This window comes from Tasmannia lanceolata, unplaced genomic scaffold, assembly GCF_043159265.1.
Source record: "Tasmannia lanceolata isolate RefF3 unplaced genomic scaffold, GAP_Taslan_0.1 ptg000012l, whole genome shotgun sequence".
NCBI classification, from domain to species: Eukaryota; Viridiplantae; Streptophyta; class Magnoliopsida; order Canellales; family Winteraceae; genus Tasmannia; species Tasmannia lanceolata.
The window spans coordinates 25,263,178-25,407,356 of NW_027518689.1; the positions used below are offsets into that span (position 1 = coordinate 25,263,178).

A 144,179-nucleotide genomic window follows, 5' to 3' on the forward strand; every position below is an offset into this window, starting at 1 on the left:
TATTCTAGGTTAATTAATGGAAATTTCCTTGTTAATTACATTGTCTTAGTATTTACTTATGCTAATGGTGTTTTCTATGCCATTAAAAATCTTGCCAAATGTTTTTAGCAATTCACATGCCAAATGGTCTTTATGATAAAATTTTTGCATTTGTTCTTTTGCCTATCTAAAGGCATAGAGTTGACTTCTGTAGGTTTTACAGCTATTTTTAGGCCATTACTTAATTTGTGGTTATTCTTACGAGAAATTGATTGCACGTGCAACGCACGTGCATTTTTACTATATAATAAAGGGGAAAATACTGGAAGACACATTTGTGTTGGGGTGGTCCCAACCGTCCCTCCTAAAACTTCCTTGTTTTCTGAAGTAGTGGCGCGTTTGTCATTATTAATGGGATTTACGAATAATAAACATGAGGGAGTTTTGTCCAAAAAAGGGATAATTAATTTTAGTATTTGGTGGTTAATTACCCATGGATCTTTTATGAATGTTTTTTTGGTTATTATATACATTGTTGTAGACACCCAATTTTGTCAAGGTGGAACTAATGATAGGTTGTCGTGAGCAAGAGTCTCACGACGAGTCCTAGAGCCCCTATTCTCTTTCTCTTGGTCTCTCTCCCAGACGGGGCAGATTTCTCAAAAAATGAATCTCTCCCAGAGTTAAAACAAAAGCTCGTCTTTACACGGTATCTGCCTTTTACGGAACAGTCAAAGAGCCCGTTTTCACACGGCATTTCAACTAGAAGTTAACTTTGAGTAAAAAACGTATGTTTTTACTCAAAAAAAACTTCGCATTCAAACCAACTCGCGATACTAGACTTACTGGGTTCCCCTTGCGACAAGGAATCTAACGAATCTGACCGTGTGATTTGGAGTCCAAACGAACAAAATATGGTCTTTCGAAGTTCTAAAAACCCCCCGAAAAACCAAGTTTTGGACCAAAATACCCCCCCACAAAAAACATGTAAATTCATTTGGAATTTTTCAATTTGCAAAAATGCTTGCCGACCTGACATCTGACAATCGGCCTGATATGGCTATCAGATCAAATTTTGTAAATTACGAAATTGCCCTCAAACTCTATAAATAAGGGGGTAAGAGTAAAATCAGGTTTCAACCAGATTAGAAGTTAAAAAACTGGTTTTAGATTTGATTCAGAAGTTAAGTTTTAGATAAAAACCCTGTGACTTCTTGTTTTTCAACCCTTGTTCAAAGGAAATTCTGTCCAAAACGCCCTAGTTACTTAACCCGAGAGAGAGAGAGAGAGAGAGAGAGAGAGAGAGAGAGAGAGTAGAGAATTCTTAGGGAGCTCATACTGGGCATCGGCATTCTGCCGAATTTTTGAAGACTCGAAGTGACACCTTCCAACTAGCACAGTTGTTCTGCCTAATTTAGGTGAATTCGGGGTTATCTTATCCAAATAGCGACGTTCTGCCGAATGTTCGAAGAACCCGAAGCTTCATCGTCCGAATAGCGCTGTTGTTCTACCAAAATTTTGGAGAATCTCCACTGTCCGAATAGTGCCGTTGTTTTGCCGAATTTACGGAGATCGTGAAGCTCCTTCGCCTGAATAGCACCGTTGTTCTGTCGAATTTTTCAGAGAACCCGAAGCTTCATCATCCAACTAGAGTCGTTACGCCGCTGACTTTTCGGAAGGCGTCCTTGCTCCTTTAGTAAAATTACATTTATTTTCCTACTTTCTGCATTTCTGTTATAAAACCTGGTATAGGATAGTTATGGGATCTAGGGCTCCTCATGCCCTGGTGTTTGCACAAAATTATACCGCATTCGCACGGGTCAGTCGTAGCTACGGGTCGAACTCAGGGAAGAGAATAATTAAATTTTTAACTTAGGCAAAGCATACTAATTATCCAGAATATTTCTAACTATTTAACCTAAAAGAGAATTTCAGTTTAATCCAATTTTAAGGCAAATTCAAACTACTAATTTGATTTACTAATTTAATCACAGAACTAACACAACTAAAATTTAATTTGATAAAATACTTTAGAACTTACTTCGGGATAGAATCCACCGTAAAGTTGGATCAAATGGTTTATTGATTTATTAATTTGATCACACCCTTGAATCGAATTGAATTGTATAAATAATTAATCCGATCAATAGAAAATAAGATCGATGGATGTTATTTTCCATGAGTAATCAATCAAATACACACTTCACTTCTTATTATGATGTAAGATTTTATAAACCATCATCAACAATCATGCATGCGACAAAATATCAATGGCATGCATGATTTAGAATTTGAATCTATAACCCCTTGTATATTATTATTATTTTTTTAAACAAGGTTGAATCTAAACATTGGATCATACAAACTCCAATTTATAACCATACCTACGGCTTCATCTAAACCCTAAGATTGATAATTTTGCTATTCATGGTTGATTCGAAATGCAAATAATAAAAAAAAAACTACCATTATCAATTAACTAAAACAAAAGTAAATAATAATTCAAAAGAATAAGATTGCTTCCCCTTTATTTCCAAAAGCGTTCAAATACATCCAAGTGCTCAAGAGAGATGAAAACGAGAGATGAAAGAGAGAATGAAAAAGATGAACAAAAGAATGAAAAAGGTCCAAGTAATAGAGAAGAGAGATGCGATATAAAGAGGGAATTATAAAAAAGCATGAATATCCGAGGGAATGTGTGTGCGTGAGGTATTAATAGGGTAGGAGAGAGAGAGAGAGAGTGGCCGAAAGGTGAGAGGGAGAGAGAAAATGAAGGGAAAGGGAGAGGAAAAAAGGATCGTGGGCTATAATATAGGGAGAGATGAGAGTGAGTGAAAGTTGTGTAAAGTTTTCAAGGGATGAGATGAATTGTGAGAATAGGAAAGATATAGGGAGCCTTGGGATGAAAGGGTATAAAGGGGAGAGAGTTTTGAGTTAATATGTAAAAACTAACTTTGGAGGGAGAGAAAGTGAGAGAGAGAAATAGATACGTGGGATTGAATTTCCTATTTTCCCTCTTCTTTGGTTTGTGAAACTACCTTTTCGTCCCCACTTTTCCAATTAATTGCAAGTTTGCTGTATAGTTTCGCAATGCCTAATCTACCCTTCCAATGTAATGCACATAAAACAACTTTATTTGCTTCTTCAATGCGTTGATCTCCAAGGAATGATCTATACCATCCATTCGACTTGCTTCGTAATAAATAGCTGCCCATCGACTTTCCAAAATGTAATCTTGACCGTCCAATGGTGTGACCATCCAAATCAGCCCTGTATCTCCTTCGTAGTCCGTAGATTTGGTGAAATTTCACACGAGATGAGAGTGTGTTGATACTGATTTCGATCCAAAGTTTGCACTCTAAAAATCCGGTAAATTGGATCACCCGTTTGATCTTCGAATGAGATCATATCTTCACTTGATCTCAGCCATTGATTGCATTTCACACTTGATCAATTCACCAAAGAACTTTCCAAGCTTCGATTTTTCTTGAAATTGCTTCCTTTTAGCTCTATTTCCATTGATTTTTCGAAAATAACCTGAAACATCAAAAACAAGGAAAAATGCCTTAGGTAGCACTTTTCTATGTATAAAAAAATATGCATTCTTAATAACTAAGATTCACACATAAATGTGCTCATCAGATTCCCCCATACTTAAGCTTTGCTTGCCCTCAAGCAAAGAAACAAAAATGAACAAAAATAAAAACTAAACAGAAGAAATCCTAACTCATTTTCGTAAGAATCACGATTGCACTTAGCATGTGCAACGATCCTTTAAACTCCTAGGTTACCCTAGTGGACGAGTTTTGTCTCGTGAGTGTTTGAAGTGAATATACACACAAAATTCTTTCTTTTCTAACTTAAATGCAAAGTCTAACTACAGAATAAAAAAGAATATAACAATTCCAATGCTTTGACATTTTACTCAAGAATGAAATTCCTAGGATACCCCCATACTTAGCTTTTATCATCCCATTCTAAGTAGTGAAACTATCATATATTTTAATATAGAAACCATTTCAATATTTTTTACACTATTGTCCCTCTAAGATAGATCCAAGTATTTTGTCTAGTCCACAAAAGACCTTAGTGCGAAAATTTGATAAAAACATGGACAGTCACATGATTCCATCATTTCTTTCCACATTTTCAATTTTTTCAAGACTTGAACTCATTTATTCCGCTACTGCTGTTGGTGTGAATGACATGCAGGGCATGCACCAGACACCCAAGTTAGTAAGCAGAGTTGGAGTTATCATTGCATATTTCTCCAAATCATATTTTTCATGAAACTTTAGAAAGTGATGTAGTAGAGTTCAAATAACTTTGATCCATGCAATGTCTAGACCCCTTAAGCTTTCTAGATGACCCTTGAAATGAGATTTAGGCCAATTACTCTAAGCCAGTTGGCTTTAAGGAATTAGGTGTAAACACTCCTTTGGCTTACTTACTCAAGCAAAAAAGGCTATAAGTCAAGACTGGATCAACAAAAATTTTCTTTCTTTTATTTTTCACCATTTCATTCCACGTTTTTCCTAACCATGTAAAAGTCCAAAGTCTAATCTTGTCTCCTAACCAAGACTTCAGTAAACAAGATTACACATTGGATCGACCTATAGGTAAAAAGTGTTCTTTTTTATTTGAAATTCCCAAATTAAAATATAATCTAGTTTCCTTCCTTAAAACAGAATAATTTAAAACAAATAATTTCTTTTAAAATACAAGAGGGTATCTAAGTCTTTTTTTCTTTGCAAAAAATTGAAAACAAGAGAAAAAATAATACCATAGAAAGAATTTTTCAAATAAGTTAACAACTTAAATCATGCAGTGTCCTCAATGCATGCAAAAATAAATGAATACAAGTAAGGAAATAAAAAGGGCGTACCTTATACAATTATGACGGCATAGAGTAAAGAGGCACATGGAGATCCATGGCCTATTCCAAATTTGTAGAAGGTAGCTCAATGAACGGTTTTAACCGTTGTCCATTCACATTGAAAATCGCACCATTCTTTGGATTTAAAATTTCAATAGCACCATGTGAGAAAATTTTATGCACTAAGTATGGTCCATCCCAACGAGATCTCAACTTACCTGGAAAGATGTGCAATCTTGAATTGTACAAAAGAACTTTATCACCTACGGTGAAAAATTTTCTTAGAATATTCTTATCGTGAAAAGCCGTTGTCTTCTCCTTGTAAATCCTTACATTCTCACAGGCATCATTACGTAATTTCTCAAACTCCGCAAGTTGAAGTTTTCTAAGATTTTCTGCCTTAGACAAATCAAAATTGAGTTTCTTAATAGCCCAAAAAGCTCTATGCTCTAATTCAACAGGGAGATGACAGGTTTTTCCATGCACAAGGCGGTAAGGAGACCGACCAAGATCAGTCTTAAATGCAGTTCTATGAGCACATAAGGCAACCACAATCTAAGGGACCAATTCTTGCGATTTGGGTTGACAGTCTTCTCTAAAATTTGTTTAATTTGCCTATTGGAAACTTCCACTTGGCCACTAGTTTGGGGGTGATAAGGGGTAGCTAACTTATGGGTGATCCCATATTTCTTCATAAGGGCCTCGAAAGGTCTATTGCAAAAATGTTTACCCCTATCACTAATGATAGCACGTGGTGTACCAACGCGGGAAAAAATATTTTCTTTAAGAAACTTGACCACCACTTTGTGGTCATTGGATTTACAGGCTATAGCCTCAATCCATTTTGAAACATAATCCACGGCCAACAAGATGAACAAATTCCCAAAAGAGTTGGGAAATGGACCCATAAAATCTATACCCCACACATCAAAAATCTCAACTACTAAGATGGGGTTGAGGTGCATCATATTCCTCTTGGTGACACAACCTAAAGACTGACAGGCTTTGAAAGCCTTGCAATACTCAAATGAATCCCTAAACAAGGTCGGCCAATAGAAACCGCACTGAAGGACTTTGGCTGCGATTTTCTTAAGACCGAAGCGTCTTCCACAAGCTTGATCATGGCAAAAAGATAACATAGATTGGTGCTCATGATCTGGAACACAACGTCGGACAATCTGATCTGAACATGTCTTGAATAGGTAAGGGTCTTCCTAGGAAAAATATTTGACCTGTGAGTAAAACTTATACTTGTCTTGGGTGGACTAATGATCTGGGGTCGCACCCTTGACCGAGTAATTTACTATATCTGCATAGCAAGGCTCACTAGAGATGGCCAATAATTGCTCATCTGGAAAACTCTCATTAACGGGACATTCGTCATCCCTTGCATTGGGGAGACGGGACAAGTGGTCTGCAACCAAATTCTCTGTACCTTTCTTGTCCCTAATCTGAAGGTCAAATTCGTGGAGAAGTAAAACCCACCTAATGAGGCAAGCTTTTGCATCTTTCTTACCCACAAGATACTTAATGGCCGAATGATCGGTATAAACAATAACATGTGAGCCAATCAAGTAGGACCTAAACTTCTCAAGAGCAAACACAACTGCTAGGAATTTTTTTCCAGTTGTAGTATAGTTGAGTTGTGCATCATTGAGAGTCCTACTTGCATAATAAATAACATGGGGTAACTTATTGATTCTTTGACCCAAAATAGCCCCAATGGCAAAGTCAGAAGCATTACACATGATTTCAAATGGCTTAGTCCATATGGGTGCTTGAATGATAGGAATCGTGGTTAGCTCCTTCTTTAAACGCTCAAAAGACTCTAAACACTCATTGGCAAAATCAAACTTTTCATCCTTTGCAAGCAAGTTAGTTAGAGGCCTAGCTATTTTACTAAAGTCTTTTATGAATTTCCTATAAAAGCCAGCATGGCCCAAAAATGATCGGATGTACTCACATTTTTGGGTGGTGGTAGATGGGAAATAAGGTCCACCTTGGCTTTATCAACCTTTAACCCCTCTTTTGAAACTACATGACCTAAGACTATGCCCTCCTTCACCATAAAGTAGCATTTCTCCCAATTAAGAACTAAATTCTTTTCTCTTCTTCTTTTTAAAACCAACTTTTAAGTGGTGAAGGCACTCGGCATAGGTGAAGCCATGAATGAAAAAATCATCCATGAAGTCTCAAGAAATGTCTCCACCATGTCCGAGAATATGCTCATCATACACCTTTGGAACGTGGCAGGCGCATTGCATAGCCCAAAAGGTATGTGTTTGTAAGCAAAAGTTCCAAAAGGGAATGTGAAAGTAGTCTTTTCTTGGTCCTCAGAAGCTATAGGGATTTGATTATAACCAGAATATCCATCTAAGAAACAATAGTAATCATGTCCTGCTAGTCTCTCTAATAAAAGGCAAAGGAAAATGGTCCTTCCAAGTGGCGGCATTAAGCTTTCGGTAGTCAATACAAACCCGCCATCCCGTTTGAATACGAGTAGGTAAAAGCTCATTGGTGGCGGATTGTATCACAGTGACTCCCGACTTCTTAGGCACCACTTGGACTGGACTGACCCATTGGCTATCTGAGATGGGATAGATAATCACATTATCAAGGCACTTTAAAATTTCTTTTTGAATGGCTTCCTTTATCATAGGATTAGCCCTTCTTTGGGGTTCCCTTGAAGGTTTGGAACCCTAAATCAAATGTATATGATGTTGGCAAATTGAAGGGCTAATTCCTTTGATGTCAGCCATTGTCCACGCTATGGCTTCCTTATTTTCCTTTAACAAATTAATTAACTCATCCTCTTGACTAGAAGTTAAATCAGAAGAAATAATAACAGGAAGAGTTTCATTATTACCTAAGAAAGCATACCTGAGGTTTGAAGGCAAATGCTTCAAATCTGGCTGTGGGGGCTCCTCTATGGATGGCTTGGGAAGGGATGTAGCAAGGGGTCCCACAGACTCCAATTTGTGTTGTAGGCTGAAAGCCTCAGAGAAAAAGTCTCCTCCCGTGTCTCCCAACTGCTCCAAGCACTCCTCAAAAGCTGCAGAAAAATCAATATCAAAATCAGTAATAATATCTTCAGGAAATGAATGCAACATATTTATTTCTTCATGCAAGTTTGGTTGCTTTCCTAGCCTAAAGACATTGAAATCCACAGAGGTATTACCAAAAGAGAGCTTCATGAGACTATTCCTACAATTTATTAATGCATTACTGGTTGCAAGGAATGGTCTACCTAAGATGATTGGGATTTGATCTTTAACATGCACAACAGGTTGGGTATCCAACACTATGAAGTCCACAGGAAACAGAAAGTCACCCACCTTAACTAAGACATCCTCAACCATCCCTTTAGGAGTTTTGACTGATCTATCTCCCAACTGAAGAGAGACAGTGGTTGGTTTGAGTTCTCCTAGTCCTAATTGCTGGTAGACAGTGTATGGCAAGAGATTGACACTTGCCCCCAAATCAAGAAGGGCGTGATCAATTCTTGTGTTGCCAATAGTGCAAGCTATTGTGGGACATCTTGGGTCCTTACACTTGGCCACCATCTGCTGAGATAAGATGGAACTAACATTGACGACCAAGAAAGCCTTATTAGGCACGTTCGTTGTACGCTTTTGGGTGCACAAATCCTTAAGCACCTTGGCATAAGCAAGAACTTGGGAAATAGCATCTAATAATGGGATATTCACTTGCACTTGTTTAAAAACATTTAAAATTTTGTCCATGGCAGCTCCCTTTTTATTATTTTGAAACCTCTTAGGAAAAGGCGCTTTAGGTACAAATTCTATCTCATGTTGTGGAGCAGACTGTTCCACTGCGACACTGTAAGGCTCCTCAGGTGATCCTATGACAGGGGGCTGGTCTCTAACCTCCACAGATGAATCTACGCGATACTTAGATGGTTCGGATCTGACCTCCTCCTTATACTCTCGGCCACTCCGTAAAGCATAGACGGCATTACACTAGTTGGAGGGCTCTTGCTGTGGGTTTTGTTGATTTGCATTCAACTGACTCTGTTGACCCTGTTGGTTTGGATTGACATTTTTCCTCTCTCCCTCTCATGTAAGGCATTAGCAAGTTGGGAGATTTGCTCTCCATGTTGTGCTGACTAGTCATGAAAGTACTCATGAGAAGTTCTACGCTCTTTTCTAAGGAACTGATCCTAGCCGAATCAGCTTGTTTTGGGAATCCTGGAGGGGTTGGATCAGATTTGAAAATTGATTTTGGATCTTATTTGTGTGCTGATTTGGGAATGAGGATGGGTTGGGCGGTGGCCTAATGAAATTTGAGGGCAGATTTGGCCTTTGTGGGCCAAACTGGCCTTGGTTTTGAAAACTAGGCGGTCCTGTTTGGTAGTTGCCTTGACTCCATGAGAAGTTGGAATGATTCCTCCATCCTAGGTTGTAAGAGTTACTAAATGGATTATTTTGAAACATGGCACTTACATTCTCAGTCCCATTACTGCTCTGAGAAAGATTGGGGCATTCCTCCACAACATGGGTTGGATCTACACATAGGGACACTGTGAATTATCTGATTGCCTGTGATGGTCCCTTAACAACTATTGCATCTAGCCTTTTGATAAGACTATCTAGATGAGTCTCTTTGGCCACATGACCCTCAATGAAAAATCCTTTACCAGTGGCTCTTTCACTCTCTTGAGTTGATTTCCACTCACGAGTCTTTTCAGCCAATTCAAGCAAAAAGTTCCAAGCATCGTTTTCATCCGTATATGATGTAAATCCCGTTGGGCACTTAGAGTCTAACAATTGCTTGGTTTGATAGTCAATACCCTCATAAATAATTTGGCAAAGATGCCAAGTATCAAGTCCGTGATGAGGGCACTCTTGGAGAAGATCCTTAAACCTCTCCATGAACTTGGAAAAAGACTCATGTGGTTTTTGCCTAAACTGAAGAATATCATTCCTCAATTTGTTGGTTTTATGCATAGGAAGAAACCTTTTAAGAAAGGCAACAGTAAATTCCTCCCATGTGGTGATGGAATTGGTAGGGAGACCACAGAGCCATTTCTTAGCTCCATCCTTGAGTGAAAAAGTAATGAATCTAAGTTTTACAGCATCATCTGAGAGTTGCTCCATTTTAATGAGGACACACACTTCCTTAAACTCCCTAAGAAAAAGATAGGTATCTTCAGAAGGTAGCCCATGAAAGTGAGGTAACATGGTGATGAATTGGGATTTCAGTTCAAAATTGTTTCCCTGAGCAGCAGGCAAACATATACATGAAGGCTATCCCTAAGGGTTTTGGGTGCTTCCTCATCTGCCAGGTTAATAGGTATAGGTTGATTTTTTGTTTTTCTTTCTGTTTCTGATCTAATTGCTCTTTATAAATGATTCACAGAATTTCGTACCCACCCAGTACTCATGCAAAATAAAAAACCACTAAAGCAGAACAAGCAATCACCCAAAAATATGCAGTAAATGAATTTAAATCTAAATTACAGAGAACATAAAATAAAGAAATCACTTCGAATAGTCAAGAATTTAATTAAAATCTCTTCCCTGGCAACGGCGCCAAAAACTTGTTTACACAAAATTATACCGCAAGCGCACGGGTCAATCGTAGCTACGGGTCAAACTCAGGGAAGAAAATAATTAAAATTTTACCTTAGGCAAAGCATACTAATTATCCAGAATATTTCTAACTATCTAACCTAAAAGAGAATTTCAGTTTAATCTAATTTTAAAGCAAATTCAACCTACTAATTTGATTTATTAATTTAATCACAAAACTAATACAACTAAAATTTAATTTGATAAAATACTTAAGAACTTACTTAGGTATAGAATCCACCATAAAGTTGTATCAAATCAATGGTTTATTGATTTATTAATTTGATCACACCCTTGAATCGAATTGAATTGTATAAATGACTAATCCGATCAATAGAAAATAAGATCGACGGATGTTATTTTCCATGAGTAATCAATCAAATACACACTTCACTTCTTATGATGATACAAGATTTTATAAACCATCATCAACAATCATGCATGCGACAAAATATCAGTGGCATGTATGATTTAGAATTTGAATCTATAACCCCTTGTATATTATATTTTTTTTAAACAAGGTTGAATCTAAACATTGGATGATACAAACTACCAATTTATAAATAATAATTTAGCTATTCATGGTTGATTCGCAATGCAAATAATAATAAAAAACTACCACTATCAATTAACTAAAACAAAAGTAAATAATAATTCAAAAGAATAAGATTGCTTCCCCTTTATTTCCAAAAGCGTTCAAATACATCCAAGTGCTCCAAAAGTAAGTAAAAGAGATCTTTTTCTCCTCTTGATCAACGCTCCTTTCCTCTTCTTTTTCTTTGATTTTTATTGTTTGTGCCCAAGAGAGATGAAAGCGAGAGATGAAAGAGAGAATGAAAAAGATAAACAAAAGAATGAAAAAGGTCCAAGTAATGGAGAAGAGAGATGGGATATAAAGAGGGAATTATCAAAAAGCATGAATATCCGAGGGAGTGTGTGCGCATGAAGTATTAATAGGGTAGGAGAGAGAGTGGCCGAAAGGTGAGAGGGAGAGAAAAAATAAAGGGAAAGGGAGAGGAAAAAAGGATCGTGGGCTATAATATAGGGAGAGATGAGAGTGAGTGAAAGTAGTGTAATGTTTTCAAGGGATGAGATGATTTGTGAGAATAGGAAAGAAATAGGGAGCCTTGGGATGAAAGGGTATAAAGGGGAGAGAGTTTTGAGTTAATATGTAAAAACCAACTTCGGAGGGAAGAGAAAGTGAGAGAGAGAGAGAAATAGATACGTGGGATTGAATTTCCTATTTTTCCTCTTCTTTGGTTTCTGAAACTACCTTTTCGTCCCCACTTTTTCAATTAATTGCAAGTTTTCCATGTAGTTTCGCAAATGCCTAATCTACCCTTCCAATGTAATGCACACAAAACAACTTTATTTGCTTCTTCAATGCGTTGATCTCCAAGGAATGATCTATACCATCCATTTGACTTGCTTCGTAATAAATAGCTGCCCATCAACTTTCCAAAATATAATCTTGACCGTCCAATGGTGTGACCATCCAAATCAGCCCTGTATCTCCTTCGTAGTCCGTAGATCCGGTGAAATTTCACACGAGATGAGAGTGTGTTGATACCGATTTCGATCCAAAGCTTGCACTCTACAAATCCGGTAAATTGGATCACCCATTTGATCTTCGAATGAGATCTTATCTTCACTTATCTCAGCCATTGATTGCATTTCACACTTGATCAATTCACCAAAGAACTTTCCAAGCTTGGATTTCCCTTGAAATTGCTTCCTTTTAGCTCTCTTTCCATGGATTTCCCGAAAATAACCTGAAACATAAAAAACAAGGAAAAATACCTTAGGTAACTCTGTTCTAAGTAGGGGTGGACATGGTTCGGTTCGGTTCGGTTTTGGGGTATACCCAGAACCGAACCATATATAATCGGTTCCCTGAAATTGGAACCGAACCAGAACCATATATGTTTGGAACCGAACCGAACCAGAACCATATATAATCGGTTCGGTTCGGTTCGGTTCTGGGTTTACCCGACCTTCACCAAATCAACGGAATTTATTCACAACAGTTTCCCTCCTTGTGTTTGAATGTTTGGTTTTTTTTTCTTGAGATAGAATAACTTTATGTTTCCAGCCTATCATTGTTGGGAAAAGCAGAGCACAAAAGTCTCTAATGAGCTGATGAATATGACTTTGTGGGGGCGTTATACAAAGTTAATATTAAAAAGAAAAGCATGCAGTCACTTTCCCTTCCCACATCTTCTTTCCTGCCATTAAAATATTATGGCTTGTTTGCCAAACATTTTATAAAATCGAGTGAGTGGAATCAGTCCATTCACTTTATTTTTTGGGAAGTGCTGAGATTAAAAAACTTGTTTATCAGTCTGATTAATCTAAGGGTTTTAAGGTGGGTCGGTTCTCGGTTCGGTTCTCGGTTCCGGGATCCCAAACCCAGAACCGAACCGAATTTCCATCGGTTCCAGGTTTTTAGAACTGGAACCGAACCATATAACTATGGAACCGAACCGAACCGAACCATATGTGCCGGTTCGGTTCGGTTCCTCGGTTCGAACCGGAACCATGTCCACCCCTAGTTCTAAGTATGGAAATATGCGTTCTTAACAACTAAGATTCACACATAAATGTGCTCATCACCTGGGTCCTATAATGTAAACCCCTTTACCTCTCTTTGTAAATAGGGCTACGTTCCCTCTCCTTATCCTGCCACGCTGTCTCTGGTCCTACAATAGACAAAAGAGACAGAGACGAGAGCTAAGGTGCTCCAACAACGTTGGACAAACAGAGGGAATCAAAAACCCACTGTTTTCTTTCCTTTGTCTTGTCATTTCTGTTTATTTTAGTTATCCTGATTGAGAATTCACAGTAAGATCCTCCTAGGACTCGAAATACGCAGTATTTTATGATTTCAATCAGGATAACACCCAAACCGATTTTCATCTTTTCTTTGCAAATCCACTTCATTTACGTACAGGAATTAAGCCTAATCATAATAAAGGATAAAAAGTGAAGATTGCTGAAAAAGTTCTTCAAAAATGCTAAATCAAGTCAAGAGACCGGGTTTACCCGGGCATAAGGGGTGCCTAACACCTTCCCCGAATGTAACCATAACCGTTACTCGGATTTCTGTAAGGACGAAGCCTTAACAAACAGAAAAGCAGACACGGGTCCTAGGCCCTAACTTAGGTAGTGACTCTAAAACTCTCTTTGTCATGAAATCCGGACCTCGATCTCTAGTTCACGAGAAATGCAAAAAAACAAACGCCCCCACTCTCAGAAACTCGACGTGGTGATCCCGCGCTAACCAGAAGCGAGCGGCGGAAAAAAAACAGGCTCCCAAAGTCTAGCGACTCTATTGGGGAGTGACTTGACTTAGTAGATTTTCAGAAAAATATCAAAGAAACTTGGCTTTTTCCGCCTTCATTACAATTAATCTTAACCTTGCGATGTGCTCGGGAGTAATCGTAAGTTACGAATCTCTCGCAAGTTGTGCTACTCCTCACAAGCGAAATAAGACAAGTATTAGGTTTACTTTCAGTACCATATAGTTGCTTCATTCTTCCAAGATTGCTTGTGCCAATGCTCAAAATTGCCGCCAATCGCGCGAAAATGCCTCTGGAGGCATCTAGGTTTTACCTATTTAATTTCTGTCAAACACTGCACACACCATGTTTTGCATACCAATTACCTCGGGAGTTATTGGCACTTGGTCTGGATGGGTGGGGTTTGGGATTTCATCACCCGGATTGTTGTTTATCACGGTACTGTTTGATGTGAAAGCACCACCTCTTTGCACGTCGTCCATGTGGTGGTATTAAAACAAAATTGTACTGAACTTCCATCCGCATCAGGGCCTCCTGGTAAAGGTTGTTCATACATTTCGGCAAGAGGGACCTTCAAGCCTTCATCACAATGCATAAGCCCAGTATACAGACATAGTTGTATAACATGCCCACATAGGGCATGCTAAGATTAGAGTTAGGCAAAGCCAAAACCTGTTACTATCGAGAGATGTGAGCATGTTCCCAAAGAAGGATATACTAAACCTCTGGCTTACATAGGACATGTCTAGTGAGTCTGGAAAGGTGTCCCCGGGTTGCCTCAATTCTTGCTAGGAATTTCACCACCCTAGCCTGATGCTCATCGGTCGTAGCTTGTTTTACCCAAAACTAGGGGTTATTTCAAAAACCTAGTGTTTTGTCCGGAGTCATGGTTGCAAACCTATATAATCACTTTCCTTGGATAAACCACCATGTACCCCGGAGGAATGTCCGTCTTATGGTTAAGACGCTTAACCTAAAGGCCTACTGTCATGCCCAAAGCCCCACTTTAGGTGTAGGACATGGCAACACCGTACACCTGCAATATAAATTCCACAAGCATACAAGGCTACAAAGCAATAACATAAATAAACCTGGCATTCCATAACTAAAATATTAAATTCTCAAATAATGTGGACCCAACATAGCCAAATCAAATCTCAACTCTCCCATGAACAAAAATGAGCAAGTATAGACGTAGTCTTACACATTTGTTTATCGATACTTACTGTCTGAAACAAAGCAAATAAGCTAAATAAAATCTCCAATCTCCTACGGTTCTGAAACTAAGCTTCTTCTTCCCCGTTCACCTCACGAGGATCAAACTTTGAAAATGTTAATATAACCACAGTCAGTTGAAAAGCTGAAAAGCTGAGTACATAATAGCGCACTACAAAAGTGGAGTCAAAACATGCTATATAGAGAGAATCAAGAGGTAAACAAAGATGGCAAAAATTACACTTGAGGTGACTGATACAAATCCAATAACTGGGATACAAAGCTCACAAGTCATATTTCAAAATGTTACATCAGAGATGGTCTCAATAAGAGAAGTCACAAAGTCTTAAGGGATCACTGAACGCGATTAGAAAAGTACAAAACCACCCAAAGGTCATCGGCTTAGCCCAAAAAAAAGTTATTTTACCTGACTGCCGCAGTTTGAAACTAGTTTCTGAGTTCATATACCTGTCAACAGGGTTGTAAGCCCAATGGTTTCCACCTTGGCATTCCCATCTTATTTTGATGATTCCAATACACAAGTGATTTATGATCACTAATGTGTTTGATTGTCTAAGTTGTAGATCACATTGGTGCTAAGACAACATTGCTTGGATTAAGGCCAAGAAGATCTCATTGGACCACATCATGAAGGCCAAAGACATTGAAGTCCAAGACAAATGAAGACTTGAAGAATCTATTGAAGATCAAAGTTATATTAGATTGTATTAAGATCCAGTCCTAGTTTAGGATTTTGAAAGGCATAATTAAGTAATTAAACACACACCCTAAATATATAAGAGATTGTCTTTGTGGAGTTCCAACACCTTGGAACCCTCATAGCAATCCCAACTTGGTGTTAAGTTGGAAGCCTAAAAACAGAAGTGAAAATCTGCTCTTCATAGGCTTCTCGGAACTCCGAGAATTCTCGGAACTCCGAGAAATGGTCCAGTAGACTTTTTCCAACTTCTGTTAGTATTCCCGGAACTCCGAGATTTTTTCTCGGAACTCCGAGAACACTACAACGGTCGGATTTTGAGGCGTTGCGATTTTTCCTGGAATTACAACAATGCCATTGAATGGTCATATTTGGTTTTTCCTATATATATGGGCATTCCAAACATTCAAATAATCAATCCTAACTCTCTAAAACTCCATTTGAATATCCAAAGAGTGAATCAAACTTGATTATGCCTCTCATCCTCTAAAGCTTAGGATTTGGATCATAGGCTAAATTTGTACATCTTCTGCAACTCTTGTAAACCCTTGTGAGGGATTTTTTGTTCTTTCTTTCTTATCAAAGAACTTGTATCGGGCGAGTGTTCAGAGAAGCGTAGCCCACTCTCCGTGGTGAAGATTGCCACCAAGGTTAAAGGTAATCGAAATTTGTAATCGGCACCGATCTTCGCCGAAGTTAAGAAGATCACATAGTGAAGCCATCAACGGGTTTGGTTGGTGGAGTGGAGTAGGCCTCACGTTTAGAGGACCGAACCACTTTAAATCTCGGGTGCAATCTCTTTTACTCTTGCTCTTTATTTTGCATTTGCACTTTAGATTTAACTTTCGTGCCTGAATTTCTTTTTGATCTCTTAATTTCCAAAATTGGGTTTGAGTTTTCAAAAGAGTTCAAACTTGTTAGCAACTTAATTTCTCACTCCTCATAAGTTGCCGTACTCGGGACCACCCTTGGAATTTCACTTGGTATCAGAGCAAAGGCTCTTAAAAGATTTTCTTTTTAAAATCTTTGGTAAATTTTTTTTAAAATTTTCAAACAAGGGAAAGATCATAAGATCTTTGGCAACTTTTTAATTGTGAAATGGCGGATAGAAATGGAACCGGACTTCCGGAGGGCCATTCCACAACTAGACCTCATTTCTTTAATGGGTCCAATTATGGACATTGGAAGACAAGGATGCGCATCTATCTTCTTTCGATAGATGTGGAACTTTGGCACATTGTTGAAAATGGATACATGTTGCCTTCCAAACCATTTGAAGAATGGAATGTCGTAGAAAAAAGGCATGCAAATTTAAATTACAAAGCCATAAATTCTTTGTTTTGCGCCCTATCTACGGAGGAGTTTAATCGAGTTGCTCTTTTTGATTCCGCCAAGGTTATTTGGGATACACTTGCCGTTACCCATGAGGGAACATCTCAAGTTAAGGATTCCAAAATAAACTTGTTAAAGAGCAAATATGAAATGTTTAGAATGGATCAAAACGAAAGCATTTCCGAAATGTATACCCATTTTCTAAAATTTCAAATGAACTAGCAAATCTTGGTAAATCTTATCCTACTGATGAGCTTGTGAGTAAGTTGCTTAGGTCTCTTCTTCCATATTGGGATCCAAAGGTAACCACCATACAAGAATCAAAGAATATCAAGACGCTAACCATGGAGGAGCTTGTAGGATCTCTCATCACCCATGAGATGCTCCTCACTAGCCGACAAGAGGAGAAGAAGCCGAAAGAGAAAGAAAAAGAGAGTCGATCTCTAGCTCTAAAAGCCTCCAAAGCGAACTCATCATCCTTTAGCGAGGCGGATAGCGATGAAGAAGAAGCTTTAAGAAAATTTAAAAGCTTATGGAGAAAGAAACATAAAAAGGATAAAACGAAGAAGAAAGAAGAAAGTGAAGTAGAAGGAGGAATAATGTGCTATAATTGCAAGAAGACCGGACACAAAAGACCGGATTGTCCACTTCTCAAGTCATCCTCTTCAAAATACAAGGGAAAGAAGGAATGGAAAAAACATAAAGCTCTTGCCGCCGGATGGGATGCTACTAGCACCTCGGGAAAGAGTTCAAGTGAAGGGGAAGAAAAGAAAGATGATCTTTGCTTCATGTCACTCACCCATGAAGATGAGGTAGACTCTAACCCCTCATGTTATTCATCTAGTAGTGATAGTGAAAAAATATCATATGATGAATTGTGCTCAACCTTGCACTCTCAAATTTCTAAAAATAAAGTTCAAAAGAAATCCATTTCAAAATTAGAAAATGAACTTAATTTTTTGAAAAATGAATTTTCTTCCAAATCTCAAGCACAACTTGAAAATTTTAAACTTGAGATTGAAACTCTTAAGGGTTGTTTGGATGAGAAAACTTGCCAAATTGCAAAACTCCAAGATGTGGCAAGCTCTTCCAAGTCTTATGAAGATGAATTTAATGATTTTCTAAATCAAATAACCCATCTTCATAATGAAAATGAAAGGTTAAGATTATGTCTCCATGGATTCTTAAATGGTGATAAAATTATTGACATAATCTTAAAGAAGACTAGTCAAAGACCTAAACATGCATATGATAGGACTAGCGTATCTAACCCTCATGTTAGATGCCATTATTGTGGAATAAATGGTCATTACCAATTCCAATGTGCATCTAAGATTAGGGATAGTGTTGGAACCAAGAAATCTTGGGTTCCCAAAGCCTCCATATGATTTTCATCATATGTGCTTAGTTTAGGGGCTAATCTTTAAAATTGAATATTTTAGGGGTAGTTAAATATCCCCTCTTATATTGAATGAAAATTCTAAATAGGGGCAGTTCTAGGTTTGTCTTTTTCCTTGAAAAAGGAGGAGCTTTAAATTGAATATTTCATCCCTTTGTTTCTCTTTTACCCCAATCTTTTTGATTGATGCCAAAGGGGGAGAGAATTCTAGTGTAAGGAAAATATGTATGCTTCTATTGGAAAATCTCTTGTCCTTGTCATCATAAAAAAGGGGGAGATTGTAAGCCCAATGGTTTCCACCTTGGCATTCCCATCTTATTTTGATGATTCCAATACACAAGTGATTTATGATCACTAATGTGTTTGATTGTCTAAGTTGTAGATCACATTGGTGCTAAGACAACATTACTTGGATTAAGGCCAAGAAGATCTCATTGGACCACATCATGAAGGCCAAAGACATTAAAGTCCAAGACAAATGAAGACTTGAAGAATCCATTGAAGATCAAAGTTATATTAGATTGTATTAAGATCCAATCCTAGTTTAGGATTTTGAAAGGCATAATTAAGTAATTAAACACACACCCTAAATATATAAGAGATTGTCTTTGTGGAGTTCCAACACCTTAGAACCCTCATAGCAATCCCAACTTGGTATTAAGTTGGAAGCCTAAAAACAGAAGTGAAAATCTGCTCTTCATAGGCTTCTCAGAACTCCGAGAATTCTCGGAACTCCGAGAAATGGTCCAGTAGACTTTTTCCAACTTCTGTTAGTATTCCCGGAACTCCGAGATTTTTTCTCAGAACTCCGAGAACACTACAACGGTCGGATTTTGAGCCGTTGCGATTTTTCCTGGAATTACAACAATGCCATTGAATGGTCATATTTGGTTTTTCCTATATATATGGGCATTCTAAACATTCAAATAATCAATCCTAACACTCTAAAACTCCATTTGAATATCCAAAGAGTGAATCAAACTTGATTATGCCTCTCATCCTCTAAAGCTTAGGATTTGGATCATAGGCTAAATTTGTACATCTTCTGCAACTCTTGTAAACCCTTGTGAGGAATTTTTTGTTCTTTCTTTCTTATCAAAGAACTTGTATCAGGCGAGTGTTCGGAGAAGTGTAGCCCACTCTCTGTGGTGAAGATTGCCACCAAGGTTAAAGGTAATCGGAATTTGTAATCGGCACCGATCTTCGCCGAAGTTAAGAAGATCACATAGTGAAGCCATCAACGGGTTTGGTTAGTGGAGTGGAGTAGGCCTCACGTTTGGAGGACCGAACCACTTTAAATCTCGGGTGCAATCTCTCTTACTCTTGCTCTTTATTTTGCATTTGCACTTTAGATTTAACTTGCGTGCTTGAATTTCTTTTTGATCTCTTAATTTCCAAAATTGGGTTTGAGTTTTCAAAAGAGTTAAAACTTGTTAGCAACCTAATTTCTCACTCCTCATAAGTTGCCGTACTCGGGACCACCCTTGGAATTTCAAGGGTCAATGAATAGCACCCACTGACGGGACCCAAAAGCTAACGTTTACCCCCATTGGTGCTGGGCCTTATTGTTCACATATAAACCTAAGCCTCCACAAAAGGTGTCCACATATACAAAAGGTCTAAAGATACGTACAAAGTTTCAAAGATTGTGGTTCACAATGGTTCCACAAAATTTTCCAAAATAATTGGGTATACAATGATCAAAAGATTTTTATGTCAGAAAGTGTCACATATTCAACACGAAAGCATAGGTTGCCTATGAGTACAAAATTCAATAGATTGTATTCAATGAAGGATAAGCATACAAGACCCAAATCAAAGGCTAAGGTTATCATAGGTTTCACATATTCAAAGAGATTAGAGTGTTACAAACAAAAGGTATATCATTGAACAACAAAACGTATCACTAAGGTAGTACGAAATCACGTACCTTAATATCGGACCACTTTTCTTTTCATAATCACCTACAATCAAGAGTATAAATATTCTCCATGAGTTTCATCATTAATTTCAATCTTATCAGGCATATATATCCCCCTACGCAAGACACCCTTTTGTGCCCCTTCAGAAAAGAATAGGTAAGCCGTCCTAGGGTTCTTTTTAGTATTTTAGAATTATCATCATTATATAGTCTTCAAAAAAATTTGAAACTATTTTTAACAGAAAGTATACGTCTCCGGAATATTCGTAGAGTACAAGAGCGTCGAAAATGCACAAGAAACGAAAAAGTTAAGAATTTTTGAAGTTTCACAAATTCCTGCGATAATTTTAGATTCGTCCCCGATTTTACCAACTTCTATGGACCATAACTTTCTCGTTTTAGCTCTGATTTGTGCGTGGTCGGATCTGTTGGATTCGTATCGATAAGAGGATTCCATCTAATCTAATTTCACGCTTGAATTCGACACATATTATTGTAAAAATAATCTAAACTTCTAGGCTCGACCCTTCAAGACAAAAATTTTTAAAAACCAAAACAATCCAATCTTAGGCTCGTTAAGAATTCCATAGCAAAGAGAATCCTAAGGAACCCAAGGTCATTTCTAAGGCACTTCTTAAACGAAATCAAACCTTCGATTTCATCTTTTTAAGATCACAGAATTTTCATTTTAGGGTTTATAATAACACAAATCAATAAAGAACATTGTTCTTACCTTGATCTTCACTCTCTAATTCCAAAAATTGGTTTTCTTCTTTTCCAACACGAAAATCTTCTCTTAGAACTGTAGAAAACGTGTTTAGGGTTTTAATTAACTCCCAAGAGATGTAATTATAGGCTTTCTTTGAGAAGCCCTAATTAAATAAAACAAAAGAGGGACAAAAACGCCCCTCCCCCAAAGGGAAAAATGAATTTTTGTTTGGGTGTTTTTGAGTATTTACACCTACGTTCTGGTCCAATCTTTTCAAAAAAAATATGTCACTGTTTCTCTTTGAAATCTTGACCCCTGATTCATTTCTCACTCGTCCTGACCATCGTCATGGTCAAAGTGGCGGAGCTTTGCTCAAATAAACCTATCTTCTCATGCGAGGATAGACTTGTCCTGATCATCGTTATCGTCACAGCGTCCAAGCTCTGCTAAAAATAAATCGGTCTCTTCAAAAGAGATTAGACCTATCCTGACCATAGTTATGGTCAATGCGGCGGAGCTCTGCTCAAACAAACCTATCTTCTCATGTGAGGATAGACATGTCCTGATGATCGTTATAGTCACAGCCAGGGGCGGACCCAAGAATTTGCTGTAGGGGGGGGGCAGAGAATGGCAATTATATATTAATAAATTATTATAAAGTAATAAATATAATCAAAAGTTGACATAAATTTCATTTCAAATTGCTTTTTTTAAAAAGATAATTTGCATTTATTTGTGCACCCCATTTAATGATGAAAACACTCTACTTTTCTCTTGTTTAGTTGTGTAGGAGTTTTATGTTGTGACACAATTTTTTTAAAAAGAAAAATGGAACATAGAAATAAGATTCATGGTTAGGGGTGTTCATTATTCGGTCAAAGCCGAAAAACCGAATCGAACCGAATTAGATCAGTTATTTCGGTTCGGTTTTTTGGATAATTGGTTCGGTTTCAGTTTTTATTCATCTCGTAATTCGGTTTTCGGTTTCGGTATCGGTTACAAAAAAGAAAAACGTTTATCCGAAAAACCGATTTGTGTTTAAACCAACAATATATTTTGGTTTTATGTCGGTTGTTGCTTTCAAAGAAATGATATATTATTGTAAAGGAAATGATAGATGTTGCTTTGAAAGAAAAAAATATATTATTGTAAAGGAAATGACAGATGTTGCTTCCCGAGGAAGGAAATGACAGGTGTTGCTTTTAATGATATATTCACCGGTTCACCCCCCCTTCTTTTACTTACGACTGCCACCACTAGAATAAAAAGACAGTCAAGGGCTGTCCCGAGAAAAAAAGGGGCCGAATAATCACTTATGACTTATCTAAAATTCTAACGAAAGAGTGAAAGACAAGCTTCATCTTCATGGAGACTTTGAGTTTGAGACTTTGAGTGATGGCACCGCCGCCTCCAAGACACCAACGGCCTCCGCCTCTCCGCCACTCTGGTCTCTCTCCTTGGCAATTCTGCGGCCTCCGCCTCTCCGCTTCCGTCTCTTTGTCTTATATTTGGCGATTATTCTCTACTCTATATTGGGGTTTATTCTTTGCTCACCGAAGCCACCGAAGCTCGCCTTCTTCCAAGTATTTTATTTCTGATTTTCTTTTTTTATGTTCCCAGATTTTCAAATTATGGACCTGCTGTAGAATCAAAATATCAAGTATGTTACTTCCTAGTTCCAATGGCCCTTCATGGCTTCATCTTCATCATATAAAAGCTCTTGAAATTATGTGCGCCTAATTCGGTTATAACAGAACTAACCGAATAACCGAAGAACTATTTCAGTTCGGTTAGTTTCGGTCCGAAAAAATTTCGGTTTCGGTTCCGGTTACTGTTTTTTACTAACCAAAATTATTTCGGTTATTAAAAATATGGCAAATCGGTTCGGTTATAACCGATTGAGCAGCCCTATTCATGGTAGGACAAGGGAAGATTTTATATGGTGTGTGGGGTTAAAGTCCAGTATTTTTCAAAGAGTATAGTGGGGCCCATTTCATAAAATTATTCAAACCGTTCATTTGTTGGGCCACAACATAAATAGGTTGTACCAATAAATCATCCCCATGAACCTATTGAGATTGATTTTACTAGTATAGCCTATTTATGTTGTGGCCCTACAAATGAACGATTTGGATCATCTTATGAAGTGGGTCCACTGTACATTTTGGATCATCTTAAGATGTGCCACCGAAAAACAATATTAAATGCCTTAAAAAGGGAAATGATTTTTGCGCTCGAGTGTTTTGATAAACATGCGCTCCACTTGTTTGGCGTGTAGTATTTAAAGGGATGTCAGAGGATATTACGGTTCTCAAAACGATCTTAAATCCCTTTAAATACTACACGACAAACAAGTGAGCGCATGTTTATCAAAACATTGAAGCGCTGAAATTATTTCCCTTAAAAATAGGCATTAAATTCCTCAAAAATAGACGAGGTTACAGAGAATGCGGTAAAATGCCCCAAAAATAGGCATGTCGAAAAGAAAGTTGTTAAAAAGGATGTACTAAAGAAGATCTTAAAGGCTTTAAAAATGCCTTAAAAGTAGCTGTTTGGAACCAAACATGGTTAGGGAGAGATAAACTTGAAAGTAAAACACTTCCAAAATGGGATTTCAAAATTAAAGAGAGCCAAACTTTTAGGAATAATTCAAAGAAAAAAAATTTAGGCAAAGATCTAGGGGGAGGCCTCGCCCCCCTTAGCTCCGCCACTGGTCACAGCATCCGAGCTTTGGTCAAGTAACACCTATCTTCCCATGTGAGATTAGACCCGTCCTGACCATCGTTATGGTCAAAGCGGCGGAGCTCTGCTCAAATAAATCTATCTTTTCTTGTGAGGATAGACACATCACAACCATCGTCATGGTCAAAGCATCCGAGCTTTGGTCAAACAAACATGTCTTCTCATGTGAGGATATGCCCATTTCGACCATCGTCATGGTCAAAATGTTGGACTTCTGTCCGACTGTCATCTCAAGCAGGGTTAGATCTTCCTTTAAGCCCTAACCAAATTCAATCTTCTCAGGGGCATTTCCCCAGTCTTTAAAATCTAAGGGGTAGACCTCGCTCGCAACCCCTCACATGTCCAGGATCTGTCAAAATCCCGTCCAAAATTGTTTTTATAAAAATTACTAAAACATAAAAATACAAAAAACAAATGTTTTTACCGTGTGTTTTACCATGTTTTCTGTTCCCCTGTCTCCTGTGTAGGTAGATCACGGACTCAAACATTCTGACTGAGTGGATCCAGCACTATCACTCTCCTCAGAGTCGTGACTTTCTCGAGTGGCTCATTGACCCCTATGAGGATTTCTTCCCTTTGCTATCCATCGTCCAGGTAGATGAGGACCTTCTCAGAGCAGCTGCCAAATTCTGGGATCCTAAGTATCATGTCTTCCACTTCGGTACAGGGGAGATATGCCCAACGTTTGAGAAATTTTGTGCTTTGTTGAGGATGTCTCCTGACGGTCCCGTATTTACGCCCACACTCAGAGTTCGCTATCAAACACCTATCAAGCATCTATTCTGCAGAGACCATCACGACCCTCTCACCTTTGTAGTCCCAGTCTGCATTTTAGTTAACCAACTCATCAGCGCCTTTGCTCCTGATGAGGACTTCAATGACATTACCTATCAGATACATCGATACAAGGCTTTGTTATTTTGCGTATACGCCAAGTATCTCACTTGTCAAAACTCCAGTATATCCTCCCCCGCCATCCTAAGCATTGTGGATCAGATTCCCGACGGGGCAAACCCTGTTCCAATTATTTTGGTAGAAACCCTTAATAGTTTGGATGATGTTGCTGAGGATTCAAGTCTTCTGTTCCCAGGGAGCCCCAAACTATTGTATATCTGGCTTTGTTTGAAGCTCGGTGTCTTCATTCCCAGGTCTAGGATAAACGTCTCCATCTACACCTTCAATGCATGCGCCTACGGCCACTACTGCTATACTGAGTCAGTGTGGACTTCTTAGTTAGGTACCCATACCTTTGAAGACATATTGTGGAAGGTTAGTGGGTATATCACTGCTACCCTTGCGACCCGTGAGCCCAATTACTTCTGAGTCCTCGCCCTGGAAAACACCTCTTTCTATATCCTGAACCACATCATGCGCCAGTTCAGAGAAAGGCAAGAGGTCTGTCGACCCCTCACCCAGTATTTTCCTACCCTAGAGTTCAACCGTTTGATGGCTGGGAAGATTGCTACTAAATGGAATAAGAGGGATGGCATTCCCATACTCAGCATCGCCGTAGCTCGAGGAGAAGAAGTGTCGTCAGATTATTACCTCGCACTTCAGAAGGAGGTCGCGGGCAGAATGTTGACTCTGCAACTTTGAATCAGTTCGCACAGGAGACGAGGGAGACTGTTTCTTCTTTCTTTTACCGCTTTTATCGTCTTTTATTTTCAGCCTACTACAGACCATGTAAAAGAAGAAAGGAAATGTGAATAAATAAAAGATGTGCATAAGTTTTGTACTTATCTTTTGTTTTAAAATCTCATTTTTTATCTTCTGTATGAAGCAGACCATGACTGTGGAAATGATGTCCGAATGGATCCAAAGTTACAACGAGCCTGAGAGCTTCCGACTCTTCGATCGTATGTCCTACAATGAGCAGTTGTTCATCATGTTTGAGTCCATCCAAGTAGACTGGAACCTCCTCAAAACAATAACAAAATATTGGGATCTCCGGTACCATGTCTATCGCTTTGGAATAGAGGAATAGTGCCCTACCTTCGAAGAGGGTTGCACTCTGTTGCAGTACCTAGATGACGGACCTATCATTTGCCCTGAGCTTAGGTACGGATCAAGCAAGTTCCTTTGTCTTCGACTGCTTTGTATGCCATCGCAAGACCATAGCGACTTCTTGTCACCAGAAGGTTTTTACGTAGATAGGCTCATCGAGGCCTACAGTCCTGTTGGAGACCTAGAAGTCTTACTATTTCAACAGCGCCGTCACGAAGCCTATGTATTCTGTGTGTATGCAAGGCATCTTCTGTGTCAGAGGTCCAATGCAGCCTCTCTTTCCCTCCTCAATGTGGTTGACCAATTGCCATTAGATGCCAACCCTATAGTCCTATACCAACCATACTTGCCGAGACTTTCAATGGGCTTGATGATATCTTCTAGTATCCTCATCTCCCATTTAAAGGGTGTCCAACCCTCCTCTACATTTGGTTGTCCCTGAAGCTTCGCATTGCGACCTCTCAACCTCGAACAATCCCCTCTATTCTAAATTTTGGATCATGAAGTCGTGTTGTTCATTTCGATAGCGAAATCGAGTGGTCTAACTGACTAGAAACCCGTACGGATGAGGACATACTCTGGAGACTCCGAGGTCCAGATACTGCCACCATGACTACTTCCAAAGTCAATTATGTTCACATATTGGGCCTTCAGGATACTTCTTTCTATAGCCGTCATCGAATCATGTGTCAATTTGGAGGTAAACAAAGGCCGTGGGAACCCCTCCTGCGCTTCCATCCACTAGAAGAGTTCGATGCAAGCCTAGCCAAAACTGTATACTCAGCATGGCAAAAGCGCAGAGTAGTCTCCATCTATAACATTTTCATTCCTCGTGAAGACAGGATACATCCAGAATACTACTCAGCACTCCGTATGCTACTTCCCTTTGGTGCCAAACCTTCAGATCTCTCCACCGATTCAGAGACGTAGGAGCTGCTCAGTTTTCAACCGTCGTCCACTTGGCTCAGATCTGCCAGGCCAGGGACTACTTCAATACAGAAGATATCAAGTTCTTTTCCTTTTTGCAAATCTTGTAAAAATGCTTTTGAAATCAGGCTAACGCAGGCCTCCTGTACAAATTGTAAAAGTTGATCAAATATGAAATAAAAAAAGATAATTCCATCTTGTTTGAAATCTTAAATATCTGTATGTCTCTTTTTCCATGCATGGAAAATCTCTAAAACAAGTGTATGAATATTTCCATTTGCAGGCAGAAAATTCACACACTAGAAAACATTGCACCTAAAAGAGAAAGAACCTGGTCAAGAACTGATTCTCGTTTGGTGAGAACCTCATAACTACGTAGTTCCCTAGTTCCTACTCACTCAGTAGGGATTTCAGAACCATCTAGTCCTTCAACTCTACTCGCCATCAGGGCATAACCTACAGATCACTCCCAGGTCATCCAAGAGTTGTAACAGGCAGTAGAGGATCTCACCCAAAGGCTCCATCAAGTGTCCGAAGAGAACGCCATGGTTAGATCACTTACTCAGGCTACTCTGAGGCCTAGTACATCTCAACAACCCCTTCCTCCTATCTGCTCATCCTACTAATCATCACAACCTCTGGATCCGTTTCTAGGAGAGCAATACGCAGATGAGAGTCATCCCTTTGTCTAGATTTTGAAATAGTGGGAAGATAAGTTTGCCAAGGTTAGTCAAGACATCAAAGTCATCAAGGTTCAAGGGTCATCAGGACTCTCTTTGCATGATGTCTCCTTATTCCCAGAGGTACAACTTCAGCTAGCCTCAAATGGCTAGACATTGGTAAGTACGATGGAACCGGTTGCCCTCGCATGCACCTAGCAGTGTTCGAAAGTATGCTACGATCACAAAGTCTATCCCCGAATCACCTGCCATTGGTTTTCAGATGTCTTTGAAGGTGTGGTTCAGAAGTGGCTTTTGAATTTTCCTGAGTTACCGACTATGGGTTGGGACTCCATAATGAACGATTTCATCACCCAATTATCCTATGAAGATGGTACAAAGACCTCTTGTCGAGCTCTTAAGACCACCAGATAGGAACCCCTAGAGGCTTTATTAGACTTTGTAAAGTGGTGGCATCAAAAGACAGCTCAGATACTTAAATGGCTGACTGAAGAAGAGTAGATTGACATGATGCAGCAGAACCTGACCCTGTCATTCTAGCATCCTATGGCCATCAAGAGCTTCACCAGTCTTAAACACTTTATCGATACCAGGAACAAAATTGATGATTCCTTAGCTCGTGGTTGGCTCAGCAAAACCACCTCAGATTCAAAGAATTCCCTACTCAAAAAGCCTCCCGTATCCAAAGAAGTTAATGTGAGAAAGTCAGTCGTAGAAACTTCTGAATCACCTGTTGTCTAGCAATAAAGTGATGCACCCAGGGCTTGCCATCGCAAACAAACCTCCAAGGGAATTCACTCCCTTACCTTCTAGTCTTTCCACCATCATGAAAATACTTCTCTAGAAAAAGAAGTTATTTTTGCTTGCACCCCGTCAACCTCCTAACCCTCTGCCAAAAAATTGGAACAACAAAGAGTACTGTGAATACCACCAAGGTAGGGGACACTTAACCGATAGATGTCTGGCTTTGAAACATGCTATCCAAGACCTTTTAGAAAAGAAGTAGTTTATCCTCCCGTTTGGGCCAAATATCAACACCAATCCTCTTTCAAATCACAACCGATCCTCACATAAGAAGCTCAAATTCATGAAAGGGAATAAGGTCATCACTGTCGGAGGTGACGAGGGATTAGAAGTAGGCGTTATCCTATCACTAGGGGACGATGTCTGTCTAAATGGTTTCCATTTGGATGTCACCATAATCAGCCGGGAGCAGGCTAAGAAGGAAGTAGTTCCTCTCCCTCACGACATTAACCATGTCGTATCTACGATTCTCAAGATCAACAACTACATCACGGGAATGGGGTTAGATCGATATCAATAAGGGGTAGCTCATTTCGATGATTTGAAGTTTCCTTCCAATGTTGGTACCACTAGTTTGGGTTATCGCAACAGGAGCCAGGAGATTCAAGAAATGTATCGCAGCATAACTCGAAGGAGGTTGTACAAAGAAAGCGGAGATGTCATGCTCATGCCGGAAATCAGGCTGACTCTCATCGGCTACTTTTGCAGAGAAGGGGAAGACTTCCATACATCCTATCACTAGAGAAAGGGTTCCTAGTTTCTAGATCTTTTTCTATGGGTTGGCCAAGTGAAGAGGATGACATTTGGTGGAGAAAGTAGTACAGGCGTGCAGAATAGCTGAAGTTTGATTGGGCAGACAACTTAGATCATGGGCTGTTAGAATCGATGTTCATAGAGAATCCTTCAACCATCTGTATTATCGAGGAATCTGTTCCAATGTATTCCACACAGGGTATGATTACAGATGCTGGTGAGGCAGAACTCTCCAACTAGTCTGATACCTTCATCCATTATCACTTCGAGTATCCCTTCAGATACGGACTTCTCGTCCTTTGAATAAGAATACTTCTCCGATTCTTATTCTTCTTTTGAAACAATATCAAATGTATGTGAGCTCGACGAGGGCCAGTCAGTCAGTTCTTCCTCTGATGTATCTTATGAATCAATGAAAGAACCTTCCATGTACTCGCCTTTGTCTCTCGATTCTTCTGAAATAAATGCTTTAAATAATAATGAACAACCCTCCTCAGATGAGGATAAAGATGAAACTCCCCTCGAGATTAAAGAATTAATCAAACGAGAGGAGGAGCGTCGAGCAGAACCTTTAGAAGATGAAATTGAAACTATTAACATTGGCACCGAATCCCTACTTCATGAGATAAAGATTCACAAAACCTTATCCCCTGAAGAGCATGTGGAATTAATCAAATTGTTAACAGAATTCAAAAAGGTCTTCGCCTGGTCATACGAAGATATGCTAGGATTAAGTGAGGAAATTATCCAGCATCATATCCCTCTCTTCCCAAAGTTTAAGCCGAAAAAGTAGAAGCTCAGAAGAATGAAACCAGAATGGGTTCTGAAGATCAAAGATGAAGTAACCAATCAGCTAAAAGCAGAATTTCTAGAGGTTGTCAGATATCCCGAATGGTTAGCAAACATCGTTCCAGTACATAAGAAGGTTGGAAAAGTTCGATGTTATGTTGATTTAAGAGATCTGAACAAAGCCAGTTTAAACGATGACTTTCCTTTGCCTCACATCGATATCCTGGTTGATAATACGGCATGTCATGCCTTACTCTCCTTCATGGATGCATTTTTTTGGGTACAATCAGATAAAGATAGCTCCAAAATATAAGACCAAGACAGTATTTACTACACAGTGGGGAACCTACTGCTACAAGGTGATGCCATTCGGTCTCAAGAACTCCGGTGCTACCTATCAAAGGGCCGTGACTACCCTCTTACACGAATTGATTCGCAAGGAGGTAGAGGTGTACGTAGATGACATGATTGTCAAGGCCAAGACTCGAGCAGATCATGTTCGATCTATGAGAATTTTTTTTGAAAGAATTGCAAAGTACAAACTTTGTCTGAACCCTAACAAGTGTGTTTTCAGGGTAACTTCCGAAAAGCTATTGGGTTTCCTTGTCATCCACAAAGGAATCGAGGTAGACCCTGCCAAAATCAAGGCAATCCAAGAGATGTCGTCTCCAAAAAACAGAAAAAGAAATCAGAGGCTTGTTGGGAAGAGTTCGGTACTTGAGCCGTTTCATAACCCAGCTTAACAGTTGTACCTGCGAACCAATTTTCAAACTTCTAAAGAAAAACGTATCCAAACAGTGGAACCCTGAATGTCAAGAAGCCTTCGAAAATATCAAGGATTGCTTGTCATCTCGATATTCTTTACATCCTTAAAGTTCTTGAAAACTGAGGCTGGTAGGCTTTTTCACTTGGATAAAAACAAAAAAGAGAACCAACCACCCTCTCTTTTGGCAGTTCTTAGATCGTGGCTTCCCATCCCCCATCATTCATTCCTTTTTTTTCATATCCCTTATCTTTCTCGCAAACCTAGGGAACCAAAACCACCCTTTCGACTAAATTCTGAGGTGACTGAGTTATTTTTAGTAGTTGAGTCCCAATTACTTCTCTCTTAGTTGAGTCCCAATTACTTCTCTCAACACTCACGCTTCTCACTTCCAAAAATATTGCAGTCGAGCCATTCTTTGGTTTCTCCCCTTGTAACCAAATCCAAAAAAGATTGAAGCTTTATTTAAGTTTCCCTTTTTATATCCAAACTTTATTTTGTTAACGAGGGGGGAGTTTAGAAAAGGAGCTTTTTTTTAGCAAATCCAAAAAAGAGTTTAAAACAAAGGATTTGGGTTTTTGGATCTCACGTTTTAAGAGAAACGTGCAGCCCTCTCTGTAGACACCCCATTTTGACCGAACCCTAATAACGTCATTAGATTAGAAATCCTACAAAATTGGCATTTTACAGTCCCAAATTTTACTCTTAGGTAGGTTAGGATCCCAGGTAGGTCCCTTTAAATTTTCGTTTGAATCCGTTGAGGTTTGCCTAGCAAACGAGCGTCGTAGTATAGTGCAGGAATAAGGGTAGCAATTTAGCCGGATAGGGGGGTGCCCTTGAATCTGGAAAGCCAGTTCAAATTTACTGGAGTGGGCTGTCTAGGAGAATATACAGACATGCAGATTAATGTGTTACATAATTAGGAGGTGCATTATCCGGGAGCAGGGCAGCTTTGTAAATAAGAAAGATTCCTTTCTTGTTTTGCAAGTAACAATTAGAGCCTAATATAGATTAATGGAGGTTTAGGGTTGGGATTAGTTAGGGGCCCTCAATCCTCACCATTGAACATAAAGAGTATTTGGAGGGTTGAGATCAAATTTCAAAGGAGATACTTTTCATAAAATTCTCCCCCTTTGTTCTTACCCTGGACCGCCTTCCCATGTGTAAAAGAGTAGTTGCAAATGTATTAAAAAGGGTTGTCCGGAAAAGAAAGAGAGCCAATATACCATTTCCCTTTTCGTTTATCCCTTTCTTTTAATTAGGCCGCACCCCTGCTAGTATAAAAAATAGTTATATATACACTAGGGAGGGCTGTTCAGGTAATGAATGGGGGGTGTGAATTTATCGTTTCCCCTCTTAAGTGACCAACGAATTAGGGTTTGAGGGAGACTTCTCATTTTGCAAAAAGGGAGAAAAATCTAAGAGGGAGAAATTGAGAGAGGTGGAGAAGAAGCTCACCCTATCTTTGTCTTCCCCAACCTCATCTCCGGCCGACCCCTCCATTAGCACCACCACCTTCATCTCCACCTTTTTCTACCTTCGACGTCCATTTCCTTCCACCATCATCATCTTCCCCATCTCACAAACCCATTCCACCTTCATCCTCTTGCACCAATTATCAAACCCCTTTTGTTTGCAGAGAGAGCCGAAAGAGAAGCATAGAGAGCAGATCCATTCTTCTCCGGCAAGGTTGCCAGAAATCCGAAAAGATCTCCACCATCTTCTCCGATCCAACCTCATCTCCATTACCACTCTTTTCAAGCTATTCCCAGATTTTTAAAACCCAAACCCACTTGGATTTTCTCCCTAACAGCCCCAAAGCCCATTCTTTGCAGAGAGAGAAGAGAGGGAGCCACCTCGGCATCATCTTCTCCGACCTCATTCCCTCCGGTCGACCATCTTCCTACACCATCACTACTATTCCCCTCAACAGATTTTTCATCTCATCTCTAAAACCCATTTCAAAACCCACCAAACCCACTTGGATTCTTTCCCTTTTCAGCCATTAAAACCCTTGAAATCCCATGGCCACCTTCACCTCCGATCATCTCCTCCATCCCATCCACCACTAGACCACTATACCTCTGCCATCATCACTTTCTTCTTAAACCACCTTCCTGCTAACCCTCTTCTCATTACCCCAAAACCCATATCTACCAAAGCCCAAACTCACAATCTCTGGTTAACCTCTGGTGTAGCTCCGAGCAGACTTCAATAGCAGCTTAATCAACAGCTATTGGAACGGATCAGATTAGTTCAAGATCAAAATCGAGCTATAATTGGAAGAATTCAGGTAAGTCTTTATGTGGGTTTTCATCTAATAAGATTTTTGTGTGAATACAAGTTTTAATCATTTTTTTTATGAGGATTGGATGATCGCTTGTTTAATTAGTGCATTTGATTAAGAAATTACAGAATCATTTTCTCTTGGATGAAATAATTAATTATTTTTAGTTCTCTTTCATTCTATTTAATAAAGATCAGGATCTGATAATGGTTTAGGGGCTCAAGTGATGGCACCACTGGTTATGTGGCTGTCGTGGTTATGAAGGGCCAAGGATTATTTGTTTTCATTGAAGCATGTAAAAGGGGTTTTATGTTGAACTGCATGTTTGGATAATGAGGTATTAGGTCAAGTTCCATTAGTTTTTCTACCCACTATGATTTGGTTCCTTGTATAGGTTTTGAAGGAAAACTAAAAAGTGAAACAAGGACAATCTACAGATTTATGTTATCTTTGTCTTTGTTTTCCTAAAAAAATGGGTACAGGTTGGTTATATTAGTCTTCCTCTTGGAATATAGCGCAAGGTAGGGATCATTTGTTGAAAATAGGAATTTGGATATGCATGGGAACTAGATAATGGGTTATTATTATCAGGACGAAACAATGATGGAATGAGTGATTTTCTACAGATGTCTTGTATTCTAGACCTTTTACCCTTGTAGTAGTTTTTTTTAAGATAACCTGTTCAACTTGTGGTTTTGGTAAGTCGAGTAAAGAATTATAGTTGGTATGCTTGTTTTTAATTAGGAGCTTATTTAATAATATGATTCTTCTAGTGTTGCGTTGCTAGCTAGCGCGAAGTTACTTAGGGTGTTTGAATTTTAAATGGCAGTGTAAAAGAGTAGATTGGTGGACAAGCTCTGTCCAGGTAAGAGAATTGAAGTTATTTCATTCCCTTGACCATGTTAATCGGAGAATGACAATTTATGGTGGGAAGTCTACCCATTATTTCATGCTATTATTTTCCATGGTTAATCGAATATCTTATGAGTTGTTCTTTGTTTCACATTGATATATTGGAATGACTCTGTTAGTCTTTTTGTCTAGTAATTCCTTTACAGTCAAAACATTTTTTTTAGACTTGGATTTTATTTTGGTGTCTACGTTCTTAAGTTACGAATTAAGGTTACTGTTGTACCGAATTAAGGAACAGTTAATTGAATATATGATGTCTGAGTTATATATATATATATATATATATATATATATATATATATATATATATATATATAATTGTTGATTATGTGCCTTAAATTTAATAGCAGGAAATATTGCCTAGTGAATAATTGTATTCTGTTGGTTGTTTTTTTTGGGGCATTACATATACATAATAGGAAATAAAGGTTTCTTATTATATATCTTTCTTCATTTTTAGTATAGTAGCTAAGTTGCTTTAAAGTGTTGGGTTGAAAAGTTCGTGATCAATGGCTTTAATCTCTTCGTGCATTCCCTTCTTCTTTTTTGTTTAGGGAACTTGCTTAGTCCCCAAATATATTTTGAGTTATCTATCCTTTCTTTCATAGCAAGTGCGATGAAGGCGCTAGCCCAAGCCCATCCTTAGGGGACTTGCTCGGTCCAAGTAGCACTCCCCTCTTTATTTAGTAGGCTTTTCTAGTCTTTTAGATACCCCCTAGACATTAGTAGCCTTTTCATTGCAAGGGCAATGAAAGAGTCATTTAGAGCCCCCATTAGGAGACGTGTTTCGTCTCGAAAGGCAGTTCTCTTTCAGAGACAAGCCTTGTTGTTTAGAGTCTATCCCTTAGGGAGGTTACCTTAGTTTGGTAGGGAGTTTTCTCATAGGAGGCATGCCTTGCCTCATTTATAGAGTTCCTGTCTCATATAGAGAGTTTTCCCTTTAGGAGGCTTACCTAGCCTCATGTTAGAGCAACCCCTTCTTCTGTAGCGAGTCTTTAACTTATTTGCCCCATCTTTCGGTAGGGTTATTAGAGAGTCCCTGACTCATTTGCGCCCCTTCTTTACTATTGTTGTCACCCCTCTTTATTAGAGACTAACTCAGCCTTATTAGAACTTTGCTTGCTTGCGATCTTAGATCATTTTCTCTGTTCTTGGGACACTTGTTTACTTGTTCGTGGATTATTATATCTTGTTTTGGGATACTAGTTTGTTGGTTTGGGGCTTTCCCTTTACCTTAAGGGTTTTACCCTAGGGTGTTGCATTGTGTGTTCCCTTTGGCCTTTGACCAAAAGGGTGAAAACATTTAAAATTTTAAAATCCATAAGCATTGAAATCATTTACAATCACAAGAACATTAAAATCATTAAAAAAAACATTAGAAATATGAAACAAAAAAAAAACAATTGAATATTTTAAAATTCAAAAGCATCGAAAATTCAAAGGTCAAAAGCATTTGAAAATATCAAAAACCTTGGCTAGATCCTCCTTCACGAGGTCAAAGTGTTGAGAGTTTTAGGAGTGTAGTTAGGAAGTTTCTTTCCGAACTACGTTGGCTAGATCCTCCTTCACGAGGTACATAGTGTAGCTTAGGATCTTTATCCCAAGTCCAGCCAAACTTTGTAAATTTACTTTGTAAATCTTTCAAAAAGCATTCAAACAACTTTAAAATCTTGTTTTCGAAAAGATCTTCCTCTAGAGTTAGAACTTTGTCCTAGATAGAGGGTTTTAGAGTTAGGAGTTTGTCCTTGAAATGCTGTGTGTTTTGTTTGTGTTTGTGTTATAGTTAGGAATTTGTCCTAGCTATGAGTTTGTTGCGCCTCCGTCCGGTCAGTTGGCGATCCACATCGCCGACTGATGACTAGAATAGGATGCGATTAGTCAGCCCATTATTTTCCATAGGACATACAGCCTAGTTACACATAGGATATAGGAACCACCTCCATTAGCTTAGGGTTAAAAACAATTTGCATTTAGTTAGTGCATATAGGGTGTCCTAAAATTCACAATTCACTTGAATTTAAATAAGCATTAAAGAAGCTTTAAATAACTATTTCGGTCGTTTAGGTCGAGTCTAGGATAGAGGTCTAGATGTCTTAGGTATCATACTCTAGAATAGGCGCAAAGAACTACGTTGCTTTGGTTCTCGTGGAGGCGGGGATACGTAGGCGGCTTTGGATGAATACCAGACCATCCAAAGAATCGGGCAAAAACATTTAGAGTCATAGGGTTTGTTGTGTTGTGTCGTGTGTTGTATGGAGTCGTGTTGTATGATTTGTTGTATTTTTTTTACTTTCCTGTACAAACCTTATACCTTTAGTTGTAGCATGCATGTGTTTGCACATAAGAACTTAGACACCCATCAGGCATGACACTCATAACTTAGCTACGCTTAGGCGACACTTCTTTCATTTATCTTATATGTGCTTATTATTTCTATCCCCGGATCATGCATGTTTAGGTAGATGTTTTCTAAGGGATATTCGTTCCCATTTCACATGATTTTTGCCCAAAACTCTTCAAAGTTATTAATAAATGGCATAAGAGACCAAGTGCTTGCACTCAGACGGATTGAGATGCTCTTCGGACCTTCCATATCCGTAATCAGGCACAGACCCATATATATTTCTGGTTATCCATTGCACAGAGGATTTTTTTTTGGGTTCCATGGCCTATCCATGGATGGCGACTCTGAGTTTATTTAGGTACGTCTCGAATCTGGACTTGTTCCCGAATTGAGAGGTATCTTATTTATATCGTCACTCGTGCTATGCTACTAGGAGTGGCATTTGTTTCAAGAGTTTCTTAGTAGGGCTCTCCTTCACTTGTGGAGATCTTCGAGGATTGCAGGGGATCTCGTGTCCTCGGCACTCGTCCTCAGGATCGGGGTCCACAGGCTGACGACTCTGCTGGGGATCTCTTGAAACATTGCCTAACTCTGTAAAAATGCCATTTTTACTAATTTTGAAGAAATTTGGGGCAAAATCAAGTTAAATGGGAATCTTTTCGCTTAGAAATCCAGGGGCACCAGATAGGTGCGTAAATAAAACGAAGAATTCACACACTGCACAGCATGCATTATCATATTCTTTATTTCATTCATTGTTTTTCATTATTATTGGTTCCACTGGATAGATTCAATGCGTACCAGATGGGATGTCATTACCCTGACGGTGTTGTTGTATCTATTTCCAAGCCATGCGCCAGTGCTGCACCCGTAAACACTCGGTGCACTTGTGTTTACAGCAGTCGATGAGCAATGAAGCATACCATGTATAACACTCGGTGCACTTGTGTTATACATCTAAAGTATGGATCATATGCATAGTGCTCGATAGATTGAGTCTGGAGCCCTACTTTGTTTTATATATTATGTATATACTTATTGACTTAGTGAAGCCAACTAGGAGGTGCCTATGTTTATATACATCTATATTGCATTCACATAGGGACGAACATGTGTTGCTTATACATGTGAAGCCTAGAGTTAGGAGCCTTGTCCCATTTGTAGACTAAGGGTAGCTCACCTTGCGTCGCTACAACACGGTCCTAGTATACTCACTAGTCTGTCACGAGTCAAGACTTTCTTGACTCCGCTAGATTAGATTAGGGCTGGTGCCCCTAGTTAGGATGTGTATATATATATATGTATGTATATATATATGTGTGTGTGTATATATAGTGTATTATTCTTAGATTTGGACATATCTTCTCGACTAGGTTTCTGTATCTATGTCAGTCATACCATTCTTTCAGACCTAGTCGATAACCCTTGGTCTTGCTTGGTCATCATCCAGATCACGGTCTACCCTGTCATCTTTATCATATGATTCCAGTATCTTGGATTTATATCCGTTTTGTCGGCTGTCAGATCGGGGCCTACTTTCTACTGAGGTTTTCTGGTCTATTATCATCGATTAGAGTTTGTTCACTGTTTCAGTCTTGGATCTGGCCGATGGTTCTTGTTTACCACCTTTTATGACCATGATCCATTTCTTAATTCCTCGTTATTCGTTTCAATTAAAATCTGTGAACCTAATCACTCATAGTGCTAGGCGTTAGACCAGGACTTGTCCATTAGTAAAGTTTTCGGGTCTAACTATTAGTTATATTCTTTCACCCTCTAGTCCTCTAACCTGGTCATGCGGGACCCGATTCCGCGAGAGGGGCAACGCGACGCGACCCGCCTCCCTCTCTCTTGGTCTCTCGTACCCACGCGATTGGCGTGTGCCGTTTATTATTTGATTTGATTCATCTTTTTCGTGAACTTGAGATCATTAAAGCAATCCGAATTTCATACAAAAAAGAATGACAGAGTCGCCACCTAGATGAGAGATCTAGGACCCATAAGTGACTAGAAATCTAGATTCGTTACCTGATTACGAAAATAGAAGGTATGGGGAGTTACCACCACATGCACCATTTTTGCCCGATAATCCGGTCTTCAATTTCAAAAGTTAACTCTCTTGAATTTCTTTTAAATGGCTCATTTAACTCTTTATTAATGTGCGAACTATGTGACATGCATCCTAAAATCTAATTTCAATGTATTCTCTAATGTGTATCTTGATTTTCTTAATTTGTTTCGATTCAATCTAAATGAATGTTCTACTAAAATTCTAATTTGAGAAAAATCCTATATATTTAGTTAATTTAGTTAAGAATTTAGAGAAAACTAATATACAAAACCCCACCATTTATGGTGGACCGACTCGTGCTCGGTATGCCATCCAAACCTGCCTATGTATCCAAGCCTCACTGGAATCAGAGTCGATCGTAGTTCGATGCCTAAACTAAGCTGTATACCTAAGACATCTAGGACACCAATCTAGACTGGACTAACTGTTTCAACAGTTTAAGGGAGTTCATTTAATTCAAGTTGAGTAGCTTTTATTATCCTATGACTTCATCTAAGATGATATATGGTCCTATCTAAGTGCAAGACACCCCTTAGACTAATGCAGGTGAACCTACATCCTAGGTAATTAGGCTTATCCTATGGGAAAAAGGGGTAACTAGTGTAACTAGATCTATGACTCATTTGCTAATAATAGCAATCGGCCGTGATAAGGCTGAACTCCCTAACTCTAGGACACCCTAAAACCTAGAATACAACATGATGTAAATGTTCCTAAAGGGGGCTCTAAAGGTTCCTAAAGGAATTTTGAATCCGGAAGCTCTTGGGAATTTCGAGTTCTTTTTGGCTTGGTTGAGTTTTTTAGAGTTTTCTTGAAGCTTTAGTTATTTGGGAGTTTCTATATGTGTTTAGTTTCTTTTAGGTTGTTTATTTAAAAGGCTTTAGTTTCACTTGCAACTTTTAATGGTCTTTTGGTTAAGGACTTTTAACGGATTTAGATTAGTGGTTTTTAAATAGGTAAATCTTAGATTTGTGACTTTTAGGTTGGGTGTATTTTAAATTAGTGTATTTTAATTTTAGTTTAGAGAATGATATTAACACAACCATATTTTGACAATTACACAAATTCGACAAAACCTTGACTGTTTAAAGATTTAATGAACGCAGCCTACTAAAACTGTCATAACTCTTTAACCGCTTAGCCAACTTTAAAGTGCGAATATGCATTGGAAAGATCCTTTAAAGGGCTACAACTTTGTAGTTTATCATTGTTTGTGGTTCTAATGTTTAGAGGTCCAAAATCTGTTCACAAGAAAGGCAGCCAGCACTATAGCGGGAATGATATTGGCATCACGACGTTTTGTCCTATTGTTTCTTGTTCTCAATTTTGTCATTTTATGTTGTGCCTATGGGTTTTCGTCTCATTATGTTGTGTTTGATTTTTCTTTCTTAATTGTTAATTTTGTTTTATTTTGGTTTGTATGCTATTTTTTATATTTTTGTATGTGCTTCCATTTTATCTTGATTAGTTTTTATGTTTTAGTTGAGATAGGTTTGTGGGATTCGGATGAGGGTATTAAATGGGATGCATGGCTTAATGGATCGTGGAGTGGCTGAGAATATCAATCGAAAAGGCGAGATGTTGTTATCAAATGGAATGAGGGGCAGTTGATATCAAAAGGAATTGAGCTTTATTTATCAATTTGCAATGGGGCTGTGGTTATCAAAGTGGAAGGGGCTGTGATTATCATTTGTATAAGATGGGTTGTAGATTTTAATTTGAAAAGAGGTTGTGGTTATCAATTAAAGAGGTGGGCTGTGTGACAAATTGAAGTGGGCTGTGATTATCAAGCAAAAACATGAGCTGTTGATGTCAATTGGAAGTTGGGCTTTATTATTTTTTATCAATTGGGAGTGGGGCATTGATTATCAATTCGGAAGGGCCCCCAAAATTGGGTTTAGGATGGCTGTGGAATTGGATGCTTAGGCTGCAAAGGTTCAATGGTTTCGAAGAATTTTTTTTTTTTTTTGTGTTCTTTATTTAATTATTACTAGCCCCAAAAAAATTAGAATTGGCAAGAGCTCAAGGAATTCAAAATCCAGTAGATGTTTTGATTATAAAGAGTAAGAACAGAGGACATGCTTTGTAATTAAGAAAGAAAGAAACACAAAACTCAATGAATAAATAATTGCAATGAAAGAATCAGGAAACATGCAAATCAGAAATCAAAGCTTAAGTACAGTGAATACTTACTTGGAGAAGAGAGAATGCCCGGGACCAGCCAAGAGCCAAGGAGGGACCAATGGTTTTTCTTCCATTGAAGAAGAGAGAACAACACTTGAAGAATCTCACGGAGAGGAAAGAGTTGGGTAGAAGAAATCCAGTCAGATGAGATGTTGCTAGTCTTCTCCAACCAAGAGAATGTTGCCCCCCTCCTCTCTCCCAAAATATGATCTCCTCTGTATATAGCTTTTTTTCTTTTTCTCCAAGAGTCCTCTTGCCTACCTCCTTTGTGAATTAAAATAAGCCGTTCTTAATAATAAAGAGGAGTTGCCATATTTTATGATATTTGCAATTGAAAGCCAAGAGATTTTTTTTATTGCCTTCTTGGAATATCTTCCCAAAGTAATCGGTTATGCTATTTCTAGAATACGAGAGAGAGAAAGCAACCCCTAAAATCTGCCGAATCTATTGTGGGGAGAGAAGTTGCCGTAATCCCCCCAAAATATCAGCCCAAATAATTTCTTTTCCAAGTGAACCGATGTCGCTTCTTATCGAATTTCCATATATATTGAGTCCCAAAAAAACAGAGTCTGCCCAACGGTTGAGATGAGAGATGACTTGCTTTAATCTTTAGTGATGGGTTTGATTCTAACTGTTCATTTAATTGGCCAAAACGTAAATGAGTTGTGCCCTCAAGATGATCTGAATTGTCCATTTAGTGGGTCACAACATGGGTGGCAACACCCCTTAAATCATTTCCGTAGGATGATACCAACTATACAATTAAAAAGCCACAACGTGAATTGGCCGTGCCCTCAAAATAATTTCCGTGGGATGATCTAAATTGTTCCTTGGATGGGTGCTAATATAAATAAATCACACCCTTCAAATCGCCTCCATACGATGATTCAGAATCACTTGATTGGTGGGTCGCACCCATTTTTACCGAAACCTTCTATAGAACAAAATTCAATGTTAAAATTTTGGCAGGCCCTGCTTGTTTCAACTTAGAGAACCCTATTCCATATGGACCGAAAACATATATGGGCTACCCATGGAAATAGATTTTATTATTATTATTATTATTTAGATTCAAAACTCATGTTTTTCATGAAAAACAAAGTGGGACACACTTGCTTGATCCAAATCAATTCAAAATCCTCAATGCGGGCCCACCAAATGAGTCCAAATTCTCTCTTGTTTAAATTCTTGTGAATAACCCTTCTCAACACCCGGCGGAAAAATGCAAAACATGGCAGAAATGATTGAAATGATTTAAGAAAAATGTAAGAGACGGACACAAAAATGGAAAACACCGAAAAACCGATAGAAAAACACTAACTTCTTTATTGATTAACGCGGAGCAAAATGGGGGTGTCTACAGGTCAGTAATTTTCCTTGGTCGTTATCCTGACCATGGTCTATGTTCTGCTTCTTGAGTGTACAGTTGTGTCGTTCCTTTGTACATATCTTATTTGCCGAGTCGATTTACAGTTTTGCCATCTTCTTGTACATACCCTACTTGATGAACTGACTGTTTAGATTAGGATCCATTCTCAGTGGGTATTCCTTGTCTAATTCATCATATTTACATTCTTTCGATACGGTTGGTGGCATTTCTTTTGCCATTGTCATGACCATAATCTGTCTTTTCATTCTCGGATTGTACAAATCTTTTGTGTATATCCTGTTTTGTCGATTGATTAAATTAGAAACCATTTCTAGTAGAGAATTTCTGGTTTAATCAATTATATTTACATTCATTCAGATTCACTATACCTGTCTTCCCATGGCCACAATATATATTACACTTCAATTGTGTACTCATTCTTTTGTTATGTCATAGATTCATATTGTGTATACATTACACATTCTTTTATTGTGTCATAGGTTCATGTTATGTATATGTTACTCTCCGATTGTGTACCCATCCTATTGTCGTGTCATATATCCATATTGTGTATATTTGTGTATATTACCCATTAGGTTAGATTCCTGCTTGTTTGTCTGCTTTGTCTTAGATGTGGTCGATGGCTCGCCCGCTGTCTTTGTGGCCATGGTCTGTAAATACCAATCTCCTTGAGTGTACAGTTGTTGGTATCCATCATCAGATTTAGACCTGGTCTATGACCTACTTCTGTCATTTTGTGGCCATGGTCTGTCTTTCTGATCTGCTGACCATCTTTGATCATTGATGAAAAATTCTGTGTCATCAATTGTATCCTTCCCGTATGATTGATCATTAAATTTATCCCTGTCATTTATTTATACTGAGTTATCTCCATTTTCTCATAATCTTATCCTATCTCTATGTCAGGTTTAATCATGTCAAACAATGTATTGAAGGCTTGGATAGGTGAGGCTACGAAAGCTCTCCCGTGTGAGCATGAGGGGAGCATGGTTGATTGATTTGTAAGCACATTCAATCATTTGAGCATATCCGGTGTGAATTAGAAATTTCTCCAAGCAGCTGCAAAACTTTGGGTTCCCACCCTTCATTGTTTTTGATTTGGTCCTTTGAACTTTGTCCAATCTTTGAAGATTGATGCGCCTTGTTAGAGATCCTACCTGAAGGACTCTAGGTTCGACCTTCAAGCATAGACTCCCCTAGTTTCCTCTTTTGTGAGCTATTAAAAAATGATACTGTGGATGCTCTACCTTGTTTCAGAGGCACATAAGTGGAAGTTTATAACCTCATTGAACTCTTTTCCAAAAATGTTGACCTTGCTAACTCCTGTTTTCAGAATTGTCGGCATAGCGCCTTAATCTTTGGAGTTCTTGCACATCATGTCATTCGTGGAGACTCCCGTGCTGCCCCGTTGACTATGCTTGGTTGTGTAGACCAAATTAACGAAGTAAGGAATCCTGTTCCTACTATGCTGGCAGAAACCTTTTCTGGACTGGACCGTATTGACCATCAAAAGGTTCAAAATAGTTTCTATGGGTGTGTCAAATTGTTATACGTGTGGCTTTATGAAAAACTCACTATCCTCCGGCCACAAAGCCACGACAAGTACACCCTGAAGGATTTCCTGTCTTGGCAACCAATGGCTAACCAACCACAATCCATTGATGAGTGGCGTAATTGGTTACAGCACGTGGAGAAAAATCGGTTTCGATGTGTGAGTCATCCGTGCTTACAAGTTATCACTAGCACTTACCCATATCCATTTGTGTATCTCATGGGTTTAGAAAAGTCAACTTTCTATGCACCAACCCGTTTGCTTCATCATATCACGGAATATCCATGTCCTCCCGGAACTGTAACACCTCCTCCTTGTGAAAAACTGTCTCCTGATCTCATCAAGACCATTGTAGCTGCTTGGAGAAATAAGGTTGTGGAGAAGAGATTTGTCTTAATATCTAAGGTCCGATGTGGGGAATTACCAGGAAAGCTCGCGGGCAAGAGAGCTCGGATTGGAGAGCCTTGAAGATTCTTTTTCATGAAATTATCATTTTAATTTCTTCAAATTTCACTGTAAATTGTTACTTTCATCCAATTGTAATCAGAAGTTAAAATTTTGGCAGTCGTAACCATAGTTTAATTTGAATCAATGAAATGTGTCTGAGTTTCATCTTATCTCTATTTGATAAGAATATTTTATTCCAATTATCAATGTTTTAATCTGGTGTTTATACTTCCATCTCAGGATTCTAAAGGCGACCAGTCATAGCTCCCAAGAAAACCACCATCTCAAAACCAACTTGGTCCCGTCAGTCTTCTGATTCCAGGCTGATTAGACAATCTTTGTCGCCCGTTTCATTTACTTCTCCAATATTACCTTTGTCAAATTTTCAGGAAAACACTTTCTCCTATTCAACCTACCCCTAGCACAATGGCTGATCCAGTGGACCCCATGATAGCTATACAAGAGATGTTGAGAAATAAGTGTCGAGATATAGCAGGACTGAAAGACGAAATGGCTCATCTGAAAAATCAGAATATTGAAGAAGTCTCTACTTCTAGAGATCCTGCCATTCAACCTCCTCCGGCCGTATTTCCTAACCTCGCTAGACTTGTCATCCCTCCCGTAGAGATCGATCTGGACGAGGAACAATATGCCGAAGAGTATTGTACCCCGCAGATGAACAAGGAAAAAGAGCTATTTGGTATGTATGAGAAAATGGCTAGTGACATTGAGAGCATGAAGGTTCAGGGGTCCAAAGGATTTGATATTTCTGAATTTCTGATGTCCCCCAGTGTTATATTCCCACCTAAGTTTAAGGCACCAGACTATGACATATATGATTGAACTGGATGTCCGAGAAACCACGTCAGGTGGTTTATCACTCTTTCTCAGCAGCATGGCCTAAATCGAGAGCAGATGGCCCAGTTGTTTCCCATGTCTCTTTCAGGGGTGGCCAAAAGATGATTTTTGAGGTTGAAATCCGAAGAGGTTAGGACTTTGGAAGAAATCTCTAACAGGTTTGTTGAACAATTTTTTATGGAGGAAGGTATCGAAGTCACTAAGAGAGATCTTAAACAGCTGAAACATGGTCCTCAAGAGACTTTCACTTTATTCATCAGGCGTTGGAGGCGCAAGTCTGCCCAATTGAGCCAGAGAATGTCAGAAGAATACAAGATAAAGTTAGTCTTCAAGAGCTTGTCTCCACAGTACTTTCACTTCATGGCACCACATCACTACAAGAATTTCGATCATTTGATAAGGATTGGCACCCAGACCAAGGATGCTATTGCCAAGGGCCTTAGAGCCAAGACTCTGTCTGATGTCCGAGAAGGGAAGAGGCTTATGATCCAACCAAAGGAAGTTCATGCAGTCAGTTATACCAGACATGTGGCCAAGCCTGTTATGGAAGTTGTTAGATTAGTGGTAAAGAAGCAGTTCAGACTGTTTGACCCATTACCGTATCCACTGCCTATGATACTTAAGAAATTGATTAGAGATAAGAAGATCAAACTTTCAGATATCAAACCTGCACCTAATCCACTACTTGTAAACTAGAGAAAGGATCAATACTGCGAATATCACAGAGGCCCGGGACATTTGACTGAGAACTGTTTGGCTTTGAAGCACGCGATTCAAAACATGATTGATAAGGATGAACTTGCAGTTGAAGGGCTGAATATTACTCAAAATCCTCTCCCCAACTATCGTGTTGTTGCTCCTACTACTAATGCCATCTTTGTAGATGAGCTCATCCTTGATCCCTCTGCTCTCATTTGCGCTATTACGTCAGATAAAACATATGTTTTGGAGTTTGACGATGAGGAACTTAAAGAATTGAAAGAGAAAGAACCTTATGTTCTGTCATTTGGCGATGTTGAACTCGTTGAGTCATCTTCATCCCAGTCTTATGCGCTTCAGAGTGTTGGTATGGAAAAAACAAAGAAAGCTACCTACGTTCTAAGGATGGAGGACTTTGAAGGCGAAAATGTCAGTAATACACCATATGTTTTCAGAACGAAGGAAGATGAACTGTTGTTTCTAGACGATCAATGTGACGAGATGCATCACATGACCAGAGGTGGGCGTGTATTCAAACCTCCGGAATTGAGTGTAGAAAATCCGGCAGAGGTTGCAAGAAACACATAAAATCAAAGGCAGAATAAGATGAACACAGACGAAGAAGATGAGAACTTGTTAAAACAGCTGAAAAAAACTCAGGCTAATATCTCAGTATGGGGTTTACTCATAGCCTCATCAAAGCACATAAAGCTAGTCATTGGAGAACTTAATGCAGCACAAATCTCTGTTAACACCACACCAAACGAGCCTCTCAGTCTCGTAGCCATGGCTAGAGCAGCAAAGACTTTGTCATTTACTAATGACGATTTACCTCCAGAGGGCTGAGACCATAACAGACCTCTTAAAATCACAGTCATTTGTAATAAAAGAAGGTGCTGGTTGACAATGGCTCTGCGTTATATGTTTGCCCGTTAAGCACCGCAACAACCCTTGGGTTCGGTCCTGAGAGCTTTATTCCATCTGAACAGGATATTCTGGCATATGATGGCACTCACATAGATGTAATCGGAACTCTGGTCACTGAGATACAGATCGGAGGAGAGGACTTTGAGATAGAATTCCAAGTTTTAGATATTAAGGCTTCATTCCTACTATTACTTGGCCATCCGTGGATGCACAAAGTATAAGTTTTATCTAAACCTTCAAGCTCATTAACAATATTAGTAAAACGAGAATGGATTTCGGAAATGGATTCATTTACATTCATTTTAAATGCTTCAAGGTCACTAACAAGAAGACTAACTTTAGACTTTTTGACTTGTGAAGTCCCCTCATGAGTGGTTTCAAGGATTGTCCATATATCCTTAGCCGTTTTACAAGTAGAAACCTGATTGAATTCGTCGGGAGATAGAGCACAAAAGATTGTGTTTGCTCCTTTAGCATTCAATGCGGCTCTCTTCTTTTGAGCGGCTGACCACTCACTTCTTTCTTCTGTGGGAACAATGTATCAATCTTCAATTAATTTCCACATTTCATAATCTAAAGATTCTAAAAAGAAGCTCATTCGGGTTTTCCAATACCCTTAATTTGAACCATTAAAGTATGGGGGTCTAGAAACGGATTGTCCTTCAACATATCCGGATGGGGTTGCCATTATCTTTTTCTCTTCTATTTTTAAAATTTTTAAAAACTTAAATAAGAGCCTTAAGCTTTGATACCAAATGAAATCCCAGGTGTGATGGCAACCCAAGAGGGGGGGGGGTGAATTGGGTTATAAAAGCTTTTGCCAAATAAAATGCGAAAACTAAAAACAATGACAAATTAAAATGTTTAAGCACATAAATGAAAACAAACAACAAATGCACAAAGAGATAGAAAGAGATAGAAAGTGTGCACCCGAGATTTATAGTGGTTCGGTCACTCATGGACCTACTCCACTCCACCAAGACCTCTTGGTGATTTCACTACGGATTCCCTTGATGGCGGAGAATCAACCCAATTATAAAGATGGTTCGGCTACGCCTCGCAAGACTCGCTACGAACCGGAGAAAGCTACTTGTCTCTAACACTTGCTCTTGAGATGGCTTCGCGTCTCTTCGTACTCGCTAAATTACAATGTTCTTTTGAAGAAAGAAAAACAAATCCGTTCAAAGAGGTTTTCAAAGGATGGAAGAAAGATCTACAAATATAAGCCCAATCCACTTCCTTGCTTAGAGATGAGAGAGGCACTTAAATCACTTTGATTTGATCTTGTAGATGTTCAAGATAATGCAAAAATATGTTTAAGAAAGGTTTGGATAGAGTATATCTAGTCCATTTGAAAATATGACAGTTTGGGGGTAAAACTATAATAATCTGGGTTCAAAGAGTCAAGCCTCGCAGTCCCCAACGACTCTTTTACCAGACCGACGTGGTCGACTGAGCCACGGCAGTCGTCCGCCCCTATCGGGCAAACCTTTTTAATTTCAAATTTCAAACCGTCGCGGTCGACCGGCCCCATGGTGGTCGCCCGGCGAGGGCTACCTGTTTGATAAAAAATTAAACTCAAAACCCTTTCACGGTCGACCGGACCTATGGAGGTTGACCGGCCAGACCATGCTGGAGTGTTTTTGGATTTCCAGAAACACCTCCGCGGTCGTCCGGGAATCCCTGATCGACCGGCCCGCTATTCTTCGACAAGTGCTGGATTTCCAGCTACCTTGCCGCGGTCGCCCCTGGGAACCCCGGTTGACCGGCCCTATGTTAATTCCATTTTAACATATAAAGATTAGTGGCTTTTGGGCTATGGTCTTTGGGCTTAAGTCCTATGATTTCAAATACATTTTCAAGTTAGTTTTAAAACATGTTTAAGTGCATTTGACATCTCTAAACACAAAGGAGAGGAGAATACATTATAAAAAGACTTGAAAATCACTTCAATCTTCTCTTGAACTTCAAGGCTTCAAGCCCACTATGCTTCTTGGATCATCCTAGCTTTGGCACTCCAAATGCTTTCCAATTAAGCATCTAGGCTTCAGTCCAAGCTTCCTTGAATACACACTAATGAGATCCACAACTTAGACAACCAAAACACATTAGTGATATATAATCACTTGTGTATGGAATCATCAAAACAAGAAGGTAATGCCAAGGTGGGAACCATTGGGCATACATATTGGGCATACATAGATGATCTTGAAATTCAAGGTCAATGGCTCCTCTTACCTTGGATGAAATCTCAATGGAAAATCCTCTTCGCAAGAGGTTTTCCTCCAAATTCCAAGCTCTAAGATCTAAGAGCCAAAATTCAAATTTCAAAGTTTACAACTCTAAAGTTCTAAATGAAATGAGAGGGAAATTGGATGTAAAATGACAAAAACATCCCTAGCTATTCTAAAATGATAAAAATGCCATTACCTCCAACAAAATAACAAAAATGCCCCTACTAATGCTAAAAGACAATAAAAAGTCACGAATAATGCTCAAAATCACTCATCTGGCACTAGGCTAATGCCTAAAATGGAAAAGCTACTACACTAATGAGCATGCAAGGTCCAATGTAGAGATTACAGGGGATGCTCCTGTATCAAATCCCCCCCGACACACACCTACATACACTAACAAAAATAGAATTTTTCGTTAACTTACTGGCATCGGTCGTACTAAATATAACAAGGAAATTGACACTTAACCTTCAGGATGTAAATGCTACAATTATCTACACTTTTCTTTTTACTAAGAAAGAAGCTCTAACATGGTGGCAAAACCAAGAGCCCTACTTGATGGTTTGCAAATTTGCATGGCATTTGAGTTCACTAATCTCATTGCAGAGATGGATAGCAAGGTTCTTGTGTATCTAACAGAGAAGATAAGTGATAACCCTTGGTCAACCAGCTATCATTGGTAGGAAACATTGGATCTTCTTTCCATCATGAACCTAGTTGTTCTGCATCAATTTAGGGAGGGTAATTTCATGGCCAATGGTCTAGCGAATGAGTTTGTTTCGTCCAAACCAAACCACGCCTACAGGTCTTAGACGGAGTTTCCTCAAAAGGCAAGAGGAGTAGCAAGACATGATGCATTGGTTCTCCATAATATTTGTTCTTCGGCTAGTTAGGGCTTTATGTTTCGTCCAAACCAAACCATGCCTACAGGTCTTAGATGGAGTTTCCTCAAAAGGCAAGAGGAGTACCGAGACATGATTCATTGGTTCTCCCCAATATTCATTCTTCGATTAGTTAGGGCTTTCTTTTGTTCTTCTATTTTTAGGTCTCAAGCTAGATTGTATAGTGTGACTTTCTTTCCCTTGTGTTGCTGTTGAGGTAAAGTGATTAATCCTCATATGTGCTTTTCATTATATATAATATTTGCAGTTCGTCCTGGGACCACTCTTTTTTTCTGGGTTTAAAAAACCGTGATTAAAATCCATGAGTAAATTGTGATAAATTATGAAGCAAGATGAATGCTACTTTACACTCATGAGTACAATTGTCGCATTCTTAACAGATGATATGCTAACATGGCTGCATAATTAACATGATCGTGATTGCCATAAATAACTCTGGCGAGGTATTTTGCAAAATCTCCAATGTTTAATTTCCTAATTTTTCCGTTAACTTCCCAACATCGAGGAACTCCTCGAATATCACTTTCTATATTTTCAAGTACCAAAAATGCCCCTTCCACCTTTGATATTATACCGCGCTATGACGTCCATTTTTGCGCTTTATTTCTCCGCGCACGAGAAATCACAATGATAATGTAGTTTCATCATTGGCCCCATTTACAATTTAGTTCATTTATGAATTGTTAGAATGAACACAAATAAAAATAATTAAATGTAATCGAAAAATAATATAAAAAAATATTCCTTTAAATATTTGAAAAGAGCCCTCACAAAGTTTTATGCACACATAGGGATTTGGTGGGGACCATCGCAGAAGGCATTTCACTGACCGGTTGTTGCATGAGAGAGCAGCCACATAGGATAAATTAAATGAATAAGATAAAAAGTTAATTCATCCTATGTGGCTGCTCTCTCATGTAAAAGCCGGGCCACAAAATGCCTTCTGTGATGGTCCCTAGCAAATCCGATGTTTTGGGGGGCATTTGCTAGGGACCATTGCCAAAGGTATTTCATGGCTGGGCTCATATGAATTAAAAGAATAAGACAATCTGAGCCTGTGCGGCTGCTCTCACATGCAACAGCCCAACCACGAAATGCCTTGGGCGATGGTCGACAAAATCTAAGCCTATGTGGCTGCTCTCAAATGCAACAGCCCAGCCGTGAAATGCCTTTAGCGATGGTCCCTAGCAAATCCGTATATATGTATATATGTGTAGGGAAATGTTATCAGGACAACCATGTTGTTGTTATAATTGCACAAATGCAGCATATCTTTTCTTTTTATAATTGCACAAATGTATATATGTCAGAGCTTTTTGGAAATGGTAGTGACCTTTGACAGCTCTTTGACTGGGGGACTTCCCTTGTTTTACACATTTTAACTAGCTGATGAGTACTTTTTTGGACTTTTGATAGCCTTTTAACAATGTAAAACAAGATGAGCTTGCCCCAGTAGCCTATATAGCCTATATAGGCTATTTTTGCCCCTCTTAGTAATCTATTAAACACAAAACCATTTCCTAGGGCTCGTTACAGTGCACACATTAATTGGATTGTAGGCCCGCAATCCTATTAGATTACAAATATATAACCAGAATCCTACACACAATCCTTTTAGATTTTTCGCAAGCCCAATATAGCATGTACTGTTTCAATATATCGTCGAGGTTGTATTATACGTAAAAAAACGCGCGTGGCAGAAGTTCTTAGAGGCTATTTTCGTCATTTCAATTACTCCACAATACAGCTAGATACACGCCCCTAAGTCTCTCTCTCGGCCTATATATTGGCTTCACTATTTGCTCTCTCTCTCATATATATTGGCTTCACCATTTGTTTTCCTCATTAGGGTTTCTGATCTCTCTTCTGGCTGTGAGAAATGCCGATCAAGCTGCTAGAAATCGCTGCCGGGTATGACATTATAGAGTGCGTGGTCCACTTCGCTCAACGCCATACTTCCTGGCTCATCGTCCTCTCCGGCAACGGAAGGATAAATCACGTCACTATCCGGCCACAACTTAGTGTTTTCCTACCAATAGTCACAGTCCCCGGTGTTGATCATTCCATCACTTATGAAGGCGATTTCGAAATATTGTCCATTAAGGCCACCTTCTTCCCTCCATTTGCATCCTTATCCTCCATCCGCGATTGTTTCAAGATCTCATTCAGCAGTGTTCGAGGCAGCAGGATTAGTGGAGGCAGCGTTGCCGGATCTTTAATCGCTTCCGGCACTGTCATCCTCGTCGCTGATGTTTTTCAAAGTCCGATTTATGACCGTGTCCCCAATGACCGTGTCGGAATGCAGGAAGAAGATGAGGAGGAAGATAATGATGATGATGATGATGATAATGATGATGATCTGGATGATGATGATGTTATGGATGATGATGATATGGATGATGAAGATGAAGACGATGGTGCTCCCTGATCATTTCTTTTTTTTCTATAACCCATTTTAGAAAATGCATGCATGGTATTAATTTTAAGTTTATAATTAAGTATAGGTGAACTGACAGGATTATGTGATAATCCAAGCACTTTTGTGTTAAATCCATAAGCGAGATGCGGCTTATTATGATATAATCAAAACTGGTTTTATTATAAAATGTTTCTAGTTTTGTAGATTACTATTGATCCAAGTAAATTTTGATAATCTGATCTTTAATTTGGATAATCTGATCTTTTTTATGTTGATCAACCCATGGCTCACATGATGGATCATTTCCTTGGAAAATGATATCAAAACCCTAATCAAATGGCAGTGTTGATTGGATGGATTTGTTCCTCAGATAAAAAATGAAGTTATTATCCATTGTTAATCCATGAACTCTACTACGTGATGGGCGATTAAGATCAACAGTCCAATCTTCACACATAGGCCAAAGGTCACGGGCATTGAAATTATCTTAGCCATTTGATCAGTGGGCTACACAACATCATGGTACATGAAGTTTGTCATGTTCGATGCCTCAATATTATAAAGGGCAAAAGGTAAGAAGGCACATTTGTGTTGGGGTTGTCCCAAATGGCCCTCATAAAATTGCCTTGTTTTCTAAAGTAGTGTCATGCTTGTCATTATTAATGGGATTTAAGAATAATAAAGAACATGGAGGAATTTTGTCCAAAAATGATATAAATAATTTTAGTATTTGCCCGTTAAATAGCCATGGATCTTTTATTAATGTTTCATTATCATTATTATTTACATTGTTTATTATTGGTATTAGTTAGATAATTAAGCATTATTATCAGTGGTAATAATAAAATCGTTATATGTTTGTCACGAAATGCCTTTCTAAAAATAATGGGTGTGATTGGTCTATCCATTTATGGTTTTAATTCTCTTGATCCCTTTCGATGAGATTTAAGAATTTCTCGATTATTAGATAGTATAGATAACATTCGTGAATGAAGACAAAATCTGCTGAAAAGTAAGCCTGGGTGGATGCTCTCACATGCAACAGACCATGCGCAAAATGCCTTCTGTCCGCGATGGACACTAGCAAATCCATTATTAAATAGAGATTCGATCTCTAGGAACACGACAGTGAATCAAATAGTATAGATAACATTCGGAGAACTGATTCTTAATATATATATATATATATATATATATATATACATATATATATATATATATATATGATGAGGAAATGAAGTGTGCGTAGCTGCATAGATAAGCTATCTGTGCGTGGCTGCTGTGGACCCCGATCCGAGAGAAGCGGGGGGGACGAGCCCCTGGACGAGGCTCTGGATCATCCACGTGAAGGAGAGCTCCACCAAGGAACTCTCGAAAGAGTGCCCCTCACAGCATGAGCGGCGATGTAAAGTGAGATACCTCTCGATTCGGGGACTAGCCCGGATTCGAGACGCACCTTAAACAAAGAAAGAGTCGCCATCCAAAGAAGTAGGCCCTAGATCCCATGCTGTGCTCTGTCGCAACAGATAACCAGAGATACAAAAGGTCCGTGCCTGATGACGAATGGGGAAGGGGTTAGGCGCCCCCAATTCGCCCAAGTGCAAGCACCTGGTCTCTTATGCCATTATTATTAACTTTGAAGAGTTTTGGGCGAAAATCATGTGAAATGGGAACAATCATCCCCGAGAAAACGTCTATCTAAGCATGCATGACCCGGGGATGGGCAAAGAAAGTGAACATCCAAATCCTAACTCATCGCATCTAATCCTAACTCATCACATCTAAGAAAGCAATAAACAATCGCATGCATAGCTACAGCTAAGCAGATAATGACAGATATAATGAGATAAGGAAAGCAAATATCTAAGTTTAGACAGATAATCAAGCTAAGACGAATGGATAAACGTGATAGCTAAGCAATCAAAGCAGTAAAGTAAACACACTAGCATGCGAGCCTATGCAAGAGATAAGACTAAGAAAATGGCAATCGATCGCACGCTTGAAGAACAAACAAACTAGAATGCATGAGAAATCTAAGATAAGCACACAACAAGCTAAAAGGTGTAAGAAAAGAAAGAAATCGAAAAATCAACGGCATGTGAGAACCAAAAATGCCAGGGGAAAGAAGATGGAACACACGATAGGCTCAGAGGGCTATTCAAAAGGAATCAAGCCCAGCGATCCTAATCTGCTGAAGATCAGACAAGTCTCGCGATCGTCATGACCTATCGTTGGGCTCAGCGAGGACAATCCTTGTAAAAAGGCCACGCTACGTCATCGCCCGTCCCAAAACCCGATAAAACGTCAGAAAACTGATGGAAACCGAAAAATCACGATGAAAACCGGAAATGGAATGAAAAGAGGGCTCCGAGTGACCTGGCAATCACCATCCTTGCCCATTTTTGCTTTTGTTTTGAAATGCTTGAAAATATTTATTAAAAAGGTTTGACTGAACTTGGGTGGACCCAAGCTACCTACGTACCCTGCGGAGAGAGATCAAGCCAACGTAGTTCGGACGAAAAGGTGAGAAATATATATATATATATATATATATATATATATATATATATATATAGTAATGAAATGTCAAAGCTTGGGAGAGTTAGAATAGTAAGACGTTTAATGGACTTGCATGGCACTTGTTTTGTATTTTGTAAAAAATCGGATTGTAGAGAATGTTTGATTCTAGTATAGAGCTATCCAAATTTGCTCATAGACGGCTAGTGATCAATAAAGTTTTGAGCCGTTAACACCTTCATTATGTGTGTTCATATTCCGAGGGGTATAGTGATGGGCTAATAATACATGTGGGCGTATTTGACGATTAAGAGTCTGTAATGGGTGGACGTGGACTTTACGGTTTTCTTTTGAGTTATTATAAATATGGGATTGGTTCCTACTCTCACATGGATTGTTATTTCTTCTCATTGGAATATATAGAAGGAAGTGGAGGGGGTAGAAGACACCTCAAACTGTTCTTCATGTTGCTGAGGATCGGAATCAACTTAGGATTATGAAATCATATTTGCCAAAGCATCAAAATCCATGGATGGAGGTATGTATGCCCAATCTCTTCTTACGTTTAATTTGTTCAATCACATAATTATGATTTGAGCACGCAAAATATGGAGAACAAGCTTACACCATGAGCTTATATCATGTTCTACAAGGAACTTTGTATTTGTAATTATACTTTGATAGATTTGAATTCTAAATCTTTAGATCTTGTGGACCTAGGATAGATAGATAGATATTCTGGTAGGTATTTTTGAAGAAAATTGAATGGGAATTCCTTCAAAACTAAAGATGAATCAAACGAATTTTGTTCATATGACAGATTTGCTTTTATAGTGGACTAGACTGTTAGTTCTTTAATTTTCAATTGGAATTCTGCAAAGATTAACTTTGTTCTTGCACGAATTTCAATTGGAAAGTTTAAAGAAGATGATGCAATCAAAGTGAGGGAAAATGAGACTAGATCCAAGGATCTGGGCTGGTAAATCTAAATCTAAACTAGGTTGAACAATAGATTGTGAGGAAACTCAAACAAGTATGTACAAAATTGAAATGAAGAAGAAAAGAACTAGAGATAGGACCTGATCTTATTCCTAAATGATATAGATCTTCTCTCAAGCTCTCTCTCTCTCTCTCTCTCTCTCTCTCTCTCTCTATATATATATATATATATATATATATATATATATATATATAGGAAAAGCTTCTAGGGAACTCCCAGTCTTCCCCCCGTTTGGCTTATGTCCTTTCTAAAGATGGGAGAATCTTACCAGGACTCTCCGAAAACTCACAGCAATGGAGATTTTCGACTCCCAACCTAAGAAACTAGTGAAGCCCCAAAGGATCTTCTTTGAAGCATATTTTTTCCCTATGATTGCATCCTTTATTTGAGTCGAATTTCGCACTGGCAAAAATACCCATAAACAGTAATGTGTATGACTCATTTTCCAAACCCAAAAGTAATGTAGAACGTATGGCGTTGGACAGTCTTTTACCTTTTATTTTCTATCTTCGTCATTTATTTGTAGTACTTTTGGGGGCATCAAAACTTGTCTGATTAGCTTGATTTTGGCATTTTTAGAAAGGTTTTTCGATTACCTATCTAAAGAGCACAAGATTACACGATTTGGACTTGATTTGACTATGTTATAGGTAGTTCTAGGATATGGTAAGTGTCTATTATGGGATTACTATTTTAGGATTATCTTAGTCATATTTCTTGCTTTTATTTTTGTTGCCTTAGATAGAAAATGGAGAATAATTGTTAGGCAAGTATTTGGCATTGCTATTCTTGAGTTTTGACTCTCTATATTATGTAATGGCATGAGGAAAGAAAGAGAGATTAAATAAAGTTTATTTTTGGGACGTCACTTGTGAAGCATTACATTGGCTCTTCCACGTGGATGAAGGAGCTTCGCTCCTTTAACTTGTTATATTGGAGTTTTTCTCCAAACAGTGGCATGGGTTTTCAAACTCCCACGAGATTATTTTAGTTGCTTCTAGTGTTGATCTTCATCTTGGTGTTGCCGCTCATGCTCCCTACATCAGTTGGTATTAGAGCACATGGGATCTCCGACGACTGGATGACGGGATGAAGAAGTCGATACACCTAACGTCAGCCAGCCTGATTTAGCCACAGAAAATGAAGAACTCGAACAACAAGTGAAGAATTTCACACATTTAGCACTGCTCGAAGCCCGCATCCATGAGAAGACACCCATGGATCCAAGAGTGCCTTCAAGAGCCCTTTTCATGGCTAAGGGTCATGTAAGGGATTACAAAAGATGAAAAAAAGGTTGGTGCAACACTGAAAATAAGATTTGGAGGACGATGGCCTAAACTCGAGGACGAGTTTTCTTCAAGTGGGGGTGAATGACGCAGAATGATTGGCGTTGAACAAGTCTTTTACTTTTTATTTTCTATTTCGTCATTTTATTTGTAGTATTGTTTTGGGGCATTAAAACTTGTCTGATTAGTTTTTGGCATTTTTAGAAAGGTTTTTTGGTTACCTACCTAAAGAGCCCAAGATTATGCAATTTGGATTTGATTTGGCTAAGTTATAGGTAGTTTTAGGATATGGTAAGTGTTTATTATGGGATTACTATTTTAGGGTTATCTCAGTCATATTTCTTGCTTTAATTTTTGTTGCTTTAGATAGAAGATGGAGAATAATTGTTAGGCAAGTATTTAGGATTAGTATTCTTGAGTTTTGACTCTCTATATTATGTAATGGCATGAGGAAAGAAAGAGAGATTGAATAAAGTTTATTTTCGGAACGTCACTTTTGAAGAGTGCATTGGCTCTTTCACGTGGGTGAAGGAGCTTCGCTCCTTTCACGTGCTATATAGGAGTTTTTCTCCAAACCGTGGAATGGGTTTTCAAACCCCCACAAGATTATTTTAGTTGTTGCTTGTGTTGATCTTCATATTGGTGTTGCCGCTCCCATTCCCTGCATCAAAAAGACCATCTACATGCATCCAATTCGGACCTGGATTGGGCAAGGACCATTCAACTTCAGTAGAACATTCTATGATTGGGCAGGATAAGTGCCGGTGCCTAACACCTTCAGACCCTATAACTAAAAAACTTACCTATTCCTTAGTGACATCGCCTCGTTCTCAAAAAGCTAGACAGGTCCTAGTCCCCAATCCTAGGAGGTGATTCTTCTCACTCTCTAAAGAATCCTACTCAGGCCTGATTATGGGGAGAATGCACTCTAACCACCACCCTATGCCTCAGTGAATGAGCTGAACTGAGGCCCCACTCGATTCGTAAAAGCGGCCAAGAGGCAGGAACTACTACAGGAGCAGGTGTCCACAACAACGCTTCCATTTATCCGTATTCCTTACGAATACCCGGTTAAGGGTTCTCTCAGTATTTTCATTACAAGACTTATGCCAAGTGTGTTAAGATAAGAGAGATAGTGATGCAAGGAGCGTGAAGCAGCAACACCAAGATAAAGATCAACACATGAAGCAAACTAAAATATTCTCGTGGGGGTTTGAAAACTTATGCCACGGTTTGGCAAAAATCTCCAATATAACACGTGAAAGGAGCGAAGCTCCTTCATCCACGTGAAAAAGCCAATGCTCACTTCACAAGTGATAACCCAAAAATAAGCTTTATTCAATCTCTTCTTCCATTCCTCATGCCATTCCATTATATAGAGAGCCAAAACCCAAGAATAACAACCCTAAATACTTGCCTAACCATTATTCTCAATTTCCTAACTAAAGCAACGTAAATAAAAAGTAGAAACATGACAAAAATATTCCTAAAATAGTAATCATGTAATATATTTATACCATATCCATAAAATGCCTATAACTTAGCCAAATCAAGTCTAAATCGCATAATCTTGGGCTCTTTAGATAGATAATCGAAAAACCTTTCTAAAAAGTAAAAGACATGTTCAACACCACACGTTCTGCATCATTCACCCCCGCTTGAAGAAAACTCAACCTCGAGTATAGGCCACTATCCTCCAAATCTAATTATTTGGCGTTGCATCAATCTTCTATTCTTCATTTCTTTTCTTCATCCTTTTGTAATCCCTACATGACGCTTAGCTATGAAAAGGGCTCTGAAGGCACTCTCAGATCCATGGGTGTCTTCTCATGGATGCGGGCTTCGAGTAGTGCTAACTGTGTATAAAAAAAAGTCTTCACATGTTGTTGGAGTTCTTCGTTCTCTACAGCTAGATTAGGTTGGCCGATGTTAGGCGCAGTTACTTCTTCATCCTGTTGTGCATGCGTCGAAGATCCCATGTGCTCTGATACCAACTGATGGAGGGAGCGTCAAGCAGCAACGCAAGATGGAGATCACACAAAGAGTAACTAAAATAATCTCGTGGGCATTTGAAAACTGAGAAAAACTCCAATATAACACGTGAAAGGAGCGAAGCTCCTTCACCCACGTGAAAGAGCCAATGCTCTCTTCATAAGTGATATTCCAAAAATAAACTTTATTCAATCTCTTTCTTTCTTTCCTCATTCCATTACATTATATAGAGAGCCAAAACCCAAGAATAGAACCCTAAATACTTGCCGAACCATTATTCTCAATCTCCTAACTAAAGCAACATAAATAAGAAGTAGAAACATGACTAAAATATTCCAAAAATAGTAATCCCGCAATATACCTATACCATAGCTGTAAAATGTCTATAACATAACCAAATCAAGTCTAAATCATGTAATCTTAGGCTCTTTAGATAGGTAATCGAAAAACCTTTATAAAAATACCAAAATCAAGCTAAATGGACTTGTTTTGATGCAAACAATAAATATTACAAATAAAATGACGAATATAGAAAATAAAACGTAAAAGACTTGTTCAACGCCACGCGTTTTGCATCAGATAGAGATTGCGAGAAATTAATTACGAGATCACCCTCAGTCATGATCCTCTTTGGAGGAGGTGGTATATGATAATAAAAAACAACAACGCTAAGAGGTACCTGATCATTTGCAAAGAATATCATATATAGTAAGTGCATGTGATAAATTCACAAAGACTATTATACATAACACAAAACATATAAACTGTTATCTGTGAGCTCTTACCAACACCAAAGGATGGGGATCTGTTGGGTCTGCATTATCTCCTCGTATATGTACTGAATAAATTAGGCATGAACATGTTGAAATTCTAAAATTTACATATTATTTATGAATAAACTTATAAAACTTACAAACTTTTCTCATGCAGTATCATTGTTTGGCAGCTTGTTACCCTTCTTAGGGTGGAGTGCAAGCCACATGTCAGTCTAAGTTTATTTGCCCTGTTTGATTCTTTGCCCTGTTTATACATCTCACTCTGTCTGTAAATTATTTACAAAATAGCATGCATATGTGTTATTTTCTATTATTAATGGTATGGACATAAATAAACAAAAATCATGCGTACCTGAGCATGAGGAGTAACCCAATAGAGGTATAAGGCCTGGCAATCCTCTGTCAATATAGTCAAGTCGAGCCATGCCATGCGCCACATGAGTAACACACATTGTCTAGGCTATCACCATCAATTCGCTCTTCTTTTTTTTTTTTGCCAACATTATCTTTCTTGAATCATCCATCATAAATATTTCTAGTAGCACAATTAGATTCAGTTAAATAAATACACACGTAGTAAATTATAATAAATATAATTACTCTATTCATGCCTGAAAGAATCTGAAGATGATGTCTTTAGCTTCATTAGAGATGCTTTTGTAATTTTTAGTGAAGATATGGACAATATCCCCTTTCATCATGACAACCCATAGATGATGTCGTTTTTTAGAACATAGATAACCTCTCGATTCTCAATTTCTTAGTTTCATAGTAGTCTTTAAACAAAAGAACCCTAGTAGGGAAAGATCACATCAACAATTTAAGTAAAAAATGAAATGAATATTTCCATTTACAGAGATACTTAAAACTTAAATAGCTCAGTAATGAACAAAAGATTAAAAAAATCGTTCGCGTTGTGAACTTCTCTCTGGTAATTTTGAAGAATACTATTGGATTTAACAAGAAATTGCTTTGTAAAACTTGAGAGACAACACAAATTGCAAAACGTAAAAGCACTATCTAAAAAACGTGAATACAAAGCAATATTTGGAACCGTGGAAGCTCACTGACAAAATGTGAATATGTGATCTAATTTTTCATTCACATCCAAATTCTCTCTCTCTCTCTCTCTCTATATATATAAATATATATATATATATATATATATATATATATATATATAAACAAATTGATAGCTACAATATAACTTGAGATAAAATAAAACTCTTAGCCACTAAATTATCTATAGTCCTAACATGTAGAAACTCTATCTAATACCTATCTCAATAGTGATAGATAATCTATTAAAACAAAACTTAAATAATTAATAAAAGATTGTCGGTGATGATAAGTTCACAAGTGCAACTTAGGTGTAATATTTGTTCGACACTCTTCAAGTACTTATAAAACTTCACAGATTCTGCGTATTTTTTATTAGACTCTTACGTTCAGATACCCGATCACCTAAGACAGGGACATGTAATTTCTCCACTTCCACTTGTACGATGAAATGCAAATTTGATGAACTCTTCAACTCCATTTAAATATGACACACAGAACTTCCTTTAGTAAACAAATCTTATATACGCAATTAGATACATAGGATATATTTTAACAAAAAAATTAACATTTTGAAAAAGAGCTTTTGACTAGGTTTGCATGTGGTTTTTAAACCACTCTTTTAAAACAAAGCCCAAAATACCCTTACTTTTCCATTTTATTACTGTCCCTGCCACTCCCTTTTTAAGTATTAAAATAACTAAGAAACTATTTGAATTTATAAAATTTGTCATTCAAACCTAAAAATGGGTTTTTTCTCTTTTCAAACTAATTCACATAATGCAAAAGAAAATTTCCAAAATCCCACCATCTTCTTCTTCTATCTTTTTCATCGTTTTAACACCGGTGTAGCTGCTCAAACGCCATCTCAAAGTCATCAAACATGGCCCACCTTTCATTCCTCTCCTCTTCTTTTCCCATCATCCATCATGCGGGTATCCCTTGGAGAGAAACGAAACAGGGAAGATCTGAACCTATTTACATTCTTCTCTTCTATTTATTCCATATAATCTCTGATTATTGCATGTTCATTCCATTAACATACAACAAATTTCCTACTTGAATGCTGTTAATCTCATAAGAAGACATGAATCAATAGCTTCCCTTATATAACGCTTGTTTCACTATTATTTTCATAATTTCATTTTCTTTGGATCACAATTATAAGGATCTGTTTGTTTACCATTACTCTCTTCATTCATAGATTGGCACTCTGGATTTCAACCAGCACTTTTACCTGTGTTGTTATGTATTTTGGGTCACATTTCTAAATCCCAGAAACACCCCATTCGCTACAAAACCATCCATCGCTAGATCTGCTCACAACAGTTAGTCTCTGGATCTTCTGCTTCTAACCACATTAAATCCCTTAAAATATCATATTGTATTTTGAGTCTGCATGAAGATGATCTCTCACCTCATTATTACTACCGGCTACTAATCTGTCGTAGACATCCTTTAAATTATTTAGGGAGCACTTTAGATTCTTTGTTTCATTAATAATAGATACGATTTGCCTAATCTAAGATGCAAACATAGAGTACTAAAGTCAATCTTTAAACCATTCGTTACAGATTTTTTGAGTAATATGTTGGGACCCTAGTAGAACTCCCCCTCAAAAGCCACCTGTTAAGGGGAGGGAACCCATTCCCATATAAGCCCATCCACATCGTTACACTTTTCTGATGTGCGACTATTTTGCTTTCACGTGGAACCCCCCAACAATCTCCCCCTCCACGTGGAAGCACCGTGGACAATCTCGCCCCTCCACGCAGAGGCAACGTGGGAACTACAATATCTTTCCCGAGGAATTTTTTCATCCTCGGAGGCATACCGGGGTTACCGAGATTCTTCCCCTAGGGATTTTTCCGTCCTCAGAGGCTAAACCGGGATTACCACGTGCCTAGCTCTAATACCACTTGTTGAGAAAAATCCGCCGGGCAAATTTAATCCGATCGTGCACAAATTAAACTGAAAATTAAATACCAAAAGAGAGTGGGTTTTCTCTTGTGAGAAGAAAAACAAGAAAGGACAAGCGAGAGGCTTGGGGTGTGACGGCTACCCTCAGGGAGAAAGAGAAAAAGAGAGAGAAGAAGAAAGAAGAAAAGGGTTTTTTCTTGGTTTTCTTCTTGGGTTTCTCTTGGGTTTTCTTTCGGATTTTCTCGTGGTTCTCTTGTGTACAATCTTGGGTTTGAGAAGTGAGGAAAGGGTTGAGGGTTTTGGGTTTTGAGAATAATCCATTGTAATCCTTGTATTTTGTTTCTCTCATAATGGAAGATCGTGTTTCTCGCCCGTGGAGTAGGCTTGGCCGAACCACGTAAAATCTTAGTGTTCATCTTGTGGCTTGATTTGTTTATTTTACTTTTCCGTTTAATTTGTGCGCGATCGGATTAGATTTGCCCGACGGATTTTTCTCAACAAGTGGTATCAAAGCTAGGCACGTGGTAATCCCGGTTTAGCCTCTGAGGACGGAAAAATCCCCTGGGGAAGAATCTCGATAACCTTGGTATGCCTCCGAGGATGGAAAAATCCCTCAGGGAAGATCTCGTAGTTCCCATGTTGCCTCCACGTGGAGGGGCGAGATTGTCCACGGTGCTTCCATGTGGAGGGGGAGATTGTTGGGGGGTTCCATGTGAAAGCAAAATAGTCCCACATCGGAAAAGTGTAACGATGTGGATGGGCTTAAAAGGGAATGGGTTCCCTCCCCTTAACAGCTAGCTTTTGAGGGTGAAGGACATCCTAGTTCAACAGGACTTGGCTAAGGCGTTGAAGGGAAAAGATGGGAAGGCGGAGAAGATGACAAGTGCCGAGTGGGAAGACATAGAGTCGAAGGCGGTCAGCATGATTCGACTATGTCTTGCAGATAGCGTTATGTTTAACGTTATGGAAGAAGAAGATGCACCTAAATTATGGGAGAAGTTGGAAAAGCTTTATATGTCAAAAAGCTTGGCCAACCGGTTGTATCTGAAGCGACAATTGTAAGGGCTAAAGATGTAGGAAGGAGGTGATCTTCTGGAACATATCACGGTGTTCAACGGGCTTGTGGATCAGCTCCACAAGGTTGATGAAAAGTTGAAGTGAAGAACATGGATTGGTTGTTCTTGGTGGGAATCAAAGAGGAAGGTTGTCTGACAGGGGATCAGGAAAAGGCAGGTCAAGATCCAGGGTTGGCGAAAAGGGTGTGCAATGTTACCGTTGCAAGAAATATGGCCACATCAAGCGGGATTGTCCAAAGCGAGCTGACCAGGTGGACATTGGTACTATGAATACTGTGGTGGCGATGGATGAGCAGAGCGAAGTGTTTGGAGACGTTCTCACAGTCTCCTCAGGTGATCACACTTCTCATGATGAGTGGATTCTAGATTCAGGTTGCTCTGTTCATGTATGCTCCAGGAAGGAGTATTTTGATACGTTCCAAGAGACAAGGGCTGGTGTAGTATCCTTGGGTGACGGGTTTACTTGTGATGTCATGGGAGTTGGAACGGTAAAGATCAAAATATTTGATGGAGTGGTTCGTAATTTGGGTGGTGTGGCATATGTCCCAAAGCTACGGAAGAATCTAATATCTCTTGTCTGGTTGAGCTCCAGGGGTTGCAGTTTTTCAGCTGCAGGTGGAGCCATGAAAATCACACGCGGTTATATGGTTCTGATGAAAGGCGAGAAGTGTGGTGGATTATATCATCTTGTTAGGGACACGGTGACTACTGTTCCTAAGATCTCGATGGCTAGATGGAAACAGGGGAATGGTGTGTACGCACGTGAGGTCTCTTTCGTAGTTGGTGCAGAGACGGGTTTCCAGGTTGCAGACGATTGTGAGAAGATGACAGTACCTGCATTGGGGAGGATGGATGGAGATCCCTCTCCAAGGTTGACTGGGTGAGTCAATGGGTTAGCAGCTACACGTGTGCATTGGTCGTGTTGATCGAATCGGGAGGAGTCAGAACCAAGGTGATTCAAGGGTGTGTAGCTGGTACTCTGGAAGGCCAATGGTGGTTTGCCGCAATAGCGAACCGGTAGCGACATCAACGAAAAATCTTCAGTTGGCTGGGAAACAAGCCAAGGTGGAGATTGTTGGAAAGTTGCCTTATTTCCCACCCACCATAGTTTGCTTGGGGTGGGAAGGCAAGAGGCAAAAAGGAAAGCTACTTTTTTAGGTTTTGGGGAAAACCTAAATACCAAAAGAGAGTGGGTTTTCTCTATTTAGGTTTTCCCCAAAACCTAAAAAAGTAGCTTTCCTTTTTGCCTCTTGCCTTCCCATCCAAGCAAGCTACTGTGGGTGGGAAATAAGGCAACTTTCCAACATAATACATAAGCATCACCCAAAATAAGTTTAACTTTGACCACTAGAATCACCCTGTTTTAGTGAGATTTAAACAACTAACCCAAATCCCATTCAACCTTCCAACTTTGCCTCTTATTTAATAATTTACAAGATCAATCGTTACTAATTTCAAAATTTTAACATTTTACTTATTTTCACTAGGTAATTAAAATAAGTTGCTAAAATGACTGCAAAACGGTGATTTCAATTGTATTCACCTAGAAGGGTGTCGTGTCGTTCTAAAGACCAAAAATACCCATATTCTCTTTGGAACTCTATGTTTCTCCTCTGCCCGTCACCCTCTTGTCGCAACGTTGTTCAAGGATTGACATCGCACATTTTGGTTCACCAAAACTCCCATCACTCACTGCCTCCCTTTGTCAATAGAGGAAGAGAGGACGAGGAAGAAAAGAGGAAAGAGAGAAGACGAAGAAATTGCGTTCAATCCAAAAAACCGCGTTCAATAAAAATATATTTTCAAATGACAAAAAGTTGAGTTAAAAAATTGGAATAAAAATAATTTAAATCAGCAAAAATGGTTTAAATCGATAAATTTCAATATAAATTTGAATGAGTTGGGGGGAAATTAGTAAAAAAACATAAATTTTGCTGATTGAAATCAATGTTTGCGAATTTAAATTGATTTTTTACCCATTTAAACTGAAATTTTACCATTATATTTTGCAGATAAAATTCGATTTTGGTCAATTTGACCATATGTTTTGGACAATCTAACCTAATTTTTTTATTGAATTCTACCCAATTTTGTCTATCTTTTTTACTTTTACATTTAATCCGATATTGTTGATTCACCTCAATTTTTTATACTAATTTTTTTGTACAATCTTCTTCTTTAATTTCTTCTATGTTGAATTGGAGGGCATCAACACACTACTATTGACGACAAGGCGAAGGGTTCTGACGCGACACGCGAGAACGTCAAAGAGCGGAGGTGGTGCAATGACTAGGACAGAAGTAGGATAACAAAATAGATGGAGATATGAATGAAAAGTAAAGCCCTATTCATTTTAGATTGTGACAACCGATTATGAGCCCTACTAAAAATTGAGGCCTTGTTCGTTCAGATTGTCACAACCAATTGTCAATCCCATCCGACTATTGGCTTGAAATTAAATTTAAGTTTGAGCCAATAATCAGATGGGGAGCTTACAATCGGTTGTCACAATCTGAAACAAACATGGCCTAAACGTAATTTTGAGTCCAACTAAGAATATGTTGTCAAAATCTAGAACGAAGAGGAATATGGTTTTTTGTCTTTAGAAACATATGATATTCCAGTCAAAGAGTGAGGTTCTGCAATGACTAGGACAGAAGTAGGATAAGAAAATAGATGGAGATATGAATGAAAAGTAAAGCCCTATTCGTTTTAGATTGTGACAACCGATTATGAGCCCGACTCAAAATTGAGGCCTTGTTCGTTTCAGATTGTCACAACCGATTGTCAATCCCCCATCCGACTATTGGCTCGAATTTAAATTTAAGTTTGAGCCAATAATCGGATGGGGAGCTCACAATCGGCTGTCACAATCTGAAACAAACATGGCCTAAACGTAATTTTGAGTCCAACTAACAATATGTTCTCAAAATCTAGAACGAAGAGGAATTTTGTTTTTCTGTCTTTAGAAACATATGATATTCCAGCTCATACCTCGTTGAGACTGGACATCTCTTTTTATACACAACCAGCATTAGACCTGCCTCCATACATGAATTGGGATGGCTTATGTCGGCCACTGAGGTAGTGGATCCTAAGCAGGCAGAATGAGTGCAGTGAATGGTTCACATACTAAACGGGATAATTACATAATAACCAGTAGACATGAATAATGATAAGGCTATTTTCCCCAGTTAGGACCCTTTATCTGTCCTTTACCCCTAAGGGTCATACTGGTCTGTGGGTCCACTCTATGGCTTTGGTCTATCTTATAGTTGCTCTAGGTTCAGCGTCACACTCGGATAGTATTGGGTCCTATGGTAACCCATGAGGTTAATAGGGATGCCTAACATGGAATCCTTCACTTGTTTTGAAAAGGAAAGTCATCTACAGTTTAAGTCATGGTAGGGGCCATTAAAACTGCCTAGCCTCACGATTTGCTAAATGGTTTATTAAAGGTTTTCCAAAATGCTTTTGTGTTTTTGAAGGTTTCTCGCAAAAGCCTTTGCGAGCTGAGGCTATATCGTCGGACGGTATACCATCGGGTGGGCCCACGGGTAGTGAATGTCCACCCCTCGTAGGCCGCAGCCCAGTATATGGAGATTGGAGGAGAGACATGCACATAAGATGTGATTAGGGGTTTTGGATGATCCGACAGTCATCTTCAGGGTCATGTCCTGGTGGGGGCCACTTGCCCAATGCGACCGTGGTGTAACTACAGAGCAAGGTCGTAGTGGGGCCCATCTTAGGTTCTGTAAGATCGACTGTCAGATCCCTATGACAATCACACTCATAACTCACTTGACCTGTTATGATCCTTGGAGGATCAGGGTCCCAGATTTATAGATTGCACGGACATATGAGATCTGATATATAAGATAGAGGGAGGATTTACACCGTATATATGGTGTATACACTTTTGTGCATATACGGTGTTTTTTATCTAATTAGTTAATGTGATTAATTAGTTAGTAATGTATATTGGAGTTGCTTTATTCTAATTGGATGATTTAAGGGAAGAGAGAAAGCTTCTAAAAACTCTATACAAATTTAATTATGGAATTACATTTCAAAAAGGAAATAAGCTGTGAATTGGAAAAATGTCTCTTGGACGTCCAAGCAATAAAAATAATGGACAAAATTCATTTTTCACTGGATTTGCACAATTAGCGGAAAAAAGTCCAAGAGTTCTTTTCCTCTTTTCCCTCTCAAAAACCCTAGAGCTTTCTCTTCTTCGTTCCTCTCCATATCTTTATTCTAGTTGTGAACTAGAAGTTGAAGAGTTCTTCAATCCTCCATATGTGGCAATCAAAGGAGGTCACTGATTTGACTTACGGGACAGAGTTCTTTGAGAAAGAGAGAAGTGAAATGAGGAGTAGATTAAGCAGAAGTTGTCAGTTCGGGCAACTCTCAGTCTAATCTTTGATCTTTTGAAAAATCCCTTTGATCCACCTAATAACTAACACGAATTCCAGGCACTTTCTGACTGTTTGTTAGTGAGCACGCAATCCATCACCTTAGGAGTGCTTCCAGCCGAGATCCCATCCAGCCTCAGGTCGGATTTCACCATCATTAGATCTTTTATTAATGTTTCATTGTTATTATTTACCATGTTTATTACAGTTCGGGCAACTCTTCGGTCTAATCTTTGATCTTTTGAAAAATCCCTTTGATCCACCCAATAACTAAGACGAATTCCAGGGACTTTCTGATTGTTTGTTAGTGAGCACGCATTCCATCACCTCAGGAGTGCTTCCAGCCGAGATCCCATCCAGCCTCAGGTCAGATTTCACTGTCATCTGATGATCTTTTATAAATGTTTCATTGTTATTATTTACCATGTTTATTATGGGTATTAGTTACATTATTAAGCATTATTACCACTGCTAATAATATAATCCTTATATGTTTGTCACAAAATGAATTGCCAAAAATAATGGGTGATTGGTCTATCCTTTTATGATTTTAGTTCTCTTGATCCCTTTAGCTGATATATAGGAATCTCTCTCTCTCTCTCTCTCTCTCTCTCTCTCTCTCATATTTGGTTGCAGAAAATGCTTTCATTAGATAGAGATTCCATCTCTTGGGAACACGACAAATCAGATATTATGATAACATTCATAGAACTGATTTTTTAGATAAATATGTGTAAAGTAATGAAATGTCAAAGCTTGTTTTTAGCCCAAGGGTTCCGATGGGTTCAACCATTCACCTGTACCTTGTTGTTTTGATGCTAGCAAACCCAAATTGATTAGTCTTTATGGACTATTGTGTTGCTTTGTAGTGTTGTGTCTTAGACAGGAACTCTACATGTCATATCGCCATTACACAACACAACACAACACATGGCTTGCGGATCAACATGCACAAGGAATCAAATGAGCTTGTACACACATAGGAGACATCATCCTCGGAAGATGTTGAAGTCAAGAGCTCAAGTCAAAGATCCCACAAGCATGCCTAGCAAACTGCCAGAAGAAGCTTGGAGATGAACCAGCATTGGTGACCACCTCTTGGACCATTGAAGATGTTCAAAGAATGGAGGAAGTCCCAAAGCCCAAAGAAAGTTGAAGAGTTCTCTCTCAGGTCGAAGATGTCCAAGAGAGTGCCAAGGAGAGAAGACATTCCAAGAAGACACAAGGTTACATACTTTTAGATTGTATTGGAGTCCTCTTGTGTTTAAATGTATTTGCACTTTCAAAGGTTTTCAAAATAGTTTTCTTAAAACAAATTTTATATCTTTAGAAACCATCCACACTGCCCAAAATATGTTTGAAAACCTTGGACAAAACCCAAAGACCATGGCCCAAGTCCCTGAGATTTTAACTTTAAAATGAAATTTTAAACAGGGCCGGTCGACCGGGGTTCCCCGGGCGACTGCAGTAAGGTGGTTGAAAATCCAGCACCTACTAAAATATAGCGGGCCGATCGACCGGGGCCTCCTGGGCGACCACAGATGTGTTTCTGAAAATTCAAAAATAATCCAGCATGGTCGGGCCGGTCGACTGCCATAGGGTCGGGCGATCGCGGATAAGTATCTAGACAAAAATAAAAGTCCAGGTTGCTCTTTGGGTGCGATCGCGATAGACCCGGTCGACCGCTGCAATAAGAAATTTCAAAATAAAAAAGAGAGCGCCCAATAGGGCGGGCGACCGCGACACCTCGGTCGATCGCGCCGATATTAAAAAGTAGTCGTTGGGGCTCAAACGACTAGTTCTTTCTTAGCCCGTTATTTATGGTTTTGCCCTCAAACGGTCATATATTTGTATGGGCTATTTATACCCTATCCATGACCAACTAAACAACCTTTTGAAAGATCATTTTCAAATCTCTTTGAGCTTACACCTTCAAATCTAAGGTTTTTAGTTTTCTCCTCTTCTATTCTTTAATTTGTGTATTTGCATTTACCAAGAGGATCTCCATAGGGCTTTTATCTTTATTATCTTTTGGAGAGAATTGTGTGCTATTATCTTTGTATCCGCCTATCAAGAGGCTTTGAGAGTTTTTCTTTTATAGTTCTTCATTTGTATTGAGGGTCTCTGATTCGCCCGGTAAGAAAGGTGAATCTTGATATTGTAAGAGGGTCTACGATTCGGGCCAGTAACAAAGGTGAATCTGGAGCAAAGAGGGTGTGTCCCCTCAGAGGCATTGTGCAAAGAGGGTTTGTTCCCTCGGAGGCAGAGAAGTGTTTGTAAGGCTCCGAGATTCGAGGTGTGGAATCTCACCATTAGTGGAGTACCCAATGATAGAGGTGTTCACTATTCGGTTAAAACCGAAATAACCGATCGAACCGAATTTGTTCGGTTATTTCGGTTCGGTTTTTTATGATTCAGTTCGGTTTCGGTTTATAATTTGTACCAACTTCGGTTTTCGGTTCCGGCTTCGGTTTTTGTTAAAAAAAATCGGCTCTACCCGATTAACCGAATAGTGGCTTTTGCTAAGATTCCATTTGCTCGTTTATTTGTCCTCTTTGGTCTTTGCACATTTGTTTTTTTGTGAATTTAAAATGCTTTTGCCTTTTGACAGCTTTTGACTTTTTGAGCACTAATACCATTTCTTGAAAACCATGGGCTGGTTTTCACATCCTCCAACAAACTTGTGACAACCCACGTGACTTGTATTCTTTACCTGCATTACACTCCTCCATGGCTCCATTACAAATTTTTAACAAAATTATTTTGGGTGAAATTTCACTATGGTGCAGAGAAGGGATCTGAGCCACCTTCGCCTCCATGGTTTTGAGTGAAATTCCACTATGGCTCGGAGCCACCTTCGTATTAGTGCAGAGAAGGGATCCGAGCCACCTTCGTCTCCACCCGAGTGCCACCACCACTACCCCTTGCAAATCCGGCGCAACTCTACCTCTGCACATTTTTCTACTTTTCGGTTTTAACAGAATATGCACTCCTACCCAAGGAGACAAACTTGGAAGAGTGGAATAGGTCATGTTGATAGACCGAACCACTATAAATCTTGGTGTTCTCAATGTGGTGTGCTTTTTTCTTCTCCCCTTGCACTTGGTGATTGGTAACTTCTTTCCCTTTGTATTTATTTATTTTTAATCTATATTAACAAGGGTTAGATATAAATTGCTTAAATTTGTAAATTGATTTTAACAATCACATTTAATTAAGACAAAAATTTTAATTAACCAATTCACCTCCCCTTGGGTTGCCCTACTTGTATTTCATTTGGTATCAAAGCTAAGGCTCTTAAAGAGGCCTTCTATTGAAAACCTACAAGAGAAAGATCTTTTGGCAATCCAATGGCATCTAGACTACCTTGCTTTGATGGAACTGATTATGGATCTTGATCGATCCGTATGAAGTCCTATCTTAAAGGCCTAGATGGGGATCTCTTGAAAGTAATCGAAAATGATTTTAATTTACCTAAGAGATTATGTGATTATGACAAGAAAATATTTTCACAAAATTGCAAAGCCATGATTATATTATCTTGTGCTTTACCTAGTTGTGTGTTTGAAAACATTAGCTCTTGTAAAAATGCTAAAGACATTTGGATTTCTATTGAAAAATCTTATAAATCACATTCTTGTCTTCTAGCATCAATTCAAGAGAAAAATTCCTCTAAAAATATAATGTCATATGATGAGCTTGAAAATGGGATATAATGACCTCTTTAATGAATTAAATGATAGAAACAAAAAAGAGTAAGTCATTGTAAAAATATTTAATTCATTGACAAAGAAAATGAAAACCCTCCAACATGAACTCAATAAAGCCTCAAGCAAAGAAAATATGTTGCTTTAAGAAAATAAAATCTTAGAAAATACAAATATTGAGCTCATGAAAAAATATAAACTATTATGTAAAGATGAAGAACAATTAAGAGCTAATTCATCTCAAAAAATAGATCATCTTGAGGATCAAGTAAAAGAGATGAAATTAGTAAATAAAGAACTCATTTTGAAAAATCAAAGACTACAAGTAGAAAAAGATAATCATGTTTGTTCTCATAAACACTCTTGTAGTTCACATTAGTCCATCTCCTTGCTCTTCAATTTCATGTAACTATTGTAGTAGGATTGGACATTACAAGTCTAAATGTAAATTTAGATTTGTAAAGAGTAATGTTTGTCTAGATAAGAAAGGATTCATTCTATGGAACAAACCCCTTTGAACCAAATTTTATTTGGGTTCCAAAGTCCCCTACTTGATGTGCTTCATAATTCAAATATATAGTGGATTTAGGGGTTGAACTTAAATGTTTGTATCATTTGAAAATTGTTTGCTAGATATCATGTGTTTCATGATTAAATATCATATATCTAGTCAATGTTAGATACAACATATTATATGAACTTCGCATTATTGTATCTAATCATCTTGTGCCTCAAAGATCTATCATATAATATTTGGATACTAGTCACTTTGTACTAAATATAAATGGTTGATGTAGTACAAAATCATATCTCTCTAGACACCTTGCACTCAATTTTGATACAAAATATTGTATCTAGTTAGTTTGTGCTAAAAAGATAAATCATTTAAATTACATTCTAGACATGGTGTAATGATTGAATATCATATGTCTAGATGTTTGTGCTTAAAGATTACACCTTTTTGAAAATATATTATAGATACACATATACCTATCTTGATTTATCTATATGTATCTATATTTGGGTATTCTTACCATCAATAACATGATATATTGTATTGATCTCTTTAAACTCATGTTATTATGCACAATGAATTATATACTCTTATTTTGGTATGATCATGCAGCATGGTCTAAGTGTTTGGTATCTCACTTGAAATTTGTTCATGCACTTAGAACCCTTATTGACCCATAGGATTTGCCTAGTTGGTGAAAAATAGGTTTATGAGTTTAGATATCTTAATATCTTGAACCCTATTAGGTCAAGTTTAGTGTTTGCTAGATCCTAAGGTATTCCACCTAGTCTATCATATGTTTTCTAGCAAAACCAAAACAACCATATGCTCCTAATAAGTAATATCCTTAAAGAATTTAATACCTTTGGAGCCAAAATTAATTAATCTAGATAAAGAAGATGAAAAATCAAAATCAAAATCTTTAATCATTCTTCTTAGAATATCTAGTCAACTAGGATGGGTCAAAACAAAAAGCTTAATGAATTTCTAAATCTATAGGATACATCATGACAAATTCATTAGTTGTTTCATGCGCCTAAAGTGACTCATCTATGAGGAATTATTAAAATCACTTGGATTTTGAAGTATTCCCTCGAACTTAAAATCTTAGAACATTTAAGGAAATTCGAAACTTGGTTCAATGAGAGAATGAACCAATCATTGAACTAATCATGTCTAAAAGCTTTAATTCGATCATTCATCTTTGACATGAAAATCACTTGTTGGAAAGAACTCTAAGTTGAATTTCAAACAAACAAACAAGTGAAATTTCGTTAAAGGATGTGAAGTGATAAGAAACTTTAATCATCTTAAAATCCTTCACAATAAACCTATGTGCACAAGAAAATTGAAAATCTAGTTAAAATCTCTAAGTGTGCACACTATGGTCAATATGGAGTACGTATGATGTTTGTGCAATATAGCATCCATATGACCTTGATTTGTTCACAAGAATTATTGAACTTGAAAGATTCATTGCTTGTGAACTTAAAACTAAAGAGGGATCATTAAATAGGATAATCACTAAAATTTCCTTAATTAGAGGCATATGATTCAAAGTGATATACACACACACATTTGCCTATATATGTGATCTATGCACATCATAGTAAAGACTCCCTAGATAGATCACTATAAGTTTGAGTTATTTGAAAATATTTTCATCATACACTCAAACTTGTATCTCATGAATTTCATTGATTGTTAACATCTTCAAAATCATGAGATTATGCCTAAAAAGGCCAAAAGTATGCTCAAAATTGAGAAATATGTATAATTGGCTTTATAAGAGTAAACTTGAAAACTAGTGTGCCCTTATAGGAAAATCAAATAGAACTAGTTGCATTCACATTCAAATAGAGTTATTTGCCCTAGGTTAGGTTGCTTTGTTGGTTGAATTTGCCTTCCTAGGTTTGTGGTGCAATTGATGAAAATATAGCCACTCTATATGTGATATCACCCCCTGTATGGTATTAGCTAAATGGTAAAGATGTTAAACCTTAAAGTTAAAAGCTACTCAATTAGTGCTTTTAGCCTTCTTACTTGTTAAGAAGGAGACAATACTCTCACCTTTAATCAATGCATCTAATTACTTTGGCTTCTTGCCAGCATCTTAACTATGATAAGTCATATGTGCCTTAATTTGTTATATATATATATATATATATATATATATATATATATATATATATATTATATGCACATAGTTAGGGGAGCATGTGTTGCTAGGATGTCTCACCATCTCATTTGACATCATTTGAGTATCCTTAGCAATCATGTAATTGTAGCCCAAGGGTTGTTTTGGGATAAATACATTTACACCCCATCTAGTTTCTGACACATCCACTTCGACCCCTATAGTTTAAAAATTGACAAATACACCCCTGTAGTTTCAATTTGTTTAAGGTTTGCCCCCTCAGCTGAAGGTTCATCCATAGATTGAAGGGTTAGGATGATCCGATGGAGCTGATTTTTTAGGCACACCCTATCTATGTCAGGACCCATCAAATGAACGCTTTGGATCATCCAAATAATGTGGGCCCTTACCCGAATCCAAAAACTACCAAATGCTTTGGATTCGGGTATGGGCCCACATTATTTGGATGATCCAAAGCGTTCATTTGATGGGTCCTGACATAGATAGGGTGTGCCGAAAAAATCAGCTCCATTGGATCATCCTAACCCTTCAATCTATGGACGAACCTTCAGCTAATGGGGCAAACCTTAAACAAATTGAAACTACAGGGGTGTATTTGTCAATTTTAAACCATAGGGGTCGAAGTGGATGTGTCAGAAACTAGAAGGGGTGTAAATGTATTTATCCCTTTTAATTATTGTCCTCTCAAACCCTTGGTGACTCTGTGTTGGACAGGCCTTTGGATTCATACTTTGTATGAGTCTCTAACAAAGGGGGAGCTATATATGTAATATCTGTCCTTCTTTCATCTTATCATATGTGGTTTGATATGGTTATTACATTACATATGATAAGTACACTCATTTGGAGCCCCATTGCTCCATTTGTGTCGTAGTTAGGTCGTGTCGTATGCCTTCCTTATGAGATCATCTCTCATTTATGACAAGTTACCTTAGCCTGAGCCTCAGTGTCAAATCATTTTAGGCTTCAAACATATCTTAGATGGACTCATATGGTATCATCACTGCCAATGATAAGTATCTTGTTCTAGAGCCTTATCTTGAATATCTCTCTAGAACTCTACTTCATAGGAGAGAACGACACTTGAAGAATCTCACGGAGAGGAAAGAGTTGGGTAGAAGAAATCCAGTCAAATGAGACGTTGCTAGTCTTCTCCAACCAAGAGAATGTTGTCCCCCTCCTCTCTCCCAAAATATGATCTCCTCTGTATATAGCTTTCTTATTCTTTTTCTCCAAGAGTCCTCTTGCCCACTTCCTTTGTGAATTAAAATAAGCCGTTCTTCATAATAAAGAGGAGTTGCCATATTTTATGATATTTGCAATTGAAAGCAAAGAGATTTTTTTATTGCCTTCTTGGTATATCTTCCCAAAGTAATCGGTTATGCTATTTCTAGAATACGAGAGAGAAAAAGCAACCCCTAAAATCTGCCGAATCTATTGTGGGGAGAAAAGTTGCCATAATCCCCCCAAAATATCAGCCCAAAAAATCTCTTTTCCATGTGAACCCATGTCGCTTCTTATCGAATTTCCATATATATTGAGTCCCAAAAACACAGAGTCTGCCCAACGGTTGAGATGAGAGATGACTTGCTTTAATCTTTAGTGATGGGTTTGATTCTAACTGTTCATTTAATAGGCCAAAACGTGAATGAGTTGTGCCCTCAAGATGATCTGAATTGTCCATTTAGTGGGTCACAACATGGGTGGCTACACCCCTTAAATCATTTCCGTAGGATGATACCAACTATACAATTAAAAATCCACAACGTGAATTGGCCGTGCCCTCAAAATAATTTCCGTGGGATGATCTAAATTGTTCCTTGGATGGGTGCTAGCATAAATAAATCACACCCTTCAAATCGCCTCCATACGATGATTTGGAATCACTTGATTGGTGGGTCACACCCATTTTGACCGAAACCTTCTATAGAACAAAATTCAATGTTAAAATTTTGGCAGGCCCTGCTTGTTTCAACTTAGTGAACCCTATTGCATATGTACCGAAAACATATATGGGCTACCCATGGAAATAGATTTTATTATTATTATTATTATTTAGATTCAAAACTCATGTTTTTCATGAAAAACAAAGTGGGATACACTTGCTTGATCCAAATCAATTCAAAATGCTCAATGCGGGCCCACCAAATGAGTCCAAATTCTCTCTTGTTTAAATTCTTGTGAATAACCCGTCTCAACACCCGGCGGAAAAATGCAAAACATGGCAGAAATGATTGAAATGGTTTAAGAAAAATGTAAGAGACGGACACAAACATGGAAAACACCGAAAAACCGATAGAAAAACACTAACTTCTTTATTGATTAACGCGGAGCAAAATGGGGGTGTCTACAGGTCAGTAATTTTCCTTGGTCGTTATCCTGACCATGGTCTATGTTCTGCTTCTTGAGTGTACAGTTGTGTCGTTCCTTTGTACATATCTTATTTGCTGAGTAGATTTACAGTTTTGCCATCTTCTTGTCCATACCCTACTTGATGAACTGACTGTTTAGATTAGGACCAATTCTCAGTGGGTATTCCTTGTCTAATTCATCATATTTACATTCTTCCGATACGGTTGGTGGCATTTCTTTTGCCATTGTCATGACCGTAATCTGTCTTTTCATTCTCGGATTGTACAAATCTTTTGTGTATATCCTGTTTTGTCGATTGATTAGATTAGAAACCATTTCTAGTAGAGGATTTCTGGTTTAATCAATTATATTTACATTCATTCAGATTCACCTGATTGATGGCCTGTACCTGTCTTCCCATGGCCACAATATATATTACCCTTCAATTGTGTACTCATTCTTTTGTTATGTCATAGATTCATATTGTGTATACATTACACATTCTTTTGTTGTGTCATAGGTTCATGTTATGTATATGTTACTCTCCGATTGTGTACCCATCCTATTGTCGTGTCATATATCCATATTGTGTATATTTGTGTATATTACCCATTAGGTTAGATTCCTGCTTGTTTGTCTGCTTTGTCTTAGATCTGGTCGATGGCTCGCCCACTATCTTTATGGCCATGGTCTGTAAATACCAATCTCCTTGAGTGTACAGTTGTTGGTATCCATCATCAGATTTAGACCTAGTCTATGACCTACTTCTGTCATTTTGTGGCCATGGTCTGTCTTTCTGATCTGCTGACCATCTTTGATCATTGATGAAAAATTCTGTGTCATCAATTGTATCCTTCCCATATGATTGATCATTAAATTTATCCCTGTCATTTATTTATACCGAGTTATCTCCATTTTCTCATAATCTTATCATATCTCTATGTCAGGTTTAATCATGTCAAACAATGTATTGAAGGCTTGGATAGGTGAGGCAACGAAAGCTCTCCCGTGTGAGCATGAGGGGAGCATGGTTGATTGATTTGTAAGCACATTCAATCATTTGAGCATATCCGGTGTGAATTAGAAATTTCTCCAAGCAGCTGCAAAACTTTGGGATCCCACCCTTCATGTTTTTTGATTTGGTCCTTTGAACTCTGTCCAATCTTTGAAGATTGATGCGCCTTGTTAGAGATCCCACCTGAAGGACTCTGGGTTCGGCCTTCAAGGATAGACTCCCCTAGTTTCCTCTTTTGTGACCTATTCAAAAATGATATTGTGGATGCTCTACCTTGTTTCAGAGGCACATACGTGGAAGTTTATGACCTCATTGAACTCTTTTCCAAAAACGTTGACCCTGCTAACTCCTGTTTTCAAAATTGTCGGCATAGCGCCTTAATCTTTGGAGTTCTTGCATGTCATGTCATTCGTGGAGACTCCCGTGCTGCCCCGTTGACTATGCTTGGTGTAGTAGACCGAATTAACGAAGTAAGGAATCATGTTCCTACTATGCTGGCAGAAACCTTTTCTGGACTGTACTGTATTGACCATCAAAAGGTTCAAAATAGTTTCTATGGGTGTGTCAAATTGTTATACGTGTGGCTTTATGAAAAACTCACTATCCTCCGGCCACAAAGCCACGACAAGTACACCTTGAAGGATTTCCTATCCTGGCAACTAATGGCTAACCAACCGCAATACATTGATGAGTGGCGTAATTGGTTACAGCACGTGGAGAAAAATCGGTTTCGATGTGTGAGTCATCCGTGCTTACAAGTTATCACTAGCACTTACCCATATCCATTTGTGTATCTCATGGGTTTAGAAAAGTCAACTTTCTATGCACCAACCCGTTTGCTTCATCAGATCACGGAATATCCATGTCCTCCCGGAACTGTAACACCTCCTCGTGAAAAATTGTCTCCTGATCTCATCAAGACCATTGCAGCTGCTTGGAGAAATAAGGTTGTGGAGAAGAGATTTGCCTTAATATCTAAGGTCCTATGTGGGGAATTACCAGGAAAGCTCGCGGGCAAGAGAGCTCGGATTGGAGAGCCTTGAAGATTCTTTTTCATGAAATTATCATTTTAATTTCTCCAAATTTCATTGTAAATTGTTACTTTCATCCAATTGTAATCAGAAGTTAAAATTTTGGCAGTCGTAACCACAGTTTAATTTGAATCAATGAAATGTGTCTGAGTTTCATCTTATCTCTATTTGATCAGAATATTTTATTCCAATTATCAATGTTTTAATCTGGTGTTTATACTTCCATCTCAGGATTCTAAAGGCAACCAGTCATAGCTCCCAAGAAAACCACCATCTCAAAACCAACCTGGTCCCATCAGTCTTCTGATTCCAGGCTGAGTAGACAATCTTTGTCGCCCGTTTCATTTACTTCTCCAATATTACCTTTGTCAAATTTTCAGGAAAACACTTTCTCCTATTCAACCTACCCCTAGCACAATGGCTGATCCAGTGGACCCCATGATAGCTATACAAGAGATGTTGAGAAATATGTGTCGAGATATAGAAGGACTGAAAGACGAAATGGCTCATCTGAAAAATCAGAATATTGAAGAAGTCTCTACTTCTAGAGATCCTGCCATTCAACCTCCTCCGACCGTATTTCCTAACCTCGCTAGACTTGTCATCCCTCCCGTAGAGATCGATCTGGACGAGGAACAATATGCCGAAGAGTATTGTACCCCGCAGATGAACAAGGAAAAAGAGCTATTTGGTATGTATGAGAAAATGGCTAGTGACATTGAGAGCATGAAGGTTCAGGGGTCCAAAGGATTTAATATTTCTGAATTTCTGATGTCCCCCAGTGTTATATTCTCACCTAAGTTTAAGGCACCAGACTATGACACATATGATTGAACTGGATGTCCGAGAAACCACGTCAGGTGGTTTATCACTCTTTCTCAGCAGCATGGCCTAAATCGAGAGCAGATGGCCCAGTTGTTTCCCATGTCTCTTTCAGGGGTGGCCAAAAGATGATTTTTGTGGTTGAAATCCGAAGAGGTTAGGACTTTGGAAGAAATCTCTAACAGGTTTGTTGAACAATTTTTCATGGAGGAAGGTATCGAAGTCACTAAGAGAGATCTTAAACAGCTGAAACATGGTCCTCAAGAGACTTCCACTTTATTCATCAGGCGTTGGAGGCACAAGTCTGCCCAACTGAGCCAGAGAATGTCAGAAGAATACAAGATAAAGTTAGTCTTCAAGAGCTTGTCTCCACAGTACTTTCACTTCATGGTACCACATCACTACAAGAATTTCGATCATTTGATCAGGATTGGCACCCAGACCAAGGATGCTATTGCCAAGGGCCTTAGAGCCAAGACTCTGTCTCATGTCCGAGAAGGGAAGAGGCTTATGATCCAACCAAAGGAAGTTCATGCAGTCAGTTATACCAGACCTGTGGCCAAGCCTGTTATGGAAGTTGTTAGATCAGTGGTAAAGAAGCAGTTCAGACTGTTTGACCCATCACCGTATCCACTGCCTATGATGCTTAAGAAATTGATTAGAGATAAGAAGATCAAACTTTCAGATATCAAACCTGCACCTAATCCACTACCTGTAACTAGAGAAAGGATCAATACTGCGAATATCACAGAGGCCCGGGACATTTGACTGAGAACTATTTGGCTTTGAAGCACGCGATTCAAAACATGATCGATAAGGATGAACTTGCAGTTGAAGGGCTGAATATTACTCAAAATCCTCTCCCCAACCATCCTGATGTTGCTCCTCCTACTACTAATGCCATCTTTGTAGATGAGCTCATCCTTGATCCCTCTGCTCTCATTTGCGCTATCACGTCAAATAAAACATATGTTTTGGAGTTTGACGATGAGGAACTTAAAGAATTGAAAGAGAAAGAACCTTATGTTCTGTCATTTGGCGACGTTGAACTCGCTGAGTCATCTTCATCCCAGTCTTATGCGCTTCAGAGTGTTGGTATGAAAAAAACAAAGAAAGCTACCTACTTTCTAAGGATGGAGGACTTTGAAGGTGAAAATGTCAGTAATACAGCATATGTTTTCAGAACGAAGGAAGATGAACTGTTGTTTCTAGACGATCAGTGTGACGAGATGCATCACATGACCAGAGGTGGGCGTGTATTCAAAACCTCCAGAATTGAGTGTAGAAAATCCGGTAGAGGTTGCAAGAAACACATAAAATCAAAGGCAGAATAAGATGAACACAGACGAAGAAGATGAGAACTTGTTAAAACAGCTGAAAAAAACTCAGGCTAATATCTTAGTATGGGGTTTACTCATAGCCTCATCAAAGCACAGAAAGCTAGTCATTCGAGAACTTAATGTAGCACAAATCTCTGTTAACACCACACCAAACGAGCTTCTCAGTCTCGTAGCCATGGCTAGAGCAGCAAAGACTTTGTCATTTACTAATGACGATTTACCTCCGGAGGGCCGAGACCATAACAGACCTCTTAAAATCACAGTCATTTGTAATAAAAGAAGGTGCCAGAGGTGCTGGTTGACAATGGCTCTGCGCTAAATGTTTGCCCGTTAAGCACCGCAACAACCCTTGGGTTCGGTCCTAAGAACTTTATTCCATCTGAACAGGATATTCTGGCATATGATGGCACTCAAAGAGATGTAATCAGAACTCTGGTCACTGAGATACAGATCGGAGGAGAGGACTTTGAGATAGAATTCCAAGTTTTAGATATTAAGGCTTCATTCCTACTGTTACTTGGCCGTCCGTGGATGCACAAAGTATAACTTTTACCTAAACCTTCAAGCTCATTAACAATATTAGTAAAACAAGAATTCATTTCGGAAATGGATTCATTTACATTCATTTTAAATGCTTCAAGGTCACTAACAAGAAGACTAACTTTAGACTTTTTGACTTGTGAAGTCCCCTCATGAGTGGTTTCAAGGATTGTCCATATATCCTTAGCCGTTTTACAAGTAGAAACCCGATTGAATTCGTCGGGAGATAGAGCACAAAAGATTGTGTTTGCTCCTTTAGCATTCAATGCGGCTCTCTTCTTTTGAGCGGCCGACCACTCACTTCTTTCCTCTATGGGAACAATGTATCAATCTTCAATTAATTTCCACATTTCATAATCTAAAGATTGTAAAGAGAAGCTCATTCGGGTTTTCCAATACCCGTAATTTGAACCATTAAAGTATGGGGGTCTAGAAATGGATTGTCCTTCAACATATCCGGATGGGGTTGCCATTATCTTTTTCTCTTCTATTTTTAAAATTTTTAAAAACTTAAATAAGAGCCTTAAGCTTTGATACCAAATGAAATCCTAGGTGTGATGGCAACCCAAGAGGGGGGGTGAATTGGGTTATAAAAACTTTTGCCAAATAAAATGCGAAAACTAAAAAACAATGGCAAATTAAAACGTTTAAGCACACAAATGAAAACAAACAACAAATGCACAAAGAGATAGAAAGAGATAGAAAGTGTGCACCCGAGATTTATAGTGGTTCGGTCACTCATGGACCTACTCCACTCCACCAAGACCTCTTGGTGATTTCACTACGGATTCCCTTGATGGCGGAGAATCAACCCAATTATAAAGATGGTCCGGCTACGCCTCGCAAGACTCACTACGAACCGGAGAAAGCTACGTGTCTCTAACACTTGCTCTTGAGACGGCTTCGTGTCTCTTCGTACTCGCTAAATTACAATGTTCTTTTGAAGAAAGAAAAACAAATCCGTTCAAAGAGGTTTTCAAAGGATGGAAGAAAGATGTACAAATATAAGCCCAATCCACTTCCTTGCTTAGAGATGAGAGAGGCACTTAAATCACTTTGATTTGATCTTGTAGATGTTCAAGATAATGCAAAAATATGTTTAAGAAAGGTTTGGATAGAGTATATATAGTCCATTTGAAAATATGACAGTTTGGGGGTAAAACTATAATAATCTGGGTTCAAAAAGTCAAGCCTCGCAGTCCCCAACGACTCTTTTACCAGACCGACGAGGTCGACCGACCCACGACGGTCGTCCGCCCCTATCGGGCAAACCTTTTTAATTTCAAATTTCAAACCGTCGCGGTCGACCGGCCCCATGGTGGTCGCCCGGCGAGGGCTACCTGCTTGATAAAAAATTAAACTCAAAACCCTTCCACGGTCGACCGGACCTATGGAGGTTGACCGGCCAGACCATGCTGGAGTGTTTTTCGATTTCCAGAAACACCTCTGAGGTCGTCCGGGAATCCCTGGTCGACCGGCCCGCTATTCTTCGACAAGTGTTGGATTTCCAGCTACCTTGCCGTGGTCGCCCTGGGAACCCGGTTGACCGGCCCTGTGTTAATTCCATTTTAACATATAAAGATTAGGGGCTTTTGGGCTATGGTCTTTGGGCTTAAGTCCTATGATTTCAAATACATTTTCAATAGTTTTAAAACATGTTTAAGTGCCTTTGACATCTCTAAACACAAAGGAGAGGAGAATACATTATAAAAAGACTTGAAAATCACTTCAATCTTCTCTTGAACTTCAAGGCTTCAAGCCCGCTATGCTTCTTGGATCATCCTAGCTTTGGCACTCCAAATGCTTTCCAATTAAGCATCTAGGCTTCAATACAAGCTTCCTTGAATACACACTAATGAGATCTACAACTTAGACAACCAAAACACATTAGTGATATATAATCACTTGTGTATGGAATCATCAAAACAAGAAGATAATGCCAATGTGGGAACCATTGGGCATACAGAGATGATCTTGAAATTCAAGGTCAATGGCTCCTCTTACCTTAGATGAAATTTCAATGGAAAATCCTCTTCGCAAGAGGTTTTCCTCCAAATTCCAAGCTCTAAGATCTAAGAACCAAAATTCAAATTTCAAAGTTTACAACTCTAAAGTTCTAAATGAAATGAGAGGGAAATTGGATGTAAAATGACAAAAACATCCCTAGCTATTCTAAAATGATAAAAATGCCATTACCTCCAACAAAATAACAAAAATGCCCCTACTAATGCTAAAAGACAATAAAAAGTCACGAATAATGCTCAAAATCACTCATCTGGCCTAAAATGGAAAAGCTACTACACTAATGAGCATGCAAGGTCCAATGTAGAGATTACAGGGGATGCTCCTGTATCAAATTCCCCCCCGACACACACCTACATACACTAACAAAAATAGAATTTTTCGTCAACTTACTGGCATCGGTCGTACTAAATATAACAAGGAAATTGACACTTAACCTTCAGGATGGAAATGCTACAATTATCTACGCTTTTCTTTTTACTAAGAAAGAAGCTCTAACATGGTGGCAAAACCAAGAGCCCTACTTGATGGTTTGCAAATTTGCATGGCATTTGAGTTCACTAATCTCATTGCAGAGATGGATAGCAAGGTTCTTGTGTATCTAACAGAAAAGATAAGTGATAACCCTTGGTCAACCAGCTATCATTGGTAGGAAACATTGGATCTTCTTTCCATCATGAACCTAGTTGTTCTGCATCAATTCAGGGAGGGTAATTTCATGGCCAATGCTCTAGCGAATGAGTTTGTTTCGTCCAAACCAAACCACACCTACAGGTCTTAGATGGAGTTTCCTCAAAAGGCAAGAGGAGTAGCAAGACATGATGCATTGGTTCTCCATAATATTTGTTCTTCGACTAGTTTGGGCTTTATGTTTCGTCCAAACCAAACCATGCCTACAGGTCTTAGATGGAGTTTCCTCAAAAGGCAAGAGGAGTACCGAGACATGATTCATTGGTTCTCCCCAATATTCATTCTTCGATTAGTTAGGGCTTTCTTTTGTTCTTCTATTTTTAGGTCTCAAGCTAGATTGTATAGTGTGACTTTCTTTCCCTTGTGTTGCTGTTGAGGTAAAGTGACTAATCCTCATATGTTCTTTTCATTATATATAATATTTGCAGTTCGTCCTGGGACCACTCTTTTTTTCTGGGTTTAAAAAACCGTGATTAAAATCCATGAGTAAATTGTGATAAATTATGAAGCAAGATGAATGCTACTTTACACTCATGAGTACAATTGTCGCATTCTTAACAGATGATATGCTAACATGGCTGCATAATTAACATGATCGTGAGTGCCATAAATAACTCTGGCGAGCTATTTTGCAAAATCTCCAATGTTTAATTTCCTAATTTTTCCGTTAACTTCCCAACATTGAGGAACTCCTCAAATATCACTTTCTACATTTTCAAGTACCAAAAATGCCCCTTCCACCTGTGATATTATATCGCGCTATGACGTCCATTTTTGCGCTTTATTTCTCCGCGCACGAGAAATCACAATGATAATGTAGTTTCATCATTGCCCCCATTTACAATTTAGTTCATTTATGAATTGTTAGAATGAACACAAATAAAAATAATTAAATGTAATCGAAAAATAATATAAAAAATATTCCTTTAAATATTTGAAAGAGCCCTCACAAAGTTTTATGCACACACATAGGGATTTGGTGGGGACCATCGCAGAAGGCATTTCACGGACCGGTTGTTGCATGAGAGAGCAGCCACATAGGATAAATTATATGAATAAGATAAAAAGTTAATTCATCCTATGTGGCTGCTCTCTCATGTAAAAGCCAGGCCACAAAATGCCTTCTGTGATGGTCCCTAGCAAATCCGATGTTTTGGGGGGCATTTGCTAGGGACCATCGCCAAAGGTATTTCATGGCTGGGCTCATATGAATTAAAAGAATAAGACAATCCTGTGCGGCTGCTCTCACATGCAACAGCCCAACCACGAAATGCCTTCGGCAAAATCTAAGCCTATGTGGCTGCTCTCAAATGCAACAGCCCAGCTGCGAAATGCCTTTAGCGATGGTCCCTAGCAAATCCGTATATATGTATATATGTGTAGGGAAATGTTATCAGGACAACCATGTTGTTGTTATAATTGCACAAATGCAGCATATCTTTTCTTTTTATAATTGAACAAATGTATATATGTCAGAGCTTTTTGGAAATGGTAGTGACCTTTGACAGCTCTTTGACTGGGGGACTTCCCTTGTTTTACACATTTTAACTAGCTGATGAGTACTTTTTTGGACTTTTGATAGCCTTTTAACAATGTAAAACAAGATGAGCTTGCCCCAGTAGCCTATATAGCCTATATAGGCTATTTTTGCCCCTCTTAGTAATCTATTAAACACAAAACCATTTCCTAGGGCTCGTTACAGTGCACACTTTAATTGGATTGTAGGCCCGCAATCCTATTAGATTACAAATATATAACCAGAATCCTACACACAATCCTTCTAGATTTTTCGCAAGCCCAATATAGCATGTACTGTTTCAATATATCGTCGAGGTTGTATTATACGTAAAAAAACGCGCGTGGCAGAAGTTCTTAGAGGCTATTTTCGTCATTTCAATTACTCCACAATACAGCTAGATACACGCCCCTAAGTCTCTCTCTCGGCCTATATATTGGCTTCACTATTTGCTCTCTCTCTCATATATATTGGCTTCACCATTTGTTTTCCTCATTAGGGTTTCTGATCTCTCTTCTGGCTGTGAGAAATGCCGATCAAGCTGCTAGAAATCGCTGCCGGGTATGACATTGTAGAGTGCGTGGTCCACTTCGCTCAACGCCATACTTCCTGGCTCATCGTCCTCTCCGGCAACGGAAGGATAAATCACGTCACTATCCGGCCACAACTTAGAGTTTTCCTACCAATAGTCACAGTCCCCGGTGTTGATCATTCCATCACTTATGAAGGCGATTTCGAAATATTGTCCATTAAGGCCACCTTCTTCCCTCCATTTGCATCCTTATCCTCCATCCGCGATTGTTTCAAGATCTCATTCAGCAGTGTTCGAGGCAGCAGGATTAGTGGAGGCAGCGTTGCCGGATCTTTAATCGCTTCCGGCACTGTCATCCTCGTCGCTGATATTTTTCAAAGTCCGATTTATGACCGTGTCCCCAATGACCGTGTCGGCATGCAGGAAGAAAATGAGGAGGAGGAAGATAATGATGATGATGATGATGATGATGATGATGATGATCTGGATGATGATGATGATATGGATGATGAAGATGAAGACGATGGTGCTCCCTGATCCTTTCTTTTTTTTCTATAACCCATTTTAGAAAATGCATGCATGGTATTAATTTTAAGTTTATAATTAAGTATAGGTGAACTGACAGGATTATGTGATAATCCAAGCACTTTTGTGTTAAATCCATAAGCGAGATGCGGCTTATTATGATATAATCAAAACTGGTTTTATTATAAAATGTTTCTAGTTTTGTAGATTACTATTGATCCAAGTAAATTTTGATAATCTGATCTTTAATTTGGATAATCTGATCTTTTTTATGTTGATCAACCCATGGCTCACATGATGGATCATTTCCTTGGAAAATGATATCAAAACCCTAATCAAATGGCAGTGTTGATTGGATGGATTTGTTCCTCAGATAAAAAATGAAGTTATTATCCATTGTTAATCCATGAACTCTACTACGTGATGGGCGATTAAGATCAACAGTCCAATCTTCACACATAGGCTAAAGTTCACGGGCATTGAAATTATCTTAGCCATTTGATCAGTGGCCTACACAACATCATGGTACATGAAGTTTGTCATGTTCGATGCCTCAATATTATAAAGGGCAAAAGGTAAGAAGGCACATTTGTGTTGGGGTTGTCCCAAATGGCCCTCATAAAATTGCCTTGTTTTCTAAAGTAGTGTCATGCTTGTCATTATTAATGGGATTTAAGAATAATAAAGAACATGGAGGAATTTTGTCCAAAAATGATATAAATAATTTTAGTATTTGCCCGTTAAATAGCCATGGATCTTTTATTAATGTTTCATTATCATTATTATTTACATTGTTTATTATTGGTATTAGTTAGATAATTAAGCATTATTATCAGTGGTAATAATATAATCGTTATATGTTTGTCACGAAATGCCTTTCTAAAAATAATGGGTGTGATTGGTCTATCCATTTATGGTTTTAATTCTCTTGATCCCTTTCGATGAGATTTAAGAATTTCTCGATTATTAGATAGTATAGATAACATTCGTGAATGAAGACAAAATCTGCTGAAAAGTAAGCCTGGGTGGATGCTCTCACATGCAACAGACCATGCGCAAAATGCCTTCTGTCAGCGATGGACACTAGCAAATCCATTATTAAATAGAGATTCGATCTCTAGGGAACACGACAGTGAATCAAATAATATAGATAACATTCGGAGAACTGATTCTTTATATATATATATATATATATATATATATGATGAGGAAATGAAGTGTGTTCAGCTGCATAGATAAGCTATCTGTGCATGGCTGTACAAACCATAGTGGGGGCCACTTTGTTAGGATGATCCAAAGCATTCATTTGAAAGGCCCTTAAATAGATGGGGGGTGTACCAAAAATCAGCTACATAGAATCATCCTAACCCATCCATTTGTGGAGGTCAAAATGGACAGACATTGTTTGTCCACAAATCTGCCCATTTTTGTCCTCCACTAATGGAGGGGTTAGGATGATCCTATGGAGCTGAATTTTGGTACACCCCATATCTATGATAGGGCCTTGCAAATGAATGGTTTGGATCACCACAGAAAATGGGGGACCCATGTGATTGGGCGCTTAAGCGCACCATAAGCTTGGTGAGCTTAAGCACACCAACAGTTTCCTCTCTCTCTCTCTCTCTCTCTCTCTCTCTATATATATATATATATATATATATATATATATATATATATATATAGAGAGAGAGAGAGAGAGAGAGAGAGAGAGAGAAAACATTTCCTACACGCTTGTGTAGGTAAGTTACCTACACACTAGCTTAAAATACAGTGGGGGTCCACATTGTTTGGGTGATCCAAACCATTCATTTGAATGGTCCTCACATAGATAGGGTGTCCACAAAAAATCAGATCCATAGGATCATCCCAACCATTCAAACTATGGAGGCAAAAAATGGACTAATTTGTGAAGGTTTAGACACGTCCATTTTACCTCCACAAATCGTAGGGTCGGGATGATCCTATGGATCTGATTTTTTGTGGATACCCTATCTCTGTGAGGACCATTCAAATGAATGGTTTGGATCACCCAAACAATGTGGGGCCCCACTGTATTTTAAGCTAGTGTGTAGGTAACTTACCTACACAAGTGTGTAGGAAATGTTCTCTCATATATATATATATATATATATATATATATATATATATATATGATGAGGAAATGAAGTGTGTGCAGCTGCTGTGGACCCCGATCCGAGAGAAGCGGGGGGGCGAGCCCCCGGACGAGTCTCTGGATCATCCACGTGAAGGAGAGCTCCACCAAGGAACTCTCGAAAGAGTGCCCCTCACAGCATGAGCGGCGACGTAAAGTGAGATACCTCTCGATTCGGGGACTAGCCCGGATTCGAGACGCACCTTAAACAAAGAAAGAGTCGCCATCCAAAGAAGTAGGCCCTGGATCCCATGCTGTGCTCTGTCGCAATAGATAACCAAAGATACAAAAGGTCCGTGCCTGATGACGAATGGGGAAGGAGTTAGGCGCCCCCAATTCGCCCAAGTGCAAGCACCTGGTCTCTTATGCCATTTATTATTAATTTTGAAGAGTTTTGGGCGAAAATCATGTGAAATGGGAACAATCATCCCCGAGAAAACGTCTATCTAAGCATGCATGACCCGGGGATGGGCAAAGAAAGTGAACATCCAAATCCTAACTCATCGCATCTAATCCTAACTCATCACATCTAACAAAGAAATAAACAATCGCATGCATAGCTACAGCTAAGCAGATAATGACAGATATAATGAGATAAGGAAAGCAAATATCTAAGTTTAGACAGATAATGAAGCTAAGACGAATGGATAAACGCTATAGCTAAGCAATCAAAGCAGTAAAGTAAACACACTAGCATGCGAGCCTATGCGAGAGATAAGACTCAGAAAATGGCAATCGATCGCACGCTTGAAGAACAAACAAACTAGAATGCATGAGAAATCTAAGATAAGCACACAGCAAGCTAAAAGGTGTAAGAAAAGAAAGAAATCGGAAAATCAACGGCATGTGAGAACCAAAAATGCCAGGAGAAAGAAGATGGAACACACGATAGGCTCAGAGGGCTATTCAAAAGGAATCAAGCCCAGCGATCCTAATCTGCTGAAGATCGGACAAGTCTCGCGATCGTCATGACCTATCGTTGGGCTCAGCGAGGACAATCCCTGTAAAGGGGCCACGCTACGTCATCGCCCGTCCCAAAACCCGATAAAACGTCAGAAAACTGATGAAAACCGAAAAATCACGATGAAAACCGGAAATGGAATGAAAAGAGGGCTCCGAGTGACCTGGCAATCACCATCCTTGCCCTTTTTGCTTTTGTTTTTAAATATTTGAAAATATTTATTAAAAAGGTTTGACTGAACTTGGGTGGACCCAAGCTACCTACGTACCCTGCGGAGAGAGATCAAGCCAACGTAGTTCGGACGAAAATGTGAGAAATATTTGTAAAATGGTGATGAAAAAAAAGGGTGATGTAAAAAAGGTGACTGGACTCAGGATGCCAGCTGCACGCCTGAGCTGCCTACGTACCCCTCAGCTAGGGATCAAGCCATCCGTAGTTCGGACCAAATTTCCTAACTACACTCCTAATGACTTAAGATTTTTGACATTTTTGATTTTTCAGATGTTTTCGATGTTTTTGACTCAACATGATAGAATCCTATCATCATAAGGGTAGGACAGGCTCCTAATATCCCGCAAAGGTTGGACAGCATCCTATACTTTGCGGGGGGAAATGAATAGAATCACGACTCTGCAAGGGTTGGACAGTATCCCATACCTTGCAGGAGCGGATAAAAATCACATGACTTGATGAGAGGATGGACAGAATCCTAACCCCTATGATGATAGGACAGACTCCTGAAAGACCGAAGGACTGACTCGTATGCTTAAGACTGACTCCGAAAGATGGAAGGACGGAATCCTAAACTCTACAAGGGTAGGACAGACTACTAAACCCTAGGATGGTAGGACAGACCCCTAAACTCTCTATGACAGACTCTAAAGAGGAAGAAATCCCTTAACCTGCGAAGATTCTAAGGCAGGAAGGGAAGGGGTTGGCTCAATAAGCATTCCGTCATAGCCTTGAATATACCGTCCAAGACCAAAATCAAAATGAACCCAAAGAAGGAAGCAAGACCTTAGGGCCGCTCTACCACCAAAAGATGATTGGGTTGATATCCACTCAGAGAGAAACGTAATCAGCTTAATACGATGATCAAGATGAGATAATACGACATTGATGTTTGGTAACACCAATAGAGGCCGCATCCCGCACGAATAATTGCACTAACCATCATTATCTTCTTACACAAGGGGACACGAAAACTAGTATAGGCCATTCAGGTTCGTGCAACTACTGAAACGCGAAAGATCCAAGAGGAATTATACTCGGTTATCATGGAGTAATCGAAGCCAATGTCATCAAGGACAAGGTATGAAGTAGAACCACCGACACCCACCTACTGTTCTAACGAATAAATGGAAATAAACCAACTCATTCTATACCATTTTCCAAGATTGACATAGCATTAAAAAAAATCAGATGAGGGTATGGCATTACCTGAATTGAGTGCAACTGGCTATAATTCCTGAATGGCCGTCGGCAATCCGTGGTGCTATCGGCTGAGATTGGTGATGATGAATGGGCTATAAAGACCAAAAATTGGAAGAGATCATATGGGTTTGGGAAATTCCAGATTGGGGTTGGATTTATGGTTATGATTGGGCGTGAAAGTGAGATGGTTTTAAGGGGGGGTTTGGGTGAAATGTTAACAAAAAATGGATGAGAGGGTGAGGGGAGAGATGATCGAGCAGTGGTGGCTGTTAATGGGGGTGGGTTTTAAGTTTGGGAAACGGTGGATCTAGTGGAGAGGGGCAGATGGAAGTGGGCGGTGGTCGGAGGTCGCACGGAGTTAATGGAGGATTTGAGAATGGGTTTAGGCTTAAGAGAGAATGAGATGGGTTTGGGTTTGAAATGGAGAAGGAGTTGCAGAGACGATGGAGTTGGGAGAATGGAGGCTCGGATTCCGGTGGGGTTTGCCGGATTCCGACGAGGATTCGGGTTGTTGGCTGCAAGTAAAATAAAGTGGAGGTAGAGCTTGAGATGGGTTTGAGGGAGATGGTGGTCTCGGTGGAGAGGATGAGGATTTGAAGAATATGGGTTAGATTTGGGTGGGTGGAGGTGGCACGGCCGGAATCCGGCAAACTTGCCGGAGAAGATGAAATGGGGCTTCTCTGCTTCTCTCTCTCTCTCTCTCTCTCTCTCTCTCTGTGTGTTTCTCTCTGCTAATGAGAAAACCCCTCTTTTTTTCTTTTTTCTTTTTTTGGGGATGAGGGAGAAGGTGGTGGCTGAGAAGGGGGTTTGATGGTGGTGGTGGTGATTGCTGGTATGGGATGGAGATGGCGGTTGAAGAGGGTTTGATGGATGGGTTGTGAAGAAGAGGACGATTGAGATGGATTTTAATGGTTCTAAGAGGATGGAGGTAGTGGCGGCCATGGAGGAGGAGGAGTAGGGCGGTGGTGACGTGAATATGGGTTACGGTGGCTGATGGTGGTTGCAGAGGTGGTGGTGGCTTAGGGAAGAAGGTGGGTTTGCAGAAAAAAAAGGGGTTGAAACGTGGTGATGGTGGCTGATGGTGGTGGATTTTGGGTTTTCGAAGTGGTGGTTCGGTGGAGGAGAGGGGGATGGGCGGCTGATGCGAAAATGAAGATGAAGGTGGAGGTGGTCGGCCGGAGATGCTTGGGCTGGCTGGAGAAGGATGGGTGGCCGGCGACTCCTTCTTCTCCCTCTCTCTGCTTCTTGATTTTTCTTGCAAAAAAATGAGGCTCCCCTGTATACCCACGGGATATATGACTTTATAGCTAGGGTTGCCATCCTCCTCCTAATCTCAGCCATCCATTTCACTTTTGATCCTATGGTCTCTGTTCGATGCTCGCAAGACAAGCCAAAATGATAAATTCGAGCCCCCTCTTCTTGCCCTGGACAGACCCATCTAGTATTTATGTCTATTCTTAAACCCCACAGGGGTGTGGTCCAAGTACAGACCAGGGGAGGATAAAAAGGTGTTATATTTGCCTTCTTTTTTTCTTTTTTCTTTTTTTAAGGAAATTGGGGCTAGGTCAAAATGGGGTGTCTACAGATGCCCCTCTTTGGCAGAGGGTGCTCGTCACACGGAAGCCAAAGCCGAACAGACAACACATTTTGACTGGCCCAAGGTTTCAAACGGAAGGGATGCAAAGGGGGGGGACGAGACGGATCGACGAGACAGATTCTCATCGAGAAGGAATGATAAGATGAACTGACGAGACAGATTCTCGAAAAGAAAACTGAGATGGACTCTCAAGGGATAGTGAGACAGACTCTCACAAATTGCAGAATGGGATAATTAGACAACCTCTAATTAAGCCACTCAGGGATTTGGAGATTACAGAGTGGAATGATTAGACAATCATCATGATCAAACCTAAATTAGGATCTGAGAAGACGGCATCTTGACAGTTCGACAAAGCAGAATGATTAGACAATCATCATGATCAAACCTAAATTAGGATTTGAGAAGATGGCATCTCGATAGATCAACAAAGGGGAATGATTAGACAATCATTATGATCAAACCAAAATTATGATCTGAGAAGACAGCATCTTGACAGATCAATAAAGCGGAATGATTAGACAGCATCATGATCATTCCAAAATTAGGATCTGAGAAGACAGCATCTTGACAGATCAACAAAGCGGAATGATTAGACAGCATCATGATCATTCCAAAATTAGGATTTGAGAAGACAGCATCTTGACAGATCAACAAAGCGGAATGATTAGACAGCATCATGATCATTCCAAAATTAGGATCTGAGAAGACAACATCTTGACAGATCAACAAAGCGGAATGATTAGACAGCATCATGATCATTCCAAAATTAGGATCTGAGAAGACGACATCTTGACAGATCGACAAAGCGGAATGATTAGACAATCATCATGATCAAACCTAAATTAAGATCTGAGAAGACGGCATCTTCACAGATCGACAAAGCGGAATGATTAGACAATCATCATGATCAAACTTAAATTAGGATCTGAGAAGACAGCATCTTGACAGATCGACAAAGCGGAATGATTAGACAACTATCATGATCAAACCTAAATTAGGATCTGAGAAGACAGCATCTTGACAGACCAACAAAGCGGAATGATTAGACAGCATCATGATCATTCCTAAATTAGGATCTGAGAAGACAGCATCTTGACAGATCGACAAAGCGGATTGATTAGACAATCATCGTGATCAAAACCACTCTAGGATCTGAGAAGACAGCATCTTGACAGACCAACAAAGCGGAATGATTAGACAGCATCATGATCATTTCCTAAATTAGGATCTGAGAAGACAGCATCTTGACAGATCGACAAAGCGGAACGATTAGACAATCATCATGATCAAAACCACTCTAGGATCTGAGAAGACAGCATCTTGACAGACCAACAAAGCAGAATGATTAGATAGTATCATGATCATTCCTAAATTAGGATATGAGAAGACAGCATCTTGACAGATCGACAAAGTGGAACGATTAGACAATCATCATGATCATTCCTAAATTAGGATCTGAGAAGACAGCATCTTGACAGATCGACAAAGCGGAATGATTAGACAGTTATCATGATCAAACCAAAATTAGGATCTGAGAAGACAGCATCTTGATAGATCAACAAAGCGGAATGATTAGACAATTATCAGGATCATTCCTAATTTGAAAGTTTTTTTCCTTTTCTTTTCAACAGCTTTGAAAGATTTGCTTTTTTAAAAGTTTGTCTTCCTTTTCTTTTCAACAGCTTTGAAAGATTTGCAACAGCTTTTACCATACCATAAATTGTAATGATAAGACAGTTGTTCGTCACATAACAACTTCAGTTTGTGAGACAGTCTTTCACCAAGCACACACTAAAATTGTAAGACAGTCTCTCACTAAAAAAATTAAGAACACGAAACTCAAGAAGGAACAATTTTGATTCAAGAAACCGAGATTTTGATCGATTCCATTACAGGATTGATTGTCTCTTGCCGAGAACCTTAGGAGTGCGCGATCTCTGTGGAGAACCAGACACAGGTAACTTGCTGAGGTTTTGAGTAGACCATTTTTCTGAGAGAACTGAATTCTGCTGGAGATTGAAGGGTTGTGGGAGCAAATTCTAGATTCTGCTGGGAAAACTAATTTTCTTGGAGAATTGACTCTTCTGAAGAGTGGACTCAACTGAGAAGTTTAGAGGTTTGGCTTGAGATGTGCTTGTACCCCTCTTATCTTAACTTGCTGGAGACATTATTATTGATTGCCTTTGTGCTTGACATCTTTTATGACGCAAGTCATAAAAGATGCCCCTAGTATATTGTGTTTCCATGACAAGAGTTTTAAGGAGGCAGGACAATGATGGTTGAAGAAGAGATATATCGCTTCATGAAGGCTTGAGGTTGCACAGTTTTTTTGTATGGAGAGAGTAGGACAATCACCATGATGGCTGAGTCTGAGAATCCCTTCTTTCACATTGCTCACTTTTGGAGGCTTAAGGTCTTTGGATGGTTTGAACAAGATGTCTCTTGCCCCTTCTGATACCTAAACCAGGATTTACTCTGAATTTTCTTCGCATTTTGGAGGACACACTCCCATTCTTCCAGCACCCGACAGTTTGGACTTTGCAAGGAAAGGGAACACAAATATGAAGGAGGAACAGATTTCCAAGAACTCAATCAAAGAAGATTCTTATTGTTCAAAGGACTTGACTCACTTTCGACTCATTCTTGGATCTGATGTGTCATTTTTAAGGGTATGGCTTAGCCACTCTTAGAGTATTTTGAAGACCTTGTCAAGAGGTACTACTCTCATTTTTCGGTGTTTATGTCATGGTTATTATCCCTTTCGGATTGCTAGGTTTCAATGCCCTAGTTTAGAGGAATGGTAAAGTAAGCTTGCTGGCACTACTTGGACTCCGAGATTTTTCCCTGGCTCCATCTCAATGATTCGCTTTTTGTTGGAAGTCAATGCCATTGACTAGATTGCCTTTTCAGGTTTTCAATCTGACGGACTGCTTGCCCTAACTTTTGCCTTGTTCGCCCTTTCGGGTTTTCAATCCAGCGAGCTTGATACCCTAATTTTTGCCTAAGCTGACTTTTCAGTTGTCAACTTAGCGGGTGAATGACCCTAAATTTTGCCTAGACCGCCCTCTCGGGTTTTCAGCCTAGCGGGTCTTCAGACTCCATCATTTTTTCTTCTTGACTTTGAACCTCTGCTTGTTCACTAGAAGGACTTTCTAGGCGGGCTTGGATTCAAAAGGGTTGGATATTTCTTTTGGATTTCAAAGTTTCGACCGAACCTTGATTGGCCAGGTTGCCTAAAGTACCCCAAAAATGGAGGATCCGGTCCGCGTAGTTTGCTGGGGTTTGGAACAGAATGATTTGGCTTTAAGCTCAAAAGTTGAAAGGGAATAATTTGATTTTTATTCCAAAGGTTGACCGAACCTGAATTGATTAGGTTGCCTACGTACCCTGTAGAAAGGGATCAGGTCAGACGTAGTTCGGATGAAATGCCCCTGGTTTGCGGGTGTTTGAAAAGAATGTTTACTTTTGTTGAGGCTCGAAGGTGTTTGCAAAAGGATTTTTTTTAAACTTGGGATTTTGGCATTTAAGGCTCAGGCGTCCAAGGATGGCTTTCTGATGTTTTGGCATACAAGCTTCTTGAATGGCTAAGGTTCAATGGCTTTGAACTTTTTCTCTTTCTCTTTTTTTTTGAGGAGTCTGGCGGCATTTCCTGGCAAGACTTCATCTGCACTGTGCAAGCTAGACTGATTGAATTCCCACTTTGTCTTTGGGATCTTGCACTGATATTCGGGATTCTACGACTCTGGGTATTCTCTGAATGCTGCAGATTTTGAAATTTTCAATCTATTTATCGACTCCGCTTCCTGCGATTCTAACGTTCTTGAGGAGTTGACGTGGGGCATGCTCCCTTCTCCTTTCTTCTCTGGATTCTATCTGCTTTTTTTTTTTGTTCATTCTCTTTTTCTTTTCACTTGAAATGCGGGAATGCCCTTACTCTTTGATTACTTTGACTTAAAATTCCATCGGAATGTATAGCCCAAGTATTCTTTTTGGGGTTCATGTTCTATGCTCATGACTTTGTTGTCCGAAAATCTTCTCTCAATTTTTCATTAACTTCACTTGATGTTTGGTATTCTTCGTTTGAAATTTTCTCTTTTTCGACCTGATGTCTGAAGTTGAGGGCAACTTACGTTGAACAGTGCCAAGGCACGCTTCCGGCTTATCCTCATAGGACCAAGCGACACTTCCTTGAATCCTCTAAATAGGTTTATTGATTCTTTGCGCTCTTTGGGAGATTTTGCCAATCCTTATTTCTCGAGTTTTGGATTTGGATACCACTATCCACGGTATCGATTTCATCTTCAAGTGGCTTTGCTCGACGCTCTTCCTCTCGTTTGATCATCTTTCAAATCGCGAGGAGAATTTCATCGACATCCTCGTCCGAGGAGGGTGTCTTAATTTGTTTATTAACATTAGATCCAAGAGTGAACATATACAAGAATATTGATGACACTGGAATCAGATGTTCATTGCATTGAATGTTTGAAGTACATCAATGATTTTTGACGCGCCACGATAGGCTCTCCATCAAATTCAACAAGAGACTGGACATTGGCTCACAATGAGAGAGACCAATAAACACAACATACTTAGAATTGATATTGACATGGTAAGACTTACCAACTTTGATAGGAGGGTTGGTATACACACTTCAAAACAAATTTCAAAGATGAGACACTTCATCGGAGGCAACGGATTGACGCTGAAATTTCAAGGTTAACATGTCTTCCTTAATGATGAGAATGATTGGAGAGATCGACCCTGGTGTTAGAATCTCAGAAGGGACAGTCCTATAATGTCCTATCAACTTGGCTCAAACTGATCCATCGGCATTGGTGGGATTTTCTTTGGCATGGTGATATCTCCTGAATTTCAGGCTCTGACATCTTTCATTTTCCCTATGCAATGAATCTACTTCCCAGCCCCAGGGTGGTACAGGTAAAGGTGGTAAGATATATGAAGGGTTGAATGGGTGAAATGGTTCCCATGGTGGGTTAAAGAGGTGCAACACGGTTAGGTGCAGAGTTCTCAGAAGCATTTGAGTTCAAGAAGAAAGGGGATCCCCGTCTATCAGGTCCTGGATTTCATCATCATCTCTCTCATTTCTGCCAAAACGAGACTTTCAATATAGAGGTGAAATGGGTGAAGCAGAATTGCGGTTAAACCTTGAAGCTGGGCGAGGCCAAATGAGTTTTGAAAATGTGAATCTTTCAAGAGCTATGATTAACCAACCGGGCAAGATTCCTATCATGGACATCACAAACACTAGGCTTAGTGAGAATTAATCACATGGCAATGTAATGTGCAAGTTAAAACAAAAGGCAGCACAAAGACATCCTTCCCTTGGATAAAAGCCGACAGCATAACAACTGTACATAAAGATGTGGCACGGTAAGTATATGGTTTGTCAACGAACCCAAAAGGATAATGATTACGCTCAAGGGTTCTGAAAAAAATCGACAGCATGACAGCTACACTAGAAGGGTCTCAGCAACTAAACATGAAGAGTATGCCGTCATGGTCAAGATAAAGCAGGGCTCTCAGCAAGAACGCACACTCCAGTAATGATAATGGCAAGATAGACTCATAATCGACATGCGGAGTATATCTTATCAGGATCAATTAAATGATCAAGCTCATGGGAGATAGATCATGGCTAAAAGAGCTAAGCATCTGATGATAATCCATAGAATGGATAGAGAGGAATAATTGATTAGATTATGAAGGAAAACTTAACTAGGAAGTAAACCCTAATCTAATAACAAATATGTATACAAATAAATATATATACATATACACATATATACATATATCCTAACCAGAGGCACCATCCCTAGTCTAACCTAGCGGAGTCAAGGATGTCTTGACTCAAAAATGTCTGTGAGTGTACTAGATAATGTGGCGGGTAATCACGGTGTGACCTACCCTTCTATGCTACATGGGTAGACTGACTTCTATCCCAGGCTCACATATGCTGGTCGCACATGTTCGTCCTATATGAGTACATATATATAGTGTCCTAGCAAGGGTTCCCTAATTTTGGTTCTAAAGGGAGCAACTAATGTATATAGACATAATATAATGAAATAAAAGTAGGGCTCAGGCATTTCTACAGGGTACTATGCTTATGACCATACCCTTGATGTATAACGCTAGCACACCCAGCATTATACATAGTATGTTCATTGCTCATCGGCTGCTGTAGAACACCAGCACACCCAGTGTCTACGGCTGCAGCTCCGACGCATAGCATGGAAATAGATACAACGGTTCCCTCAATGTCATAATTACCCATCTGGTACGCATCACATCTATTCCCTCGGGCCAATAATGAAAATAATGAAAGAAATAAAGAATATAACAATGTATGATGTGCAGTGTGTGAATCCCTTGTTTTATTTACGCACCTACTTGGTGCCCTTGGATTTCCAACGATAAAGTTCCCATTTAACTTGGTTTAGACCCAAATTTCTTCAAAATTAATTAAAATGGCATTTTTACAGAGTTAGGCAATGTTTCAAGAAATTCCCAACGGAGTCGCCAGCCTGTGGACCCCGATCCGAGAGAAGCAGGGAGGACGAGCCCCCGGACGAGTCTCTGGATCATCCACGTGAAGGAGAGCTCCACCAAGGAACACTCGAAAGAGTGCGCCTCACAGCATGAGCGGCGATGTAAAGTGAGATACCTCTCGATTCGGGGACTAGCCCGGATTCGAGACGCACCTTAAACAAAGAAAGAGTCGCCATCCAAGGAAGTAGGCCCTGGATCCCATGCTGTGCTCTGTCGCAACAGATAACCAGAGATACAAAAGGTCCGTGCCTGATGACGAATGGGGAAGGGGTTAGGCGCCCCCAATTCGCCCAAGTGCAAGCACCTGGTCTCTTTGCCATTTATTATTAACTTTGAAGAGTTTTGGGCGAAAATCTTGTGAAATGGGAACAATCATCCCCGAGAAAACGTCTATCTAAGCATGCATGACCCGGGGATGGGCAAAGAAAGTGAACATCCAAATCCTAACTCATCGCATCTAATCCTAACTCATCACATCTAAGAAAGCAATAAACAATCGCATGCATAGCTACAACTAAGCAGATAATGACAGATATAATGAGATAAGGAAAACAAATATCTAAGTTTAGACAGATAATCAAGCTAAGACGAATGGATAAACGCTATAGCTAAGCAATCAAAGCAGTAAAGTAAACACACTAGCATGCGAGCATATGCAAGAGATAAGACTAAGAAAATGGCAATCGATCGCACGCTTGAAGAACAAACAAACTAGAATGCATGAGAAATCTAAGATAAGCACACAGCAAGCTAAAAGGTGTAAGAAAAGAAAGAAATCGGAAAATCAACGGCATGTGAGAACCAAAAATACCAGGGGAAAGAAGATGGAACACACGATAGGCTCAGACGGCTATTCAAAAGGAATCAAGCCCAGCGATCCTAATTTGCTGAAGATCGGACAAGTCTCGCGATAGTCATGACCTATCGTTGGGCTCAGCGAGGACAATCCCTGTAAAGGGGCCACGCTACATCATCGCTCGTCCCAAAACCCGATAAAACGTCAGAAAATCGATGGAAACCGAAAAATCACGATGAAAACCGAAAATGGAATGAAAAGAGGGCTCCGGGTGACCTGGCAATCACCATCCTTGCCCATTTTTGATTTTGTTTTTAAATGTTTGTAAAGATTTATTAAAAAGGTTTGACTGAACTTGGGTGGACCCAAGCTACCTACGTACCCTGCGGAGAGAGATCAAGCCAACGTAGTTCGGACGAAAAGGTGAGAAATATTTGTAAAATGGTGACGAAAAAAAAGGGTGATGTAAAAAAGGTGACTGGACTCAGGATGCCAGCTGCACGCCTGAGCTGCCTACGTACCCCTCAGCTAGGGATCAAGCCATCCGTAGTTCGGACCAAATTTCCTAACTACACTCCTAATGACTTAAGATTTTTGAGATTTTTGATTTTTCAGATGTTTTCGATGTTTTTGACTCAGCAGGACAGAATCCTATCATCATAAGGGTAGGACAGGCTCCTGATTTCCTGCAAAGGTTGGACAGCATCCTATACTTTGCGGTGGGAAATGAACAGAACCACGACTCTGCAAGGGTTGGACATCATCCTATACCTTGCAGGAGCGGATAAAAATCACATGACTTGATGAGAGGATGGACAGAATCCTAACCCCTATGATGGTAGGACAGACTCCTGAAAGACCGAAGGACTGACTCCCATGCTGAAGACTGACTTCGAAAGATGGAAGGACGGAATCCTAAACTCTACAAGGGTAGGACAGACTCCCAAACCCTAGGATGGTAGGACAGACCCCTAAACTCTCTATGACAGACTCTAAAGAGGAAGAAATCTCTTAACCTGCGAAGATTCTAAGGCAGAAAGGGAAGGGGTTGGCTCAAGAAGCATTCCGTCATAGCCTTGAATATACCGTCCAAGACCAAAATCAAAATGAACCCAAAGAAGGAAGCAAGACCTTAGGGCCGCTCTACCACCAAAAGATGATTGGGTTGATATCCACTCAGAGAGAAACGTAGTCAGCTTAATACGATGATCAAGATGAGATAATACGACATTGATGTTTGGTAACACCAATAGAGGCCGCATCCCGCACGAATAATTGCACTAACCATCATTATCTTCTTACACAAGGGGACACGAAAACTAGTATAGGCCATTCAGGTTCGTGCAACTACTGAAATGCGAAAGATCCAAGAGGAATTATACTCGGTTATCATGGAGTAATTGAAGCCAATGTCATCAAGGACAAGGTATGAAGTAGAACCACCGACACCCACCTACTGTTCTAACGAATAAATGGAAATAAACCAACTCATTCTATACCATTTTCCAAGATTGACATAGCATTAAAAAAAAATCAGATGGGGGTATGGCATTACCTGAATTGAGTGCAACTGGCTATAATTCCTGAATGGCCGTCGGCAATCTGTGGTGCTATCGGCTGAGATTGGTGATGATGAATGGGCTATAAAGACCAAAAAATGTAAGAGATCATATGGGTTTGGGAAATTCCAGATTGGGGTTGGATTTATGGTTATGATTGGGCGTGAAAGTGAGATGGTTTTAAGGGGGGGTTTGGGTGAAATGTTAACAAAAAATGGATGAGAGGGTGAGGGGAGAGATGATCGAGCAGTGGTGGCTGTTAATGGGGGTGGGTTTTAAGTTTGGGAAACGGTGGATCTAGTGGAGAGGGGCAGATGGAAGTGGGCGGTGGTCCGAGGTGGCACGGCGTTAATGGAGGATTTGAGAATGGGTTTAGGCTTAAGAGAGAATGAGATGGGTTTGGGTTTGAAATGGAGAAGGAGTTGCAGAGACGATGGAATTGGGAGAATGGAGGCTCGGATTCCGGTGGGGTTTGCCGGATTCCAACGAGGATTCGGGTTGTTGGCTGCAAGTAAAATAAAGTGGAGGTAGAGCTTGAGATGGGTTTGAGGGAGATGGTGGTCTCGGTGGAGAGGATGGGGATTTGAAGAATATGGGTTAGATTTGGGTGGGTGGAGGTGGCACAGCCGGAATCCGGCAAACTTGCCGGAGAAGATGAAATGGGGCTTCTCTGCTTCTCTCTCTCTCTCTCTCTCTCTCTCTCTCTCTCTCTCTTTCTGTTTCTCTCTGCTAATGAGAAAACCCCTCTTTTTTTCTTTATTCTTTTTTTGGGGATGAGGGAGAAGATGGTGGCTGAGAAGGGGGTTTGATGGTGGTGGTGGTGATTGCTGGTATGGGATGGAGATGGCGATTGAAGAGGGTTTGATGGATGGGGCTGTGAAGAAGAGGACGGTTGAGATGGGTTTTAATGGTTCTAAGAGGATGGAGGTAGTGGCGGCCATGGAGGAGGAGGAGAAGGGCGGTGGCGAGGTGAATATGGGTTACGGTGGTTGATGGTGGTTGCAGAGGTGGTGGTGGCTTAGGGAAGAAGGTGGGTTTGCAGAAAAAAAAGGGGTTGAAACGTGGTGATGGTGGCTGATGGTGGTGGATTTTGGGTTTTCGAAGTGGTGGTTCGGTGGAGGAGAGGGGGATGGGCGGCTGATGCGAAAATGAAGAGGAAGGTGGAGGTGGTCGGCCGGAGATGCTTGGGCTGGCCGGAGAAGGATGGGTGGCCGGCTGCTCCTTCTTCTCCCTCTCTCTGCTTCTTGATTTTTCTTGCAAAAAAATGAGGCTCCCCTGTATACCCACGGGATATATGACTTTATAGCTAGGGTTGCCATCCTCCTCCTAATCTCAGCCATCCATTTCACTTTTGATCCTATGGTCTCTGTTCGATGCTTGCAAGACAAGCCAAAATAATAAATTCGGCCCCCCTCTTCTTGCCCTGGACAGACCCATCTAGTATTTATGTCTATTCTTAAACCCCACAGGGGTGTGGTCCAAGTACAGACCAGGGGAGGATAAAAAGGTGTTATATTTGCTTTCTTTTTTTCTTTTTCTCTTTTTTTGGGAAATTGGGGCTAGGTCAAAATGGGGTGTCTACAGCTGCACAAACCATAGTGGGGGCCACATTTTTTTGGGGATCCAAAGCATTCATTTGGAAGTCCCTTCCATGGATAGTGTACCAAAAATCAGCCCTTTAGGATCATCTTAACCCTGGCATTTGTGGAGGGAAAAAATGGGCAGAAACAGTGTCTGTCCATTTTCCCCTCCAACTTTGATTGGGTTAGGATGATCCTATAAGGCTGATTTTTGGTACACACCCTATCCATGGAAGGGTCTTCCAAATGAATGCTTTGGGTCCCCCAAAAATGTGGCCCCCACTATGGTTTGTGCAACCATGCACAGATAGCTTATTTGTGCAACTGCACATACTTCATTTCCTCTCTCTCTCTCTCTCTCTCTCTCTCTCTCTCTCTCTCTCTATATATATATATATATATATATATATATATATATATATATATATAGTAATGAAATGTCAAAGCTTGGGAGAGTTAGAATAGTAAGACGTTTAATGGACTTGCATGGCACTTGTTTTGTATTTTGTAAAAAATCGGATTGTAGAGAATGTTTGATTCTAGTATAGAGCTATCCAAATTTGCTCATAGACGGCTAGTGATCAATAAAGTTTTGAGCCGTTAACACCTTCATTATGTGTGTTCATATTCCGAGGGGTATAGTGATGGGCTAATAATACATGGGGGCGTATTTGACGATTAAGAGTCTGTAATGGGTGGAGGTGGACTTTACGTTTTTCTTTTGAGTTATTATAAATATGGGATTGGTTCCTACTCTCACATGGATTGTTATTTCTTCTCATTGGAATATATAGAAGGAAGTGGAGGGGGTAGAAGACCACCTCAAACTGTTCTTCATGTTGCTGAGGATCGGAATCAACTTAGGATCATGAAATCATATTTGCCAAAGCATCAAAATCCATGGATGGAGGTATGTATGCCCAATCTCTTCTTACGTTTAATTTGTTCAATCACATAATTATGATTTGAGCACGCAAAATATGGAGAACAAGCTTACACCATGAGCTTATATCATGTTCTACAAGGAACTTTGTATTTGTAATTATACTTTGATAGATTTGAATTCTAAATCTTTAGATCTTGTGGACCTAGGATAGATAGATAGATATTCTGGTAGGTATTTTTGAAGAAAATTCAATGGGAATTCCTTCAAAACTAAAGATGAATCAAACGAATTTTGTTCATATGACAGATTTGCTTTTATAGTGGACTAGACTGTTAGTTCTTTAATTTTCAATTGGAATTCTGCAGAGATTAACTTTATTCTTGCACGAATTTCAATTGGAAAGTTTAAAGAAGATGATGCAATCAAAGTGAGGGGAAATGAGACTAGATCCAAGGATCTGGGCTGGTAAATCTAAATCTAAACTAGGTTGAACAATAGATTGTGAGGGAACTCAAACAAGTATGTACAAAATTGAAATGAAGAAGAAAATAAATAGAGATAGGACCTGATCTTACTCCTAAATGATATAGATCTTCTCTCAAGCTCTCTCTCTTTCTCTCTCTCTCTCTCTCTCTCTCTCTATATATATATATATATATATATATATATATATATATATATATATATAGGAAAAGCTTCTAGGGAACTCCCAGTCTTCCTCCCGTTTGGCTTATGTCCTTTCTAAAGATGGGAGAATCTTACCAGGACTCTCTGAAAACTCACAGCAATGGAGATTTTCGACTCCCAACCTAAGAAACTAGTGAAGCCCCAAAGGATCTTCTTTGAAGCATATTTTTTCCCTATGATTGCATCCTTTATTTTGAGTCGAATTTCGCACTGGCAAAAATACCCACAAACAGTAATGTGTATGACTCATTTTCCAAACCCAAAAGTAATGTAGAACGTGTGGCGTTGGACACTCTTTTACTTTTTATTTTCTATCTTCGTCATTTATTTGTAGTACTTTTTTGGGGCATCAAAACTGTCTGATTAGCTTGATTTTGGCATTTTTAGAAAGGTTTTTCGATTACCTATCTAAAGAGCACAAGATTACACGATTTGGACTTGATTTGACTATGTTATAGGTAGTTTTAGGATATGGTAAGTGTCTATTATGGGATTACTATTTTAGGATTATCTTAGTCATATTTCTTGCTTTTATTTTTGTTGCCTTAGATAGAAAATGGAGAATAATTGTTAGGCAAGTATTTGGCATTGCTATTCTTGAGTTTTGACTCTCTATATTATGTAATGGCATGAGGAAAGAAAGAGAGATTAAATAAAGTTTATTTTTGGGACGTCACTTGTGAAGCATTACATTGGCTCTTCCACGTGGGTGAAGGAGCTTCGCTCCTTTCACTTGTTATATTGGAGTTTTTCTCCAAACAGTGGCATGGGTTTTCAAACTCCCACGAGATTATTTTAGTTGCTGCTAGTGTTGATCTTCATCTTGGTGTTGCCGCTCATGGTCCCTACATCAGTTTGTATTAGAGCACATGGGATCTTCGACAATTGGATGATGGGATGAAGAAGTCGATACACCTAACGTCGGCCAGCCTGATTTAGCCACAGAAAATGAAGAACTCGAATAACAAGTGAAGAATTTCACACATTTAGCACTGCTCGAAGCCCGCATCCATGAGAAGACACCCATGGATCCGAGAGTGCCTTCAAGAGCCCTTTTCATGGCTAAGGGTCATGTAAGGGATTACAAAAGATGAAAAAAAAGGAAGAATACAAGGTTGGTGCAACACTGAAAATAAGATTTGGAGGACGATGGCCTAAACTCGAGGACGAGTTTTCTTCAAGTGGGGGTGAATGACGCAGAATGATTGGCGTTGAACAAGTCTTTTACTTTTTATTTTCTATTTCGTCATTTTATTTGTAGTATTGTTTTGGGGCATTAAAACTTGTCTGATTAGTTTTTGGCATTTTTAGAAAGGTTTTTCGGTTACCTACCTAAAGAGCCCAAGATTATGCAATTTGGATTTGATTTGGCTAAGTTATAGGTAGTTTTAGGATATGGTAAGTGTTTATTACGGGATTACTATTTTAGGATTATCTCAGTCATATTTCTTGCTTTTATTTTTGTTGCTTTAGATAGAAGATGGAGAATAATTGTTAGGCAAGTATTTAGGATTAGTATTCTTGAGTTTTGACTCTCTATATTATGTAATGGCATGAGGAAAGAAAGAGAGATTGAATAAAGTTTATTTTCGGAACGTCACTTTTGAAGAGTGCATTGGCTCTTTCACGTGGGTGAAGGAGCTTCGCTCTTTTCACGTGCTATATAGGAGTTTTTCTCCAAACCGTGGAATGGGTTTTCAAACCCCCACAAGATTATTTTAGTTGTTGCTTGTGTTGATCTTCATATTGGTGTTGCCGCTCACATTCCCTGCATCAAAAAGACCATCTACATGCATCCAATTCGGACCTGGATTGGGCAAGCACCATTCAACTTCAGTAGAGACATTCTATGATTGGGCAGGATAAGTGCCGGTGCCTAACACCTTCAGACCCTATAACTAAAAAACTTACCTATTCCTTAGTGACATCGCCTCGTTCTCAAAAAGCTAGACAGGTCCTAGTCCCCAATCCTAGGAGGTGATTCTTCTCACTCTCTAAAGAATCCTACTCAAGCCCGATTATGGGGAGAATGCACTCTAACCACCACCCTATGCCTCAGTGAATGAGCTGAACTGAGGCCCCACTCGATTCGTAAAAGCGGCCAAGAGGCAGGAACTACTACAGGAGCAGGTGTCCACAACAACACTTCCATTTATCCGTATTCCTTACGAATACCCGGTTAAGGGTTCTCTCAGTATTTACATTACAAGACTTATGCCAAGTGTGTTAAGATAAGAGAGATAGTGATGCAAGGAGCGTGAAGCAGCAACACCAAGATAAAGATCAACACATGAAGCAAACTAAAATATTCTCCTGGGGGTTTGAAAACTTATGCCACGGTTTGGCAAAAATCTCCAATATAACACGTGAAAGGAGCGAAGCTCCTTCATCCACGTGAAAAAGCCAATGCTCACTTCACAAGTGATAACCCAAAAATAAGCTTTATTCAATCTCTTCTTCCATTCCTCATGCCATTCCATTATATAGAGAGCCAAAACCCAAGAATAACAACCCTAAATACTTGCCTAACCATTATTCTCAATTTCCTAACTAAAGCAACGTAAATAAAAAGTAGAAACATGACAAAAATATTCCTAAAATAGTAATCATGTAATATACCTATACCATATCCATAAAATGCCTATAACTTAGCCAAATCAAGTCTAAATCGCATAATCTTGGCCTCTTTAGATAGATAATCGAAAAATCTTTCTAAAAATACCAAGATCAAGCTAACAGACAAGTTTTGATGTCCCAAAAAAATACTACAAATAAATGACGAAAATAAAAAATAAAAAGTAAAAGACATGTTCAACACCACACGTTCTGCATCATTCACCCCCACTTGAAGAAAACTCAACCTCGAGTATAGGCCACTATCCTCCAAATCTAATTATTTGGCGTTGCATCAATCTTCTATTCTTCAGTTCTTTTCTTCATCCTTTTGTAATCCCAACATGACGCTTAGCTATGAAAAGGGCTCTGAAGGCACTCTCAGATCCATGGGTGTCTTCTCATGGATGCGGGCTTCGATTAGTGCTAACTGTGTATAAAAAAAGTCTTCACTTGTTGTTGGAGTTCTTCGTTCTCTACAGCTAGATTAGGTTGGCCGATGTTAGGCGCAGTTACTTCTTCATCCTGTTGTGCATGCGTCGAAGATCCCATGTGCTCTGATACCAACTGATGGAGGGAGCGTCAAGCAGCAACGCAAGATGGAGATCACACAAAGAGTAACTAAAATAATCTCGTGGGCATTTGAAAACTGAGAAAAACTCCAATATAACACGTAAAAGGAGCGAAGCTCCTTCACCCACGTGAAAGAGCCAATGCTCTCTTCATAAGTGATATTCCAAAAATAAACTTTATTCAATCTCTTTCTTTCTTTCCTCATTCCATTACATTATATAGAGAGCCAAAACCCAAGAATAGAACCCTAAATACTTGCCGAACCATTATTCTCAATCTCCTAACTAAAGCAACATAAATAAGAAGTAGAAACATGACTACAATATTCCAAAAATAGTAATCCCGCAATATACCTATACCATATCTGTAAAATGTCTATAACATAACCAAATCAAGTCTAAATCATGTAATCTTAGGCTCTTTAGATAGGTAATCGAAAAACCTTTATAAAAATACCAAAATCAAGCTAAATGGACTTGTTTTGATGCAAAAAATAAATACTACAAATAAAATGACGAATATAGAAAATAAAATGTAAAAGACTTGTTCAACGCCACACATTTTGCATCAGATAGAGATTGCGAGAAATTAATTACGAGATCAAGTCATGATCCTCTTTGGAGGAGGTGGTATATGATAATAAAAAACAACAACGCTAAGAGGTACCTGATCATTTGCAAAGAATATCATATATAGTAAGTGCATGTGATAAATTCACAAAGACTATTATACATAACACAAAACATATAAACTGTTATCTGTGAGCTCTTACCAACACCAAAGGATGGGGATCTGTTGGGTCTGCATTATCTCCTCATATATGTACTGAATAAATTAGGCATGAACATGTTGAAATTCTAAAATTTACATATTATTTATCTATTACATAAATAAACTTATAAAACTTACAAACTTTTCTCATGCAGTATCATTGTTTAGCAGCTTGTTACCCTTCTTAGGGTGGAGTGCAAGCCACATGTCAGTCTAAGTTTATTTGCCCTGTTTGATTCTTTGCCCTGTTTATACATCTCACTCTGTCTCTAAATTATTTACAAAATAGCATGCATATGTGTTATTTTCTATTATTAATGGTATGGACATAAATAAACAAAAATCATGCGTACCTGAGCATGAGGACTAACCCAATAGAGGTATAAGGCCTGGAAATCCTCTGTCAGTATAGTCAAGTCGAGCCATGCCATGCGCCACATGAGTAACACACATTGTCTAGGCTATCACCATCAATTCGCTCTTCTTTTTTTTTGCCAACATTATCTTTCTTGAATCATCCATCATAAATCTTTCCAGTAGCACAATTAGATTCAGTTAAATAAATACACACGTAGTTAATTATAATAAATATAATTACTCTATTCATGCCTGAAAGAATCTGAAGATGATGTCTTTAGCTTCATTAGAGATGCTTCTGTAATTTTTAGTGAAGACATGGACAATATCCCCTTTCATCATGACAACCCATAGATGATGTCGTTTTTTAGAACATAGATAACCTCTCGATTCTCAATTTCTTAGTTTCATAGTAGTCTTTAAACAAAAGAACCCTAGTAGGGAAAGATCACATTAACAATTTAAGTAAAAAATGAAATGAATATTTCCATTTACAGAGATACTTAAAACTTAAATAGCTCAGTAATGAACAAAAGATTCAAAAAATCGTTCGCGTTGTGAACTTCTCTCTGGTAATTTTGAAGAATACTATTGGATTTAACAAGAAATTGCTTTGCAAAACTTAAGAAACAACACAAATTGCAAAATGTAAAAGCACTATCTAAAAAACGTGAATACAAAGCAATATTTGGAACCGTGGAAGCTCACTGACAAAATGTGAATATGTGATCTAATTTTTCATTCACATCCAAATTCTCTCTCTCTCTCTCTCTATATATATATATATAAACAAATTGATAGCTACAATATAACTTTAGATAAAATAAAACTCTTAGCCACTAAATTATCTATAGTCCTAACATGTAGAAACTCTATCTAATACCTATCTCAATAGTGATAGATAAGCTATTAAAACAAAACTTAAATAATTAATAAAAGATTGTCGGTGATGATAAGTTCACAAGTGCAACTTAGGTGTAATATTTGTTCGACATTCTTCAAGTACTTATAAAACTTCACAGATTCTGCGTATTTTTTATTAGACTCTTACGTTCAGATACCCGATCACCTAAGACAGGGACATGTAATTTCTCCACTTCCACGTGTACGACGAAATGCAAATTTGATGAACTCTTAACTCCATTTAAATATGACACACATTACTTCCTTTAGTAAACAAATCTTATATACGCAATTAGATACATAGGATATATTTTAACAAAAAAATTAACATTTTGAAAAAGAGCTTTTGACTAGGTTTGCACGTGGTTTTTAAACCACTCTATTAAAACAAAGCCCAAAATACCCTTAGTTTTCCATTTTATTACTGTCCCTGCCACTCCCTTTTTAAGTATTAAAATAACTAAGAAACTATTTGAATTTATAAAATTTGTCATTCAAACCTAAAAATGGGATTTTTCTCTTTTCAAACTAATTCACATAATGCAAAAGAAAATTTCCAAAATCCCACCATCTTCTTCTTCTATCTTTTTCATCGTTTTAACACCGGTGTAGCTGCTCAAACGCCATCTCAAAGTCATCAAACATTGCCCACCTTTCATTCCTTTCCTCTTCTTTTCCCATCATCCATCATGCGGGTATCCCTCGGAGAGAAACGAAACAGGGAAGATCTGAACCTATTTACATTCTTCTCTTCTATTTATTCCATATAATCTCTGATTATTGCATGTTCATTCCATTAACATACAACAAATTTCCTACTTGAATGCTGTTAATCTCATAAGAAGACATGAATCAATAGCTTCCCTTATATAATGCTTGTTTCACTATTATTTTCATAATTTCATTTTCTTTGGATCAAAATTATAAGGATCTGTTTGTTTACCATTACTCTCTTCATTCATAGATTCGCACTCTGGATTTCATCCAGCACTTTTACTTGTGTTGTTATGTATTTTGGGTCAGATTTCTAAATCCCAGAAACACCCCATTCGCTACAAAACCATCCATCGCTAGATCTGCTCACAACAGTTAGTCTCTGGATCTTCTGCTTCTAACCACATTAAATCCCTTAAAATATCATATTGTATTTTGAGTCTGCATGAAGATGATCTCTCACCTCATTATTACTATCGGCTACTAATCTGTCGTAGACTTCCTTTAAATTATTTAGGGAGCACTTTAGATTCTTTGTTTCATTAATAATAGATACGATTTGCCTAATCTAAGACGCATACATAGAATACTAAAGTCAATCTTTAAACCATTTGTTACAGATTTTTTGAGTAATATGTTGGGACCCTAGTAGAACTCCCCCTCAAAAGCTAGCTGTTAAGGGGAGGGAACCCATTCCCTTATAAGCCCATCCACATCGTTACACTTTTCTGATGTGCGACTATTTTGCTTTCACGTGGAACCCCCCAACAATCTCCCCCTCCACGTGGAAGCACCGTGGACAATCTCGCCCCTCCACGCAGAGGCAACGTGGGAACTACAATATCTTTCCCGAGGAATTTTTTCATCCTCGGAGGCATACCGGGGTTACCGAGATTCTTCCCCTAGGGATTTTTCCGTCCTCAGAGGCTAGACCGGGATTACCACGTGCCTAGCTCTAATACCACTTGTTGAGAAAAATCCGCCGGGCAAATTTAATCCGATCGTGCACAAATTAAACTGAAAATTAAATACCAAAAGAGAGTGGGTTTTCTCTTGTGAGAAGAAAAGCAAGAAAGGACAAGCGAGAGGCTTGGGGTGTGATGGCTACCCTAAGGGAGAAAGAGAAAAAGAGAGAGAAGAAGAAAGATGAAAAGGGTTTTTTCTTGGTTTTCTTCTTGGGTTCCTCTTGGGTTTTCTTTCGGATTTTCTCGTGGTTCTCTTGTGTACAATCTTGGGTTTGAGAAGTGAGGAAAGGGTTGAGGGTTTTGGGTTTTGAGATTAATCCATTGTAATCCTTGTATTTTGTTTCTCTCATAATGGAAGATCGTGTTTCTCGCCCGTGGAGTAGGCTTGGCCGAACCACGTAAAATCTTAGTGTTCATCTTGTGGCTTGATTTGTTTATTTTACTTTTCCGTTTAATTTGTGCGCGATTGGATTAGATTTGCCCGACGGATTTTTCTCAACAAGTGGTATCAAAGCTAGGCACGTGGTAATCCCGGTTTAGCCTCTGAGGACGGAAAAATCCCTTGGGGAAGAATCTCGATAACCTTGGTATGCCTCCGAGGATGGAAAAATCCCTCAGGGAAGATCTCGTAGTTCCCATGTTGCCTCCGCGTAGAGGGGTGAGATTGTCCACGGTGCTTCCATGTGGAGGGGGAGATTGTTGGGGGGTTCCATGTGAAAGCAAAATAGTCCCACATCGGAAAAGTGTAACGATGTGGATGGGCTTAAAAGGGAATGGGTTCCCTCCCCTTAACAGCTAGCTTTTGAGGGTGAGTTCTACCCGGGTCCCAACAAGTGGTATCAAAGCTCAGGTGGAGCGATCGCCGAGGCCGGGTGGAGTGATAGTGGGTCTTGTGGTTGGATCGCGGTTATAACGATTTTTGGGGTTGGAAAGATTGTCAAAGAAGATTCATGTTCGAGGTGGAGCGCTGCACCAAGAAGTACAAAGTAATCTGAGATGGTGGTAAAATCAAGTTCTACCTAGTTCAACATCGACAGATTTGACGGAAAGGGCAGTTTCACCCTATGGCAGATGAGGGTGAAGGACATCCTAGTTCAACAGGACTTGGCTAAGGCGTTGAAGGGAAAAGATGGGAAGACAGAGAAGATGACAAGTGCCGAGTGGGAAGACATAGAGTCGAAGGCGGTCAGCATGATTCGACTATGTCTTGCAGATAGCGTTATGTTTAACGTTATGGAAGAAGAAGATGCACCTAAATTATGGGAGAAGTTGGAAAAGCTTTATATGTCAAAAAGCTTGGCCAACCGGTTGTATCTGAAGCGACAATTGTACGGGCTAAAGATGTAGGAAGGAGGTGATCTTCTGGAACACATCACGGTGTTCAACGGGCTTGTGGATCAGCTCCACAAGGTTGATGAAAAGTTGAAGTGAAGAACATGGATTGGTTGTTCTTGGTGGGAATCAAAGAGGAAGGTTGTCTGACAGGGGATCAGGAAAAGGCAGGTCAAGATCCAGGGTTGGCGAAAAGGGTGTGCAATGTTACCGTTGCAAGAAATATGGCCACATCAAGCGGGATTGTCCAAAGCGAGCTGACCAGGTGGACAATGGTACTATGAATACTGTGGTGGCGATGGATGAGCAGAGCGAAGTGTTTGGAGACGTTCTCACAGTCTCCTCAGGTGATCACACTTCTCATGATGAGTGGATTCTAGATTCAGGTTGCTCTGTTCATGTATGCTCCAGGAGGGAGTATTTTGATACGTTCCAGGAGACAAGGGCTGGTGTAGTATCCTTGGGTGACGGGTTTACTTGTGATGTCACGGGAGTTGGAACGGTAAAGATCAAAATATTTGATGGAGTGGTTCGTACTTTGGGTGGTGTGGCATATGTCCCAAAGCTACGGAAGAATCTAATATCTCTTGTCTGGTTGGGCTCCAGGGGTTGCAGTTTTTCAGCTGCAGGTAGAGCCATGAAAATCACACGCGGTTATATGGTTCTGATGAAAGGCGAGAAGTGTGGTGGATTGTACCATCTTGTTAGGGACACGGTGACTACTGTTCCTAAGATCTTGATGGCTAGATGGAAACAGGGGAATGGTGTGTACGCACGTGGGGTCTCTTTCGTAGTTGGTGCAGAGACGGGTTTCCAGGTTGCAGACGATTGTGAGAGGATGACAGTACCTGCATTGGGGAGGATGGATCGAGATCCCTCTCCAAGGTTGACTGGGTGAGTCAATAGGTTAGCAACTACACGTGTGCATTGGTCGTGTTGATCGAATCGGGAGGAGTCAGAACCAAGATGATTCAAGGGTGTGTAGCTGGTACTCTGGAAGGCCAATGGTGGTTTGCCGCAATAGCGAACCGCTAGCGACATCAACGAAAAATCTTCAGCTGGCTGGGAAACAAGCCAAGGTGGAGATTGTTGGAAAGTTGCCTTATTTCCCACCCACCATAGTTTGCTTGGGGTGGGAAGGCAAGAGGCAAAAAGGAAAGCTACTTTTTAGGTTTTGGGGAAAACCTAAATTCCAAAAGAGAGTGGGTTTTCTCTATTTAGGTTTTCCCCAAAACCTAAAAAAGTAGCTTTCCTTTTTGCCTCTTGCCTTCCCACCCAAGCAAGCTACTGTGGGTGGGAAATAAGGCAACTTTCCAACATAATACATAAGCATCACCCAAAATAAGTTTAACTTTGACCACTAGAATCACCCTGTTTTAGTGAGATTTAAACAACTAACCCAAATCCCATTCAACCTTCCAACTTTGCCTCTTATTTAATAATTTACAAGATCAATCGTTACTAATTTCAAAATTTTAACATTTTACTTATTTTCACTAGGTAATTATAATCAATTGCTAAAATGACTGCAAAACGGTGATTTCAATTGTATTCACCTAGAAGGGTGTCGTGTCGTTCTAAAGACCAAAAATACCCATATTCTCTCTGGAACTCTATGTTTCTCCTCTGCCCGTCACCCTCTTGTCGCAACGTTGTTCAAGGATTGACATCATACATTTTGGTTCACCAAAACTCCCATCACTCACTGCCTCCCTTTGTCAATAGAGGAAGAAGAGGACGAGGAAGAAAAGAGGAAAGAGAGAAGACGAAGAAATTGCGTTCAATCCAAAAAACCGCGTTCAATAAAAATATATTTTCAAATGACAAAAAGTTGAGTTAAAAAATTGGAATAAAAATAATTTAAATCAGCAAAAATGGTTTAAATTGATAAATTTCAATATAAATTTGAATGAGTTGCGGGGAAATTAGTAAAAAAACATAAATTTTGCTGATTGAAATCAATGTTTGCGAATTTAAATTAATTTTTTACCCATTTAAACTGAAATTTTACCATTATATTTTGCAGATAAAATTCGATTTTGGTCAATTTGACCATATGTTTTGGACAATCTAACCTAATTTTTTTATTGAATTCTACCCAATTTTGTCTATCTTTTTTACTTTTACATTTAATCCGATATTGTTGATTCACCTCGATTTTTTATACTAATTTTTTTGTACAATCTTCTTCTTTAATTTCTTCTATGTTGAATTGGAGGGCATCAACACACTACTATTGACGACAAGGCGAAGGGTTCTGACGCGACACGCGAGAACGTCAAAGAGCGGAGGTGGTGCAATGACTAGGACAGAAGTAGGATAACAAAATAGATGGAGATATGAATGAAAAGTAAAGCCCTATTCATTTTAGAATGTGACAACCGATTATGAGTCCTACTAAAAATTGAGGCCTTGTTCGGTCAGATTGTCACAACCGATTGTCAATCCCCCATCCGACTATTGGCTCGAATTTAAATTTAAGTTTGAGCCAATAATCAGATGGGGAGCTTACAATCGGTTGTCACAATCTGAAACAAACATGGCCTAAACGTAATTTTGATAAGAATATGTTGTCAAAATCTAGAACGAAGAGGAATATGGTTTTTTGTCTTTAGAAACATATGATATTCCAGTAAAAGAGTGAGGTTCTGCAATGACTAGGACAGAAGTAGGATAAGAAAATAGATGGAGATATGAATGAAAAGTAAAGCCCTATTCGTTTTAGATTGTGACAACCGATTATGAGCCCGACTCAAAATTGAGGCCTTGTTCATTTCAGATTGTCACAACCGATTGTCAATCCCCCATCCGCCTATTGGCTCGAATTTAAATTTAAGTTTGAGCCAATAATCGGATGGGGAGCTCACAATCGGTTGTCACAATCTGAAACAAACATGGCCTAAACGTAATTTTGAGTCCAACTAACAATATGTTGTCAAAATTTAGAACGAAGAGGAATTTTGTTTTTCTGTCTTTAGAAACATATGATATTCCAGCTCATACCTCGTTGAGACTGGACATCTCTTTTTATACACAACCAGCATTAGACTTGCCTCCATACATGAATTGGGATGGCTTATGTCGGCCACTGAGGTAGTGGATCCTAAGCAGGCAGAATGGGTGTAGTGAATGGTTCACATACTAAAAGGGATAATTACATAATAACCAGTGGACATGAATAATGATAAGGCTATTTTCCCCAGTTAGGACCCTTTATCTGTCCTTTACCCCTAAGGGTCATACTGGTCTGTGGGTCCACTCTATGGCTTTGGTCTATCTTATAGTTGCTCTAGGTTCAGCGTCACACTCGGATAGTATTGGGTCCTATGGTAACCCATGAGGTTAATAGGGATGCCTAACATGGAATCCTTCACTTGTTTTGAAAAGGAAAGTCATCTACAGTTTAAGTCATGGTAGGGGCCATTAAAACTGCCTAGCCGCACGATTTGCTAAATGGTTTATTAAAGGTTTTCCAAAATGCTTTTGTGTTTTTGAAAGTTTCTCGCAAAAGCCTTTGCGAGCCGAGGCTATATCGTCGGACGGTATACCATTGGGTGGGCCCACGGGTAGTGAATGTCCACCCCTCGTAGGCCGCAGCCCAGTATATGGAGATTGGAGGAGAGACATGCACATAAGATGTGATTAGGGGTTTTGGATGATCCGACGGTCATCTTCAGGGTCATGTCCTGGTGGGGGCCACTTGCCCAATGCGACCGTGGTGTAACTACAGAGCAAGGTCGTAGTGGGGCCCATCTTAGGTTCTGTAAGATCGACTGTCAGATCCCTATGACAATCACACTCATAACTCACTTGACCTGTTATGATCCTTGGAGGATCAGGGTCCCAGATTTATAGATTGCACGGACATATGAGATCTGATATATAAGATAGAGGGAGGATTTACACCGTATATATGGTGTATACACTTTTGTGCATATACGGTGTTTTTTATCTAATTAGTTAATGTGATTAATTAGTTAGTAATGTATATTGGAGTTGCTTTATTCTAATTGGATGATTTAAGGGAAGAGAGAAAGCTTCTAAACACTCTATACAAATTTAATTATGGAATTACATTTCAAAAAGGAAATAAGCTGTGAATTGGAAAAATGTCTCTTGGACGTCCAAGGCAATATAAATAATGGACAAAATTCATTTTTCACTGGATTTGCACAATTAGCGGAAAAAAGTCCAAGAGTTCTTTTCCTCTTTTCCCTCTCAAAAACCCTAGAGCTTTCTCTTCTTCGTTCCTCTCCATATCTTTGTTCTAGTTGTGAACTAGAAGTTGAAGAGTTCTTCAATCCTCCATATGTGGCAATCAAAGGAGGTCACTGATTTGACTTACGGGACAGAGTTCTTTGAGAAAGAGAGAAGTGAAATGAGGAGTAGATTAAGCAGAAGTTGTCAGTTCGGGCAACTCTTCGGTCTAATCTTTGATCTTTTGAAAAATCCCTTTGATCCACCCAATAACTAACACGAATTCCAGGCACTTTCTGACTGTTTGTTAGTGAGCACGCAATCCATCACCTTAGGAGTGCTTCCAGCCGAGATCCCATCCAGCCTCAGGTCAGATTTCACCATCATTAGATCTTTTATTAATGTTTCATTGTTATTATTTACCATGTTTATTACAGTTCGGGCAACTCTTCAGTCTAATCTTTGATCTTTTGAAAAATCCCTTTGATCCACCCAATAACTAAGACGAATTCCAGGGACTTTCTGACTGTTTGTTAGTGAGCGCGCAATCCATCACCTCAAGAGTGCTTCCAGCCGAGATCCCATCCAGCCTCAGGTCAGATTTCACCGTCATCTGATGATCTTTTATAAATGTTTCATTGTTATTATTTACCATGTTTATTATGGGTATTAGTTACATTATTAAGCATTATTACCACAGCTAATAATATAATCCTTATATGTTTGTCACAAAATGAATTGCCAAAAATAATGGGTGATTGGTCTATCCTTTTATGATTTTAGTTCTCTTGATCCCTTTAGCTGATATATAGGAATCTCTCTCTCTCTCTCTCTCTCTCATATTTGGTTGCAAAAAATGCTTTCATTAGATAGAGATTCCATCTCTTGGGAACACGACAAATCAGATATTATGATAACATTCATAGAACTGATTTTTTAGATAAATATGTGTAAAGTAATGAAATGTCAAAGCTTGTTGTTAGCCCAAGGGTTCCGATGGGTTCAACCATTCACCTGTACCTTGTTATTTTGATGCTAGCAAACCCAAATTGATTAGTCTTTATGGACTATTGTGTTGCTTTGTAGTGTTGTGTCTTAGACAGGAACTCTACATGTCATATCATCATTACACAACACAACACAACACATGGCTTCCGGATCAACATGCACAAGGAATCAAATGAGCTTGTACACACATAGGAGACATCATCCTCGGAAGATGTTGAAGTCAAGAGCTCAAGTCAAAGATCCCACAAGCATGCCTAGCAAACTGCCAGAAGAAGCTTGGAGATGAACCAGCATTGGTGACCACCTCTTGGACCATTGAAGATGTTCAAAGAATGGAGGAAGTCCCAAAGCCCAAAGAAAGTTGAAGAGTTCTCTGTCAGGTCGAAGATGTCCAAGAGAGTGCCAAGGAGAGAAGAAATTCCAAGAAGACACAAGGTTACATACTTTTAGATTGTATCAGAGTCCTCTTGTTTTAAATGTATTTGCACTTTCAAAGGTTTTCAAAATGGTTTTCTTAAAACAAATTTTATATCTTTAGAAACATCCACACTGCCCAAAATATGTTTGAAAACCTTGGACAAAACCAAAGACCATGGCCCAAGTCCCTGAGATTTTAACTTTAAAATGAAATTTTAAACAGGGCCGGTCGACTGGGGTTCCCCGGGCGACTGCAGTAAGGTGGTTGAAAATCCAGCACCTACTAAAATATAGCGGGCCGATCGACCGGGGCCTCCTGGGCGACCACGGATGTGTTTCTGAAAATTCAAAAATAATCCAGCATGGTCGGGCTGGTCGACTGCCATAGGGTCGGGCGATCGCGGATAGGTATCTGGACAAAAATAAAAGTCCAGGTTGCTCTTTGGGTGCGACCGCAATAGACCCGGTCGACCGCGGCAATAAGAAATTTCAAAATAAAAAAGAGAGCGCCCAATAGGGCGGGCGACCGCGACACCTCGGTCGATCGCGCCGATATTAAAAAGTAGTCGTTGGGGCTCAAACGACTAGTTCTTTCTTAGCCCGTTATTTATGGTTTTGCCCTCAAACGGTCATATATTTGTATGGGCTATTTATACCCTATCCATGACCAACTAAACAACCTTTTGAAAGATCATTTTCAAATCTCTTTGAGCTTATACCTTCAAATCTAAGGTTTTTAGTTTTCTCCTCTTCTATGCTTTAATTTGTGTATTTGCATTTACCAAGAGGATCTCCATAGGGCTTTTATCTTTATTATCTTTTGGAGAGAATTGTGTGCTATTATCTTTGTATCCGCCTATCAAGAGGCTTTGAGAGTTTTTCTTTTATAGTTCTTCATTTGTATTGAGGGTCTCTGATTCGGCCCGGTAAGAAAGGTGAATCTTGATATTGTAAGAGGGTCTACGATTCCGGCCAGTAACAAAGGTGAATCTGGAGCAAAGAGGGTGTGTCCCCTCAGAGGCATTGTGCAAAGAGGGTTTGTTCCCTCGGAGGCGGAGAAGTGTTTGTAAGGCTCCGAGATTCGAGGTGTGGAATCTCGCCATTAGTGGAGTACCCAATGATAGAGGTGTTCACTATTCGGTTAAAACCGAAATAACCGATCGAACCGAATTTGTTCGGTTATTTCGGTTCGGTTTTTTATGATTCGGTTCGGTTTCGGTTTATAATTTGTACCAATTTCGGTTTTCGGTTCTGGCTTCGGTTTTTGTTAAAAAAAATCGGCTCTACCCGATTAACCGAATAGTGGCTTTTGCTAAGATTCCATTTGCTCGTTTATTTGTCCTCTTTGGTCTTTGCACATTTGTTTTTTTGTGAATTTAAAATGCTTTTGCCTTTTGACAGCTTTTGACTTTTTGAGCACTAATACTATTTCTTGAAAACCATGGGCTGGTTTTCACATCCTCCAACAAACTTGTGACAACCCACGTGACTTGTAGTCTTTACCTGCATTACACTCCTCCATGGCTCCATTACAAATTTTTAACAAAATTATTTTGGGTGAAATTTCACTATGGTGCAGAGAAGGGATCTGAGCCACCTTCGCCTCCATGGTTTTGAGTGAAATTCCACTATGGCTCGGAGCCACCTTCGTATTAGTGCAGAGAAGGGATCCGAGCCACCTTCGTCTCCACCCGAGTGCCACCACCACTACCCCTTGCAAATCCGGCGCAACCCCACCTCTGCACATTTTTCGACCACCATCTCCATTTTTCAGCCACTTTTGCGACCTTCTTCTCCGGGAACCTTTGCCAGAATCCGGCAAAATCCTCCACAGCTGCCGTATTCCCTAGCCTCCATCCCCACTTCTGATTTTAATCTCCACCAAACCATCTTCTTCTCCATTCACCCTCCATCAAACCCACTTTGATTTTCAGTAAGAAGAAATACCTAATGACCCAATCTAATGATTTTCAGTGATTTTGGTTTTGGTAAAAACCGAAAAACCGATTTCGATTTTCAGTTTCGGTTCGGTTCGATTCGTCACCTATCCGGTTTCGGTTCCAATTTTGGGTAACCGAAATATATTCGGTTTCTACTTTTCGGTTTTAACAGAATACGCACTCCTACCCAAGGAGACAAACTTGGAAGAGTGGAATAGGTCATGTTGATAGACCGAACCACTATAAATCTTGGTGTTCTCAATGTGGTGTGCTTTTTTCTTCTCCCCTTGCACTTGGTGATTGGGAACTTCTTTCCCTTTGTATTTATTTATTTTTAATCTATATTAACAAGGGTTAGATATAAATTGCTTAAATTTGTAAATTGATTTTAACAATCACATTTAATTAAGACAAAAATTTTAATTAACCAATTCACCTCTCCTTGGGTTGCCCTACTTGTATTTCATTTGGTATCAAAGCTAAGGCTCTTAAAGAGACCTTCTATTGAAAACCTACAAGAGAAAGATCTTTTGGCAATCCAATGGCATCTAGACTATCTTGCTTTGATGGAACTGATTATGGATCTTGATCGATCCGTATGAAGTCCTATCTTAAAGGCCTAGATGGGGATCTCTTGAAAGTAATCGAAAATGATTTTAATTTACCTAAGAGATTATGTGATTATGACAAGAAAATATTTTCACAAAATTGCAAAACCATGATTACATTATCTTGTGCTTTACCTAGTTGTGTGTTTGAAAACATTAGCTCTTGTAAAAATGCTAAAGACATTGGATTTCTATTGAAAAATCTTATAAATGACATTCTTGTCTTCTAGCATCAATTCAAGAGAAAAATTCCTCTAAAAATATAATGTCATATGATGAGCTTAAAAATGGGATATAATGACCTCTTTAATGAATTAAATGATAGAAACAAAAAAGAGTAAGTCATTGTAAAAATATTTAATTCATTGACAAAGAAAATGAAAACCCTCCAACATGAACTCAATAAAGCCTCAAGCAAAGAAAAGATGTTGCTTTAAGGAAATAAAATCTTAGAAAATACAAATATTGAGCTCATGAAAAAATATAAACTATTATGTAAAGATGAAGAACAATTAAGAGCTAATTTATCTCAAAAAATAGATCATCTTGAGGATCAAGTAAAAGAGATGAAATTTGTAAATAAAGAACTCATTTTGAAAAATCAAAGACTACAAGTAGAAAAAGATAATCATGTTTGTTCTCATAAACACTCTTGTAGTTCACATTAGTCCATCTCCTTGCTCTTCAATTTCATGTAACTATTGTAGTAGGATTGGACATTACAAGTCTAAATGTAAATTTAGATTTGTAAAGAGTAGTATGTTTGTCTAGATAAGAAAGGATTCATTCTATGGAACAAACCCCTTTGAACCAAATTTTGTTTGGGTTCCAAAGTCCCCTACTTGATGTGCTTCATAATTCTAATATATAGTGGATTTAGGGGTTGAACTTAAATGTTTGTATCATTTGAAAATTGTTTGCTAGATATCATGTGTTTCATGATTAAATATCATATATCTAGTCAATGTTAGATACAACATATTATATGAACTTCGCATTATTGTATCTAATCATCTTGTGCCTCAAAGATCTATCATATAATATTTGGATACTAGTCACTTTGTACTAAATATAAATGGTTGATGTAGTACAAAATCATATCTCTCTAGACACCTTGCACTCAATTTTGATACAAAATATTGTATCTAGTTAGTTTGTGCCAAAAAGATAAATCATTTAAATTACATTCTAGACATGGTGTAATGATTGAATATCATATGTCTAGATGTTTGTGCTTAAATATTACACCTTTTTGAAAATATATTATAGATACACATATACCTATCTTGATTTATCTATATGTATCTATATTTGGGTATTCTTACCATCAATAACATGATATATTGTATTGATCTCTTTAAACTCATGTTATTATGCACAATGAATTATATACTCTTATTTTGGTATGATCATGCAGCATGGTCTAAGTGTTTGGTATCTCACTTGAAATTTGTTCATGCACTTAGTACCCTTATTGACCCATAGGATTTGCCTAGTTGGTGAAAAATAGGTTTATGAGTTTAGATATCTTAGTATCTTGAACCCTATTAGGTCAAGTTTAGTGTTTGCTAGATCCTAAGGTATTCCACCTAGTCTATCATATGTTTTCTAGCAAAACCAAAACAACCATATGCTCCTAATAAGTAATATCCTTAAAGAATTTAATACCTTTGGAGCCAAAATTAGTTAATCTAGATAAAGAAGATGAAAAATCAAAATCAAAATCTTTAATCATTCTTCTTAGAATATCTAGTCAACTAGGATGGGTCAAAACAAAAAGCTTAATGAATTTCTAAATCTATAGGATACATCATGAGAAATTCATTAGTTGTTTCATGCACCTAAAGTGACTCTCATCTATGAGGAATTATTAAAATCACTTGGATTTTGAAGTATTCCCTCGAACTTAAAATCTTAGAACATTTAAGGAAATTCGAAACTTGGTTCAATGAGAGAATGAACCCATCATTGAACTAATCATGTCTAAAAGCTTTAATTCGATCATTCATCTTTGACATGAAAATCACTTGTTGGAAAGAACTCTAAGTTGAATTTCAAACAAACAAACAAACAAGTGAAATTTCGTTAAAGGATGTGAAGTGATAAGAAACTTTAATCATCTTAAAACCCTTCACAATAAACCTATCTGCACAAGAAAATTGAAAATCTAGTTAAAATCTCTAAGTGTGCACACTATAACACATGGTCAATATGGAGTACGTATGATGTTTGTGCAATATAGCATCCATATGACCTTGATTTGTTCACAAGAATTATTGAACTTGAAAGATTCATTGCTTGTGAACTTAAAACTAAAGAGGGATCATTAAATAGGATAATCACTAAAATTTCCTTAATTAGAGGCATATGATTCAAAGTGATATATACACACACATTTGCCTATATATGTGATCTATGCACATCATAGTAAAGACTCCCTAGATAGATCACTATAAGTTTGAGTTATTTGAAAATATTTTCATTATACACTCAAACTTGTATCTCATGAATTTCATTGATTGTTAACATCTTCAAAATCATGAGATTATGCCTAAAAAGGCCAAAAGTATGCTCAAAATTGAGAAATATGTATAGTTGGCTTTATAAGAGTAAACTTGAAAACTAGTGTGCCCTTATAGGAAAATCAAATAGAACTAGTTGCATTCACATTCAAATAGAGTTATTTGCCCTAGGTTAGGTTGCTTTGTTGGTTGAATTCGCCTTCCTAGGTTTGTAGTGCAATTGATGAAAATATAGCCACTCTATATGTGATATCACCCCCTGTATGGTATTAGCTAAATGGTAAAGATGTTAAACCTTAAAGTTAAAAGCTACTCAATTAGTGCTTTTAGCCTTCTTACTTGTTAAGAAGGAGACAATACTCTCACCTTTATTCAATGCATCTAATTACTTTGGCTTCTTGCCAGCATCTTAACTATGATAAGTCATATGTGCCTTAATTTGTTATATATATATATATATATATATATATATATATATATATTATATGCACATAGTTAGGGGAGCATGTGTTGCTAGGATGTCTCACCATCTCATTTGACATCATTTCAGTATCCTTAGCAATCATGTAATTGTAGCCCAAGGGTTGTTTTGGGATAAATACATTTACACCCCATCTAGTTTCTGACACATCCACTTCGACCCCTATAGTTTAAAAATTGACAAATACACCCCTGTAGTTTCAATTTGTTTAAGGTTTGCCCCCTCAGCTGAAGGTTCGTCTATAGATTGAAGGGTTAGGATGATCCGATGGAGCTGATTTTTTAGGCACACCCTATCTATGTCAGGACCCATCAAATGAACGCTTTGGATCATCCTAATAATGTGGGCCCATACCCGAATCCAAACACTACCAAACGCTTTGGATTCGGGTATGGGCCCACATTATTTGGATGATCCAAAGCGTTCATTTAATGGGTCCTGACATAGATAGGGTGTGCCCAAAAAATCAGCTCCATTGGATCATCCTAACCCTTCAATCTATGGACGAACCTTCAGCTGAGGGGGCAAACCTTAAACAAATTGAAACTACAGAGGTGTATTTGTCAATTTTTAAACCATAGGGGTCGAAGTGGATGTGTCAGAAACTAGAAGGGGTGTAAATGTATTTATCCCTTTTAATTATTGTCCTCTCAAACCCTTGGTGACTCTGTGTTGGATAGGCCTTTGAATGCATACTTTGTATGAGTCTCTAACAAAGGGAGAGCTATATATGTAATATTTATCCTTCTTTCATCTTATCATATGTGAAATTCCAAGGGTGGTCCCGAGTACGGCAACTTATGAGGAGTGAGAAATTAGGTTGCTAACAAGTTTTAACTCTTTTGAAAACTCAAACCCAATTTTGGAAATTAAGAGATCAACAATAAAGTTCAAGCACACAAGTTAAATCTAAAGTGCAAATGCAAAAATAAAGAGCAAGAGTAAGAGAGATTGCACCCGAGATTTAAAGTGGTTCGGTCCTCCAAACGTGAGGCCTACTCCACTCCACCAACCAAACCCGTTGATGGCTTCACTATGTGATCTTCTTAACTTCGGCGAAGATCGGTGCCGATTACAAAATTCTGATTACCTTTAACCTTGGTGGCAATCTTCACCACGGAGAGTGGGCTACGGTTACAACGTTCTTGATAAGAAAGAAAGAACAAAAGAATCCCTCACAAGGGTTTACAAGATGTAGAAGATGTACAAATTTAGCCTATGATCCAAATCCTAATCTTAGAAGATGAGAGGCATAATCAAGCTTTAATTTACTCTTTGAATGTTCAAGTAAAGTTTAAGAGTGTTAGGATTCCTCATTTGAATGTTTGGAATGCCCATATATATAGGAAAAACCAAATATGACCGTTCAATGGCATTGTGGTAATTCCAGCAAAATTCCCAACGGCCATTTTTCCGACCGTTGTAGTGTTCTCGGAGTTCCGAAAATATTTCTCGGAGTTCTGAGAATTCTCGGAGTTCCGAAAAAAATCTCGGAGTTCCGGGAATTCAAACAGAAAATGAAAAAAGTCTACTGGACCGAATCTCGGAGTTCCGAGAAGCCTATGAAGAGCAGATTTTCACTTCTGTTTTTAGGCTTCCAACTTAACACCAAGTTGGGATTGCTATGAGGGTTCCAAGGTGTTGGAACTCCACAAAGACAATCTCATATATATTTAGGGTGTGTGTTTAATTACTTAATTATGCCTTTCAAAATCCTAAACTAGGATTGGATCTTAATACAATCTAATATAACTTGATCTTCAATGGATTCTTCAAGTCTTCATTTGTCTTGGACTTCGATGTCTTTGGCCTTCATGATGTGGTCCAATGAGATCTTCTTGGCCTCAATCCAAGCAATGTTGTCTTAGCACCAATGTGATCTACAACTTAGACAATCAAACACATTAGTGATCATAAATCACTTGTGTATTGGAATCATCAAAATAAGATGGGAATGCCAAGGTGGGAACCATTGGGCTTACAATGTGTGGTTTGATATGGTTATTACATTACATATGATAAGTACACTCATTTGGAGCCTCATTGCTCCATTTGTGTCGTAGTTAGGTCGTGTCGTATGCCTTCCTTATGAGATCATCTCTCATTTATGACAAGTTACCTTAGCCTGAGCCTCAGTGTCAAATCATTTTAGGCTTCAAACATATCTTAGATGGACTCATATGGTATCATCACTGCCAATGATAAGTATCTTGTTCTAGAGCCTTATCTTGAATATCTCTCTAGAACTCTACTTCATAGGAGAGAACGACACTTGAAGAATCTCACGGAGAGGAAAGAGTTGGGTAGAAGAAATCCAGTCAGATGAGACGTTGCTAGTCTTCTCCAACCAAGAGAATGTTGTCCCCCTCCTCTCTCCCAAAATATGATCTCCTCTGTATATAGCTTTCTTATTCTTTTTCTCCAAGAGTCCTCTTGCCTACCTCCTTTGTGAATTAAAATAAGCCGTTCTTCATAATAAAGAGGAGTTGCCATATTTTATGATATTTGCAATTGAAAGCCAAGAGATTTTTTTATTGCCTTCTTGGTATATCTTCCCAAAGTAATCGGTTATGCTATTTCTAGAATACGAGAGAGAAAAACCAACCCCTAAAATCTGCCAAATCTTTTGTGGGGAGAGAAGTTGCCCTAATCCCCCCAAAATATCAGCCCAAAAAATCTCTTTTCCAAGTGAACCCATGTCGCTTCTTATCAAATTTCCATATATATTGAGTCCCAAAAACACAGAGTCTCCCCAACGGTTGAGATGAGAGATGACTTGCTTTAATCTTTAGTGATGGGTTTGATTCTAACTGTTCATTTAATAGGCCAAAATGTGAATGAGTTGTGCCCTCAAGATGATCTGAATTGTCCATTTAGTGGGTCACAACATGGGTGGCTACACCCCTTAAATCATTTCCGTAGGATGATACCAACTATACAATTAAAAATCCACAACGTGAATTGGCCGTGCCCTCAAAATAATTTCCGTGGGATGATCTAAATTGTTCCTTGGATGGGTGCTAACATAAATAAATCACACCCTTCAAATCGCCTCCATACGATGATTTGAAATCACTTGATTGGTGGGTCACACCCATTTTGACCGAAACCTTCTATAGAACAAAATTCAATGTTAAAATTTTGGCAGGCCCTGCTTGTTTCAACTTAGTGAATCTTATTACATATGGACCGAAAACATATATGGGCTACCGATGGAAATAGATTTTATTATTATTATTATTTTTTAGATTCAAAACTCATGTTTTTCATGAAAAACAAAGTGGGACACACTTGCTTGATCCAAATCAATTCAAAATGCTCAATGCGGGCCCACCAAATGAGTCCAAATTCTCTCTTGTTTAAATTCTTGTGAATAACCCGTCTCAACACCCGACGAAAAAATGCAAAACATGGCAGAAATGATTGAAATGATTTAAGAAAAATGTAAGAGACTGACACAAAAATGGAAAACACCGAAAAACCGATAGAAAAATACTAACTTCTTTATTGATTAACGCGGAGCAAAATGGGGGTGTCTACAGGTCAGTAATTTTCTTTGGTCGTTATCCTGACCATGGTCTATGTTCTGCTTCTTGAGTGTACAGTTGTGTCGTTCCTTTGTACATATCTTATTTGCCGAGTCAATTTACAGTTTTGCCATCTTCTTGTACATACCCTACTTGATGAACTGACTATTTAGATTAGGACCCATTCTCAGTGGGTATTCCTTGTCTAATTCATCATATTTACATTCTTTCGATACGGTTGGTAGCATTTCTTTTGCCATTGTCATGACCATAATCTGTCTTTTCATTCTCGGATTGTACAAATCTTTTGTGTATATCCTGTTTTGTCGATTGATTAGATTAGAAACCATTTCTAGTAGAGGATTTCTGGTTTAATCAATTATATTTACATTCATTCAGATTCACCTGATTGATGGCCTGTACCTGTCTTCCCATGGCCACAATATATATTACCCTTCAATTGTGTACTCATTCTTTTGTTATGTCATAGATTCATATTGTGTATACATTACACATTCTTTTGTTGTGTCATAGGTTCATGTTATGTATATGTTACTCTCCGATTGTGTACCCATCCTATTGTCGTGTCATATATCCATATTGTGTATATTTGTGTATATTACCCATTAGGTTAGATTCCTGCTTGTTTGTCTGCTTTGTCTTAGATCTGGTCGATGGCTCGCCCACTATCTTTATGGCCATGGTCTATAAATACCAATCTCCTTGAGTGTACAGTTGTTGGTATCCATCATCAGATTTAGACCTAGTCTATGACCTACTTCTGTCATTTTGTGGCCATGGTCTGTCTTTCTGATCTGCTGACCATCTTTGATCATTGATGAAAAATTCTATGCCATCAATTGTATCCTTCTCATATGATTGATCATTAAATTTATCCCTGTCATTTATTTATACCGAGTTATCTCCATTTTCTAATAATCTTATCATATCTCTATGTCAGGTTTAATCATGTCAAACAATGTATTGAAGGCTTGGATAGGTGAGGCTACGAAAGCTCTCCCGTGTGAGCATGAGGGGAGCATGGTTGATTGATTTGTAAGCACATTCAATCATTTGAGCATATCCGGTGTGAATTAGAAATTTCTCCAAGCAGCTGCAAAACTTTGGGATCCCACCCTTCATGTTTTTTGATTTGGTCCTTTGAACTCTGTCCAATCTTTGAAGATTGATGCGCCTTGTTAGAGATCCCACCTGAAGGACTCTGGGTTCGACCTTCAAGCATAGACTCCCCTAGTTTCCTCTTTTGTGACCTATTCAAAAATGATATTGTGGATGCTCTACCTTGTTTCAGAGGCACATACGTGGAAGTTTATGACCTCATTGAACTCTTTTCCAAAAACGTTGACCCTGCTAACTCCTGTTTTCAGAATTGTCGGCATAGCGCCTTAATCTTTGGAGTTCTTGCATGTCATGTCATTCGTGGAGACTCCCGTGCTGCCCCGTTGACTATGCTTGGTGTAGTAGACCGAATTAACGAAGTAAGGAATCCTGTTCCTACTATGCTGGCAGAAACCTTTTCTGGACTGGACTATATTGACCATCAAAAGGTTCAAAATAGTTTCTATGGGTGTGTCAAATTGTTATACGTGTGGCTTTATGAAAAACTCACTATCCTCCGGCCACAAAGCCACGACAAGTACACCTTGAAGGATTTCCTATCCTGGCAACCAATGGCTAACCAACCGCAATTCATTGATGAGTGGCGTAATTGGTTACAGCACGTGGAGAAAAATAAGTTTCGATGTGTGAGGCATCCGTGCTTACAAGTTATCACTAGCACTTACCCATATCCATTTGTGTATCTCATGGGTTTAGAAAAGTCAACTTTCTATGCACCAACCCGTTTGCTTCATCAGATCACGGAATATCCATGTCCTCCCGGAACTGTAACACCTCCTCCTTGTGAAAAACTGTCTCCTGATCTCATCAAGACCATTGTAGCTGCTTGGAGAAATAAGGTTGTGGAGAAGAGATTTGCCTTAATATCTAAGGTCCTATGTGGGGAATTACCAGGAAAGCTCGCGGGCAAGAGAGCTCGGATTGGAGAGCCTTGAAGATTCTTTTTCATGAAATTATCATTTTAATTTCTCCAAATTTCATTGTAAATTGTTACTTTCATCCAATTGTAATCAGAAGTTAAAATTTTGGCAGTCGTAACCACAATTTAATTTGAATCAATGAAATGTGTCTGAGTTTCATCTTATCTCTATTTGATCAGAATATTTTATTCCAATTATCAATGTTTTAATCTGGTGTTTATACTTCCATCTCAAGATTCTAAAGGCGACCAGTCATAGCTCCCAAGAAAACCACCATCTCAAAGCCAACCTGGTCCCGTCAGTCTTCTGATTCCAGGCTGAGTAGACAATCTTTATCGCCTGTTTCATTTACTTCTCCAATATTACCTTTGTCAAATTTTCAGGAAAACACTTTCTCCTATTCAACCTACCCCTAGCACAATGGCTGATCCAGTGGACCCCATGATAGCTATACAAGAGATGTTGAGAAATATGTGTCGAGATATAGCAGGACTGAAAGACGAAATGGCTCATCTGAAAAATCAAAATATTGAAGAAGTCTCTTGTTAGCCCAAGGGTTCAACAAGTACTCCTATTGAATTGTTTTGATGATTAACAAACTCAATTTGTTATAAAGGTTTTATACACTAATAATTTCCAGTGGCAAAGTTATGATGTTCACAGTGTACCATCCTCAAGAGTGCATGACAAGGGTGAACTCAAGCACAAGAAATGGCAAATCAACTCAAGCACAAGAATGACAAATCAACTCAAGCACAAAAATGGCAAATCAACTTAAAAGTTCAAGCTTGGCTCAAGCATCAATGGAGTTGAGTGAAGACATGTCAAAGCTCCTACAAGGTGCCAACAAGATTGAAGACCAAGTAAATTTAGAATGTAAATGGTCCTTAATGTTTAGTCTAGGTCTATGGCACAAAGGAGAGTTAAAATCAACCTAGATAGAATTTAATGGGTTTGTGAATGTTCATAGTGGTGTCCCAACATTATTAGACCCTCATGACATTCCATTTATCTAGAAAAATCAAAGTTCCAAAAGCCCAAACAAAAACAGCAAAAATATAAGGAAATTCTGCTGTTCGTAGGCTCCTCGGAACTCCGAGAATATTCTTGGAGTTCCGAGCTCGGAACTCCGAGAAAATTCTCGGAGCTCCGAGAATTGTTCCAGGTTCAAAAAATATGTCGCTCGGAGCTCCGAGGAGCCCGGAGTCCGAGACGACCGTTGGGGAGCGAAATTTTGTGTTTTCTTTGCCCTCTCTATATATATGTACCTAGGGACTCTTGGGCTTTTTACCTAAGGATTTTACAAAGATTTCAAGAGCACTAAAAGCCATTTATTCTCCTTCTCTTGAAGATCTTCACTCTCCATCTCTCTCTTGTGCCATTTACTTTAGATTATTCTTGAGAGACCTTAGGACCTTCATTTGTTCATCTTGTTCTTGTGAGAGTGAGTGAGCTTTACCTTACATTAGCCTATCTAGAGGCAAGCAAGCCTTTTTATTTCATCTTCTTTGTATTTGGCACAAAGGGCGCCGTAGAAGACCCTTGGAGCGTGGAGCTCGATTTGTACAAGGTGGAAGGAACGCCGTATTTAAGTTCCTTGGAGAAGATAGTGTAATCCTCAAGGAGAGTAACTTGAGAAGAGTGGAGTAGGTCTTGAGCTAAGACCGAACCACTATAAAAAGCTTTGTGTCAAAGCTTCTTTGCCTCTTCACCTCTTCTTGTGTGGTAAGTTTTCACTATTGCTTTGAATATTATTTTTGATTTCCTATTAAATCTAAAACTAGTGCAATCTAAGTTTTCATAATTCTTAAAATTTGAAAAGAAACCCAATTCACCCCCTCTTGGGTTGCTAAGTGGAATTTCACTTGGTATTAGAGCATAGGCTCTTACATAGGAATTCTCTTTGAAAACCTACAAGGGAAAGATTCAAATGGCAACATTTTCTCATAGCAATGAGGAAAATCCACCACTAGACCTCCCTTCTTCAATGGCTCAAACTATCCATATTGGAAAGCTAGAATGAGAGTGTTTTTAAAATCTTTGGATTTTGATGTTTGGAGAAGTATCCAAAATGGATATAATGAACCTAGTGTTGATATGGAACTATGGGATGAAAATGAAAGAAGATAATCCACTATCAATGCAAAAGCAATGAATGCCTTGATTTGTGCCTTATCTCCCGAGGAGTTCAATCGAGTTTCTACTCTTGAAACCGCTAAGGAGATTTGGGATATGCTAGAGATAGCTCATGAAGGGACAAATCAAGTGAAAGAGTCCAAGATGAATCTTCTCTTTAGAGAGTATGAGCTATTCATGATGGACCCAAATGAAACCATTGCCGAAATGCATACTAGGTTCACAAACATAACAAATGGGTTGAGATCCTTAGGTAAACAATTGTCTAGCAAGGACTTAGTTACCAAAATACTTAGGTCTTTACCTAAAGATTGGGATCCCAAGGTCACCGCCATTGAAGAAGCAAAAGACGTATCAAAAATGGGCTTAGAAGACTTAATAGGTTCCTTAATAACTTTTGAAATGGTTTTAAAAGGAAGAGAAACCTTAAACAAACAAAAGGAAGATACAAAAAGGAAAGGAATAGCTTTCAAAGCAAGAGTTGAGAGTGAAGAGGAAGAGAGTGAAGAAGACACACAAGATGATCTTGCTCTCTTCACCAAGAGATTCAAGAAATTTCTCAAATTCAAGAAAGGAGGCAACTCTAGCAAAGGAAGAAATAGGCCTTCAAACAAAGAGGAGATGAGATGCTATAAGTGCAACAAGGTTGGTCATATACGGCCAAATTGCCCACTCATCAACAACAATGACAAGGATAGGAAGAATAGAAGACATGGCAAAACGGCTTTGTGTGCGGCGGCTTGGGATGAAGGGAGTGCTTCATCCGGAAAGGATAAAGATGACTTTTGCTTCATGGGACTCGCCGATGTAACACAAGATATCTCCTTATCCGAGGTGTGCTTGAAAGGAAAACCCTCAAAGGACAAGTGGTTCTTGGATAGCGGTTGCTCAAGGGACATGACGGGAGATGTAAGCAAGTTTGCCTTTGTCACCATGAGTCATCAAGGAAATGTCACCTTTGGGGATGATACAAGAAGCAAAATCCTCGGTGAAGGTACCATTAAAATTAAGGACATTAAGGTTGAACATGTTTTGCTCGTTGACGGTCTTTCATTTAATTTGATAAGCATTAGTCAACTATGTGATCTTGGTCACAAAGTTCTTTTTGAAAAAGATGGATGTAAAATTTTGAATTCCAAGAATAATGAAGTTGAATTTGTTGCATATAAAGATGGCAATATGTATTTATTAGCATTAGAAGACCTTGAAAATCAAAACATCCAATGTCTCTCCGCCATGGATGATAACCCTTGGTTATGGCATAGGAGACTTGGTCATGCTCATATGGATTTAATTTCAAGATTATCTTCTAAGAATCTTGTGAGAGAGTTACCTAAACTCAAATACATTAGAGATAAAGTTTGTAGTGCTTGCATTCATGGAAAACATGCTAAAGACTCTTTTAAACCCATAAGTGTATTATCTACCTCTTGTCCACTCCAACTCCTTCACATGGACCTATTTGGTCCCATGAAGACTAATAGTAGAGGAGGCAGTAGATATGTATATGTAATTGTTGATGACTACTCTAGATTCACTTGGGTGTTGTTTTTAACTAGTAAAGATGAAACCCTCAAGAAATTTCTCAACTTGTGCAAGCGAATTCAAAATGAACAAGGGATTTTCATAAATGAAATTAGAAGTGATCATGGAACCGAGTTTGAGAACATTGAGTTTGATACCTTTTGTAATGAAAATGGAATCAAGCACAATTTCTCGGCTCCAAGAACTCCCCAACAAAATGGGGTAGTTGAAAGGAAAAATAGATCACTTATTGAAATGGCTAGAACCATGTTAAATGAGCACAATGTTCCAAGAAACTTTTGGGCGGAAGCTGTTCACACGGCTTGCTATATTTTAAATAGAGTACTCATTAGACTTCACCTTAACAAAACACCTTATGAACTATGGAGTGGAACACTCCCCAAAGTTAGCTATTTCAAAGTTTTTGGTTGTAAATGTTTTATATTAAATATGAAAGACACCTTGCACAAGTTTGATTCAAAATCCGATGAAGGTATCTTCTTAGGCTATTCAACCCATAGTAAAGCTTATAGAGTCTATAACAAAAGAACTCAAATTGTGGAAGAATCCGTGCGTGTCAAATTTGATGAGTCATTTGAACCTCCTAAAGTCATTAATGAAGATGATGACGGTGTCAATCTTCTAGAGCCTCATAGCCAAGTAGAGTCCATTATTCAACCCTTAGAAAATCTTGATTTAGAAGGTTAACATATAGAAGAACTTGAAGTAGAAAGTCTTCCTAAACATAGTAGAATCATGTCTAGTCACCCTTCTACTCAAATCATAGATGAAACCTCACAAGGAGTTAAGACAAGATCTCACTATAAGAATGTTTGTGCCAACATGGCCTTTATCTCCCAAATAGAACCCAAATCCATAAAAGAAGCTGAAAATGATGAATTTTGGATGATTGCTATGAATGAGGAACTAAACCAATTTGAGAGAAACCAAGTATGGAGGTTAGTTCCTAGGCCTAGTGATCACCCGGTTATTGGGACTAAATGAGTGTTTAGAAACAAACTCGATGAGCATGGAGATATTCAAAGGAATAAAGCTAGATTAGTAGCCCAATGTTACAACCAAGAGGAAGGTATCGATTATGATGAGACCTTTGCTCCGGTTGCTAGATTGGAAGCCATAAGGATGCTACTTGCATTTGCATCCCATAAAAACTTTAAGTTGTATCAAATGGATGTAAAGAGTGCATTCCTAAATGGGTATATTATGGAGGAAGTTTATGTTGAACAACCTCCCGGTTTTGAGGATTTCAAATACCCTAATCACGTATATAGGTTGGACAAAGCCTTGTATGGTCTAAAACAAGCTCCTAGAGCTTGGTATGAGAGGCTCAGCTCCTTCCTATTAGAGAGTGGCTTTCAAATGGGCACGGTTGACAAAACCTTGTTCATTAAAAGAAAAGGAAAAGATATGCTTATTGTTCAAGTCTATGTAGATGACACAATATTTGGTGCTACCAATGATAAGATGTGTGAAGAATTCGCACAATCCATGCAAAAAGAGTTTGAGATGAGTATGATGGGAGAGCTTACCTATTTCCTAGGACTTAAAATCAAACAATGTAAAAATAGAATTTTCATCAACCAAGAGAAGTATACTAAGGAACTCCTTAAGAAATTTGGCATGGATAGCTCTCAAATCAAGCCAACTCCTATGAGTACTTCCACCAAATTAGAAAAGGATGAAATTGGCAAACCGGTTGATGAGAAAAAGTTTAGAGGAATGATAGGTAGTCTATTATATTTGACCGCTAGTCGGCCGGATATAATGTTTAGTGTGTGTATTTGTGCTAGGTTTCAATCGGCTCCTAAAGAGTCTCATTTGAGTGCCGTTAAGAGGATATTCAAATACCTCAAAGGAACTCCCTCTTTAGGTTTATGGTATAAACGATCGAATGAGTTCAATCTAGTAGGATTTTCGGACGCCGACTTTGCCGGTTGTAGAATTGATAGAAAAAGCACAAGTGGCACTTGTCAATTCCTTGGAAGGTCTCTAGTGTCTTGGTTTAGCAAAAAACAAAACTCGGTAGCCTCGTCTACTACTGAAGCAGAATATATTGCGGCCGGCGCTTGTTGTGCACAAATCCTATGGATGAAGAACACTCTCATGGACTACAATCTTGCATTTAGTAATGTTCCAATCCATTGCGATAATACAAGTGCCATCAACTTGACCAAAAATCCAATTCAACATTCTAGAACTAAGCACATAGAGGTAAGGCATCATTTCTTAAGAGATCATTCTCAAAAAGGGGATATTGAAATTAAGTACATCCACACCAATGAACAATTGGCGGACATCTTCACAAAACCCCTTAATGAGGATCGATTTTGTGACCTTAGGAGTGGACTTAACATTTGGAGTCTAGATCAAGTGAAAGAGTTTGCACATGAAGCATGAATAGAAGACACAATTATCTTTGTATATGTCTATATATATCTCATATTTTGATTGTGACTACATGGTTTTAGATGATCCAACCCTAACTCTAAAAATCACTCAATTGGTACCCATAGCCCACTTCATTTCAAGGGGGAGTCGGTACCATCACCCTAAATTAAGATACCTAAAACTCTGGCCACGCGCCATCATCTACACCCTCGGTAAGTCATCTGCGTGTTCATGCATTGTATCATGGTTAAGTTGCAATTCAAAATATCACATGTAACTATGTTCTCCTCACATTCAATTCAATTCCAAAAAAAAAAAAAAATTTCTCGGAACTCCGAGAAAATGGACAGAGGGCTCCTAGAGCGTTTCTCGGAACTCTGAGAAAATTTCTCTGAACTCCGAGATTTCTTCCAGATTGTCCTCGGAGCTCCGAGAAAATTTCTCGGAACTCCGAGAATCGGACAGTAGAAAAATAAAAAAATTATGTGTGTTCTCGGAACTCCGAGAAAATTTCTCAGAACTCCGAGAATCGGACAGTAGAAAAATAAAAAAATTGCGTGTGTTCTCGGAACTCCGAGAATATTTCTCGGAGCTCCGAGAATCGGGCCAGGAGCGTTAAAACCCCTGGACCCGGTTCATTTTTACTTATTTTTCTCTCCTCTTTCCCTCTTCCTTCCATTTCTCCTCAAACCCTACCTCCATTTTCGTTGTTTTTCTTCCTTTTTCTTCCTACACTTTCCTCCACAACTCTTTTCTCCCTTCAAAATCCCTCTCTTCTTCCCAAAAACCTTTTTTTTCTTCTTAAAACCCTAGAATTTCACCCCTTTTTCGTTCTTTCCTTCTTCCCTTCTCCATTTCTTCTAATTTCCTCCATTCTAGGGCTATTCTCTCTTTTTATACCATTAGTCTTCTCTATTTCCCTCTATTTCTCTCTAATTCTCTCTATTTCTCTCTATTTTTCCAAATTTCTTTCATTTTAGGGCTCTCTTCTCTTCTTTATTTTTCTCTCCACCCACATCTTTCTCTCACCATGCCTCCTAAAACAAAAAATCTCAACATTGGAGGCTCCTCCCAAGCTGCGGATCCCGAATACGTTCCTGAAGAAGTTCCCGAGGAAGAAGGGCCTTCTCGAAAGAAGGCGAAGGCGAAGGCTGTGGCGGCCGAGGTTATGCCCAACTCATTTTTCACTGGGGATAAGGCCAAGAAACTCTGGGCCGACGTCGGCACTCGGGGCATCCTCACCGGCAGGTACATTGATCCCCCTATCCTTCAACATTTTGATTTACAGGCCAAATTTGATGCCCTTCATTGGACACCCATCCTTTACCTCAATGAACCAGTATACCCTCGATTGGTGCGTCTCTTCTACGCCAATCTCACAATTTCCCCTTCCTTCTTCAAAATTGAATCCAAAATCAAGAAAACAGTCATCAAACTCAACTATCACACCTTTGCCACTCTTCTTGGGATTAGCTCTGATGGCCTCACACACTATTTCTGGCCGGAAGATGGGACACATTCACTTGATGATATCGATTATGACACGGTCTATGGTCGGATTACGCGGCGCTACCGCTCAAATATGCCCGTCCAATCCGCCGACCTCATTCCGGTAGCGCGCATGTTTCACAATTTCATGTACCACATCTTCATCCCTCGTGCTGGGATGCGTGAAGCCCTCAGACCCTTAGAGGCCTATCTTATCTACAGCATCCTCGAGGGCCGCCAGCTTTGTCTGCCGTACATCATGTTCCGCTTCATGTTTCAGACCCCTGGCCGCTACCGCTCTTCGTTGCCCTATGGCATGGTCCTCACCCGTGTCTTCCGTCACTTTGGCATCACCTTGGATGGAGAACTGACCATGACTCCGACTGCCCCGTTTGACGTTCAGACCTTCAACCACATGGCTCTGAATCAAGCAGCAATTGACGTTGATTCTGACAATGAAGGCGGCTACGAAGCCGAGGCCCAGGCTGCACCACCACCCCAGCCATCACAGGATACCTCTCAGTTCTGCACTCGCCAGGATTTGGCTGACATGCAGGAGGCTATTGAGCGATCCATGGCCTCACAGTTCGCGCAGCTGTCTACCCATGTCGACTCTGAGATTTCTGCTCGCTTCCAGACCCTGACTACCCATGTTGATGACCAGTGGACCGCCTATTATCGCTACCTCTCCGGTGAGCAGTGGGGCCAGGCGCCGGGCAGCTCTTCTCATCAGCCACCGCCTCCTCCGCATCAGTAGATGGCTCGAGTTCTCTGATGTTGGCTCTTGTTTTTGATCAGATTTCTATTCGGCGTATCTATCTGTTCTCTTTTGTATCGATAGTCTTTGGACTATACGTTGGTTGTATGGATCTTTTTTGGGACGTATTAGGTTTATCTACATCTGTCACTATTATGATGTGTCATACGCTGACTGGTTGTATGCACTTTTCTGTATGTCATTTCACATCCTCTATATATATATATATCTTTTGTTTTCTGTGCGGTGTGCTTTTATGTTCCATTCTTTTTGCTTGCATACATTGTATTATGCCTACTCTCTTTATAGCATTACACGTTACTTGTTCATTTGCTCTCACCTACCCTCACTCCTTTTGTTCCACCTTTTTGGTGATGACAAAAGGGGGAGAATATTTGAGCTCCCAATGCATATATTAAGGGGGAGCAAAGCTCTATGCTTAAAATTTTGCAATCAAATTTTCATCCTTAAAGTAATGCCCTAAATGTTCAATTAAATCAAACTCTTAGGGGGAGCCCAAAGTGTTTTATTCATCCCTAAAGGGGGAGCTCCTACCCTAAAACAAATTATGTTTGTCATCATAAAAAAGGGGGAGATTGTTAGCCCAAGGGTTCAACAAGTACTCCTATTGAATTGTTTTGATGATTAACAAACTCAATTTGTTATAAAGGTTTTATACACTAATAATTTCTAGTGGCAAAGTTATGATGTTCACAGTATACCATCCTCAAGAGTGCATGACAAGGGTGAACTCAAGCACAAGAAATGGCAAATCAACTCAAGCACAAGAATGACAAATCAACTCAAGCACAAAAATGGCAAATCAACTTAAAAGTTCAAGCTTGGCTCAAGCATCAATGGAGTTGAGTGAAGACATGTCAAAGCCCCTACAAGGTGCCAACAAGATTGAAGACCAAGTAAATTTAGAATGTAAATGGTCCTTAATATTTAGTCTAGGTCTATGGCACAAAGGAGAGTTAAAATCAACCTAGATAGAATTTAATGGGTTTGTGAATGTTCATAGTGGTGTCCCAACATTGTTGGACCCTCATGACATTCCATTTATCTTGAAAAATCAAAGTTCCAAAAGCCCAAACAAAAACAGCAAAAATATAAGGAAATTCTAGTGTTCGTAGGCTTCTCGGAACTCCGAGAATATTCTTGGAGCTCCGAGAATTGTTCCAGGTTCAGAAAATATGTCGCTCGGAGCTCCGAGCCCGGAGTCCGAGACGACCGTTGGGGAGCGAAATTTTGTGTTTCTTTGCCCTCTCTATATATATGTACCTAGGGACTCTTGGGCTTTTTACTTAAGGATTTTACAAAGATTTCAAGAGCACTAAAAGCCATTTATTCTCCTTCTCTTGAAGATCTTCACTCTCCATCTCTCTCTTGTGCCATTTACCTTAGATTATTCTTGAGATACCTTAGGACCTTCATTTGTTCATCTTGTTCTTGTGAGAGTGAGTGAGCTTTACCTTAAATTAGCCTATCTAGAGGCAAGCAAGCCTTTTCATTTCATCTTCTTTGTATTTGGCACAAAGGGCGCCGTAGAAGACCCTTGGAGCGTGGAGCTCGATTTGTACAAGGCGGAAGGAACGCTGTATTTAAGTTCCTTGGAGAAGATAGTGGAGTCCTCAAGGAGAGTAACTTGAGAAGAGTGGAGTAGGTCTTGAGCTAAGACCGAACCACTATAAAAATCTTTGTATCAAAGCTTCTTTGCCTCTTCACCTCTTCTTGTGTGGTAAGTTTTCACTATTGCTTTGAATAATATTTTTGATTTCCTATTAAATCTAAAACTAGTGCAATCTAAGTTTTCAAAATTCTTAAAATTTGAAAAGAAACCCAATTCACCCCCTCTTGGGTTGCTAAGTGGAATTTCATCTCTACTTCTAGAGATCCTGCCATTCAACCTCCTCCGGCCGTATTTCCTAACCTCGCTAGACTTGTCATCCCTCCCGTAGAGATCGATCTGGACGAGGAACAATATGCCGAAGAGTATTGTACCCTGCAGATGAACAAGGAAAAAGAGCTATTTGGTATGTATGAGAAAATGGCTAGTGACATTGAGAGCATGAAGGTTCAGGGGTCCAAAGGATTTGATATTTCTGAATTTCTAATGTCCCCCAGTGTTATAATCCCACCTAAGGTTAAGGCACCAGACTATGACAAATATGATTGAAATGGATGTCCGAGAAACCACGTCAGGTGGTTTATCACTCTTTCTCAACAACATGGCGTAAATCGAGAGCAGATGGCCCAGTTGTTTCCCATGTCTCTTTCAGGGGTGGCCAAAAGATGATTTTTGAGGTTGAAATCCGAAGAGGTTAGGACTTTGGAAGAAATCTCTAACAGGTTTGTTGAACAATTTTTCATGGAGGAAGGTATCGAAGTCACTAAGAGAGATCTTAAACAGCTGAAATGTGGTTCTCAAGAGACTTTCACTTTATTCATCAAGCGTTGGAGGCGCAAGTCTGCCCAACTGAGCCAGATAATGTCAGAAGAATACAAGATAAAGTTAGTCTTCAAGAGCTTGTCTCCACAGTACTTTCACTTCATGGTACCACATCACTACAAGAATTTTGATCATTTGATCAGGATTGGCACCCAGACCAAGGATGCTATTGCCAAGGGCCTTAGAGCCAAGACTCTATCTGATGTCCGAGAAGGGAAGAGGCTTATGATCCAACCAAAGGAAGTTCATGCAGTCAGTTATACCAGACCTGTGGCCAAGCCTGTTATGGAAGTTGTTAGATCAGTGGTAAAGAAGCAGTTCAGACTGTTTGACCCATTACCGTATCCACTGCCTATGATACTTAAGAAATTGATTAGAGATAAGAAGATCAAACTTTCAGATATCAAACCTGCACCTAATCCACTACCTGTAAACTAGAGAAAGGATCAATACTGCGAATATCACAGAGGCCCGGGACATTTGACTGAGAACTGTTTGGCTTTGAAGCACGCGATTCAAAACATGATCGATAAGGATGAACTTGCAGTTGAAGGGCTGAATATTACTCAAAATCCTCTCCCCAACCATCGTGCTGTTGCTCCTCCTACTACTAATGCCATCTTTGTAGATGAGCTCATCCTTGATCCCTCTGCTCTCATTTGCGCTATCACGTCAGATAAAATATATGTTTTGGAGTTTGACGATGAGGAACTTAAAGAATTGAAAGAGAAAGAACCTTATGTTCTGTCATTTGTCGACGTTGAACTCGCTGAGTCATCTTCATCCCAGTTTATGCGTTTCAGAGTGTTGGTATGAAAAAAACAAAGAAAGCTACCTACGTTCTAAGGATGGAGGACTTTGAAGGTGAAAATGTCAGTAATACAGCATATGTTTTCAGAACGAAGGAATATGAACTGTTGTTTCTAGACGATCAGTGTGACGAGATGCATCACATGACCAGAGGTGGGCGTGTATTCAAACCTCCGGAATTGAGTGTAGAAAATCCGGCAGAGGTTGCAAGAAACACATAAAATCAAAGCCAGAATAAGATGAACAGAAACGAAGAAGATGATAACTTGTTAAAACAGCTGAAAAAACGCAGGCTAATATCTCAGTATGGGGTTTACTCATAGCCTCATCAAAGCACAGAAAGCTAGTCATTCGAGAACTTAATGCAGCACAAATCTCTGTTAACACCACACCAAACGAGCTTCTCAGTCTCGTAGCCATGGCTAGAGCAGCAAAGACTTTGTCATTTACTAATGACGATTTACCTCCGGAGGACTGAGACCATAACAGACCTCTTAAAATCACAGTCATTTGTAATAAAAGAAGGTGCCAGAGGTGCTGGTTGACAATGGCTCTGCGCTAAATGTTTGCCCGTTAAGCACCGCAACAACCCTTGGGTTCGGTCCTGAGAACTTTATTCCATCTGAACAGGATATTCTGGCATATGATGGCACTCACAGAGATGTAATCGGAACTCTGGTCACTGAGATACAGATCGGAGGAGAGGACTTTGAGAGAGAATTCCAAGTTTTAGATATTAAGGCTTCATTCCTACTGTTACTTGGCCGTCCGTGGATGCACAAAGTATAAGTTTTACCTAAACCTTCAAGCTCATTAATAATATTACTAAAACGAGAATGCATTTCGGAAATGGATTCATTTACATTCATTTTAAATGCTTCAAGGTCACTAACAAGAAGACTAACTTTAGACTTTTTGACTTGTGAAGTCCCCTTATGAGTGGTTTCAAGGATTGTCCATATATCCTTAGCCGTTTTACAAGTAGAAACCCGATTGAATTCGTCGGGAGATAGAGCACAAAAGATTGTGTTTGCTCCTTTAGCATTCAATGCGGCTCTCTTATTTTGAGCGGCCGACCACTCACTTCTTTCCTCTGTGAGAACAATGTATCAATCTTCAATTAATTTCCACATTTCATAATCTAAAGATTGTAAAAAGAAGCTCATTCGGGTTTTCCAATACCCGTAATTTGAACCATTAAAGTATGGGGGTCGAGAAACGGATTGTCCTTCGACATATCCGGATGGGGTTGCCATTATCTTTTTCTCCTCTATTTTTAAAATTTTTAAAAACTTAAATAAGAGCCTTAAGCTTTGATACCAAATAAAATCCCAGGTGTGATGGCAACCCAAGAGGGGGGGTGAATTGGGTTATAAAAACTTTTGCCAAATAAAATGCGAAAACTAAAACACAATGGCAAATTAAAACGTTTAAGCACACAAATGAAAACAAACAACAAATGCACAAAGAGATAGAAAGAGATAGAAAGTGTGCACCCGAGATTTATAGTGGTTCAGTCACTCATGGACCTACTCCACTCCACCAAGACCTCTTGGTGATTTCACTACGGATTCCCTTGATGGCGGAGAATCAACCCAATTATAAAGATGGTTCGACTACGCCTCGCAAGACTCGCCACGAACCGGAGAAAGCTACGTGTCTCTAACACTTGCTTTTGAGATGGCTTCGCGTCTCTTCGTACTCGCTAAATTACAATGTTCTTTTGAAGAAAGAAAAACAAATCCGTTCAAAGAGGTTTTCAAAGGATGGAAGAAAGATGTACAAATATAAGCCTAATCCACTTCCTTGCTTAGAGATGAGAGAGGCACTTAAATCACTTTGATTTGATCTTGTAGATGTTCAAGATAATGCAAAAATATGTTTAAGAAAGGTTTGAATAGAGTATATATAGTCCATTTGAAAATATGACAGTTTGGGGGTAAAACTATAATAATCTGGGTTCAAAAAGTCAAGCCTCGCAGTCCCCAACAACTCTTTTACCAGACCGACGAGGTCGACCGAGCCATCGCGGTCGTCCGCCTCTATCAGGTAATCCTTTTTAATTTCAAATTTCAAACCGTCGCGGTCGACCGGCCCCATGGTGGTCGCCCGGCGAGGGCTACCTGTTTGATAAAAAATTAAACTCAAAACCCTTCCACGGTCGATCGGACCTATGGAGGTTGATCGGCCAGACCATGCTGGAGTGTTTTTGGATTTCCAGAAACACCTCCGCGGTCGTCCGGGAATCCCTGGTCGACCGGCCCGCTATTCTTCGACAAGTGCTGGATTTCCAGCTACCTTCCCGCGGTCGCCCTGGGAACCCCAGTTGACCGGCCTTGTGTTAATTCCATTTTAACATATAAAGATTAGGGGCTTTTGGGCTATGGTCTTTGGGCTTAAGTCCTATGATTTCAAATACATTTTCAAGTTAGTTTTAAAACATGTTTAAGTGCCTTTGACATCTCTAAACACAAAGGAGAGGAGAATACATTATAAAAAGACTTGAAAATCACTTCAATCTTCTCTTGAACTTCAAGGCTTCAAGCCCACTATGCTTCTCGGATCATCCTAGCTTTGGCACTCCAAATGCTTTCCAATTAAGCATCTAGGCTTCAATCCAAGCTTCCTTGAATACACACTAATGAGATCTACAACTTAGACAACCAAAACACATTAGTGATATATAATCACTTGTGTATGGAATCATCAAAACAAGAAGTTAATGCCAAGGTGGGAACCATTGGGCATACAGAGATGATCTTGAAATTCAAGGTCAATGGCTCTTCTTACCTTGGATGAAATTTCAATGGAAAATCCTCTTCGCAAGAGGTTTTCCTCCAAATTCCAAGCTCTAA

General features: G+C 39.0%; 2 protein-coding genes and 1 pseudogene across 4 annotated transcripts; 2 read left to right on the top strand and 1 right to left on the bottom strand.

Moving 5' to 3' along the window:
- Window positions 1-3,391: 3,391 nt before the first annotated feature.
- Window positions 3,392-9,972, bottom strand: LOC143888665 (uncharacterized; annotated as a pseudogene).
- Window positions 9,973-22,345: 12,373 nt separating this feature from the next.
- LOC143887755 (AT-hook motif nuclear-localized protein 28-like) lies at window positions 22,346-51,925 on the top strand. Of its 3 annotated transcripts, XM_077391926.1 has the most exons (4): window positions 22,346-22,622; window positions 24,249-32,794; window positions 49,692-49,754; window positions 51,161-51,925. In XM_077391926.1, the coding sequence occupies exon 4, from the start codon at window positions 51,191-51,193 to the stop codon at window positions 51,737-51,739; it is 549 nt and encodes a 182-aa protein (XP_077248041.1). In that variant the 5' UTR covers window positions 22,346-22,622; window positions 24,249-32,794; window positions 49,692-49,754; window positions 51,161-51,190; the 3' UTR covers window positions 51,740-51,925. The 3 variants fall into 3 exon arrangements, with proteins under 3 accessions (XP_077248041.1, XP_077248040.1, XP_077248042.1); XM_077391925.1 differs by lacking the exon at window positions 49,692-49,754; XM_077391927.1 differs by lacking the exon at window positions 49,692-49,754 and having other exon boundaries at window positions 25,565-32,794.
- A 34,082-nt stretch (window positions 51,926-86,007) lies between these two features.
- Window positions 86,008-86,676, top strand: LOC143888667 (AT-hook motif nuclear-localized protein 28-like). Its single transcript, XM_077393098.1, has 2 exons — window positions 86,008-86,425; window positions 86,624-86,676. The coding sequence occupies exons 1-2, from the start codon at window positions 86,008-86,010 to the stop codon at window positions 86,674-86,676; spliced, it is 471 nt and encodes a 156-aa protein (XP_077249213.1).
- Window positions 86,677-144,179: the final 57,503 nt, after the last annotated feature.

Excerpts from the sequence above, each read along its gene's own strand:
- LOC143888667 (XM_077393098.1), top strand. The coding sequence starts at position 86,008 with ATGCCGATCAAGCTGCTAGAAATCGCTGCCGGGTATGACATTGTAGAG. Across the intron at positions 86,426-86,623 it reads TGTCCCCAATGACCGTGTCG|GTGAACTGACAGGATTATGT; the intron begins GCATGCAGGAAG and ends AATTAAGTATAG.
- LOC143887755 (XM_077391926.1), top strand. The coding sequence starts at position 51,191 with ATGCCGATCAAGCTGCTAGAAATCGCTGCCGGGTATGACATTATAGAG.